This window comes from Balaenoptera acutorostrata, chromosome 1, assembly GCF_949987535.1.
Source record: "Balaenoptera acutorostrata chromosome 1, mBalAcu1.1, whole genome shotgun sequence".
Taxonomy (NCBI): Eukaryota; Metazoa; Chordata; class Mammalia; order Artiodactyla; family Balaenopteridae; genus Balaenoptera; species Balaenoptera acutorostrata.
In genome coordinates, this window is record NC_080064.1 from 54,464,322 (window position 1) to 54,608,500 (window position 144,179).

The following is a 144,179-nucleotide window of genomic DNA, read 5'->3' on the forward strand; positions in this document are numbered from 1 at the left end:
TATGACAGTACTTCACACAGTTGGCACAAAGTAACTTCTTCATAATGGGAGCTGCCACCCTGACGGTGGTGAGAATCTGAAAAGCGTACCCTTTGCTTTCAATTTCAAATTATTTTAGAAGATTTTAGGTCAAATGCCCCAACTGCCTTCACCAGCATCCATTGTGCCCTTGCTCCCACCTTCTCTGTCTTCTCCATCCACATGCTCAGAACTTGAGTTGAGCCTTAAAGTTGGATTTTCCTTCATTTTGCCTTGTCTCCCCCACTGGGTTTTAGACTTTTTGAGGACAAAGATTATATCCTTCATGTCTGTGGAGTGAATAACTAAATAAATAATAAGGAAATCAATGATTACAAAGAAATATGTTAAGTAAGTGAGCACAGACCATTTAGAAATAATGAACCTGTTCCAGACATCATGTACCAAGAGTCTTGAAAATGCCACTTACTAAGAAGTACCTCAGAGGCCTTAAAAATTCATTTGGTAACAAAAAGTATGCTTCTTTTAAAATTTCCCCTTTGGGAGGAGTCAAAACTTCCATGTAATTCCCTTTTCATTGCAACTGGATCACAGGCCTGCTTCTCCATCAGGAGTCAGCTTCACCTTTCTCTGAGATCAAGGAATCTCCATCCAACATATGAAAAAAAATCCAGGTTCTATTAATGGGTCAAAGAACAGAAAGGAAATAAGTCTCGATCAATATCTCTGTCTCTGTCTCTCTCCACACGTATATACACGCATATAGAAATCAAGTCAACAAAATCTCAACAGTGTTTATCTCTGGGCAGTAAGAATTTGAATGATGTTAATTTTCTCTTTTTTTTCTGTCTGTAATTTCCAAGGACTGAGAATTATTACCACTGTAATTAGAAACAAGTTAACAAAGAAGAGTCCTCTGGGAGGAAAGTAAGCTTCCTCAGATAAAAACATGTGCTAAAGTCATAAGCCCAGATTGTCTAGGACAGTTCTAATTTTGAATTCTGGATTCACTGACCCCAGAATACACTCTTTTCGTTTGTGTTGTGACAGTCTAGGTGAGATGCTCCTTGGTAAATTTGATTCACTTAGAAAAACAAGCCCTAGATGGGGATCATGGGGTCATGCCACAGACCTAGCTTGCATAAGTCATTCACATGTCAACAGCTGAATGCCTGTTGCAGCTCCGAGTGCACTGGAGAACACTGAATAATGCTCCTCCAAGGTCAGGTATCAATGTACACAGCTGAAACAAACAGGACTCATGAGCCTACCTTCATTATCATCACTATTATCACCACCAACATTTATGGAACTCCTGCTACTTACCAGGAATAACATGAAATGCCTACATTATCTCACTCAACCTCACAACAACCCTGAGGTAGAAGTTATTACTGCTTTCTACTTAGAAGGAAGCAGAAACTTAGAAAGGTTATCACCAGAGAGAACATTCATTTCATCATATTCTATTTTAAAGCAGTTCATGTAAGAAAGATATAGACAGTTGGGTTAAGAATCTAGCCTGTGGAAACAAACTGAAAATATACAGCAATAAAATAACAGTTAGGATAAAAAGGGGGGCTGGGAAGGTGGCCAAGCTACAGTAAGTCAAAAGATCTATGTGCTTCTGCAGCCCAGAGTGAGAACCCACTAAGATTGACAGAGGATAGAGACCACAGGAAAAAATATTTGCACTTAAATGTCAATATTTCCAAAATGCATCACCTGATTGGAACCCAGGACTGCCTCCTTACACACTGAGCAGAGACTGGCCCCAGGCTGGGTGGCAAAGACCTGGAGTTAGCACCTTATCTTAATTATTCAATAATTATTTTCTTAATAATGCAATTGCTGTTTTTTAAAGGGACAGAATATCTGAGAGCTCTTGTGTCCCTGTAATAGGCTTTATTTTTGTTGTTGAATAGTTTTATTTCATTGCTAAAGTGAAACTGTAATTCAGTTTAAATGCTGTATTACAGGCAAGCTGCTTACAATGTATGGTCTCAGGAATTTTTGGAAACTTGTCTTTAGGTGTTATTGGCACAAAATAATAGACTGGAATTTTGTCCTCTGGGTGTAAAATACAAATAAAACTTCCTGTGACTTGACAACTTATAAAAGTTAACTCTGTCACGAAACATGTGGGGGAAAAAAGGCTCTGAAATCTTTTCCTAGCTATGGAATAGGAAAACCAGAGAAGACTGTAAGAATCCAGAAAGTATAAGACTATTATCAGGATAAGGTCATGATTTCTAATTTAAAAGAAAAGTGACAAACTACAGACTGGGAGAAAATCCTTACAAAAGACACTTTGTTAATAACAGATTTAAAAACTGTTATCCAAAATATGCAAAAAACTCTTAAAACTCCGTAGTAAGGAGACAATCTGACTAAAAAATTAGCCAAAGACCTTAACAGACCTCTCCCCAAGGAAGATATATAGATAGTAAATAAGTATATGAAAAGGTGCTCCATATCATATGTCTTCAGGGAAATGCAACTTAAAACAAAAATGAGTTACCATTACATACCCTTTGGAATGGCCCAAACCCAGAATGCTGGCAACACCAAATGGTGGCGAAAATGTGGAGCAACAGGAACTCTCATTCTTTGCTGGTGGGAAAGTGAAACGGTACAGCAACTTCGGCAGACAGTTTGGCAGTTTCTTACAAAACTAAACATACTCTTACCGTACAATCTAGCAATTATACTCCTTGGTATTTACCCAAAGAAGTTGAAAATATATGTCCACACAAAAGCCTATACTGTTTATAGTGACTTTATTCATAATTGTCAGAACCTGGAAGCAACCAAAATGTCCTTCAGTCGGTAAATGATAAATAAACTGCGGTACATCCAGACAATGGAATATTATTCAGCACTAAAAAGAAATGAGTTATCAAGCCATGAAAAGAGATAGACAAACCTAAAATGCATATTAGTAAGTGAAAGAAGCCAATCTGAAAAAGTTACATAGTGTATAATTCCAACTACATGACATTCTGGAAAAGGCAAAACTATGGCGACAATAAAAAGATTAGTGGTTGCTGGGGTTAGGGGGAAGGGAGAGTTGAGTAGATGGAGCATAGAGGATTTCTAGGCAGTGAAACTATTCTTTATGATACTATAATGGTAGATACATGTCATTATACATTTGTTAAAATCCACAGAACGTACAACACCAAGAGTGAACCCTAATGTAAACTATGGACTTTGGGTGATAAAGAAGTGTCAGTGTAGCTTCATCAGTTGTGGTGGAGGAGACTGTGCATTTGTGGGGACAGTGGGTACATGGGAACCCTCTGGACTTTCCACTCAATTTTGCTGTGAACCTAAAACTGTTCTAAAAAAATTTAAAAAAAGAAAGTGGATATGTATATGTATGTGCGTGCACACGTGTGTACGTGTCTAATCATTATTATCATCTTTTTGTTTTATGAGACTATTACTCTAATGTAGAGACAAAACTGTGAAATTAGATCAAGTTTATCCTTGGGGTTTCCCAGGCTCTACTCGGAGCCGGCTTTCCCCATGCTGGAATGCTGGGGCTTCTCCACCACATGCTAAGCACTGTGTTGAAATCATGGGGCAGTGGTGAACCAGTCCTTGCCCTCTTGAAGTTTACTGTTCACAGAAGAGGGGGTGGAGGCAGTAAACAAGTAACTGCAGTAACTACACAGATGATTGATTGAATTGTGGTGAGTGCCCTGAAAGCAAAAAACATGGGGATCAAACCTAGTCAGCGGAGTCAGGGAAGGCTTCCCTGAAGAAGAAATTTAATCTGCCACCGTAAGGTTGCTTAGGAGTTAGGCGGGGCAAGGTGTATTCTCTGGTTGTTGGGAGGGAGGGGGGTGATGGAGGGAAGCTGGGCTAGGAACCACCAAGTGGGAAGGCGCTGAGGGAAGAGGGCCTTGGGGCATGTGGGGAAACTGGAAGGTCCAGATGACTGCAGCACTAAAGCATGAGAAGGAGTGCGGAGAGATGCAGCTGGAGAGATGGGCAGGGGACAGAGTGCGTTTAAACTATCCTAACAGCAAGGGTCAGCCACTGAAGGATTTTGGTGAATGATGGTGTTACAGAAGAATGATGGTGTCTTATCTTTCATTTTATTTCCAGAACCTGGTTCAGTGCTTAAAACATCATGGGTGGTTCAATAAACATTTGAGAAAGGAAAGATGGGGAGAAAAGTGAGGAAGAGATGAGCACACTTATTCACTCAATTATGTATTATGTAATAAGTGGAATTCCAGTGGTCTGAAATTGGTGATGCACCCACTCAAATAATTTATTTTCTGAGCAAAATCATCACTGCTATTGACATCACCATCATCTGTTATTATTCAAAGAATCATTTTCTCCTGAAAGAATAACACAGTATATGTTATTAGAAATTTTTATTGTAATTTCAAATCAGAACATTCTTTTCTCAATTTTCTGTGTCTGAGATTTGGGGGTCACTTTATTTCCTTGTTTGCCATATCTGAAAATTTATGTGTATCTCCTGGTGAGAGATATAAAACTCAACAGCAACTTTACTACTAGTGATGAGAGGTATTCATTTTTATTTGTAGCCATTGCTCTTTAATGACCTACATAACTTTAGCACTTTCTCTAGTCTAGACAAAGGAATATTGATTTTCCTCTTTTTTTTTTTCCTGCTAGTAAAATCTTCTTGCTAAAGGAGTGACTCAGCTAACCTGGCTATTTTGGCATTTTTTCCCCATGGTTCAGCTGGGATTCTATATGAATATATAGAAATTCTAAGAATGAAGTGTTCTCCTTGTTGGCAATGTTATTCCAAAGGTAATTTACTTCTGTTGAGAGTGTAAGAGAAGTCCCTTCTGGTGTTTTGTGTAACGTCCTCTTTGGACAGATAGAAAATATAATCAAGTCTCATTTAACTGAGGAGAAAATACCTCATCAAGTTAAGAGACCTGGGGGTGGAGGTGGGGTAAGAGGAGGTGGCTGTATTTACAAATTGAATAAAGGCAACACAATTAGAATGTAGATGTTTTTTAGGAACCTGGGCAAATATGAAAAGGGAAAAAAGGAAGCAGGACAGCAAGTGGGCTGGGCCTTGGACGGCTCTCACCGTCAAGTGCACAGGCTCCCGGTGGCGTGGAGCTGGGCACCCCACCAAACCATGGGCAACACTTCCTCATGTATTCCCAGAACCCAGGCGTGTCTGCCCTATGGTAGACCATCAGTAAATGTGTGTTGAATGAAATGGATGGAAGAAAGGATGAGTGGATTAATGGCTAAATAAACCAAACCAAACCAATACCTTTTGGCCATTACATATTAGAAAGGGGACAAATAATCACCATCTCAAAATTACTCGATCATTGTGCCAGGGTGTAGTCAGGAGGACAGGTCAGGATGTACCAGAACCTGTGTGTACGGGGGCCAAGAAGGGAATATGAAAGGAGGTGGGAGTGTCACGACGATACTTTAGGTCAGGAGTCACAAACTACTGCCAGTGAGGCAGGTGCCTGTTTTCGTAAATGAAGTTGTGCTCGAACACAGGGACATCCAACCCACTCTGTTGTTGATGGCTGCTTTCGGCTCTGATGGCAGAGTTGAGTAGTTGCAACAGAGACCGTATGACCACAAGCCTAAAGTATTTACTATCTAGACCTTTACCCAAAAAGTCTGCCTACAGCTGCTCTAGGTCAAAGGCAGAAAGGGATCAAATCCAAGGAGATCTCAGCAGGCAGGATCTGGAGTCTGGGAGTCTCAAGAGAGGCAGAAGCGTGCCGCTGAGTCTCAGACACAGAAAACGTTAAAATTGGAAAGAACTCGGAGTTCACTGGACCAACCTTCTCAGCTTTAGAAGAAAAGACTTTGGCTCAGAGAGGGAAACAACTTGCTCAGGGTCCCACAGTCAGTTAGTGGAAGAGCCAGGACAAGCAGAGACCAGGTGGGCCACCAGGTGTGGACAGTAGCCAGATGCTGCTTAGAGACCTAGGGTCAGTCTGTGTCCTGACAGACTCACTGTGGCAGAGACAATCCCTGGGGTCACCTCACCTCTTGGGGCTCAGACACATGACTATTTTTCTTCTTTAAGAAAAAGGCAACATCTGGGTAAGAAGGGAAGGGGTGACTTCTTTCTCAAATTCCCTTTTTGCCCTCTGGATTTATGGTCGATATTCTCATCAGCTATGTGAGGGTCAATGCCACTCAACTCAAAATCAACTTTGCAAGAAACCTGGGGAAGCTTAGAAGTACCTGGCAGTTGGGTGTCATTTTTTTTTAACCTATCCAAGAAGCCTACCGGAGGAGCAGTTTGACAGGCTCCCATGAAGCATTCTGTCGATTGGTAATGCCTACTCCCCCAAGGCAATTCCAAAACGGAACACCCTGGGCAAATAATTAAATAAAGACAAATTCCTACCAGGCTTGGAGCCACCCCAATGCAACACATATTGAAGAAAAACAACAAGTTTCTCAAACTCCGGAGAAGCTCGAAGCTCTGAAAGGTGAAAGAAATCTCAGAAGCGTAGAGGAAGGCTTCACTCATCATGGTCCAGAAAAACATTCCTCTGGGGTGTGAGCCCACCAAACATCGCTGGCTAAACAAACAGCCTCCTTGCCAACAACTCTCAGGACAAAGAAGAGTTCATTGAAGAACTGGATTGTTTCCTGCGGCCATGGAGGGTCAGCCTCCATCCTCAGGATATGGTGGCCATGGAAGGGGCAGAGGAGCCATACAGCCAGTCCCTGTTTGTGAGGGTGAAGGAACTAAGGCCTAGAGAGGCGCATGCATTGCTGCGGGTCATAAAGCAGGGGCAGTTTCAGAACTGTGCCCTCTCCCCAACACACTACACATAAGAAGGCCTGCCATGGTGCCTAGGACATAGGAAGCACCCACTACACGTCTGCGGAATGAATGAGTAAATGACCGAATAAATTCAACAAATGTACTCTCTGAATGCCTTAATATCTCTGGACACAGTTTTAGACTCTCGGGATACGGTGTTGACCAAGACTGACAAGGACCCTGCCCTCATAGAGCTCACATGTATGTGTGTGTGTGTGTGCATGGAACTATGTGATAGTAATAGGGCAGTGGGGGTGATGTATGTTGGGATGTAGAGGAATAATCATAATAACATCACAACATTCTGCACCCTTCCAATGACATATTTTTTATGGCTCCCAGTGACAGTCCTCAGCTCAGGGTGGCAATGCTGGTTCCCTTCCAAAAGTCTCTCTGGGGTTCTGGGGTCCTGGAGCCCCTGGCATTTCTTTTCTTTTTTTTTTTTGTAGTCCAAAAGTTTATATTCCTAACCTACACAGCCTCAGTCCTGGAATTATGCCCATTTTTTTTCTTTGAACTTTTACTTTTTTTTTTTTAACAACTTTATTGGAGTATAATTGCTTTACAATGGTGTGTTAGTTTCTGCTGTATAAAAAAGTGAATCAGCTATACATATCCCCAGATCTCCTCCCTCTTGCATCTCCCTCCCACCCTCCCTATCCCACCCCTCTAGGTGGTCACAAAGCACTGAGCTGATCTCCCTGTGCTATGCGGCTGCTTCCCACTAGTTATCTATTTTACATTTGGTAGTGTATATATGTCCATGACACTCTCTCACTTCGTCCCAGCTTACCCTTCCCCCTCTCCATGTCCTCAAGTCCATTCTTTACATCTGCGTCTTTATTCCTGTCCTGCCCCTAGGTTCTTTATAACCATTTTTGTTGTTGTTGTTTTTTAGATTCCATATATATGTGTTAGCATACAGTATTTGTTTCTCTCTTTCTGACTTACTTCACTCTGTATGACAGACTCTATGTCCATCCACCTCACTACAAATAACTCAATTTCGTTTCTTTTTATGGCTGAGTAATATTCCATTGTATATTTGTGCCACATCTTCTTTATCCATTCATCTGTCAATGGACACTTAGGTTGCTTCCATGTCCTGCCTATTGTAAAAATAGAGCTGCAATGAACATTGTGGTACATGACTCTTTTTGAATTATGGCTTTCTCAGGGTATATGCCCAGTAGTGGGATTGCTGGGTTGTATGCTAGTTCTATTTTTAGTTTTTCAAGGAACCTCCATATTGTTCTCCATAGTGGCTGTATCAATTTACATTCCCACCAACAGTGCAAGAGGGTTCCCTTTTCTCCACACCCTCTCCAGCATTTATTGTTTGTAGATTTTTCGATGATGGCCATTCTGACTGGTGTGAGGTATTACCTCATTGTAGTTTCAAGTTACATTTCTCTAATGATTAGTGATGTTGAGCATCCTTTCATGTGTTTGTTGGCAATCTGTATATCATCTCTGGAGAAATGTCTGCTTAGGTCTTCTGCCCATTTTGGATTGGTTTGTTTGTTTTTTTGATATTGAGCTGCATAAGCTGCTTGTATATTTTGGAGATTGATCCTTTGTCAGTTGCTTCATTTGCAAATATTTTCTCCCATTCTGAGGGTTGTCTTTTTGACTTGTTTATGGTTTCCTTTGCTGTGCAAAAGCTTTTAAGTTTCATTAGGTCCCATTTGTTTATTTTTGTTTTTATTTCCATTACTCTAGGAGGTGGGTCAAAAAGGATCTTGCTGTGATTTATGTCATAGAGTGTTCTGCCTATGTTTTCCTCTAAGAGTTTGATGGTGTCTGGCCTTACATTTAGGTCTTTAATCCATTTTGAGTTTATTTTTGTGTATAGTGTTAGGGAGTGTTCTAATTTCATTCTTTTACGTGTACCTGTGCAGTTTTCCCAGCACCACTTATTGAAGAGGCTGTCTTTTCTCCATTGTATATTCTTGCCTCCTTTATCAAAAATAACCCATATGTGCGTGGGTTTATCTCTGGGCTTTCTATCCTGTTCCACTGATCTATATTTCTGCTTTTGTGCCAGTACCATACTGTCTTGATTACTGTAGTCTGGTAGTATAGTCTGACGTCAGGGAGCCTGATTCCTCCAGCTCCATTGTTCTTTCTCAAGATTGCCTCAGCTATTGGGGGTCTATTGTGTTTCCATACAAATTGTGCAACTTTTTGTTCTAGTTCTGTGAAGAATGCCCTTGGTAGTTTGATAGGGATTGCATTGAATCTGTAGATTGCTTTGGGTTGTATAGCCATTTTCGCAATGTTGATTCTTCCAGTCAAAGAACATGTATATCTCTCCATCTGTTTGTATTATCTTTAATTTCTTTCATCAGTGTCTTATGGTTTTCTGCATACAGGTCTTTTGTCTCCTTAGGTAGGTTTATCCCTAACTATTTTATTCTTTCTGTTGCAATGGTTAATGGGCGTTTCCTTAATTTTTCTTTCAGATTTTTTGTCGTTAGTGTATAGGAATGCAAGAGATTTCTGTGCATTACTTTTGTATCCTGATACTTTACCAAATTCAGTGATTAGCTCTAGTAGTTTTCTGGTAACATCTTTAGGATTCTCTATGTATAGTATCATGTCATCTGCAAACAGTGGCAGTTTGACTTCCTCTTTTCCGATTTGGATTCCTTTTATTTCTTTTTCTTCTGTGATTGATGTGGCTAAAACTTCCAAAACTATGTTGAACAGTAGTGCTGAGAGTGGGCAACCTTGTCTTGTTCTGATCATAGAGGAAATGGTTTCAGTTTTTCACCATTGAGAATGATGTTGTCTGTGGATTTGTCATATATGGCCTTTATTATGTTGAGGTAGGTTCCCTCTATGCCCACTTTCTAGAGAGTTTTTATCATAAATTGGTGTTGAATTTTGTCAAAAGCTTTTTCTGCATCTGTTGAGATGATCATATGGTTTTTATTCTTCAATTTGTTAATGTGATGTAGCTCATTGATTGATCTGCGTATACTGAAGAATGCTTGCATTCCTGGGATAAACCCCACTTGATCATGGTGTATGATCCTTTTAATGTGCTGTTGGATTCTGTTTGCTAGTATTTTGTTGAGGACTTTTGCATCTATGTTCATCAGTGATATTGGCCTGTAGTTTTTTTTTTTTGTGACATCTTTGTCTGGTTTTGGTATCAGGGTGATGGTGGCCTCGTAGAATGAGTTTGGGAGTGTCCCTCCCTCTGTTATATTTTGGAAGAGTTTGAGAAGGATAGGTGTTAGCTCTTCTCTAAATGTTTGATAGAATTCGCCTGTGAAGCCATCTGGTCCTGGGCTTTTGTTTGTTGCAAGATTTATTTTTAATGATATTTTTATAAATTAATTAATTAATTAATTTTTATTTTTGGCTGCGTTGGGTCTTTGTTGCTGCACACGGGCTTTCTCTGGTTGCAGTGAGTGGGGGCTCTCTTGGTTGTGGTGCGTGGGCTTCTCATTGCGGTGGTTTCTATTGTTACGGAGCACGGGCTCTAGGGTGCACAAGCTTCAGTAGCTGTGGTACACGGACTTCAGTAGTTGTGGCTCGTGAGCTCTGCAGCGCAGGCTCAGTAGTTGTGGTGCACGGGCTTAGTTGCTCTGCAGCATGTGGGATCCTCCTGGACCAGGGCTTGAACCTGTGTCCCTTGCATTGCCAGGCAGATTTTAAACCACTGCGCCACCAGGGAATCCCTGTTGAAAGATTTTTAATCACAGTTTCAAGTTCAGTACTTGTGATTGGTCTGTTTATATTTTCTGTTTCTTCCTGGTTCAGCCTCAGAAGGTTGTGTTTTTCTAAGAATTTGCCCATTTCTTCCAGCTTGTCCATTTTATTGGCAAATAGTTGCTTGTAGTAATCTCTCATGATCCTTTGTATTTCTGCAGTGTCAATTGTTACTCCTCCTTTTTCATTTCTAATTCTGTTGATTTGAGTCTTCTCCCTTTTTTTTCTTGATGAATCTGGCTAATGGTTATCAGTTTTGTTTATCTTCTCAAAGAACCAGCTTTTAGTTTTATTGACCTTTGCTATTGTTTCCTTCATTTCTTTTTCATTTATTTCTGATCTGATCTTTATGATTTCTTTCCTTCTGCTAACTTTGGGGGTTTTGTTCCTCTTTGTCTAATTGCTTTAGGTGTAAGGTTAGGTTGTTTATTTGAGATGTTTCTTGTTTCTTAAGGTAGGATTGTATTGTTATAAACTTCCCTCTTAGAACTGCTTTTGCTGCATCCCATAGGTTTTGGGTCGTCGTGTTTTCATTGTCATTTGTTTATAGGTATTTTTTGATTTCCTCTTTCATTTCTTCAGTGATCCCTCGGTTATTTAGTAGCGTATTGCTTAGCCTCCATGTGTTTCTATTTTTTACAGTTTTTTCCTGTAATTGATATCTTGCCTTGTGGCGTTGTGGTCGGAAAAGATACTTGATACGATTTCAATTTTCTTAAATTTACCAAGGCTTGATTTGTGACCCAAGATAGGATCTATCCTGGAGAATGTTCCATGAGCACTTTAGAAGAAAGTGTATTCTGTTGTTTTTGGATGGAATGTCCTATAAATATTAATTAAGTCCATCTTGTCTAATGTGTCATTTAAAGCTTGTGTTTCCTTATTTATTTTCATTTTGGATCATCTGTCCATTGGTGAAATTGGGGCATTACAGTCCCCTAGTATGATTGTGTTACTGTCGATTCCCCCTTCTATGGCTGTTAGCATTTGCCTTATGTATTGAGGTGCTCCTATGTTGGGTGCATAAATATTTACAATTGTTATATCTTCTTCTTGGATTGATCCCTTGATCATTGTGTAGTGTCCTTCTTTGTCTCTTGTAATAGTCCTTATTTTAAAGTCTATTTTGTCTGATATGAGAATTGCTACTGCAGCTTTCTTTTGATTTCCATTTGCATGGAATATCTTTTTCCATCCCCTCACTTTCAGTCTGTATGTGTCCCTAGGTCTGAAGTGGGTCTCTTGTAGACAGCGTATATACGGGTCTTGTTTTTGTATCCATTCAGTCAGTCTATGTCTTTTGGTGGGAGCGTTTAATCCGTTTACATTTAAGGTAACTATCGTTATTTATGTTCCTATTATCATTTTCTTAATTGTTTTGGGTTTGTTATTGTAGGTCTCTTCCTTCTCTTGTGTTTCCTGCCTAGAGAAGTTCCTTTAGCATTTCTTGTAAAGCTGGTTTGGTGGTGCTGAATTCTTTTAGCTTTTGCTTGTCTATAAAGCTTTTAATTTCTCCATGGAATCTGAATGAGATTCTTGCTTGGTAGAGTAATCTTGGTTGTAGGTTTTTCCCTTTCATCACTTTAAATATGTCTTGCCACTCCCTTCTGGCTGGCAGAGTTTCTGCTGAAAGTTCAGCTGTTAACCTTATGGGGATTCCCTTGTATATTATTTGTTGTTTTTCCCTTACTGCTTTTAATATTTTTCTTTGTATTTAATTTTTGATAGCTTGATTAACAGGTGTCTTGCCATGTGTCTACTTGGATTTATCCTGTATGGTACTCTCTGCACTTCCTGGAGTTGATTGACTATTTCCTTTCCATCGTTAGGGAAGTTTTCAACCATAACCTTTCAAATATTTTCTCAGACCCTTTCTTTTTCTCTTCTTCCTCTGGGACCCCCTATAATTCAAATGTTGGTGCATTTGATGTTGCCCCAGAGGTCTCTGAGACCGTCCTCAATTCTCTTCATTTTTTTTCTTTATTCTGCTCTCCAGTAGTTTTTTCCACTATTTTCTCTTTCAGGTCCCTTATCCGTTCTTCTGACTCAGTTATTCTGCTATTGATTCCTTCTAGAGAACTTATAATTTCATTTATTGTGTTGTTCATCATTGTTTGTTTGCTCTTTAGTTGTTCTAGGTCCTTGTTAAACGTTTCTTGTATTTTCTCCATTCTATTTCCAAGATTTTGGATCATCTTTACTATCATTACTCTGAATTCTTTTTCAGGTAGACTGCCTACTTCCTCTTCATTTTTTTGGTCTGGTGGGTTTTTACCTTGCTCCTTCATCTGCTGTGTGTTTCTCTGTCTTGTCATTTTGCTTAACTTATTGCACTTGGGGTCTCCTTTTTGCAGGCTGCATGTTCGTAGTTCCCGTTGTTTTCGTGCCTGCCCCCAGTGGCTGAGTTTGGTTCAGTGGGTTGTGTAGGCTTCCTCGTGGAGGAGACTGGGGCCTGTGTTCTGGTGGATGAGGCTGGATCTTGTCTTTCTGGTGGGCAGGACCACATCCGGTGGTGTGTTTTGGGGTGTCTGTGACCTTATGATTTTAGGCAGCCTCTCTGCTAATGGGTGGCGTTGTGTTCCTGTCTTGCTAGTTGTTTGGCATAGGGTGTCCAGCATTGGAGCTTGCTTGCCATTGGGTGGAGCTGGGTCTTACTGTTGATATGGATGTCTGTGGAAGAGGTCTCGCTGATTGATATTACGTGGGGCCAGGAGGTCTCTGGTGGTCCAGTGTCCTGAACTTGGCTCTCCCACCTCAGAGGCTCAGGCCTGACACCAGGCTGCAGCACTAAGACCCCGTCAGCCACATGGCTAAGAAGAAAAGGTAGAAGAAAAAAAGAACAAAAATAAAAATTAAAAAAATAATAAATAAAAAATTATTAACATAAAAAAATAATAATTTTAAAAAAAGAAGAAGAGAGCAACCAAACCAATAAACAAATCCACCAATGATAACAAGCTGTAAAAACTAAACTAAGATAGACATAAATATCAGAAACAAATCTGTCACAGACTGCAAACCCCAAGTTTACAGTTGCTCCTAAAGTTCACCGCCTCAATTTTGGGATGATTCGTTGTCTATTCAGGTATTCCAGAGATGCAGGTACATCAAGTTGATTGTGTCGATTTAATCCGTTGCTCCTGAGGCTGCTGGGAGAGATTTCCCTTTCTCTTCTTTATTCGCACAGCTCCTGGGGTTCAGCTTTGGATTTGGCCCCGCCTCTGCATGTAGGTCACCCTCAGGCATCTGTTCCCCACCCAGACAGGAGGGGGTTAAAGCAGTGGCTGATTAGGGGGCTCTGGCTCACTCAGGCCGGGGGGAGGGAGGGGTACAGAATGTGGGGCGAGCCTGCGGTGGCAGAGGCCGGTGTGACGTTGCACCAGCCTGAGACGTGTCGTGTGTTCTCCCGGGGAAGTTGTCCCTGGATCACGGGACCCTGGCGGTAGTGGGCTGCACAGTCTCCTGGAAGGGGCGGTGTGGAGAGTGACGTGTGCTCGCACACAGGCTTCTTGGTGGCGGCAGCAGCATCCTTAGCATTTCATGCCCGTCTCTAGGGTCCGCGCTGGTAGCCGCAGCTCGCACCCTTCTCTGGAGCTCGTTTAGGCGGTGCTCTGAATCCCCTCTCCTCGCGCTCCCCAAAACAATGGTCTCTTGCCTCTTAGGCGGGTCCAGACTTTTTCCCGGACTCCTTCCCGGCTAGCCGTCGCCCACTAGCCCCCTTCAGGCTGTGTTCACACAGCCAACCCCAGTTCTCTCCCTGGGATCTGACCTCCGAAGCCAGAGCCTCAGCTCCCAGCCCCCGCCCGCTCCGGCGGGTGAGCAGACAAGCCTCTCGGGCTGGTGAGAGCTGGTGGGCACTGATCCTCTGTGCGGGAATCTCTCCACTTTGCCCTCCGCACCCCTGTGGCTGTGCTCTCCTCCGGGGCTCCAAAGCTTCCCCCACTGCCCATCCCCCCCACCCCCCGTCTCCGCCAGTGAAGGTGCTTCTAGTGTGTGGAATCTTTTCCTCCTTCACAGCTCCCTCCCAGATGTGCAGGTGTTCTTTTGTCTCTTTTTTTTCTTTTTCCTTTTGCCCTACCCAGGTGCATGGGGATTTTCTTGCCTTTTGGGAAGTCTAAAACTAAAAAGAGAACTACCATATGACCCAGGAATTCCACTCCTGGGTATATATCTGAAAACAAAAACAAAAACAAAAACACTAATTCAAAAAGATACATGCACCCCAATGTTCTTAGTAGCATTATTTACAATTACCAAGATATGGAAGCAACCTAAGCGTCCATCAATAGATGAATGGATAAAGAAGATGTGGTTTATATACACAATGGAATACTACTCAAGTAGTAGTATTAAAAAAGAACAAAATTTTGCCATTTGCAGCAACATGGATGGACTTGGAGGGCATTATGCTAAGTGAAATAAGTCAGACAGAGAAAGACAAATACTGTAAGATATTACTTATATGCGGAATCTAAAAAATAAAAGAAACTAGGGAATATAACAAAAAAGAAGCAGACTCATAGATATAGAGAACAAATTATTGGTTACCAGTGGGGAGAGGAAATATGGGGTATGGATTAAGAGATACAAACTACTAGGTGTAAAATAAGCTACAAAGATACATTGTACAACATGGAGAATACAGCCAATATTGTATAATAATATAAGTGGAGTATAACCTTTAAATTGTGAATCACTGGCCAAGATTGAGAGTTTGGCCCATGCCAGATGGGGGCTTGTAATAGGAATATACTTTAACAATAAAAGCATAAAACATATTTCTTGAATACTTGAGTTTGGGAGCAAGGTTCATAACTCCTAGAGGTTGTTAAAAGATAAACTGAGGCATATTAAACATTTTAGGAGTTTATCTGAGCAAATATCAGTTTGAATCAGGTGGCACCGAAGTGGAAGTGGCTTGGAACATTCCTCCAACAGGAACTGGGGAAAGAAAACATGGAAGCAAATTATTGACTGGTTATAGCTTAAAGCCTAGTTGGCTGTTTGTGATTGGTTGTCCTTAGGTTTCAATTACATACCCTTGAGGAAAGCACAGCCTTAGATTTTGGTTTGCTTGTGCAGGCTGCTATGGCATTAGTCTAACGGCCTCCTTGTTTAATTAATCTAACAAGGTCAAATATTGAAATCATTGCCACAAACTGGAGAAGCATCTTAGACCACATGTTCACGAGAAGAATAAGGGGATAGACCCCAATGAATGGCTTGTGGAACAGCAAATGTGGGTTAATAATGAGGATAATATTCCTTCATTTTGAAGCACATTAAATTTCAAGGCACTTTTGATTTGTTACCTAATTTGGTCGTCGACCTTGTGAGATGATAGAGGCAGATATTATTATCATCTGTCTTTTACAAATGAGGACACTGAGAACAAAAACCAAAAAGCTGTGACTTGGCCAAAACTATCCAATATACTAGTGCAGGTTTTTCTCAACCTCGGCACCACTGACATTTTGGGCTGGATAATTCTTTGTTGAGGGGACTTGTCGTGTGCACTGGGGGATATTTGGCAGTCTCCCTGGTCTCTACCCACTAGATGCCAGTAACACCGCCAGTAGTGACAACCAAAAATGTCTCCAGATATTGCCAAATATTCAATGGGGAGCAAAATCCCCCTCACACCCCACCTTCACTTACCTCCCCTGGTTGAGAACCACTTATCTAATATGAGGGTCAAGACTTAACGCAGTGTCCTGACTCCGAGTTCTGAGTACATAGGAGAAGTCCAGTGTTCCTCTCACATTCCCCAAGTCCAGCCCGCCATAACACCAACACGCCTTAAACCGCTTTACAATGTTCTCACTGCATTTTATTGCTGAAAGTGACCTTAGCATTCATCTCTCTCCTTTCAATTTACATGTGAGAACACTGAGTTTCTTAAAGTTTTAGTTATTTTTCCAAGAACACGAAGCTGGTGTGTGGATGAGCTGGCACTTGAACCTGGGTATCCTCTGTCAAAGTCAGGATTTGACCTGCTACCTCATCAATGCCTAGAGCTGACATTGGTTCAGAAATACTCCAGAGCAGCCTTGGGAAGAAAAGCAGCATAATTCCCAGCCAGCTGTCCTGCTATAAAAGGATATCTTTAGCAAAATGGGGGGAAATCAGCATTCAGCTCAATTGAAAATACGTCTGGCATTAATTCATTGTTAATTGACCAGGATGAGTAAAAAGATGGCTACTTCCAAGGCTTCTCTAATGGAACTATTAGTGAATTTTCAGGTCAACTAACTCCTGTCACTGCCTGACAAGGGAAATGGCAATCATTTGCCAGTGTTAGCAAGGCTCTCGCTGCTCTTGAAAACTGGAATCAGTCATCCTGGGCTGTCAAGTTCCGTGTCTTGACTCCGTGTGTAATTCTCCACCCCACACTCCTCCACCCAGAGACCCTTAACTTCACTTGAATGGTGTCAGATTTGCCCAAAATGTGCATAATTTTTGCCCCTTCAAAGAGCTTCTTTAGAAATCTGGTTTGATCCCTCACACAGTGCTTTAGTTTAGTAAGGATTACTACCTACCACTCCCATTGATCAATGCAGAAGTTGAAGCTCAGGTAGTTACTTGACTTGCCAAAGTTTTCATAGATAGTAAATAGCTTGGCACGATTTCACACCAGGGGTCTGGCAACAAGTCCCATGCCATTACTTCTTTTTTTTTTTTTAAACATCTTTATTGGAGTATAATTGCTTTACAGTGGTGTGTTAGTTTCTGCTTTATAACAAAGTGAATCAGCTATACATATACATATATCCCCATATCCACTCCCTCTTACCTCTCCCTCCCACCCTCCCTATCCCACCCCTCTATGTGGTCACAAAGCACTGAGCTGATCTCCCTGTGCTATGAAGCTGCTTCCCACTAGCTAGCTATTTTACATTTGGTAGTGTATATATATGTCCATGCCACTCTCTCACTTCGTCCCAGCTTACCCTTCCCCCTCCCTGTGTCCTCAAGTCCATTCTCTACGTCTGCATCTTTATTCCTGTCCTGCCCCTAGGTTTGTCAGAACCACTTTTTCTTTTTTTAGATTCCATATATATGTGTCAGCGTACAGCATTTGTTTTTCTCTTTCTGACTTACTTCACTCTGTATGACAGACTCTACGTCCATCCACCTCACTACAAATAACTCAATTTTGTTTCTTTTTATGGCTGAGTAATATTCCATGTTATATATGTAATATTCCATATTATATATATGTATATATGTGCCACATCTTCTTTATCCATTCATCTGTCGATGGACACTTAGGTTGCTTCCATGTCCTGCCTATTGTAAATAGAGCCGCAATGAACATTGTGGTACATGACTCTTTTTGAATTATGGTTTTCTCAGGGTATATGCCCAGTAGTGGGATTGCTGGGTCATATGGTAGTTCTATTTTTAGTTTTTTAAGGAACCTCCGTACTGTTCTCCATAGTGGCTGTATCAATTTACATTCCCACCAACAGTGTAAGAGGGTTCCCTTTTCTCCACACCCTCTCCAGCATTTATTGTTTGTAGATTTTTTGTTGGTGGCCATTCTGACTGGTGTGTGGTGATACCTCATTGTAGTTTCGATTTGCATTTCTCTAATGATTAGTGATGTTGAGCATCCTTTCATGTGTTTGTTGCATGCCATTACTTATTGGTGGCTTTATTCTGCTCCGTCATCTGCACCATCTTCTTTCAAGTTGCTTGCTTTTCTCTCTTTCTTTCCCGATGACACTCTTTTTTTGGTAAACATTTTTCCTTCTTTCAAAGTCTAAAGGAATGGAGAGTTGGGATATTTGGATAAAGGGGAAACCGTTTCAGTTACTATAACTAACCGTAGTTTTCTCATTTAACAAATATTTATTGGCATTTACTTTTAGGAACTCTGCTAGGTGCTGGGGATGCTGATTCATAAGCTAGAGCCCCAAGTCCTCAGCATGACTTTCAAGACGCACCATAATTTGATCCTGACCTACGAGCCCCATCTTGAGCCACTTCTTCACACACCCGTCCTAACAAGTCAAGAGCTCTCACACTCGTGTTTCTCTCTACTTTTGCATTTGCTGTTTTCTCTGTCTGGAGTGCCCTCTTCCTCCACTATCTGGTGAACTCCTATTCTTACATTAAGGCCCTTTCAGGTGTTATATCCTCTATAAAATCTTCACTGTTTTTCATGGCAAAGCTGGTCAATCACACCTTTTTTTGCTATGATGATTGTTTCATACCTCCGTTGTAAAGTGTTCATACTTTATCATAATTATTTACATTCATGTCTGACTCACATGCATGATCCTTGAAGGCAGGGATCATGGTTTACTCAAGGGAGTATTCCCTAGTCCCGTACATGATGGGTGACTGATATACATTAATTGACTAGACTCAATCCTGAATCAGAAAGAAAGGCAAAAGGCACAGAAAATCTGTAGCTCAGTGTTATTTAAAACAAAATATCATATGATATCACTTATATGTGAAATCTAAAAAAAGTGATGCAAATGAACTTATTTACAAAACATAAACAGACTCACAGACATAGAAAACAAACTTACGGTTACCAAAGGGGAAAGGTGGGGGAGGAGGGATAAATTAGGGATTTGGGATTAACATATACACACAACTGTATATAAAATAGATAAGCAACAAGGACCTACTGTATAGCACAGGGAACTAAACTCAATATTCTGTAATAACCTATATGGGAAAAGAATATGTATATGTATAACTGAATCACTTTGCTGTACACCTGAAACTAGCACAACATTGTAAATCAACTATACTTCAATAAAAATAAATCAATAAAATAAAACAATGAACTTATAACTTATTAGTTACCATTAGACACAGGGCTCAAACTTGTTACTGGTCCCTTATCTTTGATTAGTGGACACATCTCCTTTTAACTTAACAAGCCTTTTAGAGCAACTGCTTCTATGATTGTCTTGAGTGGATTCCAGGGAAGAAGAAAGCAATCAATGATAATACCAATCACATTTGTCCCATCACTGCTGACCTTCAGCAGAGTCTTCACCACCAAGGCAAAGCAGGGAATTAAAGCAATTCTCCAAGCACCCCAATAAACTTGGATTTGATAGCCAGTAGCAAATGTTTATGGAATATTTACATAATAATGAAAACATTATATAACAATTTTCAGAGCACTGTTACAAATGCTATTCCTCTCAATAATCACGAAAGGTCAGTTACCCTCACTTTACAGATGGGAAAACTGAGGCCCAGAAATGTATTCAAAGTTGCTAAGCTGGTAAGCAGTAGAATCAAGATTTAAGATACAGGTCTTCTGACTCCGAATCCCATGTTCTTCCCACTATGCCCTGCTGTTCTTTGAGGATAAAACATGTATTTTGTTTATTCTTGTGTCTTCCATAGAATCCAGGAAAGTGCAATATGCATGTTGAATGGATGTATTTTGATATACAAGTTTAAAAATTCTTCTGTCTCATCTATATTTAATTTGTTCATTTATTCATCTACTTTTATCCACCCCATTCATATCAAATTTGTGCATTCCTACCATTGCCTGCCATTGTGCTCAGTGCTAAAACTTCAAAGATAAATAACACAGTTATCTTTGTGTCTCCAGCACCTAGCACAATACCTGGCACATAGGAGGTGGTTAACAAATCCTTTTGCATAAATAAATGATCTGTAGCAAGCTCGGGATCCAATATACATGACTGAAGTAACAATGAACTGTGTTCTCCTTTCTTTCACCTAATCTTCACATCAATCTATTATCTTTTTTTACATAAGGGAACATTGACTATCAGTGAAATTTAATACCTCTGCCATAGTAGTATTTGGATTTAAACTCGGGTTTTATACTTAAAATACTAAGTGGATGCACCTTCTAGAAGCAGCTGGGTTGTAATAAGAAGAGTCTAGATCTGGAGTCACAAGATCTGTGTGAGTCCCACCCCTGCCATGTACTAGCTGTATGGCCTTGGGGGAGTCACTTAGCCTCTAGGACTCAGTGTTCTCCATATATAATGAGAAAAACAATACCTACCCTGTTGACCACACAGGGATATTGTGAGGACAGTGAATAAGTACAAGGATAAGTGTGAGAAGGACTCATCCAAGGCATTGACTTAGGCCTCCTTCTGAAAGGGCTTTGGCTTACCTGGCTTGTCCTTCCTGAGTCCCAGGACAGTGCTTGCTGATATCACCTGGATGGGTAATTGTCAATGGGTAACTATTGACTCTTCACATGAGAACATGTTAATTATATTTATTCAACTTTAGGAAATGTGTGTGTGTGTGTGTGCATGCCTGTACATTTGAATGGGTGCAGTAGAAAGAGAGTGAGTTTGGAGGTCAGACAGCGGCCTTTAAATCAGTCCTACATTCATTAGCTGTATAACTTTGGACAAGTTATTGTCACACTAAACCTCAATTTCCTAATCTGTAAGATGCAGATGATAGGTTGTTATGAGAGTGAAATAAGACTAAATGCTTCTAAGATGACCCTAACTTGTTGCTCAACAAATAGTAGTTTTTGCTATCATCAATATTATAATCTACAAATAATATTCATTCTGGTTTTGGTAATGACTCTAATCCCTCCTCAGTAGAAAACTACCCCATTCAGATCCCCATTTTGTCATTGTTGTTGTTGTTGCACATTCCCTTCTAATTCTATTTTCTGTCCCATATAGGTGAGATTTGAAAATGCGGTCTCCTGGGTGCTAGATCTTTAAAATTATTTCAGAGAATATCAGATTATAATTTTTCCAAGTTAAGAGTTTAAATCTTTATCAGTTTTGTTCTGTAATTCTAATTCTTGCAGTTGCCAGTTTACTATTCTCTAATTTTTGTCAGTAAGGAAAATCTTCTAGAGTAAAAAACTACTCCAAAAGAATATGACCCACCACCCCAAAGTTATCACCTCTAAGTTACTTTTTGTGGCCTTATTAGACAACTCCCCATGGCAAGAGCATCCTGGGATTTTATCTTTTTATGACTATAATGGGCTACTCAGTATTACATTAACTGGAGCAGAAGCAAGAAAAACTACAATCCTGCAGCCTGTGGAACAAAAACCACATTCACAGAAAGATAGACAAGATGAAAAGGCAGAGGGCTATGTACCAGATGAAGGAACAAGATAAAACCCCAGAAAAACAACTAAATGAAGTGGAGATAGGCAACCTTCCAGAAAAAGAATTCAGAATAATGATAGTGAAGATGATCCAGGACCTCGGAATAAGAATGGAGGCAAAGATCGAGAAGATGCAAGAAATGATTAACAAAGACCTAGAAGAATTAAAGAACAAACAAACAGAGATGACCGATACAATAACTGAAATGAAAACTACACTAGCAGGAATCAATAGCAGAATAACTGAGGCAGAAGAATGGATAAGTGACCTGGAAGACAGAAAGGTGGAATTCACTGCTGTGGAACAGACTAAAGAAAAAAGAATGAAAAGAAATGAAGACAGCCTAAGAGACCTCTGGGACAACATTAAACGCAACAACATTCACATTATAGGGGTCCCAGAAGGAGAAGAGAGAGAGAAAGGACCAGAGAAAATATTTGAAGAGATTATAGTCGAAAACTTCCCTAACATGGGAAAGGAAATAGCCACCCAAGTCCAGGAAGCACAGAGAGTCCCATACAGGATAAACCCAAGGAGAAACACGCCAAGACACATAGTAATCAAAGTGGCAAAAATTAAAGACAAAGATAAGTTATTGAAATCAGCAAGGGAAAAACGACAAATAACATACAAGGGAACTCCCATAAGGTTAACAGCTGATTTCTCAGCAGAAACTCTACAAGCCAGAAGGGAGTGGCATGATATACTTAAAGTGATGAAAGGGAAGAACCTACAACCAAGATTACTCTACCCGGCAAGGATCTCACTTAGATTTGATGGAGAAATCAAAAGCTTTACAGACAAGCAAAAGCTAAGAGAATTCAGCACCACCAAACCAACTCTACAACAAATGCTAAAGGAACTTCTCTAAGTGGGAAACACAAGAGAAGAAAAGGACCTACAAAAACAAACCCAAAACAATTGAGAAAATGGTCATAGGAACATACATATCGATAATTACCTTAAACATGAATGGATTAAATGCTCCAACCAAAAGACACAGGCTTGCTGAATGGATACAAAAACAAGACCCATGTATATGCTGTCTACAAGAGACCCACTTTAGACCTAGGGACACATACAGACTGAAAGTGAGGGGATGGAAAAAGATATTCCATGCAAATGGAAATCAAAAGAAAGCTGGAGTAGCTATACTCATATCAGATAAAATAGACTTTAAAATAAAGAATGTTACAAGAGACAAGGAAGGACACTACATAATGATCAAGGGATCAATCCAAGAAGAAGATATAACAATTATAAATATATATGCACCCAACAGAGGAGCACCTCCATACATAAGGCAACTGCTAACAGCTATAAAAGAGGAAATCGACAGTAACACAATAATAGTGGGGGACTTTAACACCTCACTTACACCAATGGACAAATCATCCAAAATGAAAATAAATAAGGAAACAGAAGCTTTAAATGACACAATAGACCAGATAGATTTAATTGATATTTATAGGACATTCCATCCAAAAACAGCAGATTACACTTTCTTCTCAAGTGCACACGGAACATTCTCCAGGATAGATCACATCTTGGGTCACAAATCAAGACTCAGTAAATTTAAGAAAATTGAAATCATATCAAGCATCTTTTCTGACCACAACGCTATGAGACTAGAAATCAATTACAGGGAAAACAATGTAAAAAACACAAACACATGGAGGCTAAACAATACATTACTAAATAACCAAGAGATCACTGAAGAAATCAAAGAGGAAATCAAAAAATACCTAGAGACAAATGACAATGAAAACACGATGATCCAAAACCTATGGGATGCAGTGAAAGCAGTTCTAAGAGGGAAGTTTATAGCTATACAAGCCTACCTCAAGAAACAAGAAAAATCTCAAGTAAACAATCTAACCTTACACCTAAAGGAACTAGAGAAAGAAGAACAAACAAAACCCAAAGTTAGCAGAAGGAAAGAAATCATAAAGATCAGAGCGGAAATAAATGCAATAGAAACAAAGAAAACAATAGCAAAGATCAATAAAACTAAAAGCTGGTTCTTTGAGAAGATAAACAAAATTGATAAGCCATTAGCCAGACTCATCAAGAAAAAGAGGGAGAGGACTCACATCAATAAAATTAGAAATGATAAAGGAGAAGTTAAAACAGACACGGCAGAAATACAAAGCATCCTAAGAGACTACTACAAGCAACTCTATGCCAATAAAATGGACAACCTGGAAGAAATGGACAAATTCTTAGAAAGGTATAACCTTCCAAGACTGAACCAGGAAGAAATAGAAAATAAGAACAGACCAATCACAAGTAATGAAATTGAAACTGTGATTAAAAATCTTCCAACAAACAAAAGTCCAGGACCAGATGGCTTCACAGGTGAATTCTATCAAACATTTAGAGAAGAGCTAACACCTATCCTTCTCAAACTGTTCCAAAATATAGCAGAGGGAGGGACACTCCCAAACACTTTCTTTCTTTTTTTTTTTTTTTAAATTTTATTTCTTTATTTATTTTTGGCTGTGTTGGGTCTTCGCTTCTGTGCGAGGGCTTTCTCCAGTTGCGGCGAGCGGGGGCCACTCTTCATCGCGGTGCGCGGGCCTCGCACTGTCGCGGCCTCTCCCGTTGTGCAGCACAGGCTCCAGACGCGCAGGCTCAGCAGCCGTGGCTCACGGGCCCAGCCGCTCTGCGGCACGTGGGATCTTCCCGGACCGGGGCACGAACCCGTGTCCCCTGCATTGGCAGGCGGATTCTCAACCACTGCGCCACCAGGGAAGCCCCCCAAACACTTTCTACGAGGCCACCATCACCCTGATACCAAAACCAGACAAAGATGTCACAGAAAAAGAAAATTACAAACCAATATCACTGATGAATATAGATGCAAAAATCCTCAACAAAATACTAGCAAATAGAATCCAACAGCACATTAAAAGGATCATACACCATGATCAAGTGGGGTTTATCCCAGGAATGCAAGCATTCTTCAGTATACGCAGATCAATCAATGTGCTACATCACATTAACAAACTGAAGAATAAAAATCATATGATCATCCCAACAGATGCAGAAAAAGCTTTTGACAAAATTCAACACCAATTTATGATAAAAACTCTCTAGAAAGTGGGCATAGAGGGAACCTACCTCAACATAATAAAGGCCATATATGACAAATCCACAGCCAACATCGTTGTCAATGGTGAAAAACTGAAACCATTTCCTCTATGATCAGGAACAAGACAAGGTTGCCCACTCTCAGCACTACTGTTCAACATAGTTTTGGAAGTTTTAGCCACATCAATCACAGAAGAAAAAGAAATGAAAGGAATCCAAATCGGAAAAGAGGAAGTCAAACTGCCACTGTTTGCAGATGACATGATACTATACATAGAGAATCCTAAAGATGTTACCAGAACACTACTAGAGCTAATCAGTGAATTTGGTAAAGTATCAGGATACAAAATTAATGCACAGAAATCTCTTGCATTCCTATACATTAACGACAAAAAATCTGAAAGAGAAATTAAGGAAACTCCTATTAACCATTGCCACAAAAAGAATAAAATACTTAGGGATAAACTTACCTAAGGAGACAAAAGACCTGTATGCAGAAAGCTATAAGACACTGATGAAAGAAATTAAAGATGATACAAACAGATGGAGAGATATACATGTTCTTTGACTGGAAGAATCAACATTGTGAAAATGACTATACTACCCAAAGCAATCTACAGATTCAATACAATCCCTATCAAAATACCAATGGCATTTTTCGCAGAACTAGAACCAAAAATTGCACAATTTGTATGGAAACACAAAAGATCCCAAATAGCTAAAGCAATCTTGAGAAAGAAAAACAGAGGTGGAGGAATCAGGCTCCTTGACTTCAGACTATACTACCAGACTACAGTAATCAAGACAGTATGGTACTGGCACAAAAACAGAAATATAGATCAATGGATCAGGATAGAAAGCCGAGAGATAAACCTGCGCACCTATGGTCACCTTACCTTTGATAAAGGAGGCAAGAATATACAATGGAGAAAAGACAGCCTCTTCAATAAGTGGTGCTGGGAAAACTGCACAGGTACACGTAAAAGAATGAAATTAGAATACTCCCTAACACCATACACAAAAATAAACTCAAAATGGATTAAAGACCTAAATGTAAGGCCAGACACTATCAAACTCTTAGAGGAAAACATAGGCAGAACACTCTATGACATAAATCACAGCAAGATCCTTTCTGATCCACCTCCTAGAGTAATGGAAATAAAAACAAAAATAAACAAATGGGACCTAATGAAACTTAAAAGCTTTTGCACAGCAAAGGAAACCATAAACAAGACGAAAAGACAACCCTCAGAATGGGAAAAAATATTTGCAAACAGACCAACTGACAAAGGATTAATCTCTAAATTATATAAGCAGCTCATACAGCGCAATATCAAAAAAACAAACAAACCAATCCAAAATGGGCAGAAGACCTAAGCAGACATTTCTCCAGAGATGATATACAGATTGCCAACAAACACATGAAAGGATGCTCAACATCACTAATCATTAGAGAAATGTAACTTGAAACTACAATGAGGTAATACCTCACACCAGTCAGAATGGCCATCATCAAAAAAGCTACAAACAATAAATGCTGGAGAGGGTGTGGAGAAAAGGGAACCCTCTTGCACTGTTGGTGGGAATGTAAGTTGATACAGCCACTGTGGAGAACAGTATGGAGGTTCCTTAAAAAACGAAAAATAGAACTACCATACAACCCAGCAATCCCACTACTGGGTATATACCCTGAGAAAACCATAATTCACAAATACTCATGTACTACAATGTTCATTGCAGCCTTATTTAAAATGGCCAGGATATGGAAGCAACCTAAGTGCCCATCGACAGATGAATGGATAAAGAAGATGTGGCACATATATACAATGGAATATTACTCAGCCATAAAAAGAAACGAAATTGAGTCATTTGTAGTGAGGTGGATGGACCTAGAGACTATCATACAGAGTGAAGTTAGTTAGAAAGAGAAAAACAAATACCATACACTCACACATATATATGGAATCTTAAGAAAAAAAAAAATTGGTTTTGAAGAACCTAGGGCCAGGACAGGAATAAAGATGCAGACGTAGAGAATGGACTTGAGGATACGGGGAGGGGGAAGGGTAAGCTGGGACAAAGTGAGAGAGTTGCATGGACATATATACACTACCAAATGTAAAATAGGTAGCTAGTGGTAAGCAGCTGCATAGCACAGGGAGATCAGCTCGGTGCTTTGTGACCACCTAGAGGGGTGGGATAGGGAGGGTGGGAGGGAGACGCCAGAGGAAGGGGATATGGGGATAAATGTATACATATAGCTGATTCACTTTGTTATACAGCAGAAACTGACACAACATTGTAAACAACTATACTCCAGTAAAGATGTTAAAAATAATAAAATAAAAATGAAATGTAATTCAAAAAAATATGGTCAGAAAGGTACATTTTATGGTATGTTTATTTAAGCATAATTTTAAAAATTGTTTTTTCTTCTGCAGCCCACCTTAATTCACAATCTAGCTGAATGTGGGAATGGTACCTCAGGAAATAAAGAAACTGCTGAAAACAAATATATGAAAAAAGAAAATTTCAGCTAATATATAAAAATATTATGCCATCCCAGCCCTATCAAATAATTTTCCCCCTTTTATTTTCCTCAGAAAAGCAGAATTATCTCCAGAATGTAGATTCTGATTTTTAAAAAAGGAAGAGGAGCTATCCTGCATGGAGTCAATCTTAATCGATTCATTGTAAGCCTACTGTATCTTTTTTCCAACTCTCCATTCTAAATTTGGACTCCTGGCCAAATGTTGCCCTCTTTCTCTCTCTGTCTCTTATTCCCTGCTCCACCTCCCTCTTTCTCTCTTTCAAAATTTACCTAATTAGGAACAACTCTTAGTGGTCACCATTTTTCTAGTTTTTGCGTACATCATTAGTAGAGTAATATACATGGGTTCCAGATAATTTAACAAATGGTGTTGTGACAACTGGTTTTAAAAAGTGAGTTTGATCCATTGTACATCTTGCACTAAAATAAATTCCAGATGGATTGAAGATTGTTTTTAATGATTCATAAATGTTGTGGAGGAAACCTGAGCGAATTTGTTTTTATGCAATTTTGCAATGGGGAGGATTCTCTAAGTATGACATAAAATTCAGAAGCCATAAAAGAAAACTTTGATACATTTAAACTCATAAAAACTTTAAACAAAATTCTTTGTAGAAAAAAACTACCTTAAAGTCAAAAAGAAGATCAACTGGGAAAACATTCTTGCCGTATGTATTGTAATCAAACTGCTAATTTCCTTAATATATAAAATGCTTCAACAATAGTAAAAATGGGCAAATGATACAAACGGTTTAAAGAAAGGGGAAAATGGCTCTTAAACATATGAAAACGTACTCAATCTCATCATAATAAAAGAAATACAAGTGAAAACTAACAAGATTGACAAAAGACAAAAATTTGGATAAAATATTGGCTTTTTAAGGATATGGGGAAACAATCACTTTCAAAGTTTGTTGAAGGGAATGTGAATTAATACAGTCTTTATTGATCAAAATGTTAAATTTATTCTTTGACCTGGGAATTCTCCTTCTGGAAATTTACCCCTTGGATACAGCCACAAAAACATACATGCAAATAACTTTCCTCTGATAGGAAACTGCTTATATAAATTTTGATACACCCATAAAGTAGAATATTATATAACCGTAAAAGGAATAAGGCAGCTCTACAGGTACTGATGTGGAACTATCTCCAGGATACATTGCATAGTGAAGAAACACACCGAATAATCTGTATAATATGCCATCATTTGTGTAAACAACAACAACAAAAGAATTTATAAATGTATATGGTTGCATTGACATAGACTATGTCTCAGAGTGTATAAAATCCTGGTTTGCCTCTGGGACTCCAGGGCAGAAAAAAGCCTTAGTGTTTACTGAATACTTTTTTGTACCTTTTTGATCTTGTGTCTATATTATCTATTACACAGTAACAGCAACTCCAACTCCAGCCTGTATCCCATGACAGCCATCTCTTTGTAACTGGCATTGGGACACCCCTTTCTTTCTTGCAAGCCCAGTTTTATGTTTATATTTTTTGCTGGTATATAACATCCAGAATACTGTGCAGCTTTAAGAAAAGGAGGCCTGCACTAGGCAGGACCAGCTCCAGCAGAGATGTTCCGAACTCTGCTGTAATCACACATAGGAGGGTAAAGTTAGGATCAGAGATTAGAGAGAGAATCTAGTGGGGTTACATTCTGTCAATCAATTCCCTTCTTTGGTCCTCAGTCTTTTTATTTGTAAAATTAGTTTAGATTATGTCCAATGTGCTATAATAGTTCTAGGACTCTATGAGTGACTAACCACGTTCCTAGTAAAGGCAGTATAGAATATTAGTTAAAGGCACTGTGGAGCCATATTATGTGGGTTCAAATGCTAGCCTTGCTACTTATTGTCCTTAGGCAAATTTTTAAACTTTGTGTCTCAGTTTCTTCATTGATAAAATCGAAATGATAATAATAGAACCTGCCTTATAAGAATATTGGGAGGATTGGAACTTCCCTGGTAGCACAGTGGTTAAGAAATCGCCTGCCAACGCAGGGGACACAGGTTCGATCCCTGGTCCAGGAAGATCCCACATGCCGCGGAGCAACTAAGCCCGTGCACCACAACTACTGAGCCTGCGCTCTAGAGCCCACGAGCCACAACTACTGAAGCCCGCACGCTTAAAGCCCATGCTCTGCAACAAGAGAAACCACCGCAACTAGAGAAGGCCTGCGCCCAGCAATGAAGACCCAACGCAGCCAAAAATAAAAAAAATAAAAAAAATAGAAATTGGGAGGATTAAATGAGTTACAATGCTTAAAACACTGAGGAGTGCCCGGTACATGTTAAGCGCTACAAAAATGTTGCTGTTGTTGCTGCTGCTTCTCCTTCTTCTTCTTCTTCTTCTTAATTATTATTATTAATTTGTGCAAGGTTCAAGGGATCATGGGAAGTCTGGCCTCAGTAAACTAATCCTGAAAAGAGACTCACTCCCTGATAACCCTTGGAAGTATGATAGCTCTAGATATTAAAAAGAAGCATGAACAGAAAAGGATCTGCCAGTCTCATCCTACCTTTGATAGCATCAATCAATTAATGCATCACTTTCGAATACTTTAATGCTTCAGGGCCTGCAGAGGAAATACACAGCCTGATCTTCACTCTTCAGTTGTTAACACTGAGGTTGGGAGGACACATTTCTGATAGACGAGGCAACTAAAAGAAGAAGGGGAGAATTTTTCATTTATTGAGACATACTGAGTGTTTATGTGTTAAATCCTTTGCAAAAATATTCTTATTTAACTGGGGGCAACATCAACTAATACTATATTGATTGCTAAATTGTGTAAAGCAGCTTGCAAGTGCAGAAGAAATTCTGAGGCAAGACATCCAAGAGAGACTGATGAAGATGTTTGCAAACTCCGTTAATGAATCAGCTTGGACTACGTGTTAAATACACATATTCTCAAGCCGCATCCTAAACCCACTGAGTCTGAATCCCCAGGGGTGAGAGTCTTGGGAAGGGCTCTCAGACAATACTTCTCACTGGAAAATTTTGGAAACCCTCGATTAGAAGACATCTTGAAGGAGTGAAGTAAGTCAGAAAGAGAAAAACAAATATCGTATATTAATGCACATATGTGGAATCTAGAAAAATTGTATAGATGAACTTATTTATAAAGCAGAAATATAGACACAGATGTAGAGAACAAACGTCCAGATACCAAGGGGGGAGGGTGGGTGGGATGGATTGGGAGATTGGGATTGGCATATATACACTACTATGTATAAAATAGATAACTAATGAGAACAGACTGAAATAAAATAAAATAAAATGGATAACCAACAACAGCAAAAATGAATAAAATAAAATACTTTTATGAAAAAGAAACGAAGACATCTTGAAGGGTCAGGAGGAGATCGTTCTATTCTCTGAGAGTTTTCATTCACATGTCACAAAACAAAGCAAGGAGCGAACTGGATAGGAGCCAGCAGCAGGCTCTGTGCTAGTTTCTCTTGTTGCCCACCTGAGGGTCCAGAAGACCTCGACCTAGAAGATTACACCCCCAAGAGATTTTTCTCCTTAAAAACCATTCAAGGGGGCTTCCCTGGTGGCGCAGTGGTTGAGAATCTGCCTGCCAATGCAGGGGACACGGGTTCGAGCCCTGGTCTGGGAAGATCCCACATGCCGCGGAGCAACTGGGCCCGTGAGCCACAACTACTGAGCCTGCGCGTCTGGAGCCTGTGCTCCGCAACGAGAGGCCGCGACTGTCAGAGGCCCGCGCACCGCGATGAAGAGTGGCCCCCGCTTGCCCCAACTAGAGAAAGCCCTCGCACAGAAACGAAGACCCAACACAGCCATAAATAAATAAATAAATAAATAAATAAAAAGAAATTATTCTTTAAAAAAAAAAAAAAAAAAAAAAAACCACTCAAGGAGGACTGGAGTTCGTGTCTTGATCCACTGGCTCCATACCTGAGTACAAGGATTGCCTGGTTTTTAAAAAGAAAAAAAAAGAAAAAAACCTCTTTGAGCTGTAGTCTCACGCACTGTGACGTCAGCAGAACCCCAAGACTGAATTATAGCTTTGCATTCAATCAAGAATCATGTATTATTCTCTACGTTATCCATCACTGCTTCCCCACTGCTCAGAAGACAGAGTGACAGCAATACACACAATGGGCAAGCACCTGAGGTGCTTTAAACCTATCAATAATAAGCATTGTTCTCAAAAAGATTTTGCTCTGTGGAAAAAGCAGAATGCAACAGCCTTTCCAATGACCAACAGAGGCTTTGAAATTGTTTCCCATTAAATGTGCAAATTCTGAAGCCACAGAATTCAGTCACCACCTTGTTCATGCCCTAGGGATTTGGTTTGGACTGAATCAAAAAAATATCTCTGTTCATATTAAATGCAAAATGATTATTGGATGTCCTGCTTCTCACATTTAACTGCATACAAACACTAACATTCAATCTATGTGAAATTAATGAGTTGGTGGTGAGTCTGGTATATGTGTTTAATCAGAAAATTACATTGAGAATACTTGAAGGCATATTAATTGAAGTTTATCAAGAAGGCAGGAGGTATTCAGACACAGACACAAATGAAAAATATATCAGTAGCTGTGCCTGTAATTATCTATCACAGTTGCCTTGCACATTCTAGTGCCTTTAAATAAAAATGAAACATAGTACATGCTTGGACCATTTTAGACATTAGAAATGTTTGATATAGACATTTTATTTTTCCTATTAAACTGGATTGAATTACACAGTTACACACAGAGAATATGCCCTTGCTGTTGTATTGATGAATGCAGGCAATAGTAATTGGCAAATAGTACTTCCCCTGATATTATTAGCTACAAATTTCTGAGATTAGAATGAATATAAAGCATTCCTTTACCTAGCTTGATTCTTTGTGTAAATAATTAAAGAAAACAAGCTCTTGACACAATGGCCCCCATAAATGTTATCATAATAAGACATACTTACAAATCAAATGTAACGATGACCAGCTTGGTACCTTTAAACTTGTTTTCCCAGATTTAGCCCCAAGAAATGCAACAGACTTTATTGATACTTGTGGCATCTTATTGTACTGCTAGATCCAATGGACCTATTAACTCACTGGATGGACAAATCCAGCTGGCCTGGCTTTCTCAAATACAGGGATTAGGATTCCTTCTTTAATTTACTTTGCTGTGTGTTTACCATTTCCTTCTCTCTAGTGATCTAGATATCTTGCCTTCTTTCATCTTTGAGAATCCCTGCCTGTACCCACCTGTCATGAGGCCTGAAATAAGGAACTGAAAAATTAGGCAATTTCCAAATATTCAATATCTTTGTGGAGGCTCAATATCCAGAAGCTTCACTGCAGTTTTATGCATTCATTGGATGCTGGGCAGAGTGTGGACAAGGCCACGGTTCATTCAGTACCTCTGAGGTCAGCACCTTCCTGTGACGCTGGACAAGAAATGAGCAGAGGACGACTCTCAGCTCTCCGACAGACTGGCAGCATAGCCTGCTGCCACGTGTTTACCCTTCCAGAGGAATTCTGCGGAGCTCTTGGCATCCATCATCTCGTTTAATCTGCACAACTACTCTGTGAGTTTGACATTATATCTTTGTTTAACAAATGAGGAAACTGAGTCATGGAGTGGTTATATAACTCGCTCAAGATTCAGATTATAGAAGACAACTAAAATGAAAAAGAGAAAAGAAACCACTTGAGCTAGAAATGACAGAGTTGGGATCTGAACCCAGGACTGCTGGCTTCCAAATACACTATTATTTTGAACTACCTTCTGTATGAATACTTATGTAATATATCTTCCTATAGCTTATACATTTTTTTAAAGATTTTTTTTGATGTAGACCAATTTTTTAAAGACTTTATTGAATTTGTTACAACATTGTTTCTGTTTTACATTTTGGTTTTTTGGTCATGAGGCATGTGGGAATCCCAACTCCCCAACCAGGGATCGAACCCACACCCCCTGCATTGGAAGGCGAAGTCTTAACCACTGGACCACCAGGAAGTCCCTATAACTTATACATTTTTAAAAAATAATAAACTTGGTCATCAGTCCCTTGGTAGCCTAATTTTTTAATCCTTTTCTCAGAGGAGAATCTGAAGGTCTGGGGGAAAATCAGAAGGTATTTTATTTATTTATGTCAGGGACCTAGACAGTGGAATCTCATGCCTTTTCCTTCACACCCAAGTTTTCACCCTTTTTGTGTATATGTTATCCCATACATTTTGTTTATTAAATTTTATTTGTTTGCACAAGCTTTCCTTACAAGAAATGTAAGTCTTGCCTAGAAGTCTTGCATAGTGGTTATGAGCACGAAATCTCAAGCCAGGCTACTTAATTCAAAAACAAACTCCTCCATTTATTATTCAACCTTGGGCAAGTTGCTTACGTTCTGTAGGTCTCCATATCTTCATCTGTAAAATGGGGATGATGATGGTGGTAGCTATCTGTGGATAAAATGAGATAACGCATAGACAGTGCCTGGCACTAGTAAGAACCGGAAAGCCTTAGCTACTGTTACCAGTATAAGAAGCATCAGTCTTTAACTCAAGACTACAATAAGAAGGCTCACTGACTATGGGGACCCCATTCTATTTTCTCTTTCCTGTTAACTGGGAGGATAATCAGGATTCTTTAATCCAGAGGCAGAACAAGGTCATCTCCCAAAATTAGGCCAAATAATGGAGTCCCAGTGAATTGGAAGCAGACAGGTCATCTCACTTCTACCTTCAGCCCTGCTCTTAGCTGTATGACTTTGGGCAAGTCACATTAAGCCTTCGGTTTCCCCTTGTCTCAGACATGGGGAAATCAACCTGCCCCTGAGGTTCCTGCCAGGGCTAACCTTCTGGGAAGTACCCAGGCAATCATGAGTGAGCGCTCACTTCCAAGAGGTTGTAATTTCCTTGCTTCACCTGACCATCACAATCTAGCCCAGGAAGACAGGAGCCCAGGCCATTCCTGAACTTTGCACTTGAATGCATAGGGCAGCTGCTAACATCCCTAGCTGCACCCCACACCTCCTTAATCTGAAATCCCCATTAGCTCCAACTGCAGGCCATCTATTACCTCATGCCCATAATGGGAGTTAATTTCTGTTGGGATCAGATGGTCTTCCCCCTGGAAATTTTTATTCATATTTCTTTCCTGTTTTGTGATTCTCAATCGGAGTTTTCTAATAACAGATCATTTCTTTTTGTCTAACTTTAATCTGGTCCTGCTTGACAAGCCCCATCCTTTTCATTGAAGGGTAAGACCACTTAAAGGAAGGCCAATAAGCCCTTGCGCTGCTCGGCCGGCTGGGGTGATTTGTCACCCGGTGCAGTGGTGGTCACACCAATGGATTTATCTCAAGGTAAATGGAGATGCTGAGACCCGAGACCTGGAGCTTTGATTAAGGTGCCCTTTTTGTAGTGTTGATAGATGTTGCTTGTGTTTATCTATTTGAAATGCCACTAAATCTGTGAATACAATGGAAAAAGAGAGTACTTTGCTGCTGAAAACATATTAGTGATTTATGTTTCAGTAAGAAGCACAATAAAGAGACAGAGGTTATTAAGAGCAGCTATTTTCATGAGAAATAGTTCTGCTTTAAAACATTATTAACCCCACCTTGATAAAGACTTACATGCATGCATAATCATGTTTACTTACCCCTTTAGTTCGGTGTGACATGCATTTGAAGCACACATTCTCCAAATATTAATAAGTTAGCAGAATATTTACAGCAAAAGACACCTCTCCCAGGACTGTTCTGCATGTAAATTTCCTTCTCTCACGATAGGGACACATAATAAACTTATCTAGAAAGATTTGGAGTTTATATGGACTTCATATTGTTCAAAGCACTCTCAAATCCTACTCACCATCATTTGCTGTATCTCCAACCACCCCCCGCCCCCTTTGCATTGTAGTAGAAATAACCAGTAGGGTGACACATAAAGATTATAATGCATGGATATAACTTATAACATGAATCAATGTCATCAAGGCGCACCCATTTAAATGAATAGGGTCAGATGAGAGTGCTGTATCACCCTGACTTGTGTGACAGTTACAAATGCATCACCTCGTATGCATAATAGGAGTGTACAAACCAGAAGAGATTTGTAAACTTGGTTCATTTCAAGCAGAACTGACCCACAGGAATGGAAACAAGAGAAAAGGCAACCGGGCTGGATCTGTCGGGAAATAAGTGATTCTGTGTTTCGTGGTTTCCTAAAACCCTAACAAGGATTTCGTGTGCTCCAGCTCCACTGGGGGAACCGAGAGCCCATTACATCAGGCTGTTTATTTACCACGTTCACTTTTAAAGGTTGCAGTGTTTGCACGGGGTAGACGGCGAGGATAATAACGGGGTGGGAGGAAGGGGACCACCTGCGTGGAGGGGTTTGAGGTGTGCAATTCTTAGCAAGTCTGCGGAGGGGGTAAAAACCCCAGGCGAGTTGGGCCTGGCAGAGTTAACAGTGTTCAGCGTGCAATTAAGGGTTTGGAAGGTTCTGTGTTGAGTGCTCTGATTTACTGATACGTTCCGGGGATTTCTCCGCAGCGGGGTGAACGGGGCGGGGGGCCGTTCGCGCCCCGGCAGCGGCCAGCGGCTGGCGGGTCCGGGGCTGGCATCGCGCGCCGGGTGTCAGCGCAGCGCGGAGCGGAGGCCACACCTGCACCTCATTTGCTGGCGAGCAGCGCCATGACCCGCCTGCTGATGGGGCGCCTTCGCTTTCATCCTCGGGATTATGACAAGTTATTAATTGCCACCATTAGCCGCAGCAGCCTGCCCGAGATCTCTGCTGCTCTCTGGAGGTGAGAAACTGCGCTTCTGGATGCGGAGGGAAGAGGCGCCGAGCAGCGCGGGGCAAACATAGCAACAATCTGCCCAAAAGGGATTATGAGACGGTGAATAATTTATTAGGAAACATTTTTCTTTGTCCTTCCCACAGACCCACAAATCCTCCCCAAGCGCTCTTTACCAGCCTTGCAGATAATGTGCTTACACATCTCAGAGCCTGCTAAATAGACTGAAGAGGCCACCGGGCTCACCCTCCGCTCCGCGGCTGCCAGGACCGCGCAGACCCAGCGCGCGGCCTCGGGTAACTAGACTCGATGGCAGAGGCCGATAGGAAAAACCATAGGATGTCTGCCCTGCCTCCTTCCCGGCTCCTGCTTCCCACAAAGAACAGGCATACCTGCTCACATGCTTTATATTTGCACATAACCCACAGTTTCATTCCTTGCCACGTGTATTTATTGAGGTTCTCCTTTGATAGGGAGTTACTCTGTCCCTGGAACCTTCTGGACAAAGCTAAGGCCACACGGTCTCCACAGCCAACCATGCATCCGACAGACAGAACTGTAAGCCATTCTACTAGAGATACAAAGAGGAAAGATTCGGGCCTTGCCCTCAAAGAGACCGTAGCCTGTGTTCACGTCAGTGATGGTACTGCAGGCTGAAATACTGGGGGCTCTCTATTCCCGAGATCTTCGTGAGTAGGAGAAATAGTCATGTCTCCTCAAAGGTTTGGGAATAGCACAGTTTGAGATCCAGCCAAGCATATCTAACATGAGTGTCTTCTAAGTCAAGGCTTCAATGATGCCAAAATCTTTTCCTCTTTAAAGTCTGAAATCTCTTAAAATGATGCTCTTTGACCTGCCTTTCTAGGGCCTTGGTGGCTTAATTCAGTCGTTCAACAAACCTTTAGTAAATGCTCTCTATGTGCCATGCTTCATGCTGGGCTCTGGGGATACAGTGGAAAAAGGTGTGTTCCCTGCCATCCTGGAGGACCACTCAGATTCTGAAGAGACGGCCTCAAGCCTGCAGGTGCCAGATGGGCATCTTAGCTGAGACTGAATCAAGCAAAGATGAGACCACAAGACCGGCTGCCTCCACTGTATGTGTTTGAATGTGCTTTAATGACAAGCATGACGGGTGTTCCAATCCTCCTGCAGTTACTGACTGCCCTAGTCTCGTGGGTAAACTGCATATCAAACGTAGGGGTACACACACACACACACACTCACAGTAGAAGGCTAACATAAAAAAGGCAGATAGTTCAGAAGACACATTCATCCATGTATTTATTTGACCAACACATTCTGAGCACTTACATGAATCAGGCCCTATAGCCAGTGCCAGGCACCTCCCACTTCCTAGTCCCTGCTCTGTAGAAGCTCACAGACCAGTGTGTGAGATAGTCTACTGTGTAAAAAATTATAATTATATGTGATCAGTACACTAACCAAGGGAGGTATCAAGTGGTCCAGAAGAAGAGAAGAGGAAATAACTAGTTAGGCTTGGGAAGGTACAGGAGAGTATGTAAATCAGAAAGGGTTTCCTCAGGGCAGCAATATTCTAGTTGGGTCTTGAAGGATGAATGGGCCTCACACTGAAGAAAGAGTGCAAGAGAGTGGAAAATGGAGAGAGGAAGATGGGAAAAAGTGGCATGCGCTCTGGGGATGGGCACTAAAGGAAGACTGTTGGTTAGCTGGAATCATTCATTCATTCATTCATCCATCCACTCATTCAAGAAACATTGAAGACTACCATGCTGTTATAAATTGAATGTTTGTGTCCCCCTAAAATTCATATATTGAAGGCCTAACCCCTGTGCAGCTGTATTTGGAGTAAGGAAGTAATTAAAGTTAAATGAGGTCATAAGGATGAGGCCTTGATCCGATAGGATTAGTATCCTCTTAAGAAGAGACACCAGAGAGTTCTCTCTGTCCCTCTCTCTCCTCCATGTGCATGGATCAAGGAAAGGACATTGGAGGACAGAATGAGAAGACAGCCATCTGCAAACCAGGAAGAGAGCTCTCATCAGAAACCAACCATGCCAGCACCTTAATCTTTCTTCTAGCCTCCAGAACTGTGAGAAAATTAATTTCTGTTGTTTAAGTCACCCAGTCTATGGTATTTTGTTATTGCAGCCCAAGGTGACTAATGCATGTGCTGTTAACACTGTACTGGATACTAAGCAATCAAAGATAAATAAGACCCCTCACTGCCCTCAAAAGCTCAGGGCTATGTGGGAGAGACTGACCAATAGACAAACAGTGGCCAAAGGAAATATTATGGTGGATTACATGATTACCTGCTTGAAGTAATCAAGATCTATTTTATTAAGTGAACAATTTTATCTGTTCTTGGTTAAGCATATTTGAGTATGATTGAAGGATTTTATTTTAGAGTCATTAATGCTATTTACCAATATTTCCATTTCTTCTCATTCTAAGCAAATTCCCCACTCACTTGAAGTTAACTGGGTCTATGTGATTTGCCTTAAAAAGTGAATTGTGAGCAAAAGTGACAGGTGTCACTTGCAGGCAGGAACGTGTAAGAGCTAGTGAGTGATTTGCCAAGTTTTCTTCTCCTACATAGATAGCAACCATCAACATTCCAGGTGTGGGAGGCTTCATCAGCCCAGATCTTTGTGTGAGACAATCAGAAGCAGAAGGACTGCTAAGAACAGGCAGCAGGGGTAAGAAATGAACCTTTATTGTTTTAAGCCACTGAATTTGGAGTTTATTCATTATTATTGCACAATCTAGCCTAATATGACTAAAATAAGAAAGGAGAAGAGGTACTCACATTCTGACCCTGGTAGACATTCTAGGGTATTGGTTTTGCCACTTGCAGCCCTAAGAGTAACCTATTGTAAGGGGGTGAAGAGATTGGACTTCTAGTTTCTGCTCTGCATGGTTGTCACATTTATCTACCATCAGGTTATAAAATAAATACATTAATGGATTTCCTCACAAGCAATAAGAAGTTGAGATTTTACTTGCTCATCTTCCCTTTCAGTGTTACATCCTTCATCTGCCATATAAGATCTGTTGTGAAGCAACAAAGAAGCCCCTGTGTGAAGCTACATATTTTAGAGACTCAAATTGCAAAAGGGTATGGCTTTCTAGTCTTCCAGAGGATTTTGCTCTTTCATGTCCTGATTGTGGGCCCAAGAGCTGAAGGTTCTGGAAACAAGTGTCTGGTTTTAAGTCCTAGCCCTACCACTTACTAGCTATGTGGTCTTGGACAAATTACTTAATCTCTTTAAGCAGCAGTTTCCTCACCTGTAAAATGTGAATAATAATAGTACTTACCTCCTGGGGATGTTTTGTGAATTAAATGAGGTAATACACATACAGCTCAATAAATAGTCATCATTATTATTGTTGGTGTTATCATTGTTTTTCACCATCGGGACAGGCTTAAAACCAAATGTCAAAAGTCCTTATCATAAAGCCAGGACTATTCTTAGAGAGTTTACTTAAGGATCAGCTGGGAGGCCAGGATTTGGAATAAACGATCTTCCAGCTCGTGACCAAGGTTTGTGATCCTCCAGCAACACAGAGCTTCTTACGGGAGATTAAAGCATCTCCTCAGAAAGCTTCTACTCTGATGGAAATCCTGCCAAGAGAGGACCCAAGTTACAGCTGGTATGGATGCAAGCATGCTGCTTTCACAGGTCCTGGGAACTAGCTTTCTTGTATGGCTTCTCTTTTGGATATTTAGCAACTCACTTTGAAGAAAGATTATCTCCTTTTTGAAAGTAACCTGACCACCTGTCAAAACTGGACTTGTGAGAGGAATCGAGAAGCTAACCCTTGGCAGTCTAGCCAGGCTCTCATTTGCGTAATTACACTGGCAGTGGCTGCTTTATTCAACATGAACTTGGCTTTCAGTCCTAGCCATCTTCTGAGCCTCTGAGATGCAACTGAAAGAACTTCTGGGAGCTGCCCAAGACAACCGAGAAGTAGGAAGGGTGATTGACGTAGAAGCACTGTGATTGATGACCACTTGCAATTATGGAAATGATTTTCTATTTGAGGGAAAGTGGCAACCAAGAAAAGAGAAATATAAAGGGTACTAAACAGTCTGCTCTAATTCCCTTCTGTCACTATTAGAGGCTATTCTTTAACGCTGAGCTTTTAAAAAATAATTTGTTTAATGAACTTCTAATGGTGTTTACCAGATGCTGGGCCAAATGCTGTGATACGATTCATAAGGCCTTGACTTTCTCTGTAAGGAGCTCCTAGTCATGTAATCTAACAATCCATTCATTCAACACATTGACTGACACCCATTATGTGGCAGGCACTGTGTTGTACTGGGTATACATTGGTGAACAAAACAGAAAGCTCCCTGCCTTCATGGAGCTTAGAGTTCAGAGGCAACCTTTGAAAAGGTAGGCACAAAAAAGTATACAATGATGAATTGTTTTCATGTCAGCACAGGAAAATAATGGGGACCACCATCAAGGACACATGGTGGGCATCAGGGAACAAAAGAGAAACAAATAAATCCTGACAGCGCTCTGGGAAAGGTACACGTACCAAAGGCTTTCAGAGCAGGAATGCCAGGGTGCTTGCCCACCCTGACTGCAGGCCACACTGCCCATGGGGGGATGTGCATACAGGAACCCACGTGCACAGGAATGATACAAACCAACACACACACGTTATAGAAGTATTTTCTCAGAATACAAACCATTAGGGATCTAAGACCCTGGCTTAGAGAAAATTCCATTTTATGGTGTTTCTGTAACTGTATAGATACACAAACGTCATTTTAAAGATCACTTATTCTACAAATATGAAACTGGGTACAGCATGATACTTATCACTGAAGCAAGCAATTAACACAGCTTGCCCTCCTCCTGCAAGCTCTCTCTGATTGCGCCACACCAAGCCCTCCACACTCCTGTGAGTCTTCTGTGATTCTTCTCTACATCCCATAACCCCCTAGGTGTGCATTTTGTGTACTTTTATATCACTGATTTATTGGGTTTTTCTCATCTTCTAGCCTGTGAACATCTTGAAGGCAGACACTGTCTTGATTACTTCTATATGCCCAGGGCCTAGCTTCTTAGTTTGGATTTCCCCAGCAGGAGACTCTCAGACAAGCATTCCAGTACAAGTAGTTTATTTGGGAAATAGTCCCAGAGAACACTCTGAAGGTATTGGGGAGGGGAAACAGCAGAGGGAAAGAAGCGAATAAGAAGGGCGTTATCAAGCAAGATACTAATCCCTCTGGAGAACTTCGGGGACAGTGTAGAATATGTCCCAGTGTTGTCCCACTAAGGGGTGGGGAAGCTGGGGCATTTATCCACCAACTTCCCATCTGTTGTTGGTTGAGGGCTGCTCCTGGGGGCATGAGCTCTCCAGCATTTCTGGCTTGGTCTCCTCCCAGACCAAACATGCTACTGGGACCTTAAAAAGCCCTCAGACAGAGTCCTAGGTGCTTGCTATAAGCAACCTTCAGAACATGGAGGTGAGTGCCAAGGGATATGAGTGGGGTGCCAACAGCATCTACTGGACTTTCTCAGTGCCTGGCACCCAGGGGCTGCTCGGTAGGCTTTGGTGGCTCAACATAACAAAAGAGCCCAGCAGCACACATGGTTAAGGAATACAATTCAGTACGGGCCCCACGGGCAAAGCTCCTGTTATTGACATGGCATCAAGCAAGCAGTGAAGTGTTAGATCTAGAGGCAGCCTCAGTGCCTTTTCGGGGGATGTTTTTTTCTGCAGCAATCATCAACACGATAGCTGGGAAGAGCCGTGTTATTTTAACCCCTCCTTTCTACTTTGCCCAGTTCCCATGTAAAAAATCTCCTGTTAGTTCAGTGATTCCATCTGTGTTTTCTCACCTGCAGGTGTTAGGGGCTCAATTACCAGAGCTTGCTAATATGTTGTTACTTTCTGAAAGGATGTGAATTAAAGCAGATGTTACTTATAAGTGATATTTAGTAGCAATGCTTCCAACTAGTTTGTTAACCTACACACTCACAGTCAGGTGCGGCCTCCTCATTGATCTTTCAGAGAGAGGACCCCAGCCTCCTTGAAACTCCCTTATATTTCTGGATGTCCCTCTGGTTGCCCTTCCTGTTTAAAAGTGACACAGGGAGAGACCTTCAAGATGGCAGAGGAATAAGACGTGGAGATCACCTTCCTCCCCACAAATACATCAGAAATACATCTACATGTGGAACAACTCCTACAGAACACCTACTGAACGCTGGCAGAAGACCTCAGACCTCCCAAAAGGCAAGAAACTCCCCCCGTACCTGGGTAGGGCAAAAGAAAAAAGAGAGACAAAAGAATAGGGACGGGACCTGCACCAGTGGGAGGGAGCTGTGAAGGAGGAAAGATTTCCACACACTAGGAAGCCCCTTCGTGGACAGAGACTGCGGGTGGCGGAGGGGGGAGCTTCAGAGCCACGGAGGAGAGCACAGCCATAGGGGTGTGGAGGGCAAAGCGGAGAGATTCCCGCACGGAGGCTCGGCGCCGAGCAGCACTCACCAGCCCGAGAGGCTTGTCTGCTCACCCGCCGGGGCGGGCGGGGCTGGGAGCTGAGGCTCGGGCTTCGGAGGTCAGATCCCAGGGAGAGGACTGAGGTTGGAGGCGTGAACACAGCCTGAAGGGGGTTAGTGCACCACAGCTAGCCGGGAGGGAGTCCGGGAAAAAGTCTGGACCTGCCTGAGGCAAGAGACCATTGTTTTGGGGTGCGCGAGGAGAGGGGATTCAGAGCACCGCCTAAACGAGCTCCAGAGATGGGCGCGAGCCTCAGCTATCAGCGCGGACCCCAGAGACGGGCACGAGCCGCGGCTATCAGCACGGACCCCAGAGACGGGCATGAGACGCTAAGGCTACTGCTGCCACCAAGAAGCCTGTGTGCGAGCACAGGTCACTCGTCACACCGCCCGTCCCGGGAGCCTGTGCAGCCTGCCACTGCCAGGGTCCCATGATCCAGGGACAACTTCCCCGGGAGAACGCACGGCGCGCCTCAGGCTGGGGCAACGTCACGCCAGCCTCTCGCCGCAGGCTCGCCCCACATTCTGTACCCCTCCCTCCCCCGGCCTCAGTGAGCCAGAGCCCCCCAATCAGCTGCTACATTAACCCCATCCTGTCTGGGTGAAGAACAGACACCCTCAGGTGGCCTACATGCAGAGGCGGGGCCAAATCCAAAGCTGAACCCCAGGAGCTGTGCGAACAAAGAAGAGAAAGGGAAATCTCTCCCAGCAGCCTCAGAAGCAGCGGATTAAATCTCCACAATCAACTTGATGTACCGGCATCTGTGGAATACCTGAATAGACAATGAATCATCCCAGAATGGAGGTGGTGGACGTTGGGAGCAACAATATACATATATTTTTCCTTTTTCTCTTTTTGTGATTGTGTATGTGTATGCTTCTTTGTGTGATTTTGTCTGTATAGCTTTACTTTTACCATTTGTCCTAGGGTTCCGGCTGTCCGTTTTTGTTTGTTTGTTTGTTTTTGTATAGTTTTAAGCACTTGTTATCATTGGTGGATTTGTTTTTTGGTTTGGTTGCTCTCTTCTTTCTTTTTTTTTTGTGTTCCTTTTTCATTACTTTTTAATTTAAAAAAATTTTAATAATTATTTTTTATTTTATTTTTAAATCTTTTTTAAATTACATTTTTATTTTTTAATTTTAATAATATATTTTTAATTTTTTTATTTTAATAACTATTTATTTTATGATTTATTTTCTTTCTTTTTTTATTTTTTCTTTTCTCCCTTTTCTTCTGAGCTGTGTAGCTGACAGGGTCTTAGTGCTCCAACCAGGTGTCAGGCCTGTGCCTCTGAGGTGGGAGAGCCTAGTTCGGGACATTGGTCCACCAGAGACCTCCCGGCTCCACATAATATCAAACAGCAAAAGCTCTCCCAGGGATCTCCATCTCAGTGCTAAGACCCAGCTCCACTCAACGACCAGCAAGCTGCACTGCTGGACACCTTATGCCAAACAACTAGCAAGACAGGAACACAGCCCCACCCATTAGCATGGAGGCTGCCTAAAATCATAAGGTCACAGACACCCCAAAACACACCACCAGACACGGTCCTGCCCACCAGAAAGACAAGATCCAGCCTCATCCACCAGAACACAGGCACTACTCCCCTCCACCAGGAAGCCTACACAACCCACTGAACCAACCTTAGCCACTGGGAGCAGACACCAAAAACAACAGGAACTACAAACCTGCAGCCTGCTAAAAGGAGACCCCAAACACAGTAAGTTAAGCAAAATGAGAAGACAGAGAAGCACACAGCAGATGAAGGAGCAAGATAAAAACCCACCAGACCGAACAAATGAAGAGGAAATAGGCAGTCTACCTGAAAAAGAATTCAGAATAATGATAGTAAAGATGATCCAAAATCTTGGAAATAGAATGGGGAAAATACAAGAAACATTTAACAAGGACCAAGAAGAACTAAAGAGCAAACAAACAATGATGAACAACACAATAAATGAAGTTAAAAATTCTCTAGAAGGAACCAACAGCAGAATAACTGAGGGAGAAGAACGGATAAGTGACCTGCAAGATAAAATAGTGGAAATACCTACTGCAGAGCAGGATAAAGAAAAAAGAATGAAAAGAATTGAGGACTGTCTCAGAGACCTCTGGGACAACATTAAACGCACCAACATTCCAATTACAGGGGTCCCAGAGGAAGAAGAGAAAAAGAAAGGAACTGAGAAAATATTTGAAGAGATTATAGTTGAAAACTTCCCTAATATGGGAAAAGAAATAGTTAAGCTTTAAATGATCCATTAAACAAGATGGACTTAATTGATATTTATAGGACATTCCATCCAAAAACAACAGAATACACTTTCTTCTCAAGTGCTCATGGAACATTCTCCAGGATAGATCATATTTGGGTCACAAATCAAGTCTTGGTAAATTTAAGAAAATTGAAACCATATCAAGTATCTTTTCTGACCACAACGCTATGAGACTAGATATCAATTAGAGGAAAAAATCTGTAAAAAATACAAACAAATGGAGGCTAAACAATACACTACTTCATAACCAAGAGCTCACAGAAGAAATCAAAGAGGAAATCAAAAAATACCTAGAAACAAATGACAATGAAAACACGATGACCTGAAACCTATGGGATGCAGCAAAAGCAGTTCTAAGAGGGAAGTTATAGCAATACAATCCTACCTCAAAAAGCAAGAAACATCTCAAATAAACAACCTAACCTTACACCTAAAGCAATTAGAGAAAGAAGAGCTAAAAAACCCCAAAAGTTAGCAGAAGGAAAGAAATCATAAAGATCAGATCAGAAATAAATGAAAAAGAAATGAAGGAAACAATAGCAAAGGTCAATAGAACTAAAAGCTGATTCTTTGAGAAGATAACCAAAATTGATAAACCATTAGCCATACTCATCAAGAAAAAAAGGGAGAAGACTCAGATCAATAGAATTAGAAATGAAAAAAGAGAAGTAACAACTGACACTGCAGAAATACAAAGGATCATGCGAGATTACTATAAACAACTACATACCAATAAAATGGACAACATGGAAGAAATGGACAAATTCTTAGAAAAGCACAACATTTCGAGACTGAACCAGGAAGAAGTAGAAAATATAAATAGACCAATCACAAGCACTGAAGTTGAAACTGTGATTAAAAATCTTGCAACAAACAAAAGCCCAGGACCAGATGGCTTCACAGGCGACTGCTATCAAACATTTAGAGAAGAGCTAACACCTATCCTTCTCAAACTCTTCCAAAATATAGCAGAGGGAGGAATATTCCCAAACTCATTCTACAAGGCCACCATTACCCTGATACCAAAACCAGAGAAAGATGTCACAAAGAAAGAAAACTACAGACCAATATCACTGATGAACATAGACGCAAAAATCCTCAACAAAATACTAGCAAACAGAATCCAACAGCACATTAAAAGGATCATACACCATGATCAAGTGGGGTTTATCCTTCAATATATTCTTCAATATACACAAATCAATCAATGTGATACACCATATTAACAAATTGAAGGATAAAAAAATATGATCATCTCAATAGATGCAGAAAAATCTTTTGACAAAATTCAACCCCCATTTATGATTTAAAAAAACCCTCCAGAAAGTATGCAAAGAGGTAACTTACTCCAACATAATAAAGGCCATATATGACAAACCCACAGCCAACATCGTTCTCAATGGTGAAAAACTGAAACCATTTCCACTAAGATCAGGAACAAGACAAGGTTGCCCACTCTCACCACTATTATTCAACATAGTTTTGGAAGTTTTAGCCAGAACAATCAGAGAAGGGAAAGAAATAAAAAGAATCCAAATAGGAAAAGAAGAAATATAGCTGTCACTGTTTGCAGATGACATGATATTATACATAGAGAATCCTAAACGCTCTGCCAGAAAACTACTAGAGCTAATCAATGAATTTGGTAAAGTAGCAGGATACAAAATTAATGCACAGAAATTTCTTGCATCCTTATACACTAATGATGAAAAATCTGAAAGAGAAATGAAGGAAACACTCCCATTTATCATTGCAACCAAAGAACAAAATACCTAGGGATAAACCTACCTAAGGAGACAAAAGACCTGTATGCAGAAAACTATAAGACACTTATGAAAGAAATTAAAGATGATACAAAGAGATGGAGATATACCATGTTTTTGGACTGGAAGAATCAACATTGTGAAAAATGACTATACTACCCAAAGTGATCTACAGATTCAATGCAATCCCTATCAAACTACCAAGGGCATTCTTCACAGAACTAGAACAAAAAATTTCACAATTTGTATAGAAACACAAAAGACCCCGAATAGAAAGAAAAATGGGCTGGAGGAATCAGGCTCCCTGACTTCAGACTATACTACAAAGCTACAGTAATCAAGACAGTATAGTACTGGCACAAAAACAGAAATATAGATCAATGGAACAGGATAGAAAGCCCAGAGATAAACCCACACACCTATGGTCACCTTATTTTTGATAAAGGAGGCAAGAATATACAATGGAGAAAAGACATCCTCTTCAATAAGTGGTGCTGGGAAAACTGGACAGCTACATGTAAAAGAATGAAATTAGAACACTCCCTAACATCATATACAAAAATAAACTCAAAATGGATTAAAGACCTAAATGTAGGGCCAGACACTATAAAACTCTTAGAGGAAAACATAGGCAGAACACTCCATGACATAAATCACAGCAAGATTCTTTTTGACCCACCTCCTAGAGTAATGGAAATAAAAACAAAAATAAACAAATGGGACCTAATGAAACTTAAAAGCTTTTGCACAGTAAGGAAACCATAAACAAGACAAAAAGACAGCCCTCAGAATGGGAGAAAATATTTGCAAATGAAGCAACTGACAAAGGATCAATCTCCAAAATATACAAGCAGCTTATGCAGCTCAATATCAAAAAAACAAACAACCCAATCCAATATGGGCAGAAGACCTAAACAGACATTTCTCCAGAGAAGATGTACAGATTGCCAACAAACACATGAAAGAATGCTCAACATCACTAATCATTAGAGAAATGCAAATCAAAATTACAATGAGGTATCACCCCACACCAGTCAAAATGGCCATCATCAAAAAATCTACAAACAATAAATGCTGGAGAGGGTGTGGAGAAAAGGGAACCCTCTTGCACTCTGGGTGGGAAAGTAAATTGATACAGCCACTATGGAGAACAGTATGGAGGTTCCTTAAAAAACTAAAAATAGAGCTACCATACAACACAGCAATCCCACTACTGGGCATATACCCTGAGAAAACCATAATTCAAAAGAGTCATGTACCACAATGTTCATTGCAGCTCTATTTACAATAACCAGGGCATGGAAGCAACCTTAGTGTCCACTGACAGATGAATGGATAAAGAAGATGTGGCACATATATACAATGGAATATTACTCAGCCATAAAAAGAAACAAAATTGAGTTATTTGTAGTGAGGTAGATGGAGGTAGAGTCTGTCATACAGAGTGAAGTGAGTCAGAAAGAGAAAAACAAATAATGTATGCTAACACTTATATATGGAATCTAAAAAAAAAAGAAAGAAAATATAAATGGCTCTGAAGAACCTAGGGGCAGGACAGGAATAAAGGCACAGATGTAGAGAATGGACTTGAGGACACAGGGAGGCGGAAGGGTAAGCTGGGACGAAGTGAAAGAGTGGCATGGACATATATACACTACCTAATGTAAAATAGCTAGCTAGTGGGAAGCAGCTGCATAGCACAGGGAGATCAGCTCGGTGCTTTGTGACCACCTAGAGGGGTGGGATAGGGAGAGTGGGAGGGAGACGCAAGAGGGAGGAGATATGGGGATATATGTATATGTATAGCTGATTCACTTTGTTATAAAGCAGAAACTAACACACTATTGTAAAGCAATTATACTCCAATAAAAATGTTAAAAAAATAATAAAAAAAAGAATAAAAGTGACACTGATGATACTGGTCCATGACTTTATCAGCATCAGAGCTTCTTGTAGCAGAGTTTACATGAAAAACCCCATTCAAGGCCTAAACCAATAAAAAATTCATATATCCTGTAATTTCAAGAGATATGACTCCAGGAAAATAACACAGTAATTCCCACATGTTCCAATATATTCATTCCTGGGACTAACCTTGGGGCAGTATAGTGTAGGGGATAAGAGTAAGGTTTCTGGCGCCAGACTGCCTAGGTTCTGCACCTTCATTTCTCATCTGTAAAGTGGGGATAATACCACCCATCTCACAGGGTGGTAGTAAGGATTAAAGGAGTTAATACATGTAAACATCTTAGAATAATGCCTAGCTCTTTGAATAGTTCCCAGCATTATACTAGACACTGAGTGACCATGGAATGATTCATTCATTCATTCAACAAATATTTATTGAGTGCCAACTCTGTGCTAGTTGTTGTGCCACGTGTGAGAATACCACAGTGAACAAAATAAAGCTGGTCCCAACCCTTACAGAGTTTACAGTTATAGCTGAGAGCAAAGACGGTCATGATGGACAAGGACCCCAGCTGACAAGGTAAGAATCAGGGGAGGCTTCCTGGGAATGAGGACTGTGCTAGGACCTGGGGACTGGTAGTAGGCAGGCAAAGAGTGTTCCAGGCGGGGGTTGGCATGTGCCAAGATGGCAAACAGAGACAGAGGGGTTCACTGCAGCTGTGATACACAGGGGAGGGGCGGTGAGAGGGAGCTTGGGGAGGAAGGCAAGGAGGTAGGTCAGGAAGGGCCTGTTTGCACTGTTAAGTGCTGCTCGCTATCTTTGGAGCAAATGGGTGAGAGAGAGAGAGGAAACACACCAAGTTTGCCAGTCTTGACACTTCGTTCACATGGCCTTATGTTGTAAGTTTTTGCTGTGTAAAGTGCACACATATTTTCACCCCATCACATTGTGAGTTCCTTGAGGATAGGAACCGTGGGTCTTAGAGTTCTTTGAATCCCCCGTAGCCACTGCCAACCTTCTTGGTAATTTGGCCTCCAACTAGCCATCTCTTAGCACCTCTTACATAATCTCAATTCCAATGTTATTATCTTTGGTCTGAGGAGCAGGTCTCTATCACCCGCTGAGGACCCCAACACCCTGCCTTGCTCTTATCGGGCCTTCCCACCACCTTGGACTGGACTCTTCCCTCCACCCCCTGCCCTGAGATTACAACCAAAGCTTCCCAATTCTCTTTCTTTACCTGGGACACCTTCTAATTTCCCATCATCATTCTCTGCAGCGGTTTTATCACTTACCAGACCCTCCCTTCCACCCCAATGTGAATAGCTTGTTTAGACCAACTGTTGTAATTTTTTACCCTCTAGAGACAGTGCAGTGAACAGCAATGGCTTTGGAGTCACACACATCTGAGCCTGAATCCCACTTCCTAGCTGTGAGGTCTTAAACAACTTACTTAATCTTGCTGGGCTCCATTTCTCTCATCTGTAAAATGGGACTAATAATACTTACCTGCAGGGTTGTTGTGAGGATTAAATAATGGTTATGTAACTAAGATGCTCATTAAATGTTGGTACCTCTGTCCCTGACAATAGCAACAGCGTGTATAATTTCCAAGGCTTAAGCACTGCATGTCTACATTTTCTTTTGTGGTAACTGATTCAGTTCCCAGAAATCTTGTATTGGGTTGTAAATAAAATAGTCAATTTGGGTAAATGCAAGATAATTTCTTGGCACAAAGAGCTCCCTTTTCAAGATTTATCCTGTAAATTTAAGTCATTCTCATTCTCAGCTGCTAGGACATTTGTCAAAGTTACCTATACATGGTAACTCCAGACCTAAAAGACATATCAGCAGTGATCAGTGAAAGAGAGCAAGCGATTCTGAAGTTGTTTTTCTCTAGAGCAAACATGTGTATGGCATCCAGAACAATGAGATCCTGATTGCCGGGCCAAACTTCCAACAAGATGCTAATGAGTTATAAACCCCTGGAGCTCTGCTTGAGTCACTGATGGAAACAGCAGCAGCATCCAAGCCCGTGGATGGAGTCATAGCCTTATAATTAGTCTGAGTGTATGGTTCACTATCATGCGCCCGGGTGTGTGCAGATGACAGAAAAGGAGTGAGGGACAAGGAAACAAATTGAAACGCGTACACTGAGAAAGGAAGAGAGATGAAAACCACTCACAACTCACGAATGTAATTATAAGATTTTTTTAAAAATTATTTATTTATTTATGGCTGTGTTGGGTCTTCGTTTCTGTGCGAGGGCTTTCTCTAGTTGTGGCAAGTGGGGACCACTCTTCATCGCGGTGCGCGGGTCTCTCACTATCGCGGCCTTTCCTGTTGCGGAGCACAGGCTCCAGACGCGCAGGCTCGATATTTGTGGCTCACGGGCCTAGTTGCTCCACGGCATGTGGGATCTTCCCAGACCAGGGCTCGAACCCGTGTCCCCTGCATTGGCAGGCAGATTCTCAACCACTGCGCTACCAGGGAAGCCCTAATTATAAGATCTTAACTGCCGAAGTTTGGGAAAGCCAAACTGATTTCAAGGGGACTTAATGAATATAAGTACTGGCCGCGGGGCCACCTTGGGAACTGTGAAGGGCATCGTGTCAGTCTTTTCTTTCTGCCCCTTTTGCAACTCTCTCTCTCTCTCTCTCTCTCTCTCTCTCTCGTTTCTGCATTCTCACTACCAGGGCACCTAAGAGTGAGGATGGGAAGGAAAGCATGGAAGAAGAGGAGGAGAGAGGGGAGGAGGGAGGAAGAGAGGGGGTGACCAGCTCAGGGAGCACTGACCACTACGATGAGTGCCCAGCGCTCTGCCAGCCGCTTCCTGTTCCGTGGCTCAGTGTCAGGAGCACGGGCGTTGGCAGCAGACAGACCTGCTTCAGAGTCCACCCTGGTCCGACCCAGGCAAGTGGCCTCGGTTCTTTACATGTAAAATACCATCGAAGTGATTGGGAGCGTGAAATAAGATAACGTGTATGAAGCCCTTAGCATACAAATGAAATGCTCACTAGTCTCTTAATATTATTTCACTTTCCTCTATAACAGAGGGAAATGGGGCTTTTATTTCCACTTTGTGGATGAAGACACTGGCAAGTGGGAACACCGAGGGAACAGTGAGGTCCACGAAGGTGAAGGCCATGCCAGCCTTGGTCACTGCTGCACCAAGCACATAGGCAGTTAGGCCCGTGGAAAGCATCACTAAATATCTGTGGTTGAGGAGGAATTCAAATTCAATGGCTGATCCAAGGCCAGTGTCCTCTCCAGTGCCAATTTCCTGTCCCCAAACAATCCTTTGTCTTTGGGGATAGCTGTCGAAAAGCACAGGCTTGAGAGCCAAAGAGCCCAGGATTCAAGTCCCAAGTTACAGACCTGCTTTGTGAGCCAACTATTGATACATTTCTTTTACTCTTCATGTCCCACTCTCACAATAGAGTCCCTTGGTCTTTTTTTTTTTTTTTTTTTTGACATCCTAGCATATCTCAAAGGGAACCGAGGAAAAAGGGTTATTTGGGGGCCAGAGCCTCAAAGAAAAATCCCATCCCTGGAGGCAGTATACTGGTGACAGAAAAGAAAAACATCAGGGACAGAGTTAGGATGGTGTGTCTGGGGGTTGTTTTATTAGATGGGAACAAAAATAACAAAATGAAAGAGTTTTGAGAGGGAGGGAGCTAATGATTACTGAGCGATGATTGTATACTCAAATGTGCTTGGTGTTTTTACATGTGGTCTCTCATTTTATCCTCTTCAAATTACGGAAGAAAGATTCCCATTTTACAGATAAGGAAACCGAGGGTCAGAAACGTTAAGCACCTTGGTCAGTTTAACCTGTCTTGTTAAATGGCAAAACAAGGCTTGTTTCCAGGTTGGTTTGGCTCCAAAGCCCATGTTTTTTCCACAAGTACAGTCTGTCTCTCTTTAAGGTAGAAGAAAAATAGATTTGTCAGGCTTTTAAGTTTACCAAAAAGTTTCATCTTCTCCCCGGTGTCCACTGGGAAGTGACTTCTCTATGTTTGGAAGAACACTCATGTCTATGTTCTGCTCTCAAGATCTTCCCCTGCCCTTTTTAAATTTTAATACTATATCAATTGATCAATGCGATGCGGAGTCTGCAGTTCCCTGGAATTTTATTCTATAGTCAGGCCACAAATTTGTGACTACTTTTAAAAATAGTGATTTGTACTCAACATGAGAGTTTTGAAGGCGATAAGCATATTTTTATATTTTAAAATATAATATTGATTCTTATAACACAAGAGAGAAGTAGGTGACAAGTCAGAGTGCTGGTTTAAAGACTGAACCCCATAAAGTTTACAGGCAATCTACAGTGAAGCTAAATCTAACAGCCATGAGACAAAAAATAGCACAATCACTTTACAGGGGTTTTCCAGGCAACTCCGGAATTCAAGTGTCCAAGTTCAGTCCATGTAATAAAAGAGAGTTTATGAAGGTTTTCCAATAGAAGTAGAAGATGGAGAAAAGAACACTTGTATCTGTGAACATCCTAAAACCAAAAGCCCCATGAGGAAAGTTTACTATGTGTGAAACATTTGTTTTAAAGAGAAAAGATGTTAGACCATAAAGGGAACAAAATCGCTCATTAACCCAGGCAGCCGTAGAAACATCATTCATTCATTCATTCTTGCAACAAACCTTCATTGAGCACCTACTATAATGGCAAATACCCAGCACAGGGGATGCAAAGCTAATTAAGGTATACTTCCTGCCCTCAAGAAAATCTTGTCATCTGAAGGGTGAGACAAAGTGATTATCAAATAACTTTTTTTTATATATATTGGAGTATAGTTGATTAACAATGTTGTGTTAGTTTCAGGTGTACAACAAAGTGATTCAGTTATACATACACATGTATTTATTTTTTTTCAAATTCTTTTCCCAATTACGTTGTTACATAATATTGAGCAGTGTTCCCTGTGCTATACAGTCGGTCCTTGTTGGTTATCCATTTTAAATATAGCAGTGTGTACATGTCTTTCTTTTATGCAGAATTTTCTGTCCCTCTCTCGTCATAATTTTCTAACTTTCTCTTAAAGTGGAAGGAGAAGCAGCATTGGAGGGGGGACACACGATGGATATATAAATATTTCACTTTTCCTACATCATCTTGCTGTGTGGCTTTGAGAAGTACATTCATAAGTACTGGCAAGTATTTGCCGAGGCAGGAAGCTGCTCATGAGCTTGGTGCATCTGGGGAACGGAGAGCAGTTCTGTGGGTGAGTGTAGGACTCATGATGCATGGTAGTCTGGGATGAGACAGATTGTGAGGGGTTTTATGAGTCATAAAAGGGAGTTTGTGCAGTAAGGAACAAAATGAGGCTTTTAAGCAAAGGACTCCAGATAACTGTGCAGCTAACTTTGGCAGAGAGTATACTACAGGGGAGAAGATTTGAAGTATGGAAATTAGGAGGCTAAACTAGTAATCCAGATGTGAGATGGTGGCCTGAATGAGGCCAGTGATTGGGAGGACGACAAGAGGGGGACTTGGAAGATTTGTGAATAATGCATTTATATTCCTGCAATTATATTTCTGGTTATGGCAGTTATAGTAGGAATTATCAAGATACCACTCCTTGGACTGGGAGACCCTAAAAAATTGTGAAACAAATTTTTTGTATGAATCTGGACTCATCCATTCATTTTTACCTAACAAACACTGGTATGTATTTTTAAAGGGTCTTGTACAGTACCTGGTGCACAGTAGAGGCTCAAAATTACACACACAAACACACACCCAGACACACACACAATATCAAAATGGCCTAGTAATTTGGGGGCAACCCTGAACCTCAAAACTAAAAGCCATTTATTTAATTGAGCACAATCTTCACTAATCTATAAGATAACATCTTAAATTGTAGTGTAGGAGTTGGTTGTGTTCAAATTTAAGGAAAATGGGAGTCTTTTGCTGGCATTAAAAAAACATTACACCTCACCATCTCATTGTACTTAATAAATTACCTCTGCCACCTTCTTTTATTTATGAGGAAATTGGGCAACAGAGAACTCAAGCTACCTGCTCAAAGCCACACAGCAAGATGATGTAGGAAAAGTGAAATATTTATTATATATCCATCTTGTGTTCCCCTCCATTGCTGCTTCTCCTTCCACTTAAAGAGAAAGTTAGAAAATTATGGCGAGAGAGGGACAGAAAATTCTGCATAAAAGAAAACATCGAAAAAAATACAAATGTGGCCTAATTTAATTTTCAATACATGTCTCCACCTTAGGCTTTGAAAAAAAGGTTAAAATGCCATTCTCCAAAACGAAGTTATTTGATAGAGAAATATTAACCTCCTCGCCCCTTGTACTTTTACTCGTTTTATCTCCTTTTCATTTTTGTTTGTGGGTCTATTCATTTTGGTGAGGCCAGGCACGTTGCTAGGTAACGGGCCCATCTCGGGCTAGCATGTTAGTTTGTCTGGCTGGCCCGGGTGGCAGACTTCCCTAGTGCGAGCTGCCGGCCACGCAGTCTCTTACGAAAAGCATTTATCACGGGGCAGGCACCGTAATGGCCACTCAGTGGAGGGGAAATTGAGCTGACCCGAAGGCCAAAGCTGTTAGGGAGACTGGTGGGAAGGGTAAGAGGGTCACAACACCCTTTTCCCACCCACTTAGTGGGCAGTAAGCGCTAGCACAGCCCAGCCACTGTTTTCACTAACAAATCCTGAGGCTTTGCACCTGAAATAAATGTTTGCTTGACATTAAGGATTTTTCTAAAAAGGCGAAAAAATAAAATCTGTTTGCTGCAAGAACAATGAGCTATGTGATTTAAAGTTAGCCAAAGTTCCCTCAAGATTTGATTTTTGGTAGTTATGCTGGAGGGGAGATTTGCAGAGAAAGTGGGGTGGTTCTAAATAATTAGGGTGTTCTGACAGTGGTAATAGAAACATTTCTTTACCTAGTTTCTTTTTTTTTTTTTTAACGTTTCTTTAATTAATTTATTTATTTATATTTATTTTTGGCTGTGTTGGGTCTTCGTTTCTGTGCGAGGGCTTTCTCTAGTTGCGGCAAGCGGGGGCCACTCTTCATCGCGGTGCGCGGGCCTCTCACCATCGCGGCCTCTCTTGTTGCGGAGCACAGGCTCCAGACGCGCAGGCTCAGTAGTTGTGGCTCACGGGCCCAGTTGCTCCGCGGCATGTGGGATCCTCCCAGACCAGGGCTCGAACCCGTGTCCCCTGCATTGGCAGGCAGATTCTCAACCACTGCGCCACCAGGGAAGCCCTTTACCTAGTTTCTTAAACTTGAAAGTAGAGAAATCTAAACATCTGTGCTTTTTAGATTTCTCCCGTCACCCTGTAAATGGCACCAGTGCTACGTATCAAATGCTGGTCATCACCAAATTTATATGATTTTCAAATATTTGTTGCATTACATTATGACCATTTCCTTCAATATTTATTTATGCTTAGCATGAAATCAAGTTTAAAATGAAAATCAAGAACTTTTAAGAATGTGTTTAAATATGCTTTTGCAATGTTGAGTAACAACACACATTTGGATGTGATGCTTTCCTATACAATGTTATAGATTGTTCTGGAGACATCCAGATTTCTTTGCTCTTTTTGGAATTATTTTATGTGAATAAATACAGAACAAAGAAAAATGGCATTACAAAAATAAGAAATACATGAGTGGTGCATAAAAGGATAAAAATCATTATAAACAGCATGAAGGCTATACACAGATATATTTTATATTAGCCATGTAGAAATCTCGGCAACGTTCAATTGTGGAAGAAAACAGAAATTCCTTCCCTATACCCTTTGTTTTTCTCAATCAACTATAGGCTGTGTCCTTTGTACTTGAACTTTAAAATTATGTGTCAAATTATATAAGGGGTTTAAATGTTCTCGCATGGAAAATAAGCCCTAAATATTATCCAGAATTTCATTTTTAATTATCTTTATTATTAAACAGTATGTAGTCTCAATATTCTTCTTTACTTGGGTGAAAACTTTTCTCTTGTTTTTCAAATGAGGAACATGTAACCATCTATCAGAGATCCTCGCTCTAAATTGTATTAGCTGTGTGATTTTGGTCAAATGGCTTTCTTTCTCTGAGTCCTAGTGTCCCTACCAGAGAAGAGGGGAAGGTGAGAGCCACCCAGCTACCTCTCTGAGTAATCGAGAGGATCACACAAGATGTTAGCTGTAAAACACTACACAGACATGGGACAACAATTTAATTACGGTGAAAAATAAAAATGTTTGGAGCAACTGAAAGGACTAGGGGTAGGTTTTCAATAGCACTCAAAATTCTCTCATTTTGGATAGAATTAGGCTTCTTGCCTTGATGAGATGCCAAATTTATAAGCCCGTTAGAGCCTCTGTGTTCTTTTTGTCCTATTAGCCTCATTTTATACATAGACAAGAGGAATTGCTGCAGCTTTTCTTTGGAAAATGGAACAGAGTTGAGAGCACAAGAAGGGCCCTTTTCTTCATTCTGGCTCCACCGCTTTCAAACAACAATATTTAACCAACAAAAGAAGAGACCAAGTCAATCTCAGTTTTAGTGATTCCCTTGAAAGTCATCAAATAAAAATGTGAACTTTAAAATTGATCAGGATTAATTTCACTGACACTGTATCATGACATATATCTCTTCAGAGACCCATTTGTTGGGCTGCAGATGCAAAGAAAGTAAGGAAAGAAATAAATCAGAATACAATAAGGTAATTAGACTTTTGCCATTGATAGAATACTAAAGATGTCTGATTTATCAAAGCATTAACAAACAGAAGTAAACACAAGACTTATATTTTCTTACAAAATACCTAGAGAGGAAGATTAAAATAATAACCAAGACCATGTGTATCAATAAATTTAATTTATAAATATCACTCCATTGCCAAAAGATGCTCTTTCATTTGCTAATTTGAAGAGTGCAACAGCAAGGGATGGTTTATCAGTCCAAGTGCCATTCTGATGTGTAACGGCTGTTCTCATCTCCATGGACATTTTCTTACCCGGATGAGAGAGTTCTAGCAAATATGAAGTACAGCTTAATAAATAAAGTTATTTAATCTTTTCCTGCAGTCATTACCTTCAATATGAAATTAAACAAATATATTTATAGTGTTTTTCTTCATCATGATTTCAATTCCAGTGTGCTTACCATAAGAAAAATAGCTACCTGTTCCAGGTATTGTCTTAAGTGCGTATGTCCATTATCTCATTTAATCCTGACAACAGCTCTATAAAGTAGATATTATTACCCCCACTTACAGATGAGAAAAGTGGGTCTGATAGAGGTATGGCAACTTGTTTTTGATAAATGCGGAGTCAAGATTTGAACCCAGGCTTGTCCAACTCCAAAATATGTGTTCATAATCACTACAATGTACTTGAAAATCTTGAAAATCGAAATTCTTTCAAGAAAAACTGTGATGCTAATTACAGAAACTATAATTTAATATAGGCTATTAGATAAAAAGTTAAATTTTGATGAAAGAATTTTAGTGGTGAAAGAACCTCAGGAGCCATCAAAATTCAACCTTCATTTCCCAGATGAAGAAACTGGAGTGAGACAGTACGTGATTTACCGAGAAGCCCACGTAAGGTTATTATATGGATGTATGACTGAGTGGTTGTCCCACCAAATAAGTCAGTGTACATTTGCCTCAAATAGCTAGTATATTTAAAATATTGTTCAACACACAACATATCTACCTACCAAAAATGTCAGGGAGGCATATCTGCTGCAAGATGAGGTAGAACATCTTAGAAGTCAAGGGAAATCGACCTATTTCACTCCACACTGGGTTCTCCCATGCAGCCCCTATGCCAGGCACTGGGACACAGAGAAGAAGTGTTCTCAGCCTAGGTTTTGCACGGTAATAAAGACCACAGGAATTCTTATGAATTTTTAGTAATTTACTTGAAATTTAATTTGAAGACCTAGAGAAAGCATGAGGTTAATCTAGATAATTTATATGAACACTAAAACAGATACTACTCCCTGCGGCAAAACTCATCCTCACAGGCAAAAGGTGACTGAGTCTGAAGCCATCTTCCTTTTGGAGGTGGGGATGAAAGCGAAACTACTTAGACCAGATGTCCCTTCCAACATACATTCTACCCAAGGGAATGTTGAACCACCTTGTGATTCTGTCCCCAAACAGTCAATTAAGCAGAATTCTCTATGGATCTTTCCTGATCAGACCAGGCAGAGCTCAGAAAATTATGAAATCATGTTATTTCAGGCTGAGTTTGACAACAAAGCTACAAATTTCTAACTTCAAAGTTATTTTGAACATGTCCACAAAAATATTTTTATAGCATCCACATAAATGAGACATACTGTTATAATAGCCATGTACATAAACCCATCAGCATTAAAATGTAAGATATAAACTGTTCAGTACACTGTCTCCAATATCTAACATTTTCCTCCACACAGTGTGGAATGCCCCAAAATTGTCATTAGCATGATAAGCTGTTCATCATAAGTGCCCTCAAACTTTCAAATTACTCTGCCATATCTGACCTGTCACAGAAAGTCAAAAGAAGAAAGAACAAGGATTGGAAATATCCTGATATTTTCAAAGTGACAGTTTCTTTGGGGTTTGACTTTCTGAATTATAAATTCCTCAGGATGGAGATTTTCTTCTTCATTTGGCACATTTATCAGCTGCAAAGTCTTACATGAGTATGTAAAAATCAGCAATAAAGAAATCCCAAGAATATGGAATAGAAACTGACAGTAAGAAATTCAATAAAATATTTGATAAATGAATGAATATTTCTTATTTTCTTCAATCACTTTCCAAATGATATCAAACAAACTGCCTTTACAAAAAATTACAGCATGGGGCTTCCCTGGTGGCGCAGTGGTTGAGAATCTGCCTGCTAATGCAGGGGACACAGGTTCGAGCCCTGGTCTGGGAAGATCCCACATGCCGTGGAGCAACTAGGCCCGTGAGCCACAACTACTGAGCCTGCGCGTCTGGAGCCTGTGCTCCGCAACAAGAGAGGCCGCGACAGTGAGAGGCCCGCGCACCGCGATGAAGAGTGGCCCCCGCTTGCTGCAACTAGAGAAAGCCCTTGCACAGAAACGAAGACCCAACACAGCCATAAATAAATAAATAAATAATTAAATAAAAATAATTTTTAAAAAAAAGGAAGAAAAGGAATTTAAAAAAATTACAGCATGGTTTTAAACAAATAAACGTTGAGCTTTCCTGAGGAGAGTAAGCTCTCTATAATTTGTGCTTTATAGAGTCTACTTCAAAATATAATAATCTTATGTTACAATGACATAATTATATAAAGGTGTTGTATCACACCTTTTTCTTTCAATAAGGCACCATTTTCTTTATATTACTTGGTTGAGAAAATATTTCCCTTAATGCAACACAAACTAGAACTTAAAATAGTGTTAGAAATAGCTCTGCATTTTATTGATACAAGAGCCTAATCTCATAGGATAAAATAGGATTATTCTTCATCTTAAAATATCAGCTATAGTTCACTTTGATATAAAGCAGAAACTAACACACCATTGTAAAGCAATTATACTCCAATAAAGATGTTAAAAAGTATATCAGCTATAGGACTCCAATTACCTTTAATATCTTCATTATAGATGTGAAGTAGGGATTCAAGGAATTAATTCTTATAATTTGGGCAGGGAAATAGTCATCAAACTTCCAGGTCAACAGTTTAGTTTAACAAACATTTCTTGAATAACTACTAAGTGCCATGGTAAACTTAAAAATGAATGAAACATAGTACCTGCCTTCAGAAACAAATTCTGTAGTGTTCCAGGGAAAATAAAATGGATATCACAACATACAGTAGTTCCCCCCTTATCCTCGGGGGATATGTTCCAAGACCCCAAAGGATGCCTGAAACCATGGTCATCTGCTTCATACAGCCATGATGATGTCCATGGTTGGATGTCAGAAGCAGACGATGTCGATGGCTGGGGATCCTGGGCAGGATGGAGTGGAAAGACATGAGATTTCATCACACTACTCAGAACAGTACCCAATTTAAAACTTAAGGATTGTTTATTTCTGAAATTTTCCATTCAATATTTTCAGACCATGGTTGACTGTAGGTAACTGAAACCACAGAAAGTGAAACCACAGATAAGAGGGGACTACAGTATTTTATCAGCATAAGTAAGATTATATTAACAATGGTATACCAAGGGGAGGGGAGGGACAGTGAGAGTGGTCTACACCAGGTACAAGCATTATCTGTAGAGAATTTAAAAACCTGAACACATCTTAGTCTACTTATTATCACCAGGTACCAGCAATTCAACTGGGGTTGAAGAGTATTCCCCCTGGGAAGTTCAGGTCCTTCTCAGAACCTCAGAATGTGACTCTATTTGGAAATAGGATTGTTGCAGATGTAACTAGTTAAGATGAGGACATACTAGAGTAGGGTGGGCCCTTAATCCAATGGCTGGTGTCCTCATTTTCTTAATGGTGTCTTATTTCTCCGAATGAAGAAGAGGGAAAGAGACACAGGGGTAGACACAAAAAAGAGAGCACCATGGGATGGCAGGGGCAGGTGCATCTAGAAGCCAAGGAACATCAAGGATTGCCAGCAACTGCCTGAAGCTAGGAGAGAGGCATGGGACAGGTTCTCCCTCAGTGCCTCCAAAAGGAACTAACCCTGCCAACACCTTGATTTCAGATGTCTAGCCTCCAGGACCATGAGACAATAAATTTCTCTTGTTTAAAGCCACCCAGTTGGTGGTACTTTGTAATGGCAGCACCAGGAAGCAAATACCATGACTATTCCCAAACCCTGCCCTCTTGGTATACCACTGAGTATTAATAATCTAATGTCGTCACTACTAAAGTGTGTATTGTAGCTGATGATGAGTAGAATAATAGTTTGGAAGTAGAGAGAGGTGTGTAAATATGTATTTCAATACAATGTGGTAAGAGCTGTCATGGAGACGTGCACGGGCACCTATGGATCACATAGACGGTGGGCTTCAAAGCTTTCCAGACTAGTACACAGGGCATGTTCAGGAAAGAGCAGATGCATCCAGTTTGGCTGGAACAGGTTATTGTGTGAAGGAGAAGAAAAGGGTGGAAAGAACGGTGAGGCTCTGCTCACAGAAGGCCTTTAAAAATGAAGATTTATATGGTGCTTTGAACCCTCACTAGGCAAAATATGTTCTGTGGGCCAGTAGAATTGGCATTACTGGAAGCTTGTTAGAAATGAAGAAACCACTCCGAGAAATACTGCTATAGTCCCTTACTACTCAAAGTGTGGTCCTGGGACCAGCAGCATGACCATCACCAGGGGGCTAATTAGAGACATGGACTCTCCAGCCCGACCCCAGACCTACCAAATCAGAATCTACGTTCTAACAAGATGCCCAGCTAATCCATTTGTACACTGAGGTTGAGAAGCACTATTCCAAGGGATATTATGCCTCTACTGGGAGGAAATAAGTGGGTGAGAAGCCGGCTGAGGTGGGAGGTTGGGGAAGGGGGTGATACGCCGGGACATTCAGGAACAGCATGAGCAAAGACATAGGGGAAGAACAGCAACCAAACAGCAGCCAACACTTAAACTGGGCTGGGCAGTGTGCTGCACACTTTGTATGAACTTATCTTTCCATCTCCACAGCCCCTCTGTCTTTTTATCATGCCTGCTTTTCAGACAACAGACACACGAGGTAGAGAGGTAGATAATTAGGTCAATGTCACACAGCTGGTGAATGCTGGAGGGGGGATTTGAACCTAGGAGTCCCCAGCATCCATATAATACCCCAAGCCTTCATGTCTTTGCACAGCAAATACCCTCTACCTGGAATACTCTTCTTAACATGTTAAAATCTCATTCATTCTTCCAGACCCAGCTCAAAAGTCACCTCCTCTGTGCTCTCCCTGCCAGTTTTCCCAGTCACAGTAATTGCACACTCCTTGGGTCTCCTTCACATCTCTTTTATACCACAAGGATAGAATTTGTCATGGTCTGGCTTCGTTGGTGTTTGTCTCTTCCCTCCTCACCCCCAAGCAGAATGTGATGTTTTGGGGAGTGAAGGCATGTCTCATTAATCTCAGTCTTCCCAGTACCTAGTTGGGTGCTTAATTCCTAATAGACACAAATCCATATTTATCAAAGATGGACCTGGGTGTCAAGTCTGGCTACATCCTTGACTAGATGTGTGAACTTGAGAAAATTTCTGAACGCTTCTGTCTTCAGTGTTCTCATTTATAAAATGGTGATGACGAAACCTACTTGTGAGGTTGTAGTGAAGATGGAGACAGATGAGATATGTGAAAATGCCCACACAGTGCAAGGCACAGAGTAAGCACATGATAAATACCTTTTTTTAAAAGATTATACTCCATTTATAGTTATTATAAATTATTGACTATATTCCCTGTGCTGTACAATATATCCTTGTAACTTATTTATTTTATGCATAGTAGCTTGTGCCTCTTAATCCCCTACCCCTATCTTGCCCCTCCTCCTCTCCCCTCTCCCCACTGGTAACCACTAGTTTGTTCTCTATATCTGTGAATCTGTCTCTTTTTTGTTCTATTCACTAGTTCGTTTTATTTTTTAGATACCATGTACAAGTGATAGTATTTGTCTTTCTCTATCTGACTTATTTCACTCAGCATAATGCCTCCCAAGTCCATCCATGTTGTTGCAAAAGGCAAATTTCTTTTTATGGCTGAGTAGTACTCCACTGTAAATATACACCACACCTTCTTTATCCATTTGCATGAAAAATATCTTTTAAAGGAATAAAATAAATGAATAAGGTGTCCTAGTATAAAAGCAAACAGTAATAATAAAAACGGCCATTTATTAAGTAAGTGCCAGGCACTAGTTTAGATAGAACATGTACATTACTGCATCATTCTTCAAATACCACCTGTTATGATCATAATCATCATTTTCTTTTATTAAGTAATTAAACTGAGGCCTACACATGTTAAGAAGTTTACCTAAGGTCAAGGGGAGATTCAGATTGTGACTCTGATCCAAATGAGTCCAAAACCTTAGCTTCCGGAAAAAACCAAAAAGCTGACCGGTACTTGATGTACCCCCCCTATTGGTGTACCAGCTCACCCAAATGTCACACCATTATATTTAACTTCCAGAGATAGTCATTTTATCAAATTTGCACCAAAACCTCAAAAAATCTGAGCATTTTAAAAATTATACTCCTTAATACTAGAAAACTACAGCTGGCGGTGGTCACGTGAGATTTGGCTGTTCTTCATGAAATACAAGCTGTGTTAATGAGAGGTATGTTAAAACAGTTTGTTGTTGTACAGCGCTGTGTGTATAACTAAAACAGGACAGCTTCCCACATTCAGTGAGATGTTTACAGACTGGCAACTTAATAGGAATAAAAGCCGTCACCAAAGTATGAGTGATATTCTTTTGATGTCAGCTACATGGAGCCCTTCCTGTTACCGCAGCTGGATTTTTTTTAAAAAGGAGATTGGATTATAACATTGGAAAGTGCGTTTCTTTACTGTATGCTGCTCCTGATTCTGTTATGAGGGAAATGAATTTAGATGTTTAAAAAAATCAAATTATTTATCTTAGTGTTCCCTGAAGTTTGCAAACTGCTGAGCAACATGATGCTTTGCCCTGCATTCTCCTCATTGAGTCTATCTGGGTAAATTAATTACAAGACAATCCTTAGGAATTAAGGGTATTTTAAGTTCAGAGGCATCTGCTTAGAGACTTCTAATGCCAGTAAATAGTCCCTTTGGAAATACACTCATTAATATGAGTGGTATAATTTTCATTTCCGCTGGCACTGTGGCATATGACTTCTTCAGTTTCAGCTACCCTCTGATTGACCTGTCAAGGGCATAAACCACTCTGAGGATGTTCCAGTGCTGTTTGTGCTTCCCTGGTAGGTATAAGGGACCAGATTGATCTGCTGCGTGTAAAGGAATAATTTAGTAGATGATTTTCTCTGGTTTTAATGTGACACATTATCTATACAATCACACACACAGAGCCTGAACTTATAATAAGCTCACTGGGCAATAGTACAAAACAAATAAACATTTTCTTAGATAACAGATATTCCATATGTCCTGAGGACATGACTTAGAAAAAAATCTATGTTGTGATTAATCCATTATGTAAAACGGAAATGCATTTTTAAGTTGAATGCCAATAAGGTGTTGGCAGGGGATTGGTGGGAGAGATGGTGCTTAGAACACAGAGAACTGAAAATTACATTTTAGATTTTTTTCCCTCTTCTCTAAAATGAGAATATGGTCAGTTCTATATCACCTAATTTTTATGAAGCTGCTGTGTTCTGGTTTGGAAGAATTCTGAATCAGGGTGATTTTAAGAGAGCTGCTCTTTCCCAGGCTTGAAACAAAAGCAAAGCACGGCCAGCTGGCCATTATTCCATCAGTTATTAAAAACATGGCACTGAGTGGGCATCCTCCAGAATGATACAGAAGAGCCACTTGTCACCCATCCATCCCATCAACAAATCTAATTTGGAAAGGTCAGGCAGGGAGAAAAGAAAACTTCAGTCCTCTGACTAAAACAAAGGCAAAAACAATTTAAATAATAGAATTTTCAAGTGCACATAGAGCTGGCATTTGGCTACCCCCAGAAGCATAGCTGACCCTGGGTAATACCATCAGATCAATCACTTCTAATGATACTAATGATAATAAAGGACCACTTACACAGTGCTTTATTAGTGTTATAAAGCATGTTCATATATTATATCATTTGGTCCTCACAACAATCCCATGAAGGAGGCTACTTATGATAACTGTTAAGAACACAAGCTTTGGAGTCCAGTCAATTAGTTTAAAATCCTGGCCCCTCAACATAACAGCTGGATCACCTTGGAAACTTAGTTACTCTCTCTGAAACTATAATAGGAGTAAATGAGGTCATATAGAAAAAGCATTTTCCCAGTCTTTGGCTCATGGTAGGCTCACAATAACTAGTAATTGTTGTTGTTATTATTGTTCCATGATTTCAGTAACTTACTCTTTTCCAATCCAGAAATATACTTCCCAAAATGTGTCTTGAAAACCAGTTTCTGAAACTTTTTAAGCAAATATAAGTATTTATTGAATGAATGAATGGAAAGAACTCTAGCTCATGATCAATCAGGAAAAAAATAATGCATTGGAAAGTATAATATTTGTTCAGCAAACATGTCTGAACTCTTACTGTGGACCAGGAGCTATTCTTTGGAGATCTCATTTAATCCTCCTAGCGATCCTGTGAGGTAAGTATTATCCTCTTTTACAGTTACAAAACTAATAGTCCGACAAATAAACTTACGTATTTGCATATTAACTTACGTAACTCCAACAAAGCTTGGAGTTAAAACCGGGTCTTTGATTCTAGGTCTAGTGTTCATTCTTGGTAACTTTGCCTCTTGACCAATTACTGGACAATTCAAGACAAACCACAGTATTGTCAGCAAATCCTATCCATGTCCCATGAACAGACCCCACAGGATGAAACACAAATTTCTTTCTGAATCTAATTCACTTGGCTATTCAGCATGACTCCTAGATGTGTACAGGGGTGTCATATCTGATACCATAGTATAAATGTTAATACAATTAATGAGCTTTTATCTATAATATGGCCCAAATCATGGCTTGCAATGGGAAAAAAAATAAAGAACTGAAGTGAACCTTCTCCACGATCCCCACCTTTCACATTCTCGTTCTTTAGTACCGGCCACTTCCCTTGCTGATTTAGGGGGAAAGGAGGAAAGGAATTTGAAAAGAAAAAAGGGTTAGAGAAGAAGACACCTCACTCTCACTTAGAACTGAAAACATGTGGTTAAAGACTTTAAGAAAATAATATAGCCACTGTTCACCAACTCCAGCTTTGATTCAAACCTCTGGATAGGACACATTCTCCCATAGCACATCTCATGGAACCTTCTGCATCCTCATGGACAAAGTGGGTTGCTGCATATTTGGGTAGAGCAAGTGCCTGGAAGGGAATGGATAGAAAACTACACTATGGCTTCCCTGGTGGTGCAGTGGTTAAGAATCCACCTGCCAATGTAGGGGACACGGGTTCGAGCTCTGGTCCGGGAAGATCCCACATGCTGTGGAGCAACTAAGCCCGTGCACCACAACTACTGAGCCTGCACTGTAGAGCCCATGAGCCACAACTACTGAGCCCTTGTGCCACAACTACTGAAGCCCACACGCCTAGCACCTGTGCTCTGCAACAAGAGAAGCCACCTCAGTGAGAAGCCCGCACACCGCAACGAAGAGTAGCCCCCGCTTGCTGCAACTAGAGAAAGCCTGCGTGCAGCAACAAAGACCCAATACAACCAAAAATAAATAAAATAAATAAATTTATATTAAAAAAACTACACTAAGTCATTCTTTCATTCCATATATATATGCATTTATATTTACAGAGCCTCTTCTACATGTCCTGCATATAGCAAATGCTAAAAATGTAATGTTTACCAAACAAATTTAATTCTCTCATTGCTGTGAAACAGATAAACCAATATCTACCCTCAAGAAACTTACAGTTTAGTTTGGAGAAAAGATATGAAACAAATAATTACATGAATGATTATTTACCTTCAACTGTAACAAGTACAGCAAAATAGAAGTACATTGTGTTGTGACAGCAAATAATGGAGGACTGTATCCTAGACCGGGGCATGAGAGAAGGCTTCCATGGGCAGGAGGAATTTGGGCTAAGGAGGGGGAGCCTGATTTAAGCAGAGAGTAAGCGCCAGGTCATTCCAGGCAGAAGAGCAGCAAACTTTTTGTCATGGCCTGTGAAACCCTAAGATCTGTCCCTGCTTCCTTCATGACCTTGTCTCTTACCAGTGTCCCCTGCCTCGCCACCCGCCCCCCTCAGTCACCCTTCTCCAGTCCCCTAATCTTCTCTCTCTCTTTTAAACATGTCAAGTTTGTCTCTGGCTTGTGACACTTTTGCATTTGCTGTTCCCTCTGCCTGGAACGCTCTTATCCAAGCTCTTCACATAACTGGTTCCCGCATCTGGATCCCAGTTCAAAATTGTTTGTTCCAAGAAACCCCATCCACCATATGGAGTGCAGCTCCACACCGACTCCACCAGTCACCATCTACCATATCACAATTCACCTGTTCCTTTATAGCAATTATCAGTGCTTGATGATTTTTTTACTTGTTTGTGTCTATTTCTCCCAGCTAGAAAGTAAGTTCCATGAGAACCAGTCTTGTACGCCTGACACAAAGAAATCACTCAATAAAAATTAAATAAATGAGTAAGAATTAGCATTTATGAAGACCCTATGGTGAAAAGAGATGTGGCATCTCCCACGAACAGAAAGGCCTGTGTGGTTAGAAGGCAGTTTAATGACTTATTTGATGTTAGTTGTTCAAATGTTTATGTCTATAGGTACAACATATATAGAGAAAATGGCTCATCAGCCATATTTTAATCAGGTTGATTAAAATAATCACAAATGTCTTCTTAGACAGAGTACACATGCCTTGCATATATTAGGCACTCAACCAACTTCTGGCTGATTGAAAAATAATTCTAGTCTATTAAGGCCCTCCTACCTTACCTCTGCATATCAAATTTCAGCTTCAAAAGTGACTTCCCATAATTATATCAATAGATTCCTCACTAGAATGGCCCTGCCAATGAGTAGATATTTGATTTTACCAGCCCTAAAGGAATGCATTCACTTCTTTACAGTCTGGTTCTGGGATTTGGACAAGGCGTGGAAAGTATCCCTTGGTAAGTCTAATTGTATACAGTATGCACTAAAGACTCATAATATCGATAGGACTAGAGTAAGCTCATCAAATAGTAATGTTTGTTTTGTTTGCTCTCTACATTCTTGGGTAGAAGGCATTGTTTCCCAGCACCAACAGATCATCTTTTCCAACCTTCCTGCTCTAGCCATTCACCCCAGAAAGTGAGTGCTGGTGGGAAGAGACTGACAGTTTAATAATTAGGAGTAGCAAAGTGTGGAGGAGGCATTTCATCTGCATGAAACCTTCCCCCAGAGCAATTCCAGAGCCCCTCACACACTGGCTTTGAAGCCTGTGAGGCTTGAAAACAGAGCCTCCTAGGGGAATTTTACTGTAAAATATCTCCCTGGGTCTCTATGCACGCTCCATCCTACAGGGCCTCCAAAGCAAGCCAACGCATCAAGGAAGAATTGTCGGGGGTTCTCAGCCTTGAACATTCTATGCAGGCAAAAACAATTCATATCTCTAAGATGGCTGCCCAGGATCATTTATTGGGTTAATTTGGGGGGAGGGAGACTGACAATCCACATAATTTCAGGACCCACAATTTCAGGGCCAATAAAACAGATTTTTTTTGCCTTAATTATGGAGAAAACTCACCTGTTAGACCTAAGCTACTATGACTAAAAATTCCTTAAGGTCAGGGAACAAGTCTAAGTTTTCTTTGTATTAATCAATTTGCACAGGTTCTGGAAAGTCATACTTGGATAAATATTAATGAATGATCATCAAAAATCTATTTCTACAAGATTATGGTTTAAAAACAATCCAATTGCACTAATTTAATATCCTTCTAAACAGGTCTATTATATTGAGGAAAAAGTTACAGCTGTAATAGATCTTGTCTTTATCAAGCTTCTGCAATTAGTGCCTTTTGACATTGTTGTCAAGGATTTAAAAAATTTAATCACCATATAGCTGGGTAAGTTTGTTGCGTTCTTTGGTTGCAAGCAAAGGAAACTCATTCTGGTTAACTTTAGTAGAAAAAGAATACATTGGAAAGATACAGCTGTATAGAGAACCTACTGCATGGCTGAAGAAGCACGTTTGGAAAAGAAAAGGCAGCTCTAAGAAACTCCATAGTAACCTGCCCCTCAAATGAATGAACATTAACCTTTTTTTTTTTTTTTTCTATCCTTTTATCACTACACTCAAGATTCAGAGTCATAGGAGAAAAAGACTGATTGCCCCAACTTGGGTCCTGGGCCCACCCCATGGCTAAAGGAGAGAAGGGAACTTTGATTTACATCCCCATCAATACTACGCACAATGGGGAAGAGAAGATGCCCAAAATAGATATGGGAGTGCCTTTATCAAAAAAAGGAATGCCATGAGGCTGAAAACCCACAAATGTCCACTACAATGGATGAAGAAGGGGAGAAAGGAATGAACATTTCTTGAGCACCTGTACATACCAAGCAAATACTGTGTGAATTACTTTACACAAGTGTCTATCTCATCCTGAGCCATTCTGAGAGATGGGCATTTTATCTCCACTTTGCAGATGAGGAAATTGAGGCTTAGAGAGGTTAAGGGAATTGTTGAGCACTGCCTATCTAATAAGTCATTAGAGTGAAGATTTGGACCCAGGTTTACCTGATATCTGCATTATACTGTATGTCCCAAGCTTTAATAACAGTTATTCATGGGTTATTGTCAGCCCTGAGGGGATATACTGAATAAGGTTCTAGAAAGGCTGATCCTTCCAGGAGAAAATTTAATGCTTTATTGACTGACGGTTGGTGAAATAAAGTACACCTGCAAAGGTGTAGTCAGGGAAAGAGCACAGGGTTGAGAATGGAAGAGAGGAGTTCATGTCCTGGCTTTGCCACTTTATAATTCTGTAACCCTGGGTAAGTATCTGAGATGTGAGTTCCTTAGCTGAAAAAGGAAACTAATAATACCTGATAATTACCTCACAGGAGGCAACAAATCACAGGATTTGGCATTTCTACCAAGACCCTTAACCTCTTTAAGCCCAATTTTTTCATGCAAAATAAGGATAATATCTATAACATAGGATTATTGTAAGAATTAAACGAGATAGTATAGATAAATTCTTGAGCACAGAATAAACATTCAATAAATACTATTTCCTTTTCAACTCACATAATTCTCATGAGGATCAAGAAAGATAATGTATGTGAAAATGCTTTAAGAACTGTGACATGCTACCAAAACTGCAAATGACATCAAGTTAAGCAGAAAAAATCGAACTATAATTTTTAATGGTCTGAAAATGAAAGGAAGGATATTCATTTGAATATAAATTAATATTTGGTAGGGAAAAATATGGAGTGTGGCAGAGAGTGGCTTGCTGTTTACTAAACCCATTTCCTTTTCCTCTTGGGTACTTAGCTAAACGCATAATTTCCAGCCTTTCCTGCAGTTAGGTGTGGCCATGTGACTGAGTCCAGGTCAAATGTACATGGGCATAAATTTAGTCCATAAAAATCTTCCAAGTGCAATCCCTCATACACTCTCCTCCAGCATATTTGGATACCATGTATTAATGATGCAGAGCCACAAGGTGGAGGGAGCCTGGGTCTCTAAATCCCTGTTTGAAGGAAACCTGACCACTGATCAGAGACATACATTTTGACTTTACATAAGCAAAAAATAAGTGTCTACTGTGGTAAACTACTGAGTTGTAGTCTTTATATATTTTTAACAGTCAGCATTACATTAACTCATGGATTCTCAACCTCAGAACTATTAAAATTTTGGGCTGGATTCTTCTCTGTTGTCAGGGTTGGTTGGCGTTGTCCTGTGCATTTGTAGGATGCTCAACTGAATCCCTGGCCTCTACCCACCAGATGTCAGCAGCAACCCCCCTCCCCCTGAAAATCAAAAAATTGTCTCTGGACACTGCCAAATGTCCCCTAGGGGGCAAAATCCTCTTGGCTGAGAACCACTGCCTTAACTCTACTTGTAAATTAATTTACTTTTTAAATAAAATTGATCTCTACAAGACTGAGGTAGAAGGAATGACTCTCCCCAAAGGTAGTAGAAAAATAGCTAAGGAGCCTAGACTACAGATGAAAACTGTGTCCATAAGCAAATTTGTTGGATACTGAGGATTAAAATTCATAAATAAAATGACTTTCCAAACCTGCTGGTCCTCTACAACTGAATCAGAAGCACCATAATCAAAGACAACACCTTGCACTTCAGGCTATTCTGAGATCTTCAACTGTTGCAGTACTATTTCTCAAGGTAGGTTTATTCCTGTTCTTGACAATGGCCCTGGAAGAGAAGTGTCTTGGCCTTTCATCAGAGTTATATTCTCCTGCTTGCCCTCAGTGTATAGGAATATAAAGATCTCATAGTGTAGATGGTTTAACATAAAAATCCTCCCTCTGCACAGCTTTCAGAAATCATTTTGGTGGAGTAAAAGCCAAGTAGCAATATATGAGCACTTTCTCTTCACATTTTATTCATCATTCTAAAAAAAACTCATAATGAAAAACTTTTCAACTTATAAAGTGTCCACAAATGAATTTTTTTTCATTTTCTTTCTCTTTTTTTCCCTCTTTCAAAAGGTTTCTTTTCTTTACTACCATGCTAAGAATATATTAGAGAATCCATAAAAGTTGCTGATCAGATTTAATGGGGCATTATTCTATTACAAATGTTTGAGTAGGCATTTCCTTCTCAACTTTGATGAGTACAACACATTAACATGAAAAATATAAAAATATAAAATAAATTTTCAGAAGGAATATTGCTTTTCTTTTTTTTTCCTTAGCTTTCACGGCAAGATCTATCAACCCAAAACTGACAATAATATACATACACTGAAAACTACAAGAGCAGAAAAAGAAAATCACACTTAACAATGAACAAAATCATAAATTTGATGGAGACTTGGAATTGTCTGTGATATTCAAATTTCCATGTTTTCAAAAATCCTCAAATTCATAAATGCTATCCATTTTAATTGTTTTATCATTTTTATATATTTTAAGCACCTTTTTTGAAAGTGTATCATAAATTCAGGATGAGAATATGAAGCAGATATGTGTGAAATTGGGAATTTATTAAGATGTGAATACCAGTACCTCAATTTTTCTTTTTAAAGGTACCACATATGGCATAATTAGAAATCCGGGCATCTAAAAACCAAATGTGTGTATATGTGTTATATTTCGTACTGCCAATAACTATTAATTTGCTGCTTGGAGCCATTGCTCCTTCCTAAAAGCATAGCAGGTATGAGCTGGTTCTGCTTAATTTCCACTGCTCAAAGGAGAACACACCAAACTGGGAAGAGAGAGAACTTGGTGTATTTGTCTAAAGAGAATTATTGGTATTAACCAGTTAAAGCTCCTGGGAAATCCAAGTACCATCACTTACTACCATCTATGAGCAGAAACCCCTAAACTTCCCATACAAATACTGCCTGCCACCGTAAGCAACCTTACAGCAGATAAATGGAGCTGCTCAAGTCCCCTTAGTTATCATTAGATTATATTATGATTTTAGTTAGGTGATTCTGTGCATACACTGGAAATATGTATGTACAGTAAATCTCTTTCTATAGCTGCATTAATATTCAGCATGTAGATGATAGGCTAGCAATAGCACAGCATCATTCATTTTCAAATCCGTGCTCATTCTCATTATGCATTTGCACCAACGCACAGAAAGCCCCTGAGTAATCCTTCAAGGAAAAGTTAGCAGAAGCTGGGTTTACTGTGTGAACGGGAGGAGGGAACATCTCTAAGAACTCAAATTACCTCTTTGTTGTGTTCATTGGAATCCAGAGAAAAATGTACCACAGCTTGCCAGGCTGCACATTTTGCTGTAGCTCTGATGGAAGCAATAAGTCCCAAGCCTGCTGCCCAGGAAGAGCTTTTCCAGCTGGAATTTGGGGATCGACTAAAAAAGTTCTTCCCCTGAAAGATGGATTAAATTGATCATTTCTTCCTAGACATAGTGCACTTCAGGCTCATTTTGCTTTGTAATTAAGAAGAAAGCCAGAAACATCATTTACACATTAAGAATTTAATAGATATATTTTTCTAGCTTTATGCATTAGCACAGGACAGCCCATTAATGAAATAAGTCTTCCTTCAGGGTCAATTTAGATGGCTGTAATCTTCTGCAAATATACTGCAAATGAGGATAATTTAATGATCTTAAAACTAACTGCCAGGAGAGGATTGTTATAACTCTCCAGACAACAAAAAGAGACTTGGTATGGTATTCAGTAGCCTTTTTTAAAATTTAACAAATGTTTAATTTCTGGCCACTAGCTTTTTTTAAATTGCAAGTATTATCTGCAGTTTAAGGTTAGTCTCTGGCTTGCTGACCTGGGAGGTTGATTCTGATTATGGAAAGCTCAGGGCTGCATTAAATGATGGGTAAAAGGATAACAGTGTTGTACTGAGAAAATATATCCATTGGTTTGCTGCTATGACCATGATTGTCAACCTCTGCCCAGCTTCTTTTGGTCTGCTCCGGTTCACCCCTTTCTGCAGAACTTCCTGGCTTGACTCCACTAATCCATGTATGTTGGTGTCCACTGTTACAACAATACTTAGCATGTGTGCAGCATTCAAGCATTTTAAAAATTCTTATTTGCTCCTGAAAACAATATTAAATGGCAGGTGTGGAGCATGTCATTTTCCCTATTATAACAACTAAGGAATCTGGGGCTCCAGATTCTCATTCCACTCCTCCCACCCCCAGTTAGAGAGCTAAATTTCAAGTCTTCTGACACGTCCCAGTATCATGCCAACCTTGTTACCCCTTGCCTTTAGAAAAGCACTGGTTGAGGGCTTCCCAGGTGGCGCAGTGGTTGAGAATCTGCCTGCCAATGCAGGGGACACGGGTTCGAGCCCTGGTCTGGGAAGATCCCACATGCCGGGGAACAACTGGGCCCGTGAGCCACAACTACTGAGCCTGCGCGTCTGGAGCCTGTGCCCCGCAACAAGAGAGGCCGCAATAGTGAGAGGCCCGCGCACCGCGATGAAGAGTGGCCCCTGCTTGCCGCAACTAGAGAAAGCCCTCGCACAGAAACGAAGACCCAACACAGCCAAAAATAAATAAATAAATAAATAAATTAATTAATTATTTTTAAAAAAAGAAAAGAAAAGCACTGGTTGAAAGCTGTGGAGATCTAGAGGGAAGATTTGTTACAAAACCTCCATACCCTCAGAGAATGTACTATAAAAAACAAAACATTGGCCCTTAAAAATATAGCAGGGGGTGTATGTGTGTGGTAATTAACAAATGAATGGAATTGATAGTAAGTGTTAAGAAGTTCATGGAAGGGAGAAATATTATGGGATATAGAAGTCAGAGAAGATTTCACGGAAAAGGTAGACTTGAAAGAAGGGCAGTCATTATATGGGAAAAAAGAAAGCTGTCAGGCAAAAGGCAGCACATACAAATGTGGGACTTTGAAATCAGATAGGCCTGGGCTCAAGTCCTGGCTCTGCCCTTTATTAGCTGTATGGCTCTAATCAAGTTACTTAATTTCTCTAAGCCTTAACTGTAAAATGGGAATAATTATTAGGACCTGGCCCATAGAATTGTTGTTAATAATATATGAGATAATATATGTAAAGTGCTTATAGTATAGTGGTTGGTACAGAATCAGTGTTGAGCTTAAGAACAGCTTAAGCAAAGGAATAGAGATGAGATATAAAAAGGAGTGCCAAAATATAATGATTAAATTAGTCCAGTTTGAGCAAAACTTTGTGGAAAAAAGTAATGAGAATATACTAGAAAAAAACTCAGACCAGATTGTAGGGACACCTTAATGCCAAAATAAAAATTTTTCCCCAGTGGCTTTCTCTTTTCATTTGCAATTCAGAAACCTTTCTTGGAAAAAATCGTATTTTCAATATATAAAAAAGATACAAGTACAACAGCTTTGGTTAGAGCAGCTGTAGAGAATCCAGAGCCTCACCTGCTCAGAATCCCCAACATCCTTTGGAAGGAAACCCAAGTTGGAAACTATGTCTTTTGACAACAGGAAGTATTGAAGTCTTCCTTCAGGGAAGCAGTATGATGAACATTTACCTGGCAGCCAGAGGCAGGGTGCAATAGAGGACAAAGACATGAATGACCACTTAGCATCCTGTTGTAGTGGTCAGGTGATAAGGGTTTGGAATGAAATAGTGTGGTGGCAGTGAAAACAGAGAGGGACATGTGCCAGAGATATTACAAAGGACAACTAGAGAGGTCTTTGCAAGAAGGGGAAGGTGGGGAAGGATGAGCTAAAAGGGATCTAAGATGACTCACAGGCTATAGACCTGGGCAATCATTAGTGGAATCCTTAGTGCCACTCTTCAATTTCCAAAAAGATCATGTTAAATTCTGTTATGCAGAAATGATGGCTAAGGTCATTATTTATGATTTCAAGAAATTCTGGGTAGTTTAGAATACCAATAACTAAATTTATTTGGGGGGATGATAATGGAGGTTAATTGGTAGGGGTAGAGTGGGGAATGAAGTCCCTGGTCAGATAAAGCACTGAGTTGAATCAAGTTAAACAGTCTTCTTTACCCAAACTTCTGATTCTTTAATATGTTGCTGTGCATCTTGAATTCTTAAAAAGGAGATGGAATAAGCAGTTTTCCACAAACTTATTTGACCAAGAACCCTTTTTTTAGAAAAATTTGTATGGGATTAATGTTTTTTGGAATCCACTTTGGGACATGCTGCTCTGCGGAAGCCAACAAAGGATCCTTGAGGAAGTCTCATTCCAATCATCATTCACTCATTGAAAATATGCTATGAGTCAGACACATGACTTCTGCCCTCCAGGAACTGAAAATCTATTGAGGGAGGCTCACATATAACCCACACTATATAGCCACAATATTTACAAAATGCATGTGGTGCTTCGGAAAGAGCAAATGATTCATGTGGCTACAAATAAGAATGCTGGTTTGGTAATTCAAGTGGCATGTGATGAGGCTAGAAGGGTGGTCAGTAGTCATCATTATCATTGTCATTAGCTACCACCTACTGAATGCACGCTGTATGCTAAGCATCATGCTAAGTATATTAAAGGCACTACATCAATGAATCTTCCCTACAATCCCGTAAGGTAGGTACTATTATCATCCACATTTTACATATACAAAAACGGGGGTTAGAGAGATTATATCATTTACCCAAGGTCTCATGCCACCTAAATGGCAAAACCCGCACATAATCCCAACCTATCAGAACCCAGGGCCTGTGTGCTTAACCATTGGGATACATGGGCTTCTTAAACCTTGTGAGCTGTTCTGAGGAGTGTGGACTCCACCGTGGAGGCTCTAGACAGCCACGGAAGGTTTTACATCTCTTTCTGTCCTTTGACAAATCTCTGAAAACACATTGAGTCAGACCCAAAACATAAGAAAAAGAGACTTGCTAAACTACCAAACCACATCTGCCTCGCAGAGATGCTCATGAGTCACAGCCTCCAAACTGCCTGGGGATTTTCAAATGAAAGGCTCTTATGTGTCTGTCTGCAAGTTACTATCCTGCTGGGGTTATCTTCTTCAATAACTGTTTCTTAGCATTGCACTGCTGCACCATGACAATCTTGCTTTATTATACCTTCTTCAGAGAATCCGCAGCTCTACATTCTGCCTGGCGTGCGGGTTTACTGAGAGCTAACTTTCAAAGTCGTGCATTCTATGGTAAGTGTATTTTAAACCATGCGGCATCACATTAAAAAGAAATGGCAGTCATTCTGCCCTGGAAACTGTTCCCTAGCATGACATTACTTTAATTCACTGGCTCCTTGTAATCAAGATCTAATAAACAGCATCTTTAAATAAGTCCTACACACAGCCTGCATTGTTACAATCCATTGAACGACTTAAAAAAGAAAACCTCTGAGGCTGTCTGGAGGCATTCTGTGCTTCCCTCTGCTTTATGGTACAACCTTAGACACGATGTGTAAAAAGGTCAAGACAGCATGTAGGCTTTTGCATTAAACAGCAGCACACTAATTAGTTTTAGTGACAATGGGGTTCTGTTAGCGTGTTCTAATATTTTGATGCTTAGTTTTGTTTGAAACCTCTAGCCATATTACACAAAAGCTCTTCTGTCTTCCAATTTTCCTTTTCTTGATTTTCCAACCCCATTATCTGTTTGAACAAAGCACATAGATTTTCTGTTGCTATATTTGCATTAGAAGTCTGTTCTAAACTCTAATTTCAAAACAGTTATTTTCAAAGAAGTCAAAAGAGAATTTAACGTGGAACCCAATATTTCTCCGTTTAGTTTCATCCACTTTTTCAAATCTCAGATGTAAATTGTGTTAAAACATATCATTAATGAGTTGTAATTTATGCAATTAGCTATCCAGAGCAAGTGTACCGTGTTATAAAATGTTAAACATTAACTTCTGAGTGATAAATTTTTTAATGGATTTCCACATTTCTGAATTCTATTTTAAAGTAACAGGAGAAATAATACAGTTCTTCAAAACCAAAGAGATTATTTTCCCATCACTGTGTTTGAATCTATATTCTCACTCTTTTTCTAGAATATAGGTAAATTCCTAAAACATTCTCCAGGATAAAGAACTGCAACTGAAGAAAATAACATTATTTGAGACTTTATTAACAAACTGATATTTCCTCAAAATACCAATTACTATAAGTAATTATAATGTAGTATAGCATGACTTTCTATAAAATAAATAACACACTGAATGAATTTTACTCAGCTAACTTAGGAATTGCCAGTTCCTAGTACAAGACATATTTATGTCACTTTTTGGTATCATTTATTGTTTTTTAAAAATTGGTTTGAGATTATAAGCTTACATTGGTCACCATCTTTTCAAGACGCTATTGGGCTAATGCTTTAATAATACCTTCTGACGCTGTTCTCCCTTGGAGAAAAGCAATCAAATCTGTAGGTGGGAAAAAAAAAAAAACACATTCATCTTTGTTCCCTCTAGCCGACTTGGCTATGGTCTACAGAAGCTGAACTTTCATTAAAAGAAAATAAAGTTTCTAGCCCTTCATCTTGTAAAGGTAGTGTCTTTATACCGTAAATCAATACACTGCTGTTTGGTTTGCTCTCCGGCTAGACAGACCAAAACAATATAGCACCAAGGGAACTGGGAGCATCCCCTCCAAGCCATTTGTCTTAATGGAGTGCCCACTTCCAAACTGACTTCTTACTGCTTCCATGATGCCAATTTAATTGTTATCAAGCCAGACCCAAAGAAACAAATCCAATTATAAAGCCAATTCTTCATGACCAAAATGGGATATATGTGGGTGTGCTATAGACTGCTTGCAATGTGCTAGGCACTGTACTAAACACGTAAATGCATTATTTTATTGCATTCTATGAGAGAAGTGATTTTTTTGAATCTCGATTTTATAAGGAGAAACTTGAGACTCAGAGAGGTTAAGTAACTTGCTGAAGATCACATAGTTTGTTAAGTGGAGCAGCTGGGACTCTAAACTGAAACTGTCCAATACCATATTTTAGTCTCTTAACCACAATATTATGTTGTCTAGTGAAAGTAATATATATATTTCATTTATATTCTGTACTGTCTCTGAACATTTCCAAGAATTTGCCTCACAATGACTCGTTGGAATAGAATAAAATGGTATTTTCTGGCTCATATTTCTGCACCCAATAGAAATGACACTCAGCTCTTGAAGCACCTTATCTCTAGGAATGGGGGGAAGCACACAAGCTATGGTGTCAAAGTAGCTGGGTACTTTGGGCAAGTTACTTACCCTCTCTGAGCCTTGCATTCTCATCTGTAAAATTGACGTGATACAGCTACCGTCCAGGGTCATTGTTAGTACTAGAGCTAATCATTTATCAGACACTAGCTCCATGCCAGGCACTGTGCAAGAACTTTACTTATGTTGTCTTATTGCATCCTTACAATGGTCGCCTGTGAATATACTTGACACATATTCATCCATTCACTTAAAAAAAATTAGCACCTGCTGGGTGCTAAGGATATATTAGTCATGAGAAGCGTGGTGCTGCCATCTTGACTGGCAATCATTAATAACGATGAAACTAGAACTTTGAGGCTTCTGCTTTTATTAGGTCTTTGACATGGGTGAGGATCTTTACAAAATAAAGTTGAGAATTCTCTACTTGGCCTGATGGCCTTTAAGATGTGTGATACAGACTAAGGTTGTGTTGTGAAAGTACTGCACTTAAGTTATGATTATTGCTTGAGGTCGTTTACATACAACAAACAATACTTCCTGATAAAAGTCTTCTCTGTTAGCTAGACTAGACTAGATTCCTTACTGTCCGTCAAACATACATTTCCCCTCCCCAGAGTTTGTTAATTGTGTACTTTCTGCCTGAAGTTCCTTCTTCTCCTTCTCCTCAGTTTTCCAAATCTATCAGTTGTTAGTCATTCATTCATTCACTCAACAAATATTTATTGAGTGCCTACTGTGTGCTAGGAACTGTTCTAGGTGCTTAGGATTCAGCAGCGAAAAATCAGATAAAAAATCCTAACCCCATGGAGCTTGTATTTTAGTGTAATAATTAATCATTCATTACACCTATAGCATGGGGTGGAGCTCTCTGAGTGTGGACTGAGGGTGGAAATGATCAGTGGCTACAAGGTTCCCAAAGAGCACTAATAATATAGGTGTCCCATGTGAAACCCCATTTCTCTAGGGAGGCCTTACACAGACCGCTGGGTTCTGAATAACAACAACCTTGTAAAGTAGGTAAACAGAACTAAATCACCCCACTTTCGTCTGAGTCACAATAGAACTAAAGACCCTTCCATGTTTCTGCCTTTCCCTCTTCCAAGGAGCCACTCTGTCTTGCCAGCCTAATGATTCAACCTGTTTACCTTTTGGTCCTATTTCATCATCACCTACTACCTCATCTGTGCTCTATCCAACTGCACAGGGGGCCAGGAATGGGGCATGCTGAAGTATACCTGGTTCTGAAAATCTAGACTGGTTTTTGGAAAAGTCCAAATTACCAACTTAAAAGAAACCCCCAAAAACAAATAAACTTTATTTTAATAGTAAGGCAGTAAATTATTTTTCAAGAATGTAGCTAATAGAGCATCACAATACCCAATATGTCTTGGATCCTAACTCAATATTTTTAATTACTTGCCTTTATTGGTCAGACAAAATATAGAGTCAAGTTTCAAGTAATACCTTTTATTGGACTAATGGTGGAATATTGACAGATAAGCTTTGGGGATATAGAAAACTCCCCTCCAGGTCAATAAGTGATTGACTATGAGGAAAGGATTTCTGTAGGCAGAGAAGCCTCTCTGTCAATATTGTGCAGTTTATCCGATAAAACATATTACTCAAAACATGCCGGTTGTTTTTCTTTGATATAAAATAATGAGTCTTGTGAGCTAAAGATGTTGTTACATAGGATGAATCTTATGTAAGTCAGTCATTTGACCCTTTAAGCCTCCATTTCCTCATCTGAGAAATAAAGATAATATAATCTGTCTGTCTACTTCATAGAATTATTGTATATCATTGGCTAATGTTTGTAGAAACATTTTTATAACTGGAAAGTATGATAAAATATGTGCTATTTTTATTGACCATTAATATGCTTAATAAGCATATTAATGGCAATAAGCCTAAATTAATAGATATCAAAGAGGTGTTAAAACAGCAGATTACAACAGTGGAAGTCTTTTTGAATTACCGTCTCAACATTCAAGTAAACAAAATACTCTTGAGTCCCTACTACGGGCCAGACACTACAGTTTTGCCCATCAGAATTTTCATCCAGAGATAGAAACTCTTTATAAATGAAACAAATAAGAGAAAATGTCATGCATAGGGAAAGTTAGCACTTGTCCTACAGCACGAAAGTAAAATGGGTCGTTGTAGCACCTGTGAAACTTCTTTCTTACTGTATAGGCCTTTCTTTTCCAAGTTGTCAGAATAAACAATTCCATTAATGAATCCCTAATAATCTGAAAACAGTAAACCTATGATCGCTCAGTGTCATTCACAAAATCCCAACAAAAGCTCTGCAGTCCGTCTCAGAAAGAACTGTTGGATTCTAAAGAGATCCTTCTTTAATTTTGGAACACTTAGTGTAACAATTCCCTTGACTTCCTTCGTGAGCATATACAGGTAAATAAACCAGTACTTTCAATGAGCTATAGAAATCTAGACTTGTCTATGCAGACTGATGTAAGTACCTCATACTGAGAGGACCATCCTCAGTTACACAGAAGATTAACACTTTTAATAGTAGTTGTTTAGACCAGTTTAATGTATTTGCCCAAATCTTCATTTTCTACAAAGTAATAGAGGTTATATCAGCTATCATTTTTGCTAAAACCTGCTATTTTTAAAACAATTCATCAGGGAAGTGCATTCAGGACCAGGTATCTACTTCCTGAGTGTGCTTTCCCCAATAAGTGGCAGTAAGTAGCAAGGGTGATATTTCTAAGGAACCTCATGGCATAGAATGGAGATTTTAGACAGTTCAATCTTAGATCTAACGTTTATAGGGGACCATTTGTATTGGTCTCCTGAGGCAATTCAATGAAAGTGGATTCTTTTTGCCAAAGGTATCAACAGTTAAATATAGTGGTGTCATGTTAAACTAACTTAAATTCAGCTCATTTATTCAATAATTCATTCTACAGCCATTTGCTGGATACCTACTATGTGCTGGGCACTGTGTTAGATGTCAGGTTGCTCATAGTCTGTGAGAGTGGCAGGCATGGTAACAAACGCAATATGATGGGAATGGAGATAGAGCTGTGAAAGGGGATCAGCAAAGGCTTCTAAGAAAGATGAAGCTTGAGAAGAGTTGTGAGAACCAGTAGGAGTCAGTCCGATAAAGATGAAACTTGTGGAGAGGGGAATCCAAAGGAACAGCGCAGGCAGCAAAGCAGCACTTTTCCCAGGGAAAAAGGAAAGCAAACCTCAGGGTCATCCACTGTACCAGGTCCCTTAAGGTCAAATGCAAGCTTGTTTCAGAGCTGCCCAGGCCCACTCGGAGGCCCAGTGAAGTTCACTGGCTGTAGCTCTGTCAGAGGTCTCTGCTTCCCATCCTTAGACAGAGCCTCAGGTGCTTTTGGTGCCTGAGCAAAGTCCTTCTCTGTATGGGGCAGCGAAGGCCCAGCATCTTCCACTTGAGGGAAGCAAAAGCATTTTCTGAAAAGATCTGGCTTCTAGGAAACAGTCCTGGAAGGACAGAGGGAATTACTTGTAAAGTTGAATGAATATGCTTTGGCCTTATTATCATAGTGGATCTGAAATATATCCTCACATGAGAAGTCATGTCCTTTCTCCTCACACAGAAGAGAACTTGGCTCTCCTTTTCATTTCTGATGTCACTTGAGGCTCTTGTCCAAGGAATTTCCATTCCCAAACAGCAAGTGCATTCAAATGACAAAAGGAAATGAAGGTAGGTGAAGGCAAAACTGGGAGCAGACGCTTGAACCTGGTTTTAACAGAGGGAAGAGTTTCCAAGAGATATCAAGAAACCAACAATTCCACACACAAAACTCAATAGCACTATTTTATATTCAGGCTTTTCATACCTTGTGGCCACTGTTTTGTTTAAGATGCTAAAAAAGAGTAGTAATGACTAGAAGCAAGTGTTTTCCTTTTCCATTCTCAGTTCAGCCAGTGGTTGGACTGAGGTTTGTTTGTTTGTTTCCACAGGCAAAGACCAAGTATGCCAAAAGCGATTTTTGTAATGGAGTCATACACCTCTAGAAATAGGATTTTGTTATAAAAAATCCAAATGCAACCTTAATTATAGAGACACAAACACAGCATTAAAGATAATGATATCTTGGGTCAGCTAGATGAATTGAAACACTCAAATGTGGTATTAACACTTTCTGTTCTTCATTTAAGATTTCACTATCAACTCAGATTACACATCACTGGTCAGATTTAAGTCAGTCAATATTTGATACATGAATTCAAAAGTATCCACTGTTTTCTAGTAATCTGGTACATCAGTATTTCTAAGATTGTTTCAGAGAGATGCAAACTTTCATAAACCATTGTTCTTACTTTATAAAACCAGTATGTTTACTTGTTTTTTAAACACTTCTGCTTTTCATAAGAAAAATTACAAGAACATGACCTATAGCCACAGACCCTGAAGAATAATCATTAACAATTAAAGAAAAAAGAAAAGAAATAGTTCACTGCTGAATATACTCTTTCTCCTTTATAAGAAATGTCACAGGGCTATTTTTTGCACTTGAGAGAAATGGCATAGTGATGACTTGTCCCTTCATATAATCGTATGCTCTGTTCCATGCTTGCACCCTGCACAATGCACCCCCCCAAACACATGAAACAAAACAAGACCCCCTTGGGATCTCTTCTGGTTAGCTACCAAGAGAACCTTTCTACTCCTCTTGTCACTAATTATTTTTCATTCCATAAATACTTGCTAATACCTATTGTGTGCCAGGCAAAGTGCTAGACTCTGGGGTCACAAAGGTGGAAATGATGGGCTCGCTCCTACCCTGACACAGTTCATCGTCCAGTGATTGCAGTTGCAGATAAGGAAAAGGACAATTACTTAGAACTATGGGGATGTGTGGGACGTACTGGGGTGCACTGGGTGCTCTAAGCAGGGCCACCTAATCCAATCTGAAGAGTCAGAGATGCTTTCCTGGAGGATGGACTTTCTTAGCTGAGTGCTGAGGCAAGGGAAAGAGTGGAGATGTGGCTGCGAAGACAAAAACCCAGTATCATGGCTAAGAAGTGGGTTTGAATGGATTTCAAAAACAATTTAAAAAAGGGAAAACAAGATAGAAAATAACCGAGCTGACCTTTGAAGCTACACCTTTAGAACTAGTCTGTAAGAGCCTTTCTAGATATACATGGTGTGGAACAGTAGGAAACAAACAGAATTTGGATTGAGAAAGCTGGGTTCAAGTCCAAGGTTCTAATTCTTTTAAGCTATGTGACCCAAGATAAATTACTTTAACTCCATGGGGTGTGGTTGTTTTTTCTCATCTGTGAAACTGGAATAATAATGTACCACCTCTGCCATTCATATGGAGTTGTTAGGCTCAAATGAAAGAGTGGACGTGAAAATACTTTTACACTGTAAAGCATTACATAAATGTTAGTTATTATTATTAAAACAAAAGTGGAAGTGGGCTAGTAGAATTAATAGGATTTAGATACAAGAAAAAAAACAGAGATTATGCATGTAAAGTGAAAGATAGTTCCCTTTTTTTCTAGGGTAATGGCCAAAATTAATTTCCCACAGCCTGGGAAATTTGCCAGAAATATATGAAGGAGGTGCAAATCCCTATTTTTTAAAAAAAGGAAGAAATTTAATATCTGATAAAAAGCAGTGCTCAAAGGGAGGGAAGCTCTGTTCCCTATTTAAGATGCCAAAGAGGGTAGTAACAGGGTAAAATATACTATCGAGAAAGTTCCTAAAATCTCTAATGACCATGTTTCCAACAGCTAAAGCATTCAACTGAGTGCATAGATTTTAAAGAGGAAAATGTAAGCCTAGTGGAATAAACACAAGGAGGAAAAAATCAAGCAGAGGTGAAATGTCTGTACAAAAGTCAGCTGATAGAAATAGGTGTAGGTAGAGCAGGGTGATGGAAGCGGAAAGAAAAGTTCAGCAAGAACACAAACACCCATTGCAAGCATCTTCTCCCTCCAGGCACTGTGCTTTGTGCTGGGGAAGGATGAGGCATGGTTCCTGATCTCTAAGGCCTCCCTGTGCACCATAGACCCCTTAGAGCATTTTAGAAGCAAACAGAACAGAAAGTAATAACGGGCTTACAGCCTAACAACAGATGGTCTAAGGTGGTGCTAAAAGAGAGATCAAAGACATGGGAGTTGTTTACAGAGCTGTTTGAAGCAAAAAAGGAAATATCCACAGCTCGCAGCATGACCTGCATGATCACAGATGTAGCGGGGCCATGCTCTCCTGGGTCTGAGGATTACACTGCTGAGCCCTTCTTGGCCCCAAGCATTGCCTGCAGGAACTTCCTGTGCAGCTTCTATTGGAATAAGGGAGAAGAGGAAGAAGTAGAAAAGTGTTAATTAGGACATAATTCAAAGGACAGAGGAAGAATATCAGGAATGTGGTTTCCCAACATTACTTGAGACAGCAGCAGCATTTTCATCACCAGTCTCCTCATCACAACAACAAAATAATAATAATTTCAACATAATTTTGAAGTATGTACAGTATACCATTTCTAACTCCTCCTGTTACTACAGTAATAATAACATTATTATTTCCATGTTATATACGGGGAAACCTGTGGTTTAAAGAGCTGAAGCAACTCATGCAAGGTCACATCATCCAACCTGCCAGTAGAGAAATATGGGGTGTATATTTCTGTGGATTAAACAAAAGTGTTTAGCGAAATAAGCCCTAAGTTTTCTCAAAGACCACACATGGATGCAACTTGCCCAAAGGCTGATAAAATATCTGTGGAGATGTTATAAACAGGAGTTCAGGATTCCCCTGTGTCCACGTTAGAGGTTAGAGCAAACCAGTTTAGAGCAGCTGCCCACAGGTAACAGGTGCCAAGGACTGGCATGACACAGGGTTTGTCCAAGGCATCAGAGACAGCAGAGCTGATGCATGAACATGGTTCAAGGAACTGTAATGCTAATAATAATTATTATTTATTGAGACTGAGGGCCAGGTGTGGGTCTAAGTGCTTCACATGGAATAAGAAGCTGATCTGAACATGTAGCTATGAACCATGTCTATGAACAGTGAGAGTACACCAAGTCCCCCTCTCATGCCAAGTTTCATACCTGGGTCACAGGTTTAAATGCCAGGAACCATTGCCCAATGAGTGGATAGACTGGAAAAAGGTTATGAGGTAAGAAGTTGGTTAGCTATCCTTATGGTATCATGTGATTTGTCATCCCTGCAATAATAAGATTTATTCCTAAGTGGAATAAAAATATTAAAAAGGAATGGTGATGTGAAAGCTACAAGTAGGCAACATCATTTCAACAATAGCAGAAGACTACTATGTAAGTCTACTTATCTTTTGAAACTCAATTCCATTGTCACATACTATCTGCCACCTGCCACAAGAAGGACACAGGTTCTAATCTTGGCTCTGCCCTGTACTGTGTATTCTTGGGCAAGTTACTTAACCAGCTTGAGATTCAGTTTCTTCACTCATCCCTTCATTCAACAAATATAATCAATGCTTAATATGTGTCAGGCACGGTTCTGAGCATTGGGAATAAATCAGTGGGGGAAAAAAAAGTAGACAAAGGCTACTTCTCAAATAATTCTGTAAATTCTCAAGGAACTTACATTCTTACAGGCAATGAGAGACAAGGTTGGTGGTGATAAATGCTATGAGGAAGAATAAAGCAGGGTAAGGGGACAGAGTGACAAGGGCCGTTAGTTCTTTTGTGACAATCAGGGAAGGATTTACTGATGAGTTGAAGTTTGAGTAGAGATCCAAATTAAGTGAGGGAGCAAACCATTCAGATATTTGGGGGGAAGAACAATCCAGGCTGCGGGAACAATAAGTATGAAGTCCCTGTAGTGGGAGCATATATGTTGTATGTGAGGAATAAGGAGGCCAGCACAACTGGGATGGTTTATTTAAGAGGAGAGTAGGGCTTCCCTGGTGGCGCAGTGGTTAAGAATCCGCCTGCCAATGCAGGGGACACGGGTTTGAGCCCGGTCTGGGAAGATCCCACATGCTGCGGAGCAACAAAGCCTGTGTGCCACAACTACTGAGCCTGCGCTCTAGAGCCCGCGAGCCATAACTACTGAGCCCGCGTGCCACGACTACTGAAGCCCGCGCGCCTGGAGCCCGTGCTCCGCAACAAGAGAAGCCCTGGCAATGAGAAGCCTGCGCACCTCAACGAAGAGTGGCCCCCGCTCACCGCAACTAGAGAAAGCCTGCGCACAGCAACGAAGACCCAACGAAGCCAAAAATAAATAAATTAAATAAATTAATTAAAAAAAAAAAAAAGAGGAGAGTAGTGGGAGGTGAGAGCAGAGGGGTCACTGGGGCCAAAAATTATGTTGGGCCTTTTTAGCCATGGTAAGCATTTGACTTACTGTGGAGTTGCTGTGATGATTAAATGAGATACTAAAAAAGGAGTGCCTGACACATATTAGGTGCTCAATAATTGGTAGCTATTATTATTATTCCTTTCCCAACAATTACAAGGGTAAGATAAGAAAGGGCATTCGGATTTTAAAATCTTCCTTAGAAATGATTTCCAAAGTGATAAATGGAATAAAATCCTAGTTCCTAATGATATTTCCTATCCCGTTTTCCACCTCCTTGTCACCCTGGATCACTCTTCCCAGTTGTATGTGTGTTAGGATAGTTTGCTCTCATACCAAGCATAAGAGACATAAAGAAAGGTACATAACAGTACATCCTGGGAGCCCAAATGGAAGCACCAGTGATTTTAATTGTACCTTTTCAATTGTGGCCACAGTAACCAATTATTTGGAATTCACTTTTTAGATCTAAAACTATACTGACATTTTTGCTTTTCCTTCTATATATGGATATGTTCTTTCACAAGACCACTCCACTTCTCAGACACTTAAGAACAGTAACTGTTTGAGAACTGAAAATGATGAGGTAATTGCTAACTTTTCAGCGAATTCTGTTTCACATCTTCATTATTCAAAAATAATAAATGAAGCCCACAGAATACAGTGGGCCGAATAAGAGAAAGGATTTTTTATATATAATTTCTAGAAGATTTGCAATTCCACTTTGTGATTCAGAGCTTAGTAGGCACAGAATTTAGAATAACTCTGTTTATCTGTGCAAACTTTCCTTAGCCTGTTGCAACTCCCAAGTCCAACTCTTACATATGGGTGTTGGGTAGAATATACTGAACAAAAAGTATACAAAGGCTTAATTTTTCTCCTGCCTACAAAGATCTCCAAATCTTTACTATTCTGCACAGCTGCCTAGAATAGACAACAGTAGAGCTATTGTCCGTGATTCAAACTGAGGAGGAGTGAAAATACCATTAACCCTTAAAAACAGAATTATCTTATTCTTTTGATTTCGCTACACAGTATAATGTGTTTGTGGCCATATTTGGATCATATCCGGTTAGAACACAGGAATAATAGATATCATTCAGATAATAATTAGCCATGTACTTGCAATAGCGGGATGGGAAGTCAAAGGAAAACACTAAAAATGTTGTTTTTTTGGACCATGACAAAGAGCTTTTTAAATGAGTTTGAGCATTTTTTGTGGCTGACTCATGTCTGGAGGCCTTGCTGTGGTCACCAATGCTTCAACTTTTGTACTTTTAATTTCTATCTTTGACAATTTTAAATGCTAAGTAACACAAGGCTTTCTTATGGCCTGCAAGTCCATATAGTTTCTCTTTGTCTCCTCTTTTTTCTGTTTGTAAGCAAATGCTACAATTTTAGATCACATGTTTTAGCCATTGTTGCTGATTAAAGGGAATTATAACATGTCTTAGGACAATAGACTTCACAATTTCACCATTGATGCTTTAAAATTACAAAATCAATCCTATAAATTCTAGCCTATATTTTAATATTTTTTACCTGACCTAAATTATGTATTATTTCTTTCACACTTGGTAAATTAAAGCTCCAATGACAAGAAAATAAATAACTAAATTATGAGAGCATGATTATGTATTTACAAAAAAAAGACTGGAAAGAAATATACCAAGATGCTATCAGTGGTTATTTTGGGGAGGTAGACGTATAGGTGATTAATTTCTTCTTTATGTTTTCATATATTTTCCAAACTTTCCTCAATGGTCATATATTACTTTTATAACCTTAGAAAGTTAAAAAAAATTTTAATTGTGAAAAATTAAAATGAGTCCAAAGCACTTACTAGATTATTAATACATTAAAATCACCTAAATGTGCTCCTACAAAAATAGACCCTATCAAGGGAAAGTAATTAGTTTCAAGACCTTCTTTTCTCAAAGAAATACTCAAACTTTGATTTAATAGCACAACACAAAGTTCCATTGAAACAGATACTTCTTGGCAGTTCAGTACAGGAATTTTATTTCATGTGTACAGAGAAAGGAGAACTGGGAAATTCATACTTAGCGTCGGCATCCCTACCTTAGTTAAGATGTCTTAAAATATCCACCCATTCTTCACTGTTCATGCACCATCTGGCTGCCTACGTCAGCGAAAGGGGGAAAAAAAGGAACATTGGACCATTTTGTGGCAAAATCTATCTGCATGATTGATATTGGCTGCACAGAATCAATCTGCTGGGCTTCGTTTTGGCATTTTGAGCATGGATCCTTTTCCTCCTATCTGACTCTTGTGAGATAAATTTCTAGGTCTAGAGCTTTACTGATTTTTAAAAGGAACTACTCCAGCTTCCTATCCTCTCTCTCTCCCTCTCACTACTCCTTCTGCCCTCCTCAAGGGCAGTGATGCTATCCCTTGACTCTGGGAGAGCCAAGCGACCACTTAAAGACACTCCTAAAGACACTGCTGACCCTCTGGTATCTGGCAGTCCATGCTCAGCTCTGTCCATTTCCCTGAAGTTCTCTTCTGTGGATCAGGCACATTTAACTTCAAAGACAAATACTGGGCACAGAAATGACACAGAGAGGGCAGAGGGGCATGAGAATTGGGCCTTGAGCATCTAAGTGCTGAAACAGATTTTCTTTGTTCTTAACTGATGCCTAGCTAATTGTTGGTGCTTAGTGAATGTGAAATAATAAAAATGTTACTATTAACAAAAATAATAGGATTTTCAGCAGAAAGATGTTTAGGAACCATTGTTCATGAAAAGCTAACCTAACGGATGGATTCTGGCATCTTTTCTTTGATCTTCTGAATGTCCTAGCTTGAAGAGGTTTGCTAAAATGTACCTCCTTTGGGAGGTGGAGGGGTGTAGCAGATCAAACAGGGAAACAAGTCCAATGAGAACTTTACTAAAAAGCAAGACATTTAACATCAAATGTGACTGTGATGAGCTAAAGGTACAAAACTAATTATTATTCCCACACCAAGTTTCTCTTTCTTCTGCCTCAGCTGGCTTTGGAGGGGGGGATTATCATTGGATATGGAATATTAGTCGGTAGCAACATAAATGTCCTCATCCTGGTATTTTGTTTAAAGCTGAAACTAAGATAGAAAGAATTCATGAGTATTTCTAGTTACTTTTAAATTCCCCTTCTCACTTAAGAGCTAAAAGAGAGCTATCAAAAGAAAAGAAGTTAACAAGAATAGCAAAATGTGGGTAACTGTAAAACTGAATGATAGGTGGTTCATTATGGTATTCTCTTTACTTTTGTGTATGGTTGAAATTTTTCATAATAAAAGGTTTTTAAAAGCTTACAACAAATGATAGCAATATGTGTCTTCACTTGGCCACAGAGCAGGTTGTGTGACCTCTGGAAAATTGCATCCCTGTCCCTTAGTTTCCACAATGATACAGAGAAAGTTTGGTTAGTCTGGTTAGTCTATAAGTTGTTCCTTCCTGCTCTTGATTTCTATGACATTTTCTTCCTTTAGTCACATTTTTCATGCTACCTGCTAGATCTTAAAAATTTCACACTCAGGATATATGTGTATGTATAACTGATTCACTTTGCTGCACAGCAGAAACTAGCACAGCATTTTAAATCAACTATACTCCAATAAAAATTTTTAAAAAAAGAAATCACAGGAGAAACACCATGTGATGTCAATAAATTCAGGTAAAAAAACTCAAAATTAGATCATCATTTCTAATAGAGACAGTAAGTAAAATGGAAACTACTTAAATATAATAAAAGTTATTATTTATCAAAAATAAAAAAAAATTCATGTTCAGAGATCTAGGGGAGACCCAAGAAATCAGGTCCATAAGATGGCTTTAAATTCCAGATCTCATACACACTTGCTTTGGACAAGTCACACAGTCCAAGGCTCAGTTTTCTCCTCTGTAAAATGAGAATAACAGTAATACTTTCTTCATTGGTTATTGTAAAGATGCGGTATGAAAAGTGCTTAAACATAGGACTTGGCATCTTATAGGCTCTCAGTAAATGTAAGCTACTGTTGCATCTTGGTTTATTTCTTTCCAGTCTTTTTTTTTTGTAAATGGTGGTCATTATTATCATGGACATTCTCTTGCATCCTGGAACATCTATCCTCCTTTCTGGCTGAAAAGGCAGAGGATAAAACAAACTCACACATAAAAAAATAAATGAAAAAGTTAGGGGTATCTGTAGGTAGATCACCAGTTTTTCTTGAAAGCATGTACTTGCTTTACATAAAGTGCCAAGTCAAAGTAGGGTACTATGCCCTGACGCACGCTTCAGACACCAGAACTCCATAGGTTTTCTTTCTTGAGCTGTGGAATTTTCTTCCTGTAATAGGTGTTTTTATTATAAGCATTGTACTGCAAACACAAATCTGAGAGCAGCATTTCTGAGTTAATTTGTGCTTTCTCTTTGGAAGTATGAGCAGTGGCCCCGGGGATATTAAAAGTCTAGATATTTAATCTAGTCTAATTAACAGCCTTTCTGATTTCAAAGCCAAAAATCAACTAACATCTAGTCTAGACAAAAATGGCTTCAGAAAAAAAATTTTTTTTAATCCTAACAATTCCTTTATAAAAGCAACAGAAATTCAGTCATGCAATGAACCATAACTTGAGCACCTGAAATAAGAATTCACACATCTTATCTCTATTTTTAAAAAGACCTAAGTGATAGCTATTATTATCCCCATTTTACAGATGAGAAAATTGAGATGTGTCAAGATTTAAGCTTGTCCAAGACCACAAAGCTAGTACGTGGAAGAAAGTGAATTCTCGGCACGGAACCCATACTTGGAAACATAATAAATTAACATCATCTTCCTGAAAAAGTTGTTTCTTTTTTCTGAAAAGAAACTCATGGAGATACTCTTCCACAGACTCCGTTCTGTCCAAAGCAGCAAATGTTCATTACATCTCAGCCTAAGAATGCAATTAGGATACCTGCAAACATTCTATTTTATGAATTATACCTTGGTTTTTAAAAATCTACTCAATTTAGCTGAACTTTGTCAAATAAAGGCCCTAATTGTCCACCTGATAACAGAGGCATAGTGCTTACTGTCAAGACTCTTTTGGTGAGGTTAAATTGCATCTGACCATTATCTGGTAGCTCAAGATGAAGCTGGCGGGAATGATTAGGCCAATGCAAGCTGGCTGACAATGTAGAAAAGACTACCCATTCTTTGAGGTAGTGTGAAAGACAGTCTGCATTACAGGATTTTTAACCTTTGTTTTTTGCTCTTTACACAATGACTTAGACCTGGGGAGACTGCAGTAAAACAGATGCTCCCATGCCAATGGGAGTGTAAATTTATACAACCTTTTGGAAAACAAGCGTAGCAATAGGCAGAAAAAGCCTTAAAAAGTGGTTTTGCCCTTGGACTCTAATTCTTCATCTTGAATCTGTGACAAAGAAATTATCAGCGTTATGGAAGAACCCATATGTCCAAATATGTTCATCACAATAGCATTTACAATAGAGAAAAATCCAAAACAATCCAAATATTTGATAATAAGTCAATAGCCAAGTAAATTAAGGCATAACCACACAATGAAATAGTATGTCACCATTAAATCATATATTTACAAAGCCATTACAAATTATGTCAACATGAAAAATGCTTGTGCTATAGTGTTAAATTGAAAAAAATACAAATCTATAAATACTACCCTTATGATTACCTATATTAACTTCTTTGTGGCTCAGTTTTTAACTATACAGTGTGACTACTCTCTTCACAGGGTCATTACAAAGATTAAATATTATCGTTAAAGGTACTTAGATTAAGTATGTATTCATTTTTAGCCATACAATGCAAGTATTATCATCCTCATTTTATAGGTGAGCCAATTAAGGCACAGAGAGGGTAACACAAGGTGCAAGATGGCCCAGGAGCAACTGGCAGAGACTGGATTTGAACCTGCATGTGTCTGACACCAAGTCCATGTCTTCAACCACTGCAGAATACCACCTGACAGAAAGAGGAAAGTCAGGAGGGAAAGTCAGATTAGAAAAAAAGTTAATGCAGTTTTACAGATACTGTTTGAGATGACAAGTTATTCAAAAATTATGTCAAAGAGATCATTATTTTGAACTTCATATTATTTGATACTTCTTAGTATTTTTGAAAGAAAGCAATGCTTGAAATTAGATATGAAGAATAAGCATAATGCAACATCGTTTTCCAGAATTAAATGACAACTAACACCTTCTTGAGTGGAAGAGAGGCAAGGAATCTCAGGAGAGGAACTCAAAACATTTGTGAAAAATAAAACTTACATCTAGAGAAGGAGGATGAAGAAGACAAGAGAAGAGAGGAGTTGGAAAATCATTACTTAAAGAAAATAAGTGGGGAAAGTTGGTACAATCTTGCTCCATAAATTCCTAAGGGAAACTTACACACAAAGAGTGGAATGGGGGAAGGAGGGGAGCTATTGGGGGCTGGGTGAGGGAATGAAGGGAAGATAAACACCCTCAGGACAGGAAGATATCAGCAAAATAACTGAATTAGTGGAATCTTCATGGTAATAGTTAAGGTTTCAAGGGTAACTGTGCTTTTGAAAAGAATAAAACTGATCAATGTGAAATGGTCAATCATGTATCTACCAGGCTTAAAACAAGTATGTGACTTAGGATCTCAGAACTGCCATCTGTATACCTTTTAGATTTTATATGTATAAATACAAATATGAAATATATATATACATACACACATGTTAGAAATAGGCATAAAGTAAGTGAGCTAAGAAATAGTTCTTTGGAGGATTTAGTTAAGGAGACAGATCACACTTCCCTTTATTATTTTTAAAATATTAATATCTGACCAGTTATTCATTTTAAGGATGACACTTTATCTAGTTTTGCATAATGTGCAATAGGTCATCCCAGGCTCTAAAAGAGGTCTTTTAGCACAGTGGCTTAGAGCATAGTCTCTGACCAAGGTTTGAATCCCAACTCCAATACTTACTAGCTATGGGATTTTGAACTATTTAACTTCTTTAAGCTTGAATATCCTTACCTGTAAAATGAGAATAAAATAGTACCCAACATACTAAACTGAAGATTTTAAAAGGTAAATGCACAATAAAGTGCTTAATGCAGTGCCTGACACAAAGAAAGAACTCTGTAAATGTTAGCTGTTATTAATTATAACAACACATCAAAAAGGCTCCAAGCTCCTTGAGGGCAGGGACTGTGTCTTTTTTATCTTTGCATACCAGTGCCTTTCACAATTATTGCAACATAAGAAGCAAGCCTTACCTAAATAGTTATGAGACGATGGAAAAGAAGGAGAGGGGGAGGCAGGGAAGCAGAGTCAGGGAGAAGTTTATCATATGGGAGAACATGAACTGTCAAATGAATCCTAATTCTAACAAGAGATTTAAGTGGGAAGACTTTATTTAACCTTCATTCACTTCTTCAGTTTATTTATTCATTCCAAAAATATGGAGGGATGGTGCTGAAGAGACAGAAACAGACAAATGGGACAGTTTCTCTAATCTCACCTTAGCTACAATACAACAGGCAACAAAGACATTAAACTAATAATTATGGGAGGCAGTAGGGCAGATTTGGCTAAATATGGGTTCTTCTCTTTTATTTTTTAATGTAGGTTCTTTAGAGTCAAGGAGCTGTGGGTGATAATTCAAATCTGAGTCCAGAAGGAGAGGTTAATTGGTCCAAGATCCCACAATTAGTTAATTGCAAAGTCAGTAGGGGCAACAATACAGAAAACGTGAATCTCTTCCCCTGCCCCCCCCCACCCCGCCCACTAACCCAGCCCCCAGAAATAGTTTGAGTGTATAACAGTTTGGATTTGCACTTTCCCTAGCCTGGCATTTTTGTTTCTTCGTTTGTTTTTATTGTAAGCATCATATTAACACTTATGTGTGGCTGCTTTTCCTTAGAGTTCAAGCTGTGTGTGACTGAGGACTGTAGCAGTCTTGCTCGTCACTGTATCTCCAGCAAGACTCTCTGGAATGATGCTGTCCAATGTGGTAGCCACACCCACATGTGGTTACTGAGCACTTGAAATGGGGCTGATCCAAACTAAGATGTGCTGTAAGTATAAAAAAACACCGATTTTGAAGACAGGAAAAAAAGTCTCAATAATTTTTATATTGATTATATATATATAATATTTTGAATCTTTTGGTTAAATAGAATATATAATTGAAATTAGTTTTACAGGTTTATTCTTCCTTCTTTAATGTGGCTACTAGAAAAAAATTAAATTACATATGTGGTTCACATGTGTGGCTTACATTATGTCTCTATTGGACAAAGAAGATGCACCATAAATTTCTGTTGGATGAATGAATGAATGAATGAATGAAAGGTCAAGAAGCCCTTTAGGGTTTTAGAAAGACTAAAACTAGCCTGTTCCTTGTAGAATGATGCCTAACATCTGGATGACATACATAGGTCTCTTTACTAATGGGGAAGCCCAGAAGGGTAATTTGGGTATTATACCCTATGTTCTTTGGCAGCTAAACCACCAGTAATAGAGTTTATAAGGCATAAGGGCTTGAAATACCCTATATTTTTCCCAGTGGAAAAAAAAAAGTAGCAGTCATGTATGGAAAAGCAAAGAAGATGACAATCTTATTACAAGATTAAAACTTCGTAACGGAATACATCCAAGCAGGCCAAACCGAAAAGGCAATGGAGAACATGCATTACATTAAACCATGAGTTATTTTATGTGGGCCTGAAACTGTGGGAAGGAAATGAGAAGGAAAATTACAGAGGCAATAGAAGAAAACGGAATTTTATAGCATTTGGAGATAATCTTGGAAGAAAAATGCTCAAAGTAATGCTTTTGATGATGAAAAGAAAAAAAAAATGCTCAAGAAGCCAGTAATTTTCTAAGCTATCCAAAACCACCCAAAAATATATGAGAAGAAAAAAAAAAAAAAGGAAACAAGGAAGGAGAATAGGAAAAAAAAAACACCTGGAAACTCATATTCCAAAATGACAACAGTGATGTTCTCTAGATGGTGGGATTGTAGAAGATGTTTTGGTTTTTCACTGTGTTTTTCTTCATTTTCCAAAATTTCTATAACCAAGTGTGACTCTGTAATCAGAAAAAAAAATACAATAAACCGTTTCTTAATTAAAAGAATAAAGAAAAAGTTGAAGCTTAGCATAGTGATGGAGTGACAAGTCAGCAAGAGAATAGAGAATCTGCGGCAAGCCTGGAACCAAAAACCATCAGGTGGCTGGGCAGAGTCTGACACACAGAAAACCAAGAAGATCAAATAGCTGCAAGAATGATGGAGTGGGTACCAGCAGGGAGTGGGCCAATGAAAGACCACATGCAAGAAATCGGGACTCAACCTTCGAAGCTTGAGGTGACAGAGCTAAGGGAACAAGACAAATGAACCAACTTTCAAAGCTAAAATGATGATGGATAGACCTGGGAGCAGCCGAAGCCTAAAAAGGGAGGAAAGGTCCCGGGAAAAGTCCTGAACTTTATCAGGTTCTTTTCCTGAGGTTGAAAGAGAAGGTGTTGAGTGATCAGTTAATTGTGTAGGATTTGTTATTATATAATTTAGTTACGAATTCAATTGGAAAATGTTAAGCTGTTCATACACCAAAACCTGCTAAATGCAAGGAAATGTATCAAAACTTTGGTCTCTTTCTGATGAGACCGCCTGTACATTAGCTTGGGAAATCATTCATTCCACACATATTTATTGTGAACTTACTCTCTTCTAGGGGCTAGGAGGGATAGGTCTAAAACAGGAAACCAAAAGTTTGGCAACTGCCCCTGGTTGCTCAGATTTCCTGCATCTATGAGTTGAATGGATGAAACGTTATGTCATCTGATAGGAATCAGATTCTCAAAGCATAGTGTGCTGTCTTGATATGACCGTCTAAAGACTTTTTAAAATTCCTAGCATTTTGACTATATTAGATATTTGATAAAAGTTTGATCCAAAAAGGTTTGGGATCACTGGGAAGCTGTGAATAATGGTATGTTCTCTATAACGTCTGCTTTATCATCTGATGCTCTTTCCTTTCAACTACAAAGAAGAAAAATCAGAGCTTCAAAAGATCAGTAGAGTACCCAGTTTTCAGTCCTGTTCATGTAAACTAAACTAGCCAGACAAAAGGTAAAAAGTATATTAATGCAGGTATATTCAGACCTAAAAACCATCCACTTTCTAAATAGTACTGTCAAATTGAGTCATGTACCTTGGCATATATATCTTTAATCCCTAGTTTTATAATGTAGCTTTTTAATAAGTATCCTTCAAACACACACTCAATCTCCTTCCTGTAAATTGTTCTGTGACATCCTTGGCAAATCTTCATTCAGTTTACACGATAGAAACCATATTAGATAAAAGTTTAACAGTATCACAGAGATCTCTATCTTATAATCATCCACAGATTTAATCACAAAGCTTCCTAAGGATGGAAATTCAGAAAAACCTAGGACACTTGGGTGGATACATTTCAAAAAAGAATGGGAGTCCACTACTGGACAGCATGACTATCAAACCTTCTGGGGATGACCTCAAGACATAACTTTAAATACCAGAATAGCCACATCTTCCTCTTTTATTTTTTAATTTTTATTTATTTTTGGTTAAAAAAGTGTTTTGTCCATTAAGTGGTTAAAACTTAAGGTTACCCATCCAAGGAGCAGGAGATGAAGGTTCTCAGTTTGATGGACAACAGCTCAGAGAACCCTGATGTCCCAAAATATTAGGTTTCTCTTCTAATAATGTTGGAAATATTGCCTACTGTCATGATTAATCTGAGTCACAGCACAAGCTGATTGTAGGTGACACAGTCACAGAGCAGCGCTCGTGTTGGTTTCCACACACCGTCAAATCTGCTACAAATGCAGGGGTGAATGGGAAAGAACTGTGATACCAGGTTTCCCAGTGGCTAATAGATTGTGACAAGAAAGAAGGAAACCTTTATTTTAATTCAAAAAACAAAAGCCAAATAGCAAAACTTATGTACGTGCTGAACTTTTTTTTCTTCCTCAAGTGGAAAACATTGACTTGCTAACAACTCTTGGCTGGCATCAAGGGAAAGTGGAGGTATTTGCAGATGTGGAGGAAGACATACAAAACATTTTTCAAATCAAAGGCTTGAATTATTGCACTGGGTTCATGAAGTTTCACAGGCATCTAGACACACCATTGTCTTCGCCCTGAAACAAGCTGCCCTTTCTATTCAAGAAAGAAAACAACCCAATGTTTCTTACAATCAGATCTGTATGTATCAGGGAGCTATCTATATTTTGAAATTCTTTGCATTGTCCGTGGAAGAGTGTGCTGTTTGGACCCAACAATGGCAACATTGATTTTAGGATTTTTGAATTTTGGTTGTACAGAGCAAACAGTGAAAGAAAACTGCCGGCTTTCAGAACTACAAGAGTGCTCTTACATAAACTCACTTCTCTCCTGGCTGTTTTACATAGCCAAAGATCAATACTGCTCATTCAGCCAATGTTATTAACCCCATTTATCAGCTTCTCTCTTAAGAAAAAAAAAAATTGAAAGGATCTTGCCGACAAAGTTATGTCATCTTCCGCTCGTTCAATCGTAGAGTGGATAATCCACTTTGTTGTGCACCCCCAACAATTGAGCCTTGTTTATGAAGTTACATTTATTAAGTGAAAGTATTTGGAAACTGATGGTACATTCAAGCTTGGTTGCCATGGGCAGTAATCATGGCAGAAAGTCATGACCTCCCCGTTATGCAGCGAGTAACTAATTGAAATGATACAAATTACTCCGATTCTCTGTCTGCCAATTTAGAGCCTGGTTCTGGTCAAGGGTCAAATGAGCTCCTATTCATGAAACTATGTTTGAAGTAGCTGCTACCATAGCAAGCGGGTTCCGTGTGGGCATCACTACTCCTTTGGACTTTACCACATACTGTGGCGAGACAGTAAAGCAGGGAGTTCCAAACCCTACCTTCGCCAGCACATCAAAAGCATACTGTTGTCATTTGGTTTGTGCTACTTGTCAGCAGCACTGGACATGGTTTGCTAAACTTCACTGGCTAGAAATAAATGTTGTATTCAGAAGCCACTTAGGGAATCCGTCCTCCTTAGCCTGCATATTTCATCGGCTCTCTGATATGCCCAGGGCAGAGGAAACCAAATGCCATAAACTCAATATGGAATGATTCTCAACTTATCAATTCCCATCAATTCCCATCAAGTGTCATCCTTTTCAGCTTCTCTCTGCCCCGGCACATATACACATTCCTGCCAAATAAATAAGACAAGTTAAAAGCCTAAAATGTATATAACATGCAAGTTCTTTCTTCAAAGCATTATCGGGATGATTATCTCTATTTGAGAAATGACACTAAATGTTAATCTAATTGAATCTGGGAAATGTGGCAATAAAAAGTTAATAATTTACAGAGAAATTGTTCTTCAGAAAATTCTAAGTGAATGCCCACTAAATGAATTTCAGGAGTTGTGCTCAAAGGCACATAAGGTATGTGACAAATGCAATGGCTTACTTTGAATATGTTTCTCACACTACCCAAACTACTTGTTTTAAAGAGGCATGCTGATACTTATATGTGTGTGGAGGCACATAGTTTGTCTGAAAAATACCTAGAAAAAATGAGAAAATATCTCCTCGAGTCAGCTGAAAATAATAAGCTACTTAAGTGTTTAAATTTTAGTCTGAAGATTGGATTTGGGGTTGTACCCAACGCTATTTCTAAAGTCAGATTTACCTACAATTAATGCATATAGAAAAGTCTCATAAATTTTCATTGAATTTTTCTTCTATTTTTAAAGTGATACGAAATTTACAAAGCAAGAAAGTGCAAGGCTAGGTTGGACATCCTCTGTAGCCAATTCTCCTTAGTACCCTAGCAGATACTACCTATTTCCCATCTCAAATTTCAGCAATTTCAGAAAAAGGCAAAACCTTGGTGAATCCATTTCGAATGACATTAATAGGCTGTCTCCAAATTTGCATCAGAACAGCAAGGTAATAAAATTAGACTGCAAAAGAGCTACAACATTCTGCAAGGCCCCATCACTGTACTTCACATGTCTGGCCAGCAGACACCAGTCTGGGTTGAAGGTGGGACCTGGGTGCTCAAATTCACACTTTTGGTCAAATCAAGAGCATCACCCACAAGCTTCTGTAGGAATAATGGGCTCAAGTTGAAGAGCTCTGTTTAAAGAATTAATGGTGTTAACAGCCAGAGCTGAATTCAAATCCCAACTCTGCCACTTACTATAAACCCTTGGCAAATAATTCAGCTTCTTTTGACATCAAATTTCTCATGTTGTATAAAAAACATTTTAATACAATGTCTGGCATAGAGTAAGTGCCTTTATCAATGACAGCTCTTATTATTACAAACAGTAAAAATCCCTGCTGAAAAAAGACAGTGCTAGAATAAAACCCAGAACCTAAAAAAAAACTTTCAGTTAAACATTGCAGTCAATTAGGTAGCTTACTACTATCATAAGAGCTGTAGAAATTCACAAATATTTATTCCATTGCAAAGATTCCAAATCTCAGAAATAAATTTCATTTTTCATTAATTTGTTCATTAAATAAACAGGCCCTGGAAATAATACAACAGTGAGTAAGACCAACATGTTTCCTGCCCTCATCCAACTTACAACCCAGTAAACCAAGTGAATCAATAGGCATAGTAAATCTTGAAATGGAGGTGTACAGAGTGTTATGGGAGTTCAGAGCATGGGACCTAACCTGTCTAGTTATACCCTGAATAGGGTCTTACCATTTACTGTTGACTAGAAAAAGCAAGAAAGAATTTGTGTCTTATGTTTTTCTCCAAAAAGCCTTTTTCAATTCTAGGGCAACTCTCACCAAGTGCTAAGGGAGGCAAATATACTGAACTTTCTTACCACAGTGCCCCTCGCTACCCTCCAGTCTTATTTCAAGTTGGGTTACAGACCATTCCCTGAGCCCTTCCACCTCTGTGCTTTTCCTCGTGCCTCCCATTCCCTTTACCAACCTGTGGTGCCTTTCCCTACTCTTCCATCCTCAAAATCCCAATCCTTTTCAGCCTCCAGACTCATCTCCTAGGTCAACTTCTCTATGAAGCCTTTCCCAATTCCCCAAGCAAGTTGTTATCTTTCCTTCCTCTGGATTTCCCAGACTCATGATTTGGAAGCAACCGCCCACGTCACTTGCTCATTTGACTCCTGGGTATGGCCCTTGAATAAATTACTATGTCTTATATCTCCAAAGAGCATAAGCTTCCTGAGGGCGGGAATGAAGTCTCATGTCCAAACACCTAGCACAGTGCCTGGAACTTGGGGGAATTCAATAAATATTTGATAATGATAATGATTCTCTTTTTTCAAACTTTAGACTTTTCAACTGGTCAGCCCCAAGGAGCTAGGTACTAAATCACTAGAAATAGTTACTACTAAGTGATTCCCCTGATTCTGAAAGAAATTAACAGAGCCACTCCACTCCTTCTAATAAAAGCATACATCAATCAAGTCAGCCTGTCCACAAATACTTATCGATCCTCTATTATTTACCAGGAACTGTGGCAGGGCCTGGGGATGCAGAAACTCATAGAGTTTACAGTCTTGTATGTAAGACAGACATTTAAAAAATGATTAAAACTACCAGAGGCCAAATTCTTAAATGGACAAAAGACTCGAACAGATATTTTACAAGGGAAAGTGTATAAATGGCCAGTAGGCCCCAAATCATTAGTCATCAGAAAAATGTAAAGTAAAATCACAATGAGATATCACCAAATATCCATTACAATGGCTAAAATTAAAATGACTGACAATACTTTGTGTTGATGAGGATGCAGAAAACTGGAATTCTAGTGTACTACTGGTGGGAATGTAAAATGGGGCAACCACTTTGGGAAACTTTGGCAGTTTTTTATAAAGTTAAACATACTTTATGACACAGCAGTTCCACTCCTTTGTATTTACCCAAAAGAAACAAAAACGTATGTCTACCAAAGGCTGTACTCGAATGGTTATAGCAGTTTTATTCATAATAGCTAAAAACTGGAAACAATCCAAATTTCTACCAGCAGGTAGATTGATAAATAAATTGTGATATATCCATACAATAGAATACCACTTAGCAACAAAATGGAATGGACCACTAAAATACAACAACATAGATAAATCTGAAAAACATTATGCTGAATAAAAGAAGCCAGGCACAAGAGAATACATATTGTATGATTCTATTTATATCAAATTCTAGAAAAAGCAAACTAACCAATAGTCACAGAAAACATGTCAGTGTTGCCTGTGGCCAGGAATGAAGGGAGGATAGACAGCAAAGGGGCATGAGGAAACTTTTGAGGATTATGGAAATGTTCTGTATCCTGGTGGTGGTGGTTACACAGTGTATACATTTGTCAAATTTCATCGAACGGTATACTTTAAATGGTTGCAGTATGTTATATGTAAATTATATCATAATAAGATTGATTTTTTAAAAAACTGCCATGAGTATTGCCAAGAAAAATACAGGATGCATTAATTGATAAACTAGATCTTAAGAGGAGTAAAAATGTCTGAATTAACTGTATAATTAATTTGGTTTTAACACACTACTGTATATAAAGTAGATAACTAATAAGGACCTACTGTATAGCACAGGGAACTCTACTCAATACTCTGTAATGACCTATATGGGAAAAGAATCTAAAAATGAGTGGATATATGTATATGTATAATTTATCCACTTTGCTGTACAGCAGAAACAAACACAACATTGTAAATCACCTATAGTCCAATAAAAGTTAAAGTAAAATAAAATAAAATAATTAAAAATATTTTTTTAATTTGGTTTTAACCTGATATTGTCTGTTTAAAAAAGTATTCCTGGTATGTGCTTCTCCATAACTAAATTATCACCTTTTTGAGGGCATAGGAGGAAAGGAAATTCATGTCTATTAAGTACCTTCTATAAACCTGGCATTGTGCTAAGAGATTTACGTAGGATATCTCACTTAATACTAACATTAATCCTGAAAGATAGGTATTATTCTCACCTCTTTATAGTTAATGCAATTAGGTCTCAGAAATTAAGTTACTTGTTCAATGTCACACAGTTTGCAAAGGTGGTGTCAGAGTTTGAACGCAAATCTGTCTACCTTCAAAGCCCAAGCTCTCTTTTCCCTGGAGCTCCCTGAGTGATCATGGTTGACATTTCTCTGTGACTGTGTATTCTTCTTTTCCTTTCTGGAACATCCCTCTGCCTCTTCTCTTCTACCTGATTTCTTCCCCATCCTTCATGATACAGATTAGGGCCCCTTTTCTGACATAGAAACCTTATTTTCTTCCAAACTCCCAGACCAACAACTATCTTTGTGACTCCTCTTGGCATTTAATCTTTAAATGGCTTATTTCAGCATCTAATTATTTTATGCATAGGTCTTGTCTCCCCAGCCAGCTTGCAATTTCCTTGCAGGAAGGGATATATATTAGCTATAGTAACACATAGACACTGAAATCATAATGACTTTAATTAATGTCTCACTCATGCAAAGTCCAACAAGTCACAGTGGAGGAAGGAGTTCTCTGAAAAGTTGGCCAACATAGTTCTATAATTGTGATGCTCTTAATTATACATACCATGTACCAGCACTGGGCTACGTGCTTCACAGATGTTAGCTCATTTTTTTCCTTTTTCTTTTAAAATTATGTTTTAAACAGCTTTATTGAGGTATAATTTACATACCAAAAAAATTCACCCATTTTAAGTATATAACTCAATAATTTTTTGTAAACATACAGTTGTGCATCCATCACCATGATCCTGTTTTAGAATATTTCCATTACCCAAAGAGATATTTCATGTTCATTTGCAGTTAATCCCTGTTCTCACCCCCTGCCCTAGGCAACCATGAATCTACTTTCTGTCTCTATAGATTTGTCTTTTCTGGACATTTAGTGTAAGTGGAATAATACAATATGTGGTCTTGCATGCCTAGCTTCTTTCACTTATAATGTTTTGGGGATTTATCCATGTTGTAGCATGGATCAGTAGTTCATTCCTTTTTATTGCTGAATAGTATTCCATTGCATAGATATATCATCATTTTATCCAATCACCAGTTGATGAACATTTGTGTTCATCAAATTGGACAATTACCAATTTTTTACTTTTATGAATATTGTTATCTCACAATATCTGAGATAGATACTTTGATCTTCATTTTACAAATGAGAAAAATCAAGGCTCAGAAAAGTAATTATCTTACTCAAGGTCAAATAGCTGGTAAGTCATGGAGTATAGTCTTTCTAGCTCCAAAGCCCTTGCTCTGACAGTGGTTTTCAGATTTGGGAACTTTGTTAACCTGAAAATTTAAAAAACAAAGATTTTTAATGTGAGAATAAACCTAAGTTTGTCATCTTTTGTATTTTGTAAAGGGCATTTAAAAAAACCAACTACTGGAACTTCCCCGGTGGTCCAGTGGTAAAGAATCCGCCTTCCAGTGCAGGGGATGCAGGCTTTATCCCTGGTCAGGGAACTAAGATCCCACGTGCCGCGGGGCAACTAAGCCCGTGTGCCACAACTACTGAGCCCGCACGCCTCAATGAGAGAGCCTGTGTGCCACAAACTACAGGGCCCACACGCTCTGGAGCCTGTGCGCCACAACTAGAGAGAGGCCCGTGCCACAACGAAAGATCCCGCATGCTGCAACTAAGAGCCAGTGCAGCCAAAAATAAATAAATAAATAAATAAACAAATATTTATAAAAAATAAAAAACCAACTACCTTCTACCACCAGCATCACTTCATAAAAGAAAGGATATCTTTAGCACCTAAAGTAGAAGAATAAATTAGGCTTTATAGAAAAGCTACATTGTCCTTATTTTTCTCATATCTCTGCAAAAAGTTAGTGAAGACAAGCCCTCATTTAAGAATCACTGTGTCTAGTGCTTCCCTGGTGGTGCAGTGGTTAAGAATCCGCCTGCCAATGCAGGGGACACGGGTTTGAGCCCTGGTCCAGGAAGATTCCACATGCCACGGAGCAACTAAGCCCGTGCGCCACAACTACTGAGCCTGTGCGCTAGAGCCCACAAGCCACAACTACTGAGCCCATGTGCCACAACTACTGAAGCCCACGCACCTAGAGCCCATGCTCTGTGACAAGAGAAGCCACCTCAATGAGAAGCCCGCGCACCGCAACGAAGAGTGGCCCCTGCTCACCGCAACTAGAGAAAGCCTGGGCGCATCAACAAAGACCCAATGCAGCCAAAAATTATTTATTTATTTATTTATTTTTAAAAAAGGAATCACTGTGTCTAGTCACTTAACTACTTAATTAGTAGGGCTACAAACTGTGCTAAACTGAATTAGATGAAATACTTTGAGATGCTTTTATAAATGATGTTAGATAAAAAGTCAAGGTCTATTAACTTTCTTTCAATGTCTACAATAGATCTCTCCCAAAGGGCGTGTTCTCTGTATAACAGTGTAGCACATGCAGTGAGGTGGCCTCTCTTTTCCAGGAATAGAGGGTTTAATCCCATCATACACCTAGAAAGAGTTCCAGTGTCCTGGAGGAACTGTATTCCAAAACTCCAAAAACCAATCCTTCTGTAACCACACAACAGCCTGGTTAGCTTATATTCTCTTTCCCTAAGAACTGAAAAGTATATAAAATCCTTGGATGGTAATTCCATGGCAACAAATTTAAAAGATTTCATTGAAACCCAGCCTTCATGGAGGCTGAAAGAAACGTTGAAGTCTTGCTGACATTTGTTTCGTGGTTTCCATCCAGGTCCCAGTGGAACAAATGCCATAATTAGCCCTCAGAAGAGAGGCCAGAGATTGACGACGAGGTCCCTCCAGTCACGCCTCGAGGCCTTGCTAGACTGGGACACTCACACTGTTGCTCTCTGCTTTGTAGCTGTTTGTGCAAGAACAAAAGGACTTCAGTCTGCCTTGCTATTAATCCAACTTCACAAGCATGAAATTTACAGACACACACAAGAATTCATCATTGAAACCTTTTCCCCTTGTCATGTTCAGCTGCTGAAAAGTGGGCACACTCTTGGATATGAATGTTAATAAAGAGAAAAGGGAAAAAAAAGGGGGGGGCGGAAAAAGAATGGACAAGCTTTCTGAATCAGCTCTAGGCTCCCTCCACCTCCACCCGCAGCTACAGGTTGACATCTTGGGAGTCTGACCTTTTGGGGAGAATGTAAGTCTCTCCACAGCATCTAGTTTGGGAAGATTTTGCTAAATTTTATTATCACCCTGAAGGTCAACTACTTTCTCTTAATAAATAAAACACACCTATAATGTAAGGCCAATAATTCAATCTGTAAAGTGAATGAAAAAAAGAATAGCACTCAAGTCATAAAGTGAACATTATTTGAGTAGAACCAAACCAGTGGTATCAACTGGTTTTGCTCATTTAACCTGTCTCCTCATCATCATATACCCATCATTTAGCTGCAGGGTGGATGTGTTCACACTGAACTATTAATCTGTTTCAAAATGCCATAACATTTCCATGAAGAACTTCCTAATTTTTTTTCAGAAATTAAATGTCTGTTTAAAGTTCATTCCCTCCTGCTGTAACTAATTGAAATGAGATTTGGTTTATCTTTATGACATGGAAATAGGATTGAGTTTCATAATAATAACAATAATGATAACTTGATAGATTTTAGGGTAGTAGTTAATAGTTACAGTAATATGGGGGAGATCAGACTTGTCTATTGCCACCTAAACAGACCCCCATTACTTATAGAGAAGTGTGAATGAATGTCACATGATGTAACTACCAGTTCCTGATTTTGTATTTGTTTTCAGCTTGGACTGAATTTTAGAGCAGTACCATAAATGCATTGGAGCCTCAAAACAGTATTCCTTCAACAACCAAAGAAAGCATTAGCACACTGGCTGGGAAATACATTGAAATGCATTGCAGTTATGATGGAAAGAATCTGGTCTTGGGAAAACACAAAGAGGAGGCTTTTTCTTAGGGTCTTTTCCCCATTAATATACAGAAGAGTAAGTCAAACAAAACTGTAGCACTATAGAAATTACAATAAAATTTCCCAAATATCATTTCATTTGATCCTCAATCAGCCCTTTGAGAGTGACTAGTATTACAATCTCCATTTTACAGGTAAGGTCACTGAGATCCAGAGAGGTAAAAGACTTGTGCAAGGTCACAGACCTAGTTAACAGAAGACTTAACCCTGAAAGCCAGATCTTTCTATCTCCAATTTCAAACTCTTTTATCACCTACCAAGAAAATCAGGGAACATGCACATTGGGCTCAGAAGTCAATGGAGAACTTAGTTTTTACTTAAACACCAACCCAAGTCAGCCTCCTGCCACCAACATGAGGCTTACCTTATCTAGAAGGTACACCAAAGATTCCAACTTTCAGCTGGCTTAGGGTTTTGCACTGCTGTATTTCATTATTACTATTGTCATCATTTATTGAGCACCTACTCAATGCCAGATGCTGTGTATCATTCTTCATCTCCATTTTTCAGATAATTTACTTGGCTATAGGTCCTGACCTCTACTTACCTCTCCAGACAACTTCCACCTCATCCTCTTTGCTCCAGCCATACTGAACTTCTGTCAAGTTATCAAAGACCCCAAACTCTCATCACACAGGCTGTTTCCTCTACCCAGAACACCCTTTCCCATTCTAGCCCACCCTACTTTCCCAGTTATTCTTCAAGCCTCAGCTTAAGTGACATTTCTCAGAGGTCTTCCCTGACTCCTGCACTTGGTTATACATCCCTTATGATCTCCTTTCATGGCACTCTAAGCTTTCATCTTCAAAGCATCCATTTTACTTTCTGAAAATTTCTTGTTTAAGGTCTGCCTTCCTGCTAGATTAGATGAGAGCAGCGATTGTGTCGATTTTTTATTGATATTTTCCAAAATATCAGTGGGAACCATCACCATTAATACAATTACGTGTTGTGTGAATGAGTGAATGAGTAGGAAACTGGAGCTCAGAGAGATTAAGCAATTTAAGTGGCTTAAGAGTAAGGATTCCTTCATTCAAATGTAACTGGATAGAGCTGAGGATAAAAACATGTTTTAATAAGCATACCATAATCACCCTATTTAAGATTGCACACCATGCCCTCAGATCTGCCAACCCCCATTACTCAGCTTTTTTTTCCTATAAAATATATCACATTCTAACATATTATTGATTTTAAATACTACTTCTAGCACACATGTGATTTTAGTTATAATTTCTTTATTATCATTATTGTTTATTATTTCCCCTTACTAGAATGTGCACTTCATGAGGACAGGGATTTTTGTTGTTATTGCTCCCTCATTGTGAACCGTGCTTGCCAAAAAGTAGGTGTTAAATTAATAATTGTTGAACTGAATTGAAGGAATTCTTAGTGTCGAGATTTTCCTTAACACTTATTAAACAAAATATATCTGTTTTAGGTACTAAAGATGACAAGTTCATTAGTTACATGAGATAGATGTGTGATCTGAATATCCCCCAGGCTTCCCCACTGACCAGCTGTTAAGACCTCATCCCACCCTCAGCTTGGTTTCCTAATCTGTAATATAAGGGTCAGCAGGAAGGAGTCAAGAATCTGTCCTAATCCTAAAGGTGATCAGCCCTTTGATAATTTTCTAGCGAGGAGAAAAAATAGAAGAGGTTTATTCACCTCAGAAACTCTGCAAAAAGGCTTGTAAACCTGGGAATTCAACTAGCTCTATTTGCTAAAATGTGCAGAGGTGATATTTATTACGTACTTGACACTCCAGAGGGAACACTCCTGTACAAATATGTCATGCCGCTTTGAACACAAGCAAAGCAGGAATCAGATTCTGTCTCCTTGCTGCATCCCAAGCCAAGGTGACTGTTGTGGTTTCAATTCAATGTATTTATATCTCATCACCAACACTCATCACCAAGGGAGCCGGTTCAGAGCTGAGATGTAAAGATTGTGTAGGGAGTAGTGCTCAGATGTACCCCATGCCTGACTTATGCCAATGAGTTTCAACACTCATTCATTCCAGATGAGCATCAAACTCTGTGATAAATAGTAAGAACAGGAATTCAGATTGCAATGAATGCAAAAATAAATAATTAAGTAAAGCAATGCTGAAATTATTGAGTGAGAATCTGATGTGGGAAACTGTCCTCTCTTCTCCATCCTCAATGCAAAGGCCACAATTCATTCTCATCATCTCTTGTCTGAATTACTATAGCAGCCTTTTACTGCTCTCCATACCTCCAATATACCCTCCATACTGCAGACATAAGAATCTTTCTAAAATGCCTCCCTGAACTTGTGGCACTCTTCAATGTCTCCCCAGCTCTTCCAGGAAAACTCCATAGCATAACCCACAAGTCCCTCTATGACCTCGCCCCTGCCCATCTCTCCACACCCATCACCTCCCACTGCTCCGTACACACTCTATGCTCTAGCTACACTGAACTACCTATAGTTGTCCTAAGTACCCAGTTTTTTCATGTTTCTATACCATTGCGTATGCTGTTCCATTTACCTAAAACACTTTTTCCTATACTTTCATCTATTCAACTCATTCATCATTTAAGATATGTCTCTGCCAGATAGTTTTTCTTGATTTAATTCTATCCTAGTCTGAATTAGATTTATTAGACAAATATTTCTTTGATTCAACAAATATTTATTGCAGACCTACTAGAGATAAAATAGTGTGGTAGTTTAAAAAAAAAATTGCTACAGATTTTTTTGTCATTCCCCCCATCAAGAGGGAGGGTCAATGTCCATGGAATCTGTAAAGTTTTGTGGCACAGAAGTGATGCTATGTGACTTCCATGACTAGGTCATTAAAAAAAATATAGCTTCCACCTGATCTCTTGAAATACTCACTTTCTGACAATCCCTTTTGGGATACTTCATTTCAGAACCAGCCCTCAAGCTGTGAGAAGGACAAATCACATGGAGAGGCCACATGTGTCTCTGGTCTTCAATCCCAGCTGAGCCCATCTTTTGAGTTCCTTCTGACCAGGGGCCAGAGAGTTAGGTAAAGGTGCCCACAACTTGTTCCAATCCCCAGCAATTCAGGTCTTCCCAGTGGAGACTCCCCCCAACCCCCAACATCAAGAAGCTTCTGCTACAAGACACTTCTGCTACAGTAGACAGAATTCTCAGATGGCCCCCAAGATTCCCCCCCACACCCCTTGTGTTTACATCCTACTTAATCCCCTTCCTTCAGTGTGTGTTGAGGGGAAAGGGGAAAGACTGTGGATAGAATATCATTCTATATGTGATATCTATAACACAATATCATTCCCTCAATTGTGTTATATGGCAAAGTGAAGGGATTTTGCAAATGTAATTAAGGTCCCAAATCAGACGATTTTGTTAAAAAAAAGGGAGATTATCCAGGGTGGGCCTGACTTAATAAAGTAAAAGCTATTAAAATAGAGATTGTGCCATTTCTGCCAGCCTTGAAGAATAAAGCTGCCATGTTGTGAGAGGGCCATGTGGAAAGGGACTGCCTTCAGGGGCTGAGAGCAGCTCCCAGCAGACAGTTAACAAGAAAGTGTGAACACCAGTCCTACAACCATAAGGGACTGAATTTTGCCAGCCACATGTGAGCTTGAGAAAGGCCCTCATCTCCAGAAAGAGACACAAACCAGCCAACATCTTGATTGCTTGATTACAATCTTGCAAGTCTCTGAGCAGAGGACCCAGCTAAGCTGTACCTTAAGCCTCCTGACCCACTGAGAGAATAGATGTATGTTATTTTAAGCTGCTATATTTCTGGTAATTTGTCACACGGCAGTAGAAAACTAATACACCTACTGTGTACCTTGTCTGAATTCCTGACCCACAAAATCTGTACACATAATGAATGACTGTTATTTTATGCCACTAAGTTTGGGGTTGTTTGCTCATGCAGCAATAGATAACTGAAACAAGCAGCCACTAAAAAAGACAAAAATCCTGTCTTCATTGTATTCTTGCCCCTTGCTGGGAGGGAAGACAGACAATAAAATAAATAAGTAAAATATGGAGTGTGTTGGTCGGGCCAAGTGCTATAAGATGAATAAAACAGAAAATGGAGATGATGACTTCTGGGGGTAGTTTCAGTTTTAGACTGAAAAGTTCAATCTAGTTGTTCAAAATATTTAACAACTACAGATGTTTGAGGAACACTGACCAGCCAGAGCAGGGGCTGACCACAGTGCTAGAACAAGATCCTGGAGGTTCCTTGCTAGGTTAGGCATTAATTGTTTAGTTTTGGGATCTTGTATATATTTGTAGGTTCTTCAGTCTGATAGGAATAGGTATGCAGTACCTCCACCTCCACCTCATTCATTAATTCATTTAACCCTCTGCTCAGCAAATATTCACTGAGTACTTATTACATTAAGCCAAATGAGAGATGAGGAGCTCCATGAACACTGTCCACTGAGCTCCTGGGCCTTGTTGTCCAGCTGAGGAAGTGAGATACATACATGAGGAGTACTAAGCTACAGCAGTGCTAAGTTCAAGAGTACTGTTATATTTCCCTGTCTCACCTACTAGACCTTGGCTATAGGGTTAGAAAAGAGAGAGAAGCTGGGATGATCAGGAAATCTTCTGGAAGTGGTGGGAATGGAGCTGAAACTTGAAGGTTGGATATTTCCATAGGACACCTTATTCATCTTTGATTGGCCCCTAGTGCCTCGAACAGAGAGTGTAAATGTATGAAATGTGTGCAAACAACCTGACCAAAAGCAGTCGGCTAACTGATGATGGATCTATCCCACACTCAGCCGGAGAATCCTTCTCAACACATTTAAAGCCAATGATCAATGATCAGAGATGACACATAAAATAAAATCTATAAGCCATCTCTGGTAGCTTCACATCTTGGACATGGTAGGTTCTAATATTAGTTAATTAATCAATAGCCCACGTAGGGAGAAAGAGAAAACCATTTTTAGAAACAAAAACTACTCTAGAGAGAAAAGAGATGGTCTAGGAAGGAAGTTGTGTACTGTGTGAAAGCTCAGGTTTATCCCATCACGCATAAGCTCTTTCATTCGAAGAAAGACAGTCTTGGTTTCGGTTTTGAAGTCAGACTGAGCTAGGTTCAAATCCTTGACCTCTATCCACCAAATGCCAATAGTAGTCCCCACCCTCGTTGTGACAACAAGACATTGCTAAATGTTCCCTCGAGGAAAAACTGCCCTGGTTTTGAACCCCTGAATGAAATAAACAACAGAAAACCCCTACCTTCATGTAGCTAGCATTCTAGTGGGAGGATAGACAATAAACAAATAAATATATTTATAAGGTAAATTCAGGTATGGCGAGGTGGGGGAGGGGTGGCTGATAGTTCCTTTCCCATTTGCTTCTCTGGATAAAAAAGAGCCGAGAACCATTCTGAAGATAGTAGCATAAGCATCAGACCCTGATGAAAAGATATTTCACTGATAGGCAAAAATCACAGAAATGGACATTGAATGATCTGGAATAATATCAGAAAGAAATAAGATTATCATTTAAATAACCATATTGAAGGTCCAACATTCATCTCTTTTGGACATATTCCTGTGCATGGAAAAATAACCTCATCAACACAAGCACAGGACATCTACACACTAACGGGAAAAATTTCTCCTGCCTTCTCTCCAGCTCTGGGCTATTTTTTTTTTTTTTTTTTGAACACTTTGGAAAGAATTTAGAGAGTGTCCCCATTCAATGAAGCCTCAAATTATGAAATAAGGCAAGATCACATAATAATAAAGAGTTATTTGGAACATCACTGAAATCATTTTTATCATAACGTCATTTAAATGAGGTAAAACTTGGTTTTAAACAACTAGATTTAAAAATCTTGTATGTACATAGCTTTTGTACAATTTATTAAACCAAAGCAAAACCACAAAACTACTAAAATTCAAGTTACATAGTGGCTGTGGTTTTGCAAACACTAGCTTGCCATTCTAAACGTGCCCCAGTTTGGCGTGGCACACTAACGCCCCGTGTGCTGTGTGATGATTCGGTTCTCCCACCTCTTCTCTCACTTAGAATTACTGTGAAACCCTTGTCCTTAGAGTAAGCAGTAATATAATTTGACCCTCCTATGGTGTCAACACATCATTTTCTTATTAGATCTGCTGTCTCTGTTCTTTCCTCATTAGCCCACTAAAATTACCCCATCTAAACACAAATGCAAACTTAGAGAAAGGCACCACAGGGCAATACCAGGTTATAAAGGGGTCATTTGAGTGTCTGGAATATGCTTATATGATCTTTTTTTCTCTTCTTTCCTAAGATTATCATAAAATCCTAAATTTATAGGCTTTTGTAGAGAACTCTAGGACCCCTGATGATACATCCATGGAACCCTAGACCCCAGTTTGAGAGGCACTGGTATAATGGCTAGTGACATCAGAATCAGAATGCCCAGGATTCAAAATTCTGGCTCCGACGCTTACTAGAAATATTTTGACTATCAAAGGACCACGTGCCACCCAAGACCGGGTCCCACAGAAGTTTACATCTGGACAAAACAGGCCTGGATTAAAATTGTGAAGTCATATGTTTGTGCTTCCCTGGCCTTGCCTTTCCAATGCCTCTCTTCCCCTCTAGGTTCTCAGCACCACCTCCACTTGAGACACCAGGCTAGCTCCCGGTCAGCCATCAGCTCATCATTCTGCCTCATTGCCACACTCCTAAATCCATCCCAAAATACCAGGGTAGAATGGTTATCTGTGGACTTTCAAAAATCATTTGTTAAGCTGTTTAGTAGTTGAAAGAGTAAATACTCTAAGAAACTGTGACTTCCCCACCTTTGACTCCTAATAAAGGGTAGAGCAGGAAAAAAATCATTTGTTGAGCAACTACTACATGCTATACACTTTGAATACTTAATTTCATTTAATCCTCTCAATGAAACCAGCAAACTAGGTATTGGCCAACCCTCAGATGCAAAAACCACTGCATCTCTAATGCCAAGCAAAGTCTCTGAGAAACACTAAGAGTTCAATAAATGTTTATTGAATTAATGAAAGTCACCTTGACTGAGGTTACAGAGCTAGTAACTGGAAGAGGTAGGATTCAACCCTAAGACTGACTCCATGGCTTTTAATGCTGTTTCCTCTACACCAGGGGTCAGCAAACTTTTTCTGTAAAGGGCCAGATAGTAAATTTTTAGGCTTTAAGGGTCACACCGTCTCTACTGCAACAGCTCAACTCTGCCATTGCAGCACAAAAACAACCATAGACAATACAGAAACTAATGAACGTGACTGTTCCAATAAAACTTTATGGATGGATAGTGAAATTTGAATTTTATATAATGTTCACATGTCATGAAATGTCATTCTTCTTTTGATTTTTTTTTCCAACCATTTAAAAGTGTAAAGTCATTATGGGCTGTACAAAAATGGATAGTGGACTGGATCTGGCCTGCAGGCCATAGTTTGCCAACCCCTGCTCTACACCAGGCTACCTCCCAAGCTCCCAACTCTCTTAGGTCCTCCCCCCCCAAGACAAATGGAATGCATGTAATTCAGATGGTAGAATTTCAGATCTTGATCAATTAAATGAGATCAGATCTTTCAACTGCCTGTGAAGCTGTGCAGGCAGTGGCCTATCTTCCCCAAAGCACATGGAAATCCATGACTTCTCAGGCCCGGTACACACAATGCCTCTCCTCTAACCATAGCTCTGCACGCTGACTTTCAAAAAAGTTCTAGATTATTTCAGGATTAAGTCAGGCGCTAAATAATAAAGTTGGTCCATTCCAAGAGAGTAATTATCTAATCTGTTAATGAAAGAGCAGTCACGTATCATAGCAAAATCTCATCTGGTGTATCCATTACAGGCAAAATTAAGATAAGTGAAACTTGCTTTATCTCCTTATTAAGTCAGGAAAATGACTACATATATTTTCCAGATAAGAGGTTGTTTAGAAGATGAACCTCTATGATATTTTACAAATGTAGCTTTCATTTTCTTTTTTTTTTCACTTTTTTCCAGCTTTATTGAAATATAGTTGACATAACATTGTGTAGGTTTAAAGTGTACAATGTGATCATTTGATACACATATATATTGTGAAATATTTACCGCAATAAGATTAGGACATTCCTCAGCTCATCTTACATAATTACCTTTGTTGTTGCTGTTGTTAGCGTGAGAATGTTAAAACTCTACTCTCATAGCAACTTCCTATGTATTTATTGAAAGGAAATGAAATCACTATCGCAAAGATATATCTGTACCTTCATTTTCTTTTTACCAAGGAAATTCAGAATAACTTGCCTTACTGTAAATCACAGTAACTCTAGTTGTTTTTTTCTCTCTCCAAATGAGACATTGCCTGACATCTAACATGTGGTAAGATCTGAGAAAACTTTCCACAGATTGGTAAAATTCTTTCTACATGAATATGTAATGTAATCTTCTTGTTAAACAAGAATAGATAATTTCTCCCAAAATGAATGCAATAAAGGGGCATAGAAAGAATAAATAATTCTAATACTGTTCTTTAATTCTGCTTGTAATTTTCCAAATTCCAGACTGATGGCAGCATAGTGGGCCTATTCTACTACCACTATTTCAAAATGTTCAGCCTGGGGGAAATCCACAGGGACAGTAGTTACTAAAAAGTCCAAAAAATGCAGTAAACTTCCATTATTTTATAGCAAAAGAAAGTCATTATTTGTCTATATTTGTCTATCTTACTTATGCCTGCATTCAACAAACATTTACTGAGCACCAAGTATGAGGCCAGGCATTATTCTAAGTGCAATAGGGGAATCTTGTAAAAACATAATCTTCATCCCCAAGGAACTAATGGTTTAATTAGGGAGAAGATGCTGCTGAGATGATAATGTTAATTATGTCAAGCACATAATCACTGACGAGATGTGTGGCACTGTGCTAAATGATCTACTTACAAAATATCATTTAATGTGACCCCCACCCAAACAACTTATGAGATGGGTGTTATTATTATTCCCACTTTGCGGATTAAAAAATCGAGGTTTAGATAGGCTAATTAGGCCATGGTTTGTTTTTTTTTTTAATTAATTAATTTATTTATTTTTGGCTGTGTTGGGTCTTCGTTTCTGTGCGAGGGCTTTCTCTAGTTGCGGCAAGCGGGGGTCACTCTTCATCACAGTGCGCGGGCCTCTCACTGTCACGGCCTCTCTTGTTGCGGGGCACAGGCTCCAGAAGCGCAGGCTCAGCAGTTGTGGCTCACGGGCCTAGTTGCTCCGCGGCATGTGGGATCTTCCCAGACCAGGGCTCGAACCCGTGTCCCCTGCATTAGCAGGCAGATTCTCAACCACTGCGCCACCAGGGAAGCCCCATGGTTTTTTCTTTTAATTTAATTTTTATTTTATATTGGAGTATAGTTGATTTACAACGTTATGCTAGTTTCAGGTGCACAACAAAGTGATTCAGTTATATATATACATATATCCATTCTTTTTCAGATTCTTTTCCCATATAGCTTATTACAGAATATTGAGTAGAGATTCCTGTGCTACACAGTAGGTCCTTATTGATTATCTATTTTATATACAGTAGTGTGTATATGTTAATCCCAGACTCCTAATTTATCACTCCCTGCCACCCTGCACCTTTCCCCTTTGGTAACTATAAGTTTGTTTTCAAAGTCTGTGAGTCTGTTTCTGTTTTGTAAATAAGTTCATTTGTATCATTTTTTTAGATTCCACATATAAGTGATATCAAATGATATTTGTCTTTCTCTGTCTGACTTACTTCACTTAGTATGTGGACCTAGAGATTACCATACTAAGTGAAGCAAATCAGACACAGGCCATGGTTATATAGCTAGTAAGTAGGTAGGTCTGGGATATGAATCCAGGAAGACTGACTCTTGAGCCTGCTAAACTGAAAGTTGTATACCAATAACCATAACACAGTGTTGCAAGTGGCAAATGTTCTAAAAGAGCAGCAGATAAAATGTAACAAAATTTGAAGGGAGAGGTAATTTGACTAAGACAAATCAAGGGAGACTTCATGGCTCTGGGATGGAGGAAATTTTGAAATGGGGAGAAGGGAGGAAGGAAATTCTAGGAAGAGAGGACAGCATGAGCAATGGCACAAAGATGGGAAACAGAGGACCATGTTTAGGAAAAAGCAGATAAGTCCAGTTTGGTACCAACTATACATTAATGGGTGAAAGTTAAAAAGACAAGCGAGGTTTTACTCACAAAGACCATTAAAACTAGACAAGTAGACGTTTATATGCTACTTTAGAGTGTACCAGACTCTATGAGGCAACTAATATCTTCATTTTATAAAAGAGAAAATTGAGGTTCAGAGTGGCAGAGTTACCAGCCCAGGGTCATGCAGTCAGTAAGTTTTAGATCTCATTAATTTATTCAAAAGATATTCATTAGCCCAGGTACTGTGCCAGGTACTAAAGACAATTATGAACCGAACATAGTCATTGCCTTCACAGCACCACCAGTCTAGGTAGGAAAGACAACCATTATAAAGCAGATCACTGCAATCAACTGTGGTGTGCGCTACAGTGGATTAAGTGTGAGGTGCTCTGTGAGCCTCATAGCCCAGGACCCACCTGGAGACAGGGGAGGCCTCAAGTGTCATTTAAGCCTAGACTTGAAAGATGCACAGGAGTTAGCTTGATACTTGGGGTGGGGTTGTGAAGGGCATATGGTCGAGAGGAATATTCCAAGTAGAGCATTTCAGGTATGCATGAAGGCCCAGAGGAGAGAGAAAATGTGATATCTTCCAGACAGTGAGAAGTTTAAAGGAAAGAGTCCAGAAAGCAGAAGCTGGAGAAGATGGTAGACACCAGATTCTGAGGACAGAGGGGCAGCCATTGAAAGTTTTTAAGCAAGAGATGGGAGGATAGGAGAGGTGCTATGGTTAGATTTAGGTATCAAAAGGACAGAAAGCTGTGAAAGAGAGCTAGGAATAGATAGGATAGGACAGAGGCCAGTCTGAAGGCATTTGGAACTCAAACCAAACATTATTTGATTCAAAGATCACTTTCTACTCTTTCTCTGGAGACTGTAGAGCATCTGTGAAGCTTTAGAGGAGGTGAGTGACATCAACAGATCTATGTACTGAAAAGATCAGACTGAAGCAGCATGGATGACTCACTCATTCTTTTCTTCCTTTTTCTTTTTTTTAAGTCAATAAATATTTGTCAAGCTCCTATTACATGCTACGCACTATGCAGTAGCTTTAGGCCTGGAAATAGGAAGAAGGTGTGTCATTAGCAGGGATACAAACACTTTTTTAAAGTCTGTTGTCTAATATTCCTTGAAGACTCAATTTGAAAGCCCTCATTGCAAAAAGCTTTCCCTGTCTCTGCCCTTCCAATTCGATTTAAAACTTTCTTAGCGTCGCCACTTAGTCTGTTCTATGAAATCACACAACCCTGCTGCCATTATTTCAGAATCATTCACTAATTGCTGCACACATGTCTTATCTCAAGTGTTCCTCAGGACTTTCTTCTGCATTGTTTTTAAGTTCTGGACACAAACAAATGTTTAGCTAAGAGGCCTGAGAGATTGAATGAATGAATGGACAGGATTGCAAGAGGACAATCTTTGAATGTTTGCTACTCTATTACATCTTATCACCGGTTCCATTCTCCTCATTATTCCTGAAGACAGTAGTTACATACACTACTGTATAACTTACAGTGGTGTAATTTTAAAAATTAAAAAAAAATCAACCCTGTACATACCATAATATCTCCCCCAATCATTACAAATTCTTGCTTCTTATAAGGTACATGGAGGAATTCGCTTGGATTATAAACACCATGGTGGCTGGTATTGTAAAAGAACAAGGAAATTCAAGAGAGAAATAGATTCATATCCAAAATATTTACAAAACACCTGCTGTGTGTAAGACATGCTTTGTATCTGCTATGAACCTATTTTCTACAGGGAAAAGAGAACATTCATTAACTCTTTGGAAAAAAAAAAAAAGCTCTTCGTAGGTGCCAGGAAACATGCTAGGAGTGGTATTTGCATTATTTCATTTTTAAGGCTTCATAGTAAAGCAGTAGGATACATGCAGGTATTTCTTCTACTGCTCAGATTTTTACCTGACTATTGGATATACCTTGATTGATTGAACGGGGGAATAGATTTTGCATCATGTGAACTTTAATTGGTCATTACACAGTTATAATAGGGAATTATCACCTCACCTTAAAAAGCTGGTATCCCAAGAGTAGGGTAACATTCAGCAGCTTTGTTTGAGCAGCTGGCATAACTTACTTGGCTTTACGTTCTCTTGTTAACTGTTTGTAGTTATGAGCTATGCTGCTGTTTATTTCACAGGCCTAGAAATCTATTGCTTTTGACTGATTTTATGTCTTGATCATAATTTGGTGACTTTTAGGTTTGTTTCTGTTCTGTTTTGATCCCTCAATTTACGATTTTTAGCTTGCAATAACAAAATATACTAGTTTCCAAGGGTTGCCGTAAAAAATTACCACAAATTTGGTGGCTTAAAACAATAGAAATTCATTTTCTCACAGGTCTGGAGACGTAAATGTCCAAAATCAAGGTGTTGGCAGGACTGGTCCGCCCTGGAGGCTGTGAGGGAAAATCCATTTCTTACCTCTCCCCTAGCTTCTGGTTGCTCTCAGGAATCCTGGGCGCTCCTTGGCTTGTAGATGCATCACCTCAATCTGTCTCTGTCTTCACATGGCCTGCTCCTCTGTGTCTGGATGTCTTTTCCTCTTCTGTCTCTTATAGAAATATGTGTCATCAGATTTAGGGCTCACCCAATTCATCCAGGATGATATCATCTTCAGATCCTTAACTCAATTACATCTGCAAAAATCCTTTTTCCAAATAAGGTCACATTCACAGGTTCTGGGTGGGCATATCCTTTGGGGTGGCTGGGGGAGTGGCATTATCTACTCATAACAATACTTATAGCTATTTTTTTTTTAACACAAACTTTAAAGTTGCAAACCCCACAAGAAAAAATAAAATAATTGTTATTACAAGTTAAATATTCTAGCTCCCAGCCTGTTTTTCCTCCACTGAAACAATTGTTTTATAATGAAACTGTTGTTATAGGTGAATAAATAATTCATATAAACGAATAAATAACCCAAGCTTTCAAAGGCTTGAAACTAGTTGTTAATGTCTGAAAAGCCCTCAAAATAATACCTTACATATAGCATATGTTATCTGAGTTAGATAAATAATAAACAATGTGTTACAGAGAAGCAGAGTGTATTACTGTCCCATTTTTCAGATGAAGTAATAAGGAGCTCAGTGAGGTTCATTACTAGCTCAAATGGTGACAGGCTATGATTCAAACTCACATTGTCTGACGCCAAAGCCCACGTGTCCTTGCATGGGCTGCACCAAGGTGTCCTTGGGGAAGCTGGGAGGAAGCAGGCTGAAGGTCACCATGGCTCTGCTCACACTAACCCTCAGGGTTGATCCACCAGAGAAGGGATGTTCACCAGAGAAAGTTCTGGGGCCAAGTCAGGTCAGTTACCATGAAACTGGTCTGAAATTCACTGATGTGTAAGAGACCTGAAAATCTGTGGGGAAAAAGAGACACAAACTGGGGGCTGGTGGAACAAAAAAGGGATTCGATGCAAAATAGAAAACCTGGTGAGGCACTGGCTGTCATTGAGGAAGTGGAATTAAGTGAAAATAGAGAATGTGATGAGTCTTTGGGGTGACGAGTGCCCCCAGCCATCCAGTAGCTGAGGCCTTCACGGGCCAGGCCTGCCTGCAGAACAAACTTGATAACACCTTCTTCATAAAGGCTGAGTGAAGATACACCCCAACCATGTCCAAGGTATAGGAGAGGTGCCTCACTTCCCCCACAGTACAGCACACAAGGAAGAAAGAAGAGGAGAGAAGGAAATCAGATAGGTTATGTTTCATAAAGAAATGCAAAAGGTAGGCTCTGGAAACACACACAATCAGTGCTTGTTTAGAAACATGTGCTCTCTTCTACTTTTCTAAATTTTCCAAAATTTCTAGGCATAATATATTCTCATTTTATATAGAAAAGCAATAACTATTTTAAAGGCGCTCTATTTTAAAGTGAACATTCTTTGTAGGCCACATACTTTGATGGGAACTCAAATGGTATCAGCTGAGAACTAACAGAGGTCAAGAGGGAATAGGCAAAACATGTAGAGCCTTCAAGATAAATAATCATAGTAATAAAGAGTCCATGGCATTTTAGTAAGGTGACTATATCTGTTATGTTAAGAGCTTTCATTAGGAGAAGGAGGATATTAAATGAAATGATGAAGGAGAGGAACAGCTAAATGAATATTTTGAATCAGTATTTATTGGAGAAGACAATGGGGAAATTCCTGTTCCAAGGACACATTTTATGGCAAAGCAGAAAATGGCCTTGACAGAGATTCTTCAGTCTCTGAGGAGAAAGGTACGGAGCACCTTGAGGGACTCTGTGCAGTAAATCACCAGGACCAGATGGTATTCATCCATGGGTTCTGAATGAGATAAAGTGGGAAATCATGAGTTCATCAGTGACAATGATATATAATAGATGCTTAAAAACAGCCCATATCCCTGAAGATTATGAAGTCATTAATATGGTATCACATATGTGTGATGTGTGGGGTGTGTGAGTGTATATGTGTGTGTTCCTTGCATGTTTCGGGGCCTTTGGGAAGAGAGGATGAGGGGAATTTTCTTTCAGAACCAGGAAAGATTCCCTGATGAAACAAAGGACAGAGGAGATTTAGGTAGTGGAAAGAGCATCAAAAGCTAAGAGACCAAATATTAGAGATGTTTAGTAACATTTAAGCAGTTAAGCAGTTATTTTCCAGGTACTCTGAGAGATGCTGGGGATATAAAGATGAATAAACATGCCCTCTGTCTAATAGGAAGGCTTACAGCCTACTGACTTGGTTATTTTCATGGTCCTGCTATAGGCTTGGGATGGCAATTGATGCTATAACGTAGCATCTTCCAACACTATTAGAGGATACAAAAAACATCTGGTAATTTTTTTCTCCCTTACAAAATCATAAAGTTTCAGATTGTTTGGCAAAATCTGGGGGCCTGATAAGCAAGGATAGACATTCACCTCTCATAGGAGCCAATTTCTAGATCCTAAGAATTATCTAGTATAATAATAATGAATGGCTCGCACCGTGATGAAGAGTGGCCCCCACTTGCCACAACTAGAGAAAGCCCTCGCACAGAAACGAAGACCCAACACAGCCATAAATGAATGAATAAATAAATAAATGAATAAATAAAAATTAAAAAAAAATGGTATTATTTAAAAAAAAATAATAATAATAATGAATGGCTAAAATTTATTGAGTGCTTACTCTGTGCCAGGATCTTGCTCAGCTCTTTACCTATATCATCTCATTTAATTCTCATAACAGTTGATAAGTAGTAGCCCTAGAATTTTAATCTTTGTAGTCCAATTCCAAAGTTCATATTTATAGCCATTACTCTATACTGTCTCTCTCTATGTATGTTTTACTTATAAAAGGGAATCAAAAGTTTCACAAAGCAACTCTTGCCCTTTTTACATTTGATTCTCTTCTCTTTCATTAAAAGGATGATGGTCCCAAATCCCCAAATTGATTTCATGGCCTCCAATGGGTCATAGCCTATAGTTTGTTCAGAGAATAGGAGTAAATAAGTAAATAGCCACATTCTCTTTGACTTTGAGGAATTATAAAGCTAAATGAAAGCTCATACAGTGATAAAGGTGACTCAGACCACTTTTAAATTGCCTTGAACCATTTCAAGATGTTTTTAACATGGGGAGGAGGCATGTTTCTTCCACTCTCTCATGTTCTCCCCTAAGTACATGTTGAATTAAAATCCTCTAGCTTCTTTTATTGGGTAGAGTCCCCAAAGTTAAAAAGTTATTACTAGGACTTCCCTGGTGGTCCAGTGGTTAAGACTTCACCTTCCAATGCAGGGGGTGCGGGTTTGATCCCTGGTCAGGGAGCTAAGATCCCACATGCCCCAGGGCCAAAAAACCAAAACATGAAACAGAAACAATATTGTGACAAATTCAATAAAGACTTTTAAAATGGTCCACATTAAAAAATAATAATAAATTAAAAAATAAAAAGTTATTACTTACACTGATCTGAAATCTGACCACCTAAAACATCTCCCCACTGATTCTAGTTCCACCCCTTGGAGACACACAAGAATATTCAAGTAATTCTCCTACTCAACATCCTTCAAATATTTGGAATGCATTCATGTTCCCTCCTGGATGTTTTCCTCTTCAGAAGAAAGATTTTTAGATCTTTCAACTATGTGTGAAGGAAGACAGAAAATCCAATCTAAATTGGCCTAAGCAAAAAGGGGCTTCATCTGCTCATATAGTAGAAAAGGCCAAGAATTGTTCTAGCTCCTGGCATGGATTGATCTGGGGCCAAAGTCACGTGTTCAGGATAGACTTTCTATCTCTTCCAGCATTGCCCTCCTCCATGTTGGTTCCGGGCCACCTTGTAATATGGGGGAAGCAGCCCCAGACCTTGTATCTTCTCATGAATAAAGTCCAGCAGGAAAAAGTGAGTTTCTTTCCAGCAAAACTTCTCTTTTCAGCAAAACTTCTCTTCCATGTCATTGGCTCTGATTGGGCCACATGTTGAAACTTCCAGCAATTACTGTGGCCAGTGGCATTAAGTGCTTTGATCAGCCAAGCTTAAGTCACATGCCTACCTCTGGAGACCTATGGACGAGAGAGTAGAGGGGTGGTCTTCAACAGGGAGATTTCAGGGGTTGAGTATTTGTAAATAGAAGCTGGGTCATAAAAAGGCAATAGCTGTCCATTAGACACTGGTGCTCACATTTCATAGTTCCAAACCACTTCATCAAAGCGGCCTACCAAAGAGCAAAATTCAACCTTTCACTTAGCCTTGGAACTTGTCACATGTTGTGGGAAGAGGGACTGGGGCTAAGCCAGAATGCCCCAGTTATGTCTACTCATATTCCAAGGGGATGCTCCAACCGAGTAGTAACTCCTTCTTTTTCCTCAGCTGTCACCTGCTCTTTCCTTGTATCTTTCAGGCAGAAATAGTCACTCCCTTCACAGAGCTCCTAAAGGCACTTCTACTATACTGTGGTTATTCGTGTTACAGGCTTATGTTCCTCTTGACTGTGAGTTCCTTGAAGATAGGAATTTTTAAAGTATGTTTCTGTATTTCTCATACCCAGAAAAATACTTGATAAAGGAGACATATAATGTTTTTTTGAATGAATTATCCCAAGAGCATGGAAGAAGACATCCCACACAACTCTGTGAGCATGAAATCAACCGGCATCTTTCTCAGTCTGAGTGGGTCTCAGTAGCCACACCCATAAAATCACTGAAAAAATGCTTCAGATTCCCTGACACACTGAGGCATGGATGGTAACAAAACAAAGCTGAGCATTAGGCATAGACAATCCAGGAAGGCAGGAAATTATCAGGCAGGCTAGGAATTGCAGTGATTACATATTTAGAAAGCTAAGTCCAAAAAATATCACAAATGTTAGAGGTTGCAGTCAGTGAGAACTCAATCACTTATAGAATTGGTAGGAACTGAGCTAAGGACTGATTCTGTTCACTCTGCTTCTTTTTAAACTGCCAGGGTGGCCAGGAAAGGGAAGAAGCGTAGGGATGAGTCTGGAGAAAACTGACCATGACTATGGCCAATGTAGGATGTGATTTCCTACCCTCAGCTGAGGTGGGAAGAAGAGACTCAACAATAGGTATTTACTAAGCAACCTGTGCTAGTTACTAAGGCTACAATGATGAATAACACAAATACAATCCCCCATCACTAGATCTGCATGCCCTTGGCCAGAGTTGCAAAAATTACTTTACCCTCTCTCGCATACGTAAGACTGAGGCAATACTTACAAAATGCATTAAGCTCCTCAGAGAAAGAAGTTATTTAAATGAAGATACACTTAACTGAGGAAATCATTGTGTTTATGAATCTTTCAAAGCACCAATGTTATGCTAGCAGGATGCTGATGATATCAATGTTATGATTTATTTGCCTCAAATAGAAAGTCAAGCCAGAAAAGCAAACATGAGAACAGAAGCTACCCTTAAACCAAGACCCATGCCCATAGCAATGTTACCACATGTCCACGGGTCACTGGTCACCCACCTGTAGGAATGAAATCAGAGCCCTGCCCCTGGCCGCACTTCCTCTGCCATCCACCCCAGGCAATGAGTGTTGTTGCAGGGAGATGAGATGCCAAAGATGATCCTGGTGCTTTCCTTTCTGCCTCTTAAAGATAATCATTATCCCTGGAATGACAATTTGTAAGCTCAACCTAATTACAGCCAAATTGATTAAGAGATGCATAATCTAAGGATTAGCATTCAGGCAAATGCTGTGTAACTCAGCCACCAAGGACTCAGGAGGAAACAGCTGTTTTGTTCAGGAAGTTGTTTGGAATAAAAGAATGATTTTTTTAATTTTTTTTTTTTTTTTTTTAATGATATTCTTGTCTGCTTACATTCTTTTTATGTATGTATGTATGTATGTATGTATGTATGTATGGCTGTGTTGGGTCTTCGTTTCTGTGCGAGGGCTTTCTCTAGTTGTGGCAAGCGGGGGCCACTCTTCATCGCGGTGCGTGGGCCTCTCACTATCGCGGCCTCTCGTTGCCGCGCACAGGCTCCAGACGCGCAGGCTCAGTAATTGTGGCTCACGGGCCGAGTTGCTCCGCGGCATGTGGGATCTTCCCAGACCAGGGCTCGAACCCGCGTTCTCTGCATTGGCAGGCAGATTCTCAACCACTGCGCCACCAGGGAAGCCCAAAAGAATGATTTTTGCCTTAGGAAATTATTTAGTATCATCCCTTTCTTATCTGAACTCCTAAGCTAGGAACTTTCCGGGATCAAATATTCCAAAGACAAGATTCCTGAGTCTGTGAGGAAGGAAACAGCATTATACATGTTGGAGACAATCTTGGGCTCCATCCCTTCCTAACAAGGAAGCTGCCGGCATGCTCTTAGCTTCAGAATCATACATAAAGTTCCCAGCACAGTACTTGGGAACCAAGATTTCAATCAATATTTGTTCCTTTCCTTCCTTCCCTTGTCTTCCAGGACTTTTTATAGCTGCATGGTTTTTAGCCTCTAACTATTTAAGGTTAGTAAATGAATAAAGTGTTTATTCTTTTTAGAAAAGGAAAGTTTCTTCTTTCGCTATGTTTCATGACATATAAGCATCTTTACCAAAAAGCCTAAGAATGATGATGAGAAAAACTAAAAGCAAGGTGAATATTTGTGTGGGTTCTCCTTGAAAGTTAAAAGGTCATTCTTTTATAGTAAGTTGATGAGGGGACAAGGAGGAAGATGAGGAAGACAAAAATGTATCTACTGTGTGATAGACACTTAGCATATTTCACACATTACCTCCTTTAATTAGCATCTTGGTACTTCAGTGACATCAAATCTCAGCTCTGCTCCTTCCTAGCTGTGTGAGGTTGGGCAAGTTACTTGACTTTTCTGTGCCTTAGTTTCAACATCTGTAAAATGAGGAAAATAATAGCACTTACATCATAGGGTTGTTAGAATTAAATGCGTCAATAATGTAAAACTCTTTGAATAGTGCCTGACACATAGTAAATATTCAATAAACGTTAGTTGTTGTCAAAAATCATAGGGAGAATGAGTATCAATAATAATATATAAAAGCCCTTAACATCAAGGGTGGCACATAGTAGATGCTCAATAAATGCTACCTGTTATTATTTAGTAATAAAGTAAAATATGATTTTTAAAAGTACTCTCTTTCATCAAGTTTACTGCATATAGGAGCTGCCTCTGTGTCAAGCAGAAATATATGAATATCCATTCTGACTTTATTTTTTAGATTATCGAGTCAGAAGATAACAAGTTTCTTGCCCCCTTTATACTAAATCTCTTTCAGAGCCCATAGTGAGTTGGGTAAATGCTCTAATATCGGCCATTAGGCAGAATTTCCAAGGATAGCAATTCCTCAGTTCCTTCTCTGCCCTTATCCCCATTTACTGTCATAAAACACCAAGTCAATGCCTAACTGCTTCAGGGTGGGGACGGCAGATGGGAGTGTCTTCTCTCTATTTCTCACAACCCTCATCTTCTCTGTCCCTTTCCTATCTTCCCAGTTCTTTACCTACCACTCCTTTCAGTGCACACTAAGACAGCAAAACAAACAATTTGTAACAACACTCCGCCCTCACCTTGGCTTCTCTCTGCATTTGAACTGGTTCACCCTAGCCCATAGGAGACATTCAGTACATGTTTGCTGGTTGAACAAAGGATTTTAAACTGCAGAAGAATCTACATACCAAGGAAACAGTATGCTATTCAGACTTGGCATCACTGCAAATATTTATCTTTAATCACTTTTGCTTGTAGCTTCAAGTAGAGAAGAATACACATCTCTTAAACAATTTTCAGTATGTGACAGCAGAAATAGTTCCAGGTTACCATGTAAGCAGATACAAAAGCAGCAAATCTCATGGCATTGATAATATGAAAGGAATAGAATTGCCTAGAATACTTACAATAACATTGAACATGGAGGTTTGATTCAAAATGGACTTTTATACTGTTCATAGAGTAACTCATCCTCCAAAGTGCTCACACCCCCAGGTGCTGTGAGGAACACAAAATATAAGTTAGATCTATTCTTTGCCCTCAAAGGGTTTATAATGCAGTTGTGGGGGGGAAAAAAAGATACATGAGTGGGTTACAGAATATTTCAAGGCTAACCTGGTGGTACTGAGAAAGCACCTCTGTAATTCTGAGAAACGAATGATTAGTTTGAGCTAGAATTAAAAAGTACACAATAAAAAATGGAGTTCTCAAAGTACAAAAATACTGTAAAATTCAGTTTAACCAGGTTAATAACTTTCCCCCCAAATTTATACTTTTATACATATTTCATGTAGGCTGTAGAATAATTGAGCTATGCTATACTATACCTATATTCTTATGAAGACTATTTAAAAATACATATTCACATGAGCTACAAAGCTGTAATTCAACATTTCAACACTTATGGCTCTAAAAAAATTATAGAATTTTAGAGCTGATTCTAATTTCTGAACTCAAGTGGAGCCAAACTCTTCTATTTCCCTTTCTAGAAAGTTAAGGAACACATAAAACATTAAAATTATAATTAATTCATTAGTTCTTTAGATTATTAACCCATTCCGAGGATTATTCAGCTTTCTTTATTCCTAATGAAGAGCTGCCTGATAAAACAAATGAATATAACAAAACAAAACAAAAAACAACAACAAAAAAAGAGCTGCCTGATTTCTAATCTGTACATATAAAGTACTTGGAAGCATTCTTGGTATGTAGTAAGCATTCAATAGTTACTACTGCTATTGCTGCTGCTGCTATTACCGTTACTGCTGTTACTACTACTATTACGGCTACTGCTACTACTTGTCCGTCGTTCACTAGCGCTTGCCTACCCCCAGGACAGGGAACGTAAATAGAAGGCCTTGAAACTTACCCTAGACCAGGGGTTCTTTACTTGAAGTTCAAAGACCCTTGAATATGTGAACTTGGACAGAAAAAGTTTATATATTTTCTCTGACCTCTAACTGGAAAATAGTATTTCCTTCCATCATAAATGTAGATAACAAACCCTTGTCATCAGTAGAAATCACAGATATTTTCATGTTTTATAGTTATTACAGAAATATCATGTATGTTCATCAATACTTTTCACCGCTAGAACTTGTTACTTAATGCATTATTAAAGAAGCATAAGGACTTCCCTGGTGGCGCAGCGGTTAAGAATCCGCCTGCCATTGAAGGGGACACAGGTTCGAGCCCTGGTCCGGGAAGATCCCACATGCCACGGAGCAACTAAGCCCGTGTGCCACAACTACTGAGCTTGCACTCTAGAGCCCGTGAGCCACGACTACTGAGCCCGCGTGTCACAACTACTGCAGCCTGTGTGCCTAGAGCCTGTGCTCTGCAACAAAGAGAAACCACGGCAATGAGAAGCCCGCGCACCACAACGAAGAGTAGCCCTTGCTGGCCGCAACTAGAGAAAGCCCACGCACAGCAACGAAGACCCAACGCAGCCAAAAAATAAATAAATAAATATATTAAAAAAATAAATAAAGAAAGAAGCAAATTTAACACTATATCACAAATTGTTTTTTAAAATATTTTGATAGTTGCATATATAATATACAATTGACTTTCTTTTTAATTGCATGTATTTTTATTTATTAATTTAAAAACATTATGCCCAGAAAGATTTAGTAGGCTTCACCAGACTGCCAAAGGGGTCCATGGCACAAAAATGTCCAGGAACCCCTGCCCTAGCCATTCACAGATAAAATCTTCATTGACACTATCCCCACTGCCTGGAACTCCCTTCCCTCCTTTTACTATTGAGTCATACCTCAGCTCAAATTTGCCCTCTTTGTGAAACCTTCCCCTCTCTGCCCATATTCAAAACAAATTGTTCATTGCACTTACTTCCTGAGTTTGTACCTCTCTTTTACTCGCTATTTGATCTTGAACAAGTTATTAAACTTTCTCAAACTCATATTTCTCAAATGTAAAATGGAAATAGTAGTAGGTATAGATAATGTTAAAAATGACTATGAAGATTAAGCAAGATTATGCATATGAAATTCTTCATGTAATGTCCAGGGTAGCAATTTTCAAACATTTTGGATTCAGGACACTTTCATTCTCTTAAAAATTCCTGAGAACTCCAAAGAGCTTTTTGTTTATGTGGGTTGTGTATACAGATATTCAAAGTTAACACTGAGAATTTTTAAATGTTTCTTTATTAATTCATTTATAAATATAAATGATAAACCTTGTAACCTGTTACATAAATAACATATTAATAATAATACATTTTTGTGAAAAAACCCTATATTTTCTCCAAATAGTAAGAAGAGTGACATTGTTTTCCATTTATATAAATCTTTTTAACGTCTGGCTTTTATGTCTGTTGTTGTATGTTGTTTTAATCTAAGTATACAAAGAAAATCTAGCCTCACACAGAAATGGATTTGGAAAAGAGAGGAGTATTTTGCTAGTCTTTTCAGGTAACTATGGATATTTTTCTCTGATACTTTACCAATTTGACAAGTAGTAGTTAGGCTTGTGGAGATATGGAATCTGAAATGATACCAATAAACTTTTCATTCTCTGCTGCATTAAAATTCACTGGTCTATCTTGCACTTTGAGTGGATCTCTTATTCACATATGATTTTTTTTTAACAATGTATCTTTTTATTATGAACTTTTTTTAACATTTTCATTTTCAACCAGTGGCTTTTGTACTATTTTAGACAATGCCTTAGAGTCTTTTTGTTCTATTTTTTTTGGCTGTACTGGGTCTTAGTTGCGGCCTATGGATTTTTTTTTTTTAACATCTTTATTGGAGTATAATTGCTTTACAATCATGTGTTAGTTTCTGCTTTATAACAAAGTGAATCAGCTATACATATACATATATCCCCATATCTCCTCCCTCTTGCGTCTCCCTTCCACCTTCCCTATCCCACCCCTCTAGGTGGTCACAAAGCACGTAGCTGATCTCCCTGTGCTACGCGGCTGCTTCCCACTATCTATTTTACATTTGGTAGTATTTATAAGTCCATGCCACTCTCTCACTTTGTCCCATTTTACCCTTCCCCCTCCCCGTGTCCTCAAGTCCATTCTCTACGTCTGCGTCTTTATTCCTGTCCTGCCCCTAGGTTCTTCAGAACCTTTTTTTTTTTTTTTAGATTCCATATATATATGTGTTAGCATACGGTATTTGTTTTTCTCTTTCTGATTTTATAACATCATGCACTGGTCACTTGCAAAGTATTGGTTCACTGAGTTATGCAGATCTCCAAAACACTGACACATTTCATTACAAAAAATTTTAAAAAATCACATCATTAATAGCCCCACGATCTCACTGGAAATGCCTTTAGGATTTGGGAAGCTGATAAGTTCATGTGCCAGACACAAATCTTCCAAAATTCTAATTTTCACATGAAAGTTCAAATTTTATCATTGGCAACAAATACTGTCAGTTGCTTTTCCTTGAAGTGACATGCTCGCTTCATGCATTTTGGAGAAAATGTCTGCCAAATGTTTGAATAAATGTAGTTTGCCTCTCAGTTGTTCTTTCAAGTAAAAATAGTGTTTCATGAAAAAAAGTGGCTACTCACACAAGTGTTTTCCCTCGAGACAACCATCAGGACTTCGTGTGCACCAGAAGTGCTTAATATGTACCTCCCATTTTGTCACATAGAATGTTGAATAGGTGTGTATTCAAGGGTCTAGATTTAATAAAATTAATCCTTTTTTTAATTTTTTTAGTTATTTGATTGTGCCAGGTCTTAGTTGCGGCATGCGAACTCTTAGTTGCAGCATGCAAACTCTTAGTTGCGGCATGCACGTGGGATCTAGTTCCCTGACCAGGGATCGAACCTGGGCCCCCCGCACTGGGAGCACAGAGTCCTATCCACTGCACCACCAGGGAAGTCCCTAAAATTAATCATTTTTATCCCTTCATCAAGGCATTGTTTTTCCATGGCAATGATAAATACAATGACACATTAGTGGCAGATTTTGGTGCCACTACTTTGATTCATGTTAAGACACCAATAGTTTTACCCACCATTGGGTAATGCTTTTGCATCATTGTTGCACATGCCAACAGAGTAAAAAAAGCAAATAGTGTCTTAGTATTATTATGAAAATTGTTTTGACCTTCTAGACCTGAAAAAGTCTCAGGGATCCCAAGGAACCATCAATGACCTTTTGAGAACCCCTTATTAACAGCACAGTATGTGCTTTATGAATGTTAACTATTGTTACAATTAGCTATAGGGATTATACATTTCTAATTAAAACTCTGGATTATAATATGTCACGTGATCGGCCTGTGAATAGGTGCAGAAATAGAGACTGTCCCCTCCATATCTTTCTTGTTCTTTTTTCATTTTGCCTCATCCTATAGTTAGATATATAACCAGCATCAAGACATTAAGGTCCCAAGAACAGCGATAAGACTTTACCTAAGGCAATATTCCACTACCAGCATAGTGCTTTATACAGAGCAGGTGCTTAATAAATACTTGTTAAACAAGTGATGAATGAACAAATGAACAAACGCAAATCAGTCCACTCTAGGCTTGTCAGCAACTCTTGTGGAAGAACAGAGGTTGAAGTGGTAGACACTTTATTTTTATTTGTTTGCTTTTAAGGTAGTCATTTCAACTATCGTAGTCTTGTTTAGGAAATTTGTGCAATAATCAACCAAGGTTGTCTTTTATGGGGAAATAACGTTAATTGTTTTCCTTCCTGAAAAAACAGCACTTGTTAATTGTAGAAAATACAGACCAAAAAAAGAAAGAAAAAAATTACTGGAAATTCATCATCTAGAAATAAATTTTATTGAAATTTGTATCTGTCTTTTTTCTATACAGATAACTTTTTTACCTTCTGTTTTGTTACTTCCTTTTTTCATCTAACACTATATAATGAATGTCCTTCTATATCATTATATATCCTTCTCTAATGTAATTTTTAATATGTACATATCACATCTTATTTTGATGCGCTTCAGAAATAATTGGTTAAGTGAGATTTTCTTTGGATTTTATTTTTCCCCTATTATTCCTGTCCCATCTCATTATCAACCAGAAAAACTACAAATCAACAGTAACAGAATGATACAGTAAGTAAACTCAAAGGATCCACTGAGAATTTTTACCTTTCTATCATTGTTACAAGCACCATGGCGATGAATAACACACCCACAGCAGAAACAGCCCTGAAAACAAGAAATAAAAATTGAGAACACCCCAAATAAGATATTTTAAGATATATCTAGAGAAAAATAAGCATGGATCATGTAGCTAAGAAGAAAGAATTCCCCTCTTGGGAAGCTGCACAGGAAAAGTGCTCAATGACGGGATGTGTGGTAAACCGTTCAGATGGTCCATTGAAAAGTCAACTCTGAAGCTACATGAAATGAATGGGCAAAAACATAAAGACCAAAATAAGTAGGAGTTGAAGCATAAAGAACTCTATTACTGCATTGCTAACAGGGACATTTAGGTGGAGGTTAAGGGCACTCCATTCTAAACTCTGTTTTCCTTTAAAAGAACTTGAACTTTCTCCTTAACTTCTCAACTTGAACTTTCTCTTTAACTTCAAAGATAGTCAGTATAGTCAGCTGAATAGAAAAGAAACATCAAACTAAGAAGAACGCTACCAAAGAGAGAAAGTCAATAGACCATAGAGTCAGATGGTAAATAAGAGGGAGAAGAAGTGGAACTAGATGTCCCCAAAGAAAACTATATTCATGTATAGCTCTCTCTCTCTCTCCATATATATATATATATATAGATAGATAGATAGATAGATAGATAGATAGATAGATAGATATAGATATGGATATAGATATAGATATAGATATATTCTGATTTATTTAATAAAAAAGTGGAAGTCTGGGAACCGTAAGTACTTTCTGATTTTTAGTAAGTTGAAGAGGTCATTTCTTCACTCAACATGGTTCAGTGGCTTAACTATGATTCAGGGAGTTTCAAGTTCTTTTTTCTCAGCTCTTTCAATGAAGTATTAAAAAAAATTCTAACTCCCTCCGACCAGCATTCTACGTCCTTAATCTACACTTAAATTATACTCTCCCACTCCATTATTCCTCCAAGATCATTCATCTAACTAAATCTGTCCACTTCATCCAAGCCAATCTCTCTAGAAATCCTTGAACACATCTTGCTAAATTCTGCCTCCAAGTACTTGCCCATATAATTCCTCAGGATGCTTGTCCTTTTTTCTACCATTAGTTCCTTCAACTAAGATCAAAATGAACCTGCCTTCTCCCCCCAAATGTTGCCTAAATAATTCCACTCATTTTAATCATTCATCTATCAGTCATTTTAAAGAATATACCTCATTCACATTACCATTGACATATTGCTTTCAAGTTGTTTTATGGAGGCCTTATTTATTCTTTGAATTGTAAGTTTCTAGAGGGCAAGTGTCATGGCTTCTAATTTTTCTGTTTCAAGAAAATGGAAGATAGAAAGAAGAAATAAAGGAAGGGGGAAGAAAGAAAAAGGGGATATGGAGAAGTAACAAGAAAAGAAAAAAGACAAACAGAAGATAAATCTGTGAGATTTTATTTTCTAATACACACAATGAAAACAATGCTTTGTGAAAGTCATATTGACATGAATAAGTCTAATTCTAATAAGCACTCAATTTAAGATTGCAATCTGACCTTCCTCATCCCTGTTCCATGCTCTATTTTTTCTAATAATTCTACCTTTTCTAATTGCTATTTCTAATAAGCAATTTTTAATCTAATGACCTCTCTATTAAAATTGCAGGGCTTCCCTGGTGGCGCAGTGGTTGAGAATCTGCCTGCCAATGCAGGGCACACGGGTTCGAGCCCTGGTCTGGGAAGATCCCACATGCCGCGGAGCAACTAAGCCCGTGAGCCACAATTACTGAGCCTGCGCGTCTGGAGCCTGTGCTCTGCAACAAGAGAGGCCGCAATAGTGAGAGGCCCGCGCACCGCGATGAAGAGTGGCCCCCGCTCGCTGCAACTAGAGAAAGCCCTAGCACAGAAACGAAGACCCAACACAGTCAAAAATAAATAAATAAATTTAAAAAATAAAATAAAATAAAATTGCAACCCACCCCATCTCTCTTACCCTGTGTCACTTTTTCTTTTTTATACACTTATCACCTTTAAACATACTAAATCATTTATTTATTATATATATTTTACTATTGATTCCCCATCCCTAATCAACTCCAAGTAAGCTCCCTGATGGCAGGGATCTTCATCTGTTTTGTTCCCTGATGTAACTTCAGCCCCAGAAGCAGTATCTGACTCAAAGTAGGTGCTCAGTAAACTCACTGAATGAACAAAGCTCTCTGCAAATGTCACATGCAGGCTCTGAAATTTTCACAAATACCCACGACAGTCACAGTGATCAATGAAAAACTTGCTCCCTCATTAATGCTGCATACCAGTGTTAATCAACCACCTAAAAGATGGCTGATTTAGACCCCAACTAGATTAAGCACCATGAAAACGGGTGTTATAGAGAGTCAAGCAGAACTTTACAGAGCATGTGGCCAGTGTGGCCTTGACCACAGGCCCCCTGAGGGGCTAGGTGTTAACCAAATAAAATGGTGATGGGGGTGACAGGTGGCCAATCTGGCTCGGAGACCTTAACCACTACCTCCCCACCCACAGTAAAAGCCACAGAGGGCCTGTGACAGGGTACTTGCTGTCTCAGGAACTCTCTCCAGTGTCATATTTCTACTCCAGCTGGCTGACTTAGTGTAGGCTTCCTGCTTCCAGCCAGTTGTCATACCTGCCCTGTCTCTTCTGATGAAGCATCCGATTCAACAGGCCTCTTTGATTCACAAATTAATTGTTTTTGGGTCCCCTTTGGCTCCAACCCAGTCCCTCCCTTGTCTAGGAGAGAAGTTTATATAGCTTTTATTTTTTTTTTCTTTTATTTATCTATTTTTTATTTATTTTTGGCTGCTTTGTGTCTTCATTGCTGCACGTGGACTTTCTCTAGTTGCAGCGAGCGGGGGCTACTCTTCGTTGCGGTGCACGGGCTTCTCACTGCGGTGGCTTCTTTTGTGGCAGAGCACAGGCTCTAGGCATGCGGGCTTCAGTAGTTGTGGCTCTCAGGCTTTAGAGCGCAGGCTCAGTAGTTGTGGCACACGGGCTTAGTTGCTCCATGGCATGTGGGATCTTCCCGGACCAGGGCTCGAACCCGTGTACCCTGCATTGGCAGGCGGATTCTTAACCACTGAGCCACCAGGGAAGCCCTATATAGCTTTTACAATGCATGGCTTGAAGACAGCCACCTTCAGAGAAAGTCTGTAAAACACAGTCTTGCCACAATTTCAGTAATTCCTCTCAAGGTACCCAGGGCAGTGGAGTCAGCAAATATGAGTTCAACTACTGGTTCTACCACCTCCTAATTGATTACCCTTCAAAATAGGCAAAGCTCATTCTCTGTGCACACAGGCCCCTTCCCCCATCTCTAGAGCTAGACAAATTTACCTTTCGCTTAAAAATGTTGGCTCTGAGTCCTATATGCTAGTTCAGTCTCAAAAGGCCAATAATATTCATACGAAGTCTTGACAAGTTCCAAAGAAAATTTCTCCATTACACCTGGAAAAAGTTGGGCTTTGCAGTCAGATAGGCCCGAATCCATTGGTGCAGCCACTTTCCAAGCTTTTTCCATGACCTTGGTTAAGTTACTTTTCTTCATCTACAAAACAAGTACACAATAAATATTCACAAACTTATTGTAAAGAATAAAATAGATAATGTATATGAAGTGCTTGGCATAGCCTGATATAGTCTTGGTGCTTAAGGGCTATTAGCTATTTTTATTAATATTAATACTAGCTATAGTCTAATATAGTCTCTACTGAGACTAGTGCTGGGATGAAAGAGACCAGCACTCTTTTCCTTGAAGGCTAACTGGGTCTTTGTTTCCTCCATAATGCAGTATACAATAGCTGCTCAACTTTTGTCGTGTGAGTACATGAACGAACAAATGAATGCATGAACAACATAATAAGGGAAAGCACACTACAAAGGGAGTCGGAAGTCCTAAGTGTTTGACTTACTTCAACCACTAATTAAATAACTGAAGATCTGTGGATATTACACCATTTCTAAGTCCTTTTAGACTTCTAAGTTCAAAAAGTCCTTATGGGGACTTCCCTGGTGGTTCAGTGGTTAAGACTCCGCGCTCCCAATGCATGGGGCCCGGGTTCCACACCTGGTCAGGGAACTAGATCCCACATGCCGCAACTAAAAGATCCTGCATGCTGCAACAAAGATCCCTCATGGGGCAAAGAAGATCCCGCGTGACGCAACTAAGACCCAATGCAGCCAAATTAATTAATTAATTTCTTTAAAAAGTTCCTTATGGCTCTGACACTGTTAGATTCTAACAGTATTTGAAAAGGTAAAAAACAAAGATACAAAAAAAAAGGTACAAAACAAACAGTATTTGAAAAGAAAAGGAAACTCTTAATCAACCTCTGAGACCTGTTGCTATGGACTGCATTGTGTCCCCCCAAAATTCATATGTTGACATTCTAAACCCCAGTGTGGCTTTATTTAGAGACAGGACTTTTACAAAAGTAATTAAGGATAAATAAGGTCATAAGGGTAGGTCCCTAATCTCATAGGATTAGTGTTTTTTTACGAAGAGACACCAGAGAGCTTGCTTTCTCCTTCGTGTGAGGGCACAGGGAGAAGGCAGCCATCTGCAAGCCGGGAAGGGAGCCCTCACCAGAAACCAAAGTGGACAACACCTTGATCTTGGACTTCCCAGCCTCCGGAACTGTGAGAAAATAAATTTCTGTTGTTAAGCCACCCATTCTGTGGTATTTTGTTATGGCCACCTGAGCTAAGCCACCTGTTATATGCCATACCCATCAGAAATATTCAACCCTAGATTCAGAGTTCTCTAAGAATATCATTTTTAATCTCCATTCCAAACCCCTATAAATTTTATATCCAGATGCTGCTTAAATGAAATTACTGTATCGCAACAGCAAATTGACAATTCTAATAAACTACTCATTGGGTTGAATTTATAAACACTTTAGTACTATGCTTCAGAACGTTAATTATCAGTTTGAAAAGCTGATATGCTTTACTCCCTTGTTTACTTGACAGTTATTGAGCAAATTTCATGTTTGTTAATTAATTACTCAACGCAAAATCCCTAAGATTCTAAAGTAAATTTACTCACCAATTTATCATAACAAATCGAGTCTGTCATAGCTGAAAGAATGGGAAATTCCCCTTCATTTGATGAAGAAAAACAATGGCTTTTGACACTCTGAGAACAGCTAGGGTCAGGCATGGTTTCCTGGTGGAGAAGACATTCCTGAATTAACAAGTCTTACCCAGGAGAAATTTGTACATTCTACTCATACATTGCTCAATAACAGTAGCTGGTAGCCACATGTGACTACAGGGCACTGGAAATGTGGCTAGTCCAAACTGAAGTGTGCTGTAAGTAAAATATCTCACTAATAATTTTTATATTCATTATATGTAAATATAATATTTTGGATATTTTAGGATAAATAATGTTATTAAAATTAATTTCACCCTTTTTTACTTCTTAAATAGGGCTACTAGAAAATTTAAATTTATATATGTTGATGGCATTGTATTTATAGTGAACAGGGCTGTTCTAATTAATTCCTTGTCACATCTTAAAGTCTAGCTAGTTAAAGCAAAGTATAAGGCAGGGATTAAATACAATCAACAGATATGTTTTACATGGTGCACACAATTAAAACAAATTTTAATTAATTGCCAATATTTAAACATTGACAGATTTCAAATCAAAATGCAGGCTGCTGGCTTCTTTTGAAAAGTCAGAATATTTAAAAACACTAAACCTACATTTTCCATGGCCAAAACTGGCTGAAATTGATTGGCAGCTTCCCTCTGAACAAGACATGAGCTCTCCAGTTCATCCTAGTCCCTAACTGGCTTATTCTACCTTCTCTGCCTACATGTAGGTATTTCAATTTTGATGTTGGCTATAGAGAAAAGTTCAAACATAGAATGGAGTGGAAGAGAAAGTACATACTTTGGGCTTATACAGATCTTAATTTGAATTCCAGTTTATTCATTTAAATGGCCATATGACTTTGGATGAGTTATTCAGTGTCTCTGAAACTTGGTTTCCTTATCAAAAGAATATGAATAACTATATTGTGGAAATTAGTAGCAATTAAATAAAGTAAAATATATTCAGGAGTTGCATCAGAATAGTTGCTTAATGAATTATATTATTACTTCTTTCCTTTGGCTGACTCAATATTTATTTGGGAACTAGGGGTATTGATAATAGAGGAGTAGTTAGATCCTATGTGATTTTCCCAGTGCCAAGAATTCACAAAAGTATGGATGCTCTCTCCTTGAGTGCAAAGATCTTGGGAAAGAGGAGATCTTTCAACATCTTTCTTAGGCCCACATGATGGTTAAAGCACTTTTATTAATTGAAGTTGAATTTTTATTTTGTCAATTAGAAATTAAAACTTCAGATGTCTGACAACTATGCAAACTTTTCAAGTCACGCTGAACCCCAATAATGGCAGATGTTTATTTCGATTGGTGTCATGTTGCAGCTTTGTTATACATCCCCAGCAGCTCATGTAAATTGCAGAAGCCTAACTTTTCACACCTATAAATACTTTGATTTAGTAAAACCAAGAGTTAAGGATAAAGGATGGAATAAAAAGCATGCAAAAAATGAGAGAGCAAAGATCGATGAAAAAAATTTCCTATGTTACAGAAGCTGAGACACAAACCAGAATGATTTGTTCTGTAGACTTTCCCCTCTTGGTATGAAATTTGTGTCTCATTTGAGGACAAGCTTGTTCAATATTAGCTGCTGACTGGACTCAAATGCCTGCCCTTCACAGTTCTTACGTCATGATTCATATACTCTCCCAGCTCTTTTTGACTGCCTGCAATTACCTGTAACAGACAATTCTTCTGTGTATTGTCTGTGTTACCTGTTCAAATGTTTCCATGGTTCACAGATAAGTCATCTGATGTATACTATACTGTCTCGTCAACAGTAAATCCAGGCACTGAGGGGCTCTCCCAAAATTCTATTGTCCTCTGCAAGTTGGCTGCCCGAAATAAGAATCCTCCTAGAACACACAAATAAATTCCACTTGGATACCACAATTAGCTGTAATAAAAAACAAATAGATAAATAAAAACTAGAAGAAAATGTAAGTGAATAATTATCTCAGATTGGGAAGGATTCTCCAAAGTAACAAAAAGAAATCCCAAAGAAGCAGGTCAAAAGATTTGATGACAGAAAAACTTAAATTAAAAAAAAAAACTTAAATAATAATCTGGAAAAAAATAAATCTATAAACTGGAAAAAATATTTGCTACAAACATGAGAAAGAACAATTATCTTTAATATGTAATGAGCTCATGGATGTTGCTTTTAAAAAACACTAAAGATCTAATAGAAAAATGGATAAAGGAGATGAACAATTAATAGAAGTACAGCTAAGAAATGGCTACTAAAGTATTTTAAATTAAAACCTCACCAGTAACCCCATAATTTTGAATTGAAATAACAATAAAAAATCTTTTTTTCTATTCATCAAATGAATCAAGATTTGTTTCAATGTTAGTATTTACTTTGGGACAGGACGTGGTAAGATAAACACATACCCTGCTACATTAGTGCCTTTCTGAAAAGCAAAAGCCCTTAAAAAGTTCCAATGCCTTTCAATTTTTCTGTAAGACTGAAATTTTTCAAAATGAAAAATTGAAGGATTAAAAAGAAAAACAATACTAATAACAAAACTAATACATATTTCCTTAAGTAAATACTCTGTATATGTGTATATATATATATATTTAATTAAGATATAATTGACATATAACATTATATTAGTTTCAGGTATACAACATAATAATTGGATATTTGTATATATTGCAAAATGATCACCACAGTAAGTCTAGTTAACATCCATCACCACACATAGTTACAATTTTTTTCTTGTCAAGAGAACTTTTAGGAAAAACTCCCTTAGCAACTTTCAAAGATACAATATAATATTATTAACTATAGTCACCCTGCTGTACACTACTGAAAATGTATATCTTTTAGAAGTTGTGAATCTAGCCATTCTTTTAAAGGGATCTAATCTTCCCTCTAAAACAGTGGTTCTCAAGGTACGGTGTCTGGACCATCAGCATCAGCAGCATCTTGAAACACGTTAGAAATGCTAATTCTCATGCCCACCCAGGTTTACTGATCCAGAAATTCTGGGGGTGGGGCCAGCAATGTGTGTTTTCACAAGCCCTCCAGGTGATTCCGATGCACACTAAAGTCGGAGAACCACTGCTCTAAAGTTACAGAAAACATAATGGATAGAATAATGTATTAAATAATTTTTTGAGAATGCAATCAGATAACACCGAGTATGGGAAGTTCTATGTGGCCAATTCTCCATTTCTTCAACAAATAAAGGGCATAAGGGATGCTGTACAGCAGAAATTAACATAACATTATAAATCAACTATACTTAAATTTTTAAAAATGGCATGAGGGAAACAAAATGAAGGAAAAGTATGAAAAATTAAAAGAGACTTAAGAGGGCTTCCCTGGTGGCACAGTGGTTAAGAACCCACCTGCCAATGCAGGGGACACGGGTTCGAGCCCTGGTCCTGGAAGATCCCACATGCTGCGGAGCAACTAAGCCCGTGCACCACAACTACTGAGCCTGCGCTCTAGAGCCCGTGAGCCACAACTACTGAAGCCCGCACGCCTAGAGCCTGTGCTCTGCAACAAGAGAAGCCACTGCAATGAGAAGCCCGCGCACCACAATGAAGAGTAGCCCCCGCTCACCGCAACTAGAGAAAGCCTGCACGCAGCAACAAAAACCCAATGCAGCCAAAAATAAAATTAATTAATTAATTTTAAAAACCAAACTCCCCCCCCCCCAAAAAAAAGAGACTTAAGAGACATAATAACCAAATCCATGTGTGGACCTTATTTGAATACTATTTCAATCACATCAATTGGGAAAAGATGTTTTGAGACAATTAGGAAAGGTCAAACATGATTTTAAGGAATTATTATTTGTTTTATTGTGTGTGAACATTATAATATGGTTATCATTTTTTATTAAAGTATAGTTGATGTCACAATATTAGATAAGTTACAGGTGTACAATTAGTGATTCACAATTTTAAGGGTTATACTCCACTTACAGTTATTATAAAATATTGGCTGTATTCCCAGTGTTGTACAATATATCCTTGTAGCTTCTTTTATACATAATAGTTTGTACCTCTTACTCCCTTACCCCTATAATGCTTCTCCCTCTTCCCTCTCCCCACTGGTAACCACTAGTTTGTTCTCTATATCTGTGACTCCCCTTCTTTTCTGTTATATTCACTAGTTTGTTGTATTTTTTAGATTCCACATATAAGTTATATGTATATATATATATATTTGATGTGGACCATTTTTAAAGCCTTTATCAAATTTGTTACAATACTGCTTCTGTTTTGGGTTTTTGTGGAGTTTTTTGGCCAGGAGGTATGTGGGATCTCGGCTCCCCGACCAGGGATTCAACCCTCAGCCCCTGCATTGGAAGGCAAAGTCTTAACCACTGGACCACCAGGGAAGTCCCTAGATTCCACATATAAGTTATATTATACATTATTTGTCTTTCTAGTTCACTTGGCATAATACCCTCTAACTCCATCCATGTCGCTGCAAATGGTTATGATTTTTAAATAGCCTTGTAAAAATCCTCATCTGTTAGAGACTTTTAATAACTGTTTTAAAAAATAGATGAGGCAAATATGGCAAAATGTTAACAACTATAAAACCTGATTCAACCTGATAAAACATGAGTAAAAATAGGAGTCTGTTATACTCTTCTTTCTGCTTTTCTGTTCTATTGAAATTTTCAAAGAAAAAAGTAAAAGCAAACAAAAACTGCAGACCTTTTAGCCAGTAATTCCCATTTTAGAAATTTTGTCTTAAGGAAATATTCAGTCTCAGAAGATTTATTTATAAATATCTTCATTACTGCATCATATGTACTATAAACTGTTAGAAACAACCTAAATGTCCAAAAAATAAAAAGCTATAATAAATTATGAGACTTTTATGTAATAGAATATGATGCAGCTATTAGAAATATTATATTTTAAAAATGCAAGATACAAAACACATATAGTATCATTCTTTTTTGTAAAAAATAAATATATGGGGGCTTCCCTGGTGACGCAGTGGTTGAGAATCTGCCTGCCAATGCAAGGGACACGGGTTCAAGCCCTGGTCTGAGAAGATCCCACATGCCGCGGAGCAACTGGGCCCGTGAGCCACAATTACTGAGCCTGCGCGTCTGGAGCCTGTGCTCTGCAACAAGAGAGGCCGCGATAGTGAGAGGCCCGCGCACCGCGATGAAGAGTGGCCCCCACTTGCCACAACTGGAGAAAGCCCTCGCACAGAAACGAAGACCCAACACAGCCATAAATAAATTAATTAATTAAAATAATAATAATAATTTTAAAAATAAATAAATAAATATATGCCTAGAAAAAAGACTAGACGGAACTACAGGTATTCCCCACTTTTCCAGAATTCCCTTTTCTCCACTTTGCTTTTACAAAAGACCTACATTAATACCTGTTTTTGCTAACCAAAAGAGATCCAAAGAGGATTTTCACTTTTATGAAAAAAGGCAAAAAGCAAAAATAGCAGTCAGCATTTGTTTTGCAGGGGGTGTTATAGAGGCAGCGCACACTGGGCAGGAAGAGTGGCACTACCAAGCTCCTTCCCTGGGAACCACACTAAGCATCTCAGCAGCAAGCCACCATAGCTTTGAGTTGTGCCCGCAAGCATCTATACTTTATCTTGATTTATTTCGTGCATCAGTTAGAAAGATGTGTCCTAAGATAATTGCTTATTCACTTTATGCCATTTGGCATACAAAAGGTTTCGTAGGAACACTCCATTTTCAAATAGTGGGGGGCAACCTGTATATCAAAATGTTAAGAGTAGTTGTCTTTGAATATTGAAGCTATGGACCTTATAGACTTCCTCCTTTGTATAATAACCTACTATGTTTTCTAAATTATGCATATGAACCCATTCATAATAAAAAAATATTTTAATAAAAATCAAAGTATTGTGTCATAATGGTTATAAAAATAAAGTACTATACAATAAAATTAAGACTTTTTTTTAAAGCCTAAGAATCATCTCAGGAATGAGCTATTACTTAATGAGAGAGAAAGAGGAGTTACACCTACCTAGTGAAGCACATCTTCTTTGTACTTTTCATTTGATAGCAATTATATACATCTTTAGACTGCTGTGTTTGTATGTCCATGGACATATTCATTCTATAATA

The 144,179-nt window shown here is 39.2% G+C and overlaps 1 long non-coding RNA gene across 2 annotated transcripts; it reads right to left on the reverse strand.

The window, feature by feature from the left end:
• Nucleotides 1–7,478: 7,478 nt before the first annotated feature.
• Nucleotides 7,479–119,945, reverse strand: LOC130707613 (uncharacterized). Of its 2 annotated transcripts, XR_009007541.1 has the most exons (4): nt 119,819–119,938; nt 89,327–89,387; nt 29,805–29,946; nt 7,479–13,332 (listed from the first exon to the last, which is right to left on the reverse strand). It is a non-coding gene; the product is annotated as an uncharacterized LOC130707613 (long non-coding RNA). The 2 variants fall into 2 exon arrangements; XR_009007538.1 differs by lacking the exon at nt 89,327–89,387 and having other exon boundaries at nt 119,819–119,945.
• Between the last annotated feature and the right edge of the window lie 24,234 nt (nt 119,946–144,179).